Here is a 143,015-nt window from a genome sequence, read left to right as displayed (position 1 = left end):
TCTTCCCTGCAGGGTCAGAGATGGAGTGAGGGGGGTGGGGACCCCCATCCCCGAGCCCCCTTTGCCCAGCCTGTGTTCCCATCCCCCGTTTCCACCTCCATGCCCCAGATCCCAAGATCAGAGCAGAGGCTGGGATTATAGGGCTCTGGGGAGCCCGTGGATGAGGTCTGTCCCACCCTAACTGGGACAGCCCCTCCCAGAACTGGGGCAGGAAGGGGGAGAGGAGCTGCAGGGGAGGGGTTAGGGCAGGACGCTGCCTCAGGCTCTAATTCTCTTTTTGCATCTCTCTCTCTCTCCTTCTCTCACTCATTCTCTGCCTTGGTTTCTTGGTTCCAGAAAAGCCCCTCTCCCAGGGGGGCCTAGGAAGTATGGCCAGTTTCCTGGGGTGCACCGTGGCCCTGGTTGTCATTCTCGGTGTGGCTCTAACCATCTTCCTTCTGTATCACTGGCAGCGGAAGAGCCGACTGGAGATGGAGGGGGACGGGTGAGTGCAGACAAGCCCATCCTTCGCCCACCCAGACCTCCCTCCCACTCCTGCTGCCCACCCCCATGGGCTCCTACGGAAACTCCTGCACTTGTAAGGGACTCTGGACTACCCCACACCCCAAGGCCTCGTTCCTCCTCCTGCCACCTGTGAGGTGAGGCGGGGGTGGCTGTAACCCTTGTGTTGACAAAGCTGAGCCTTCGATGTCTCCTGTAGGCAGGCACAGCCCCGTGTTTACACTGTGTTATCAAGATGTACTTTATTCTCTTAGCATTCTGAGAGGACTGGTGCAATTGCAAGCCAGGGTTTATGGGTAAGGAAACTGAGGCACAGAGGTGAATAGCTCACACTAGTTTACCTTCTCCCGGCAGTGACAAGGGGCAAGGGTGGGACCTGGACCAGGGTGAGCTGAGTGGGGCACTTGCCTCTGTTTAATAAATTGAATAAGGTACCAAATTCCTCCATCATCCTGAGATGGAGGCAATATGTTTTTAAAAATCAAAATGAATGCCCCAAATCCACAAAGAACAAACTACCAACACTTTAAATAAAGACAGGATTAGTATTACTGATTTTTCTTTCTCGACAGGTTCCAATATGGCTTAGCGTGGCCCTACCGATCTTTGCTTAAAATACTAATATTTTGTTCATCCTGGATTTCTGCATGAATTTTGAGGTTTTAAATATTTCATTAAAACATTCTCTGCGGTGATGACTGAGACGTATGGTGCCCCATAGGATTTGTACCTGAGGCCTCAGTCTGCTCTCCCAGGCTCTGGCCCTGGCCCCTGCTCCGGGCCCATGTGGAATTCCCACTGTCCTTCAAGCTAGGACACCTGAGATTCACTTGGTTCCTGTGCCCAGGCTGGAGCGAGGGACAGGTCAGGCTGGGCTGGGGACAGGGACACTGGGGAAGATGGGAGGGGCTTTCTCATGCCCTCTGAGTCACCATATCCCAAGCTCTGGCCACTCAGGAGGCGCCTGGGAAAGAGCCTTGGGGCCATCCTTGTGACAAGGGCAGGGAGCCGGTAACTGTCAGATGGCCTGTCTGGGAAAGAGAGCCCGTGAGTGAGCCTCCTTCTGTTCCCCCAGGACTGCCCTACCCAGCTCCCAGAAGCTGGAGCCTTCTCCCAACAGGCAGAGTCTCCTTGCACCTGAGGACATCCAGGTGAGCCTGGGTCCTTGAGTGAGGGGCAGGCAGAAAACCTGGGAGATGGGCCTCACGAGGGGGCCCAAGCCGAATGCAGAGCTCTCCCAGGTCCATGGGTTCCCGAACAGCCCCCGGCATTAGCCCTGGCCAGGTCCCACAAGGCCAGGTCCAGGCTAGAGACTGTGGTCTGGGCTTCCCACCCCCCCAACCCTGAGCACTGACAAACCAGGACCCTTCCAACCCAGGGCCTCCGGGGGACTTCTTCCCCCACCTCGCAGATCATTCATTAAAAAACCACTGATGCCTGGCCCCAGGCTGCTCACCGGTAGAGCCCGCAAAGCTAAAGGTTCAGGCTGCCCTGTGCCTCCCAAATGCCACCAGAGTGGTGAACGCCAGGATGGGGTGCAGGGGAACAGAGGAGGGGAGTCCCTGACCCATGGGGGGGCCAAGAGGGCCACCTGGAGCAGGGCAGCCGCTCACCCGCTTCTCTTCCAGACCCTTCATCTGGAGCCTGGAAAGCCACAGCCACAGCAGGATGAGGAAGAACAGCAGAAACTGCCCCCGCAGCCCCCCTACTATGATCTGGGGGCCTCCCCTTCCTACCACCCCTGGGTAAGGATCCCTGAACCTCGAGGATGCTGTCCCTAACCCAGATCCACCTGGCCCGGCCATAAGCCCAGCTACCTTAGAGGGAAGGGGACAGAGGCAGGTGAGGAAGGTGGGCAGAGGGCACAGGGAGGCCAACCCGGGACAAGGGAGGTCCCCCATAGTTGCACCACTGCAGGCACCCTGGGCAAAATAGGTACTGGATGCTGACAGACCGGGGAGGAGAGGGTTTCCAGTGAGGCCGAGCCCCAACCTGATGCCCATCTCTCCCTCCCCCCAGCCCCACCCCTAGCTCTGTACCCTGCACCCTAGTCCCTGGTCCTGCCAATGACCACCAGATAGCCAGCCACAACCCCTCCTCCTGGCCCCACTCCCAGCTGCTCAGAGGACCAGCGTCCACTTGAATGGCTGCCACCTCTGCCCATCGCCCGCTTCTTTCAGCAGACTTGAGGGCTGGGGCGGTACCCATGTGGTGCCAGCGCAGAGATCCAGGCCAGACCGCCTGGGCCCAAAGATAACACATTCCATCCTGGCACTGAGACAAGGGCCAGGGCTTTGTCTCTGTAGCATAGCCATCCTCTCTCTCTGTTGGAGGTGCCAAAGCGAGACCATCTTGAGATGCCAAATCCTGCCCCCAGGGGAGGTTGCATTCCTATCCCAGGGTGCCAAGCCCAGAGGGCCACCCAGCCCCCTCCTTCCGATTCTACACGGGGATGAGAAGACCACCAGCACTTTGTTATTCTTCTGTCAACCTAGAGCCTTGGAAGTGAGTCGAAACTCACTGTGGACACAAGGTCCATTCCCAAGACAGCAGCTGGACAACCCCTCCCCATGAGAGGGTGCACGCACCCTCTGTGTGGCCCTGCCAGTTCCAACAGAGGGATCCCGGTGGCCGTGCTGAGAATGGGCTGTGTGCCAGAAATTTTGTTGAGACTTTTCAAACACTATTTAATCCTCACAGCCATCAGTATGATAAGTCCTATCATTGCCCCATGTTATAGATATAGAGGAAACTGAGGCTCAGCGAAGCGAAGGGACTGGCCCAAGATGATCCAGCATGTAACTGGGGAGGCCCTGGTCTTCTGGCTCCCAAGTCCAGGCCCTACGGCACAGCAGTCACTGTGATGGCCAGACCTGCGGGGACTTTACCTGCAGAGGCTGGAGGAGCCTCAGGTCGGCATCAGCTCCTCAGATCCCCAGGCTTCCTGCATGCAGCAGAACGCCCAGCTCTGTGGCCTGGCTGCCCCTCAGCCCAGGGGCTTTGGGAGCCGCAGGGCAGCTCTGAGAACTTGGCTTTAGAGTCCTGAGTTTGGGAAGGAGGTGTCACTTTGGGCCACACAACCAGCCCCGGGTGGGTCGGGGCGGGATCTCCCTGGAGAGCTCATCTCCCCACCCCTGCTCTGGACCATGAGGACACACATTCTCCCCAGCCTGAAAGTGGGTATTAGGGACGGAGTGTGGAGCCCCCGATGTTTCCAGAAAAGAGAAAGCCGTGCCCCTCTGCATCAGCCTTCTCCCTCAGCTCGGCCCTGGGTCAGGAGTCGGTAACCTTGTCAGAGCCCTGGGTGGCAGGAGGGTGGGGAGGGGCTGCAGAGAAAGCGAAATGGGGCAGGCGGGGTGGGGGGTGGGGGGCTGAGGCATGGGGAGAGGAAGTAAGATGATGGAAGGGAGCAGTTTGGAAAGTCCTGGAAGACTCCAGTGGGATCGCCTGAAGAGCGGGCCTGGGCTCGGCATAAAAATCGCTGTGATGCAACGGGACAGCTGCAGCTGGCCCTAATCCCCTCTAACGACTTCTGGGCCCTGTGCTCTGACGGCTGCCCCCTCAGCCTGGCATGCACAGCCCTCCCTGGGGGGCACAGCAGGAGCCAGGCCAGCCTGGCAGCTCCAGCTCACCGACTGCCCTCCCTCCCCTGGCCCCTCCACCCCTCTCATACAAGCCCCAGACCCCAGCACGCGGCTCCGACCCTGTGCCCTCCCTGTCAGCCTTCCCGCCCCAGGCTCTGCTCATACTGGATGAACAGAAACCCCAAACGAGCCGACAAAGAGCAGAGTGAGCCACTGTCTACCCTCCTAGCAGGAGGACCAGGTGATGGGGACACTCTCTGTCCTGAACGCAGAGGCCATGGGATCAGGGCCCAGGGCAGGTGGATGCTTGTGACAATGACCTGTGGGGCGGGGTGTGGAGGGGCAACTCCAGCATCCTGGGGAGGCACTCGGGTTGTTGCCAAGAGAAGGGTAATTCCTTTGGGCTGCAGAGCAACTGGACCGGAAGAGGATTTATCCCCAGCAATCAGGGATACAAGCTGGCAGTGCAGCTTGTATACAAGTCACAGTATTGATGTTGTCATCAATTGTCCTTCCTGCTAAGTAATGAGAAGGAGCCAGGCAGAGGCAGCATGCATCCTTCATCAGGGTGGGGCGCCAGAGGGGAGTGGGAGGGCTGCAGGGGGTCTGGGGGACCAGCAACTAGAGGCTTGTCCAAGCTCAGTGGCCCCAACCCGTGTGGGCCAAGCCCCATGCTGCCCACACACTCAAGGGCACTAAACAAGGCGTGCTGCTCCCCTGAGCTTCTGTCGAGGCTTTTCAATTTGCAGGTACCATTTGAAGAGCTGGCTGGCTCAGGGCTAGATCTCAGGGAGGACTTCCAGAGGCTCTAAAGTAGATGCCTGGAAGAGGTGAGCGGAGGAAGCACTGCCTTGCCCTTAAGGAGAGGGGCTTCCATCTCCTCGGTCTTGTGAGGATGGACGGCCCCGGCTAGAAGCAGAAGACTGGATGGATGACCTTGGGAGAGGGTGGAGCTCTGAAGCTTTCTTTTGGCTCAAGTCCCCCAAAAAGAAGACTCCAAGATGGCAGAGTCATTGGGGCAGGGGCGAGGGGGCGGGGGGGGGGGATCAAGGAGGAAGCAGGAACAGACAGGGAAAGGAGGAAGGAGGGAAGATGGAGCAGGAAGAGTCAGAACCGCCACACACTCTTCAAAAGCTCTGAGTCCCCCATCCCGCAGGGCTGCACGAGGTCCCCATCATGTTTGGTTGTTGGTGGGAGCAGCCTGGGGGGAGTGTGGGTGCAGCACAACGCTGAGGTGGGTCCAGAGGGGCACCAACTCAGGCTACAGCCATCCATGCTGCCCACGGCTGGGATCTAAAGCCGTGCATGTCCCCAGCTTCCCCAGGCCATGCTGTCACCACAGGGCTCTCACCTCCGAAGCCTGATGTGGGTGCTGTGACCCAAATCTTCATTCCCGGGGTATCTGAGCCCTTAATAACACCCTTGGCAGGCAGAGCTGTTGCGTGTGTCCATTCACAGCTCGTGCCCTCCACTGCACGCGTGGCAGCAGCCTGACCTCCTCCTTCTGGTCAGGTCCAATCGCCCCCGCCAAGATGTGACCCTTTGCCAGCTGGCCCAGAGCAAGGGCAACCTTGAGGAGTCCAAGGGCAACCTGCAGAGCCCAGAGGAGCGGGAGTGGGAAGCACACATCCCCCACTGGGTCGTGGGGAGCCGTGAGGGGGGCACTCCTGTGTTCATCCCTTGTATTCTTCCTGTTGGGGACACAGTACCATACAGAGGCTTTTCAGAGGACCGCCACCGAGCTGGCACTTCAGCTGGCATTGAGAACACCGTGGTAGCCACCGTCAGCCTCTAGCATCCTGCGGGGCCAGATGGAGGAATTAAGCGGAGATAAGATAATAAACCCCGACCCCTGTGTCCTTTAGGGCGTTATGATGATACTGCTCCCCCGACCAGAGTACCACATCACTTTAGACCGACTCTTGGCTGGTGAGGGCAGTGTCAGAGGTCTCCACTTGGCCCTTGTCCCACCGACCAGGAGCTCCCTGTGGTGTCCGCCTGGCAACTCCAGTTCTGCCCTGCGAAATGCCATCTCCCTAGCAAGTGAGTTCGCCCAGTTCTCTGGGTCTTTGCCAGGCTGTGAATTCCATGTCCTGAGAAAGCACCCCCAGGTCAATGCATTCCTGCTTATACCCCCAAATCCCACCCCGGAGTGCTCACCCAGCTTCTGCTGGAACGTGCTAGAGAATTCCTGCCACCCACTCCTTGCTCCTTGGGTGTAGCCTCTTCTCCTCCTCAGGTCCAGCTGTCCCCAGCTGGATCACGCTGGGCTTTAAACTTAGCCATTGGCCTGGGAGCCGGGAATGGAGTTGGGCCAGCAGCCGAGCAGATGTCTCTTGCCATCAGGGAAGCCTGGGCACCTCCATGTGCTCTGAGAGACACAACCCCAGGGGCCTCTCTCCATTTATCCTCAGTTTCAGAGTTCCAGACTTTTCCAGCCCAGGCCCTGACTTAGCATAATTCTGGAGCTCTGCAGCTCTCACTCTCAGGTCCTGTGTCTGCTCCTCCACTCTGGCAGAAGCAGATGGGGCCTCTGTATAAGCTCCCTGAGAGGGTCCCTGGCTGTCACATGGGGCCTTTAATTGTCAATGGCCCTCATTTCTCATTATCCCTTTATAAGTGCCAACATCACTAAATCATACCAGCCAGCTCTGCTACCCCTCTGGCATCGTTTCCCAGGTACCTCAAAGCCAGAATGGCTGGGCTGGAAAGAGCGTTCCCCTCCCCCTCAATGTCCCCCTCTGCCAAAACCCTCTCTGGAGGAACCTCCACAGCTGCCATGTTGTGCCAGAAACTCTGGGCCCCACTTCCCCTTTGAAACCTATTTTTGTACCACTTATGTCTGTTCAAGTCCTCTAAGAAGAGTCAGCAAGGCATGATTTGATGTATAAGAGTTTCACTGGAGAAAATGCCTATGGCAGATAAAGGGCAGGGGACAGAAGGCAGGGACAAGCTGTCCCTGAGCAAGGAGAGGGGAAGGAAGGAGGAGCCTCAGAAGGCACTTGACTCTGGGAAAACTTGAACCCAGCCAATGGGGCGTGCTGGGGCCCTAGAAGTGTCCCTTGCCCCCTTCCCAAGGGTCTCCAACAGTACCAGCCATGCTCAGTTGCTGACAGGAGCAGCCAGGGGACATGTGGCCTCTGCAAATGCCATGGTGGATCCAGCCTGGCAGCATCTGGGTTGTCTGCAGCCACGCTCCCCACGGCAGATCTGAGCAGTGCGTTTCCGTGGCTGCTCCAGCAATGGACAAAGCAGAGAGTATGGAGGCTCCAGGACTGAGACGGCCTTGGGAAGGAATTGATGGTTGAGTTGGCCAAGGGCAAACTTGGGGCGAGATGTCTCCCAGTTCCCCAATCTTGGGCTGAGAGGTGTGTGCCTTCTGGGGTGAGAGGGGGACCAGAGCCCAGGTAAGGCTGGCTCCCAGGGTCAGGGACACACCTGGCCTATAGGGTGATGGCTCCCCAACCGGTCGCCAAGAGTTCCTCCAGTCCAAGCAGGTATCCCAGGTCACTGCCCCCTTGCCTCTTTGAGATGGATCCTGTTAAGACAGAAGGCAAAGTGCCAGGACGTCTAGGTCAGCCCCACCCACCTCGGAGAACTCCCCTCCACCCACCTGCATGAAAAGGCCCAAACCACCTTTGCTGTCACCGCCCCCATCTCCCTCCCATCTCTGCGGGGGTCAGAGCCAAGCCCGCTCCTTGCAGATGGCACTCAGTTGGGAAGGACCCACTTAGTGAAGTTCCTGGCACTGGTGATCTCTCTGCAGACAGCCTCAGTGGGAACCTGCAGAGTGTGGCAGCCCCAGGCCACCCCTGGCCTCACATCCACCTGAAGCACCTGTCCCCAGGCAGCCTCATGATGATGGGAAAGTCAAGAGGCCGGGTCCATTCACCCTGCCCCACCTTCGGTGTGAGGAATGAGGACACAGTCCGTGTCTCCACCAAATGGCCTCACACCATCCCAGAGAGCCGGCCACCTTTCTATCCTATGGGGGTCCCGATCTGTGGACCCACACTCTGTCTGCCTCCACAGTCCCTTGGGGATAAGGCCCTCAGGGACAAAGCAAATCAGGGCTTTTGCCCTCCGCAGCTCCTGCGCCCACCCCTGCCCTGCTTGCCTTGAGCCCACCTTCCCGTCCCTCCCTCTGCCACCCTCACGGGCCCTCCAGCTCAAGGCCCGGGAGCCAGACCTCTGGTCTGTTCAGCCCCCTCCCCCTCCCTTCTGTCACCCGCCTCCTGTACTGCCAGCCTCCCTCCGCCAGGCCCCTTGCTCCTAGAAAAGAGGTGTTTCCTCCACCTGCACCTCCAGGCAGGCTCTAGAAGCAGACGGCTGAGGAAGGAAAGGCATCAGGGTGTGACTTTCACTTCTGAGAAATCAGGAGCTAATTGCTCTAATCTTAGCCCTGCCACATGTCCCTGACTGCGGTCACTGATGGGCACCAGATGGGTGTTGCTGAAATCAGGACGTTGGACCTTCCTGCTGCGCAGGCAGCTCCACCAAGGGGAAAGGAGTGAGCAGCAGCCTGGGTCATGAGGATCTGCCTCCCACGAGGGGCTTGGAGCCCTCCTCCCTGCCCCTCAAGCCGAGGAGAGCCCTCCTCAGCCCCTGCCCTGTGGACAGGTCCATCTGTCTGCCTGCCTGAACGTCCATCAGCAGTGAGCAGAGGAGGAACTTGCAAGGAATAGCCCACCATCAGGAGGCGGAAGGGCCCCAGAGATCACAGAGCCACCCTCTGTTATTGTCAAAGGGGAAACCGAGGCCCAGAGAGGGAGAGGGGCTGGGCACGGCCACAGCAGGAGTCATCAATGGAGCTACTGCCCATGCGTGGCGGGGAGGGCGTCTGCCTTTCTGACCTCATGACAGCCCCCACCCTCAGAGCTCGCTTACTTGGTCATTTCCAGATCAAGCTAAGTCAGAAGTCATGCAGAGTTGTAGCTGAAAGTTGGAGTCCTGGGTTTTTTGTTAGTTTTTTGGTTTGGGGTTTTTTTTTTACCTTTTTCTTTCCTTTTTGTGGCTGCACCTGCGGCACATGGAAGGTCTCAGGATCGGGGTCCAATCGGAGCCCAGCAGCTGGCCTACACCACAGCCACAGCAACACCAGATTGGAGCCACTTCTGTGAGCTATACCACAGCTCGCGGCAACACCTGATCCTTAACCCACTGAGCAAGGCCTGAGATTGAACCTGCATCCTCACGGACACTATGTAGGGTTCTTAACCCACTAAGCTGCCACAGCAACTCTGCAGAGCCCTGGGTTCTAACGAGCGATCCTTTATGTAATGAATTGTTTTATTCCTCCGTTTTATAGATGAGAAATGAGGCTCGGGTGGGTTGAATAATCTGACCAGCCACAGCAAGTGGCCCAGCTAAACCTTCAAAGCCAGTTCTTCTGATTCCAAGTTCAACTTTATGCCACTGCAGCGCTGCCAGCCACTTCCCTGTGATCCAAGCTCATCACTTGCCCTCTCTTGGCCTCAGTGTCTTCCCTCTGCAAAACGAGAGGGCTGGCCCAAAGAGTCTCTGGAAGCCAAAGAGCAGCAGCACCAGGAGCCGAACCCACCTTCCTCTGCCCATCCCCACAGCCATCTAAGGAGACACAGCCTAGCCAAGCACACACATCGTGGCCAATTCTGTAAACACTTCTCCAAACCCGTGTCTTCTCTGTTGTCATTGATTGATTGCTTTTCTGGTTCTCTCTCTCCCTCCCTCCACCCCACACGCTTCTCCCCGTTTCCCTTTCCTCCCTCATCACCCCCCACCACTCCCACCCCCCCATCTCATCCCAACTCCTGGCCCTGGGGGTCTTCATCTGGCCACCTCCTCCTGCCCTCCCCCTCCCCCACCCCTTCCTACCATCTTTCCCATCCGCCTCATTCTCAGGGCTCTGGTCCAAAGGACACTGACATCCACTACGTAGAGCTGGACACGTCAGCCCTGGAACTCGCACCAGGGCCACGGACCACCATGCTGGGGTCTGAAGAGGTTGTGGAATATGCCACCATCCAGCTGAGCGGCCCCCTAGCGCACGACCCCTAGCCACCCACCCCTGCCTCTGGACCTCAGGTATGCTCTGCCCCCCACCCTTCCCAGCCTTCAAAGGCCCAGCTGCCCAGAGGGCTGGAGGGATCCAGAGCTGTGGGCCTCTGCAATGGATGGGGTGGGTGGGGGACAGGGGTTCCAGGTGCAGGAGAAGGAAGCTGGACCAGGAGGCCAGAGGCCTAGAATGTAATCTAGCTTCTGCCCCCAATGTACTGTGTGATCTTGAGCCTGTCATTTCTCCTCTGGGACCTGGTCCCCCCTTTCCCCCCCCTCCCCCTGCCCCCGCCCCGTGAAACAAGGAGGTTGGACCCGGTAATCTCTCAGGCTCCTTCCTGCTCTAGCGGTCCCGGCTTATCTTTCTATGGGCCCAACAGGCATGAGCCTCTCCCAGAAGTGGCCTCCTTCCCTGCGTCATGCATGCCCCTTAGCCTCACGGGCACCTGGGGGCTACCCTTTATTTTCTTACTACGGCTCAAGGCTGCACGCCCACATTTCCTCCTGAACTGACCTCCCTTGGTTCCGCTGAACAGTTTGCTTCAACCAACTTTACTGAGCACAGGCTCTGTGCCAGACACTGTGCCGAGGGCTTGGGGTTCAGAGAGGGACAAGGCAACGTTCCTGTCCCCTTGAGGAGCTCCCAGCAGAGTGACAACCCAGAGCCCCTGAGCTGAAAAGGGGGTGGTGAGCAGGGCTCTCTCCCCAGGACGGGTTCTGCATCACGTGGAGGCCACAGGAACCCAAGAATTGACGTGGGGAGATGGTGGGTCAGAGGGCGAGCCTCCTTGAGGAGTTGAAGGAAGCTGAAGACCCTCAGACTAAGAAAGTAGAATGACAGGACTGGAGATGGGTCAGAGGGTCCACTCCTTCAGCTACAGGGCAGGAAAGCTGATCCCAGGGCCCGGTGCCTGAGATGGTTTGAGGATGAGCAGGCGGAAGGGGACAGAGAAAGGGGCAGGAGGGAGAAGATCAGTCAACCTCAGGCGGCAGAGACAGGGCAGTACTGAGTGTGAGAAAAGCCCCACCAGGCCTGGGAGGGCTGGGGGAGGGGGAGGCCCCAGGAGGGACACAGGGGGCCCTGCCCGCCATCCCCCACCCACCAGGAGCCAGCTGGGTCCTGGGACCCGAGAAGGGCCAGGACTCTGCTCCCCCACATCCCCCAACCTCCCCACAGTGCACGTCAACCTCTGTGCTCCTGCAGCCCGCCATCCCCCAACCCCTCTGAAGAGAGAATTTTGTGGAGCCTCGACACCCGTCCCCCTACCCACCCCGCCCCCGACATTGGGTTCGAAGGAGGGAAGCCCCAGAGCGATGCCGGGACCTCCCGAAGCTCCTGCACAGCCGTCTTGGGAGAACCTGTCACTGGAACCGCTGTCTCCCTACTCTCATTTGTCCTTCCCCCTCGCCAAGGAAGGGGTGCTGTGGGCATGAGCAAGGGACAAGGTGCCAGGCAGAGTCTCTGTCTCCCAGCCCCCAAGACCGAGGGGAGCAGCTCGGCTGCTGTAGAGCCTTCTTGTGAGGTCTGGGCCCCTGGGAGGGCCCCCCCCACCCCCGGCCTGAGAGGAGGCCGTGAGGCTTGCAGTGAGGGAGACAGGCTCGGGGGAGGCCGAAAGAAGCCATTAATCCCATAAATCCTAATTTGGAAGCCCTCCCGGCCTCTCTGAAGTACAAGGAGGTGGGGTGGGTATAATCCTGGGCGCTGCTGGCAGAGACCCAGGAAAGGGAGGGGCTGTGCTGCCTCCCTCTCGGGCTTTCACTGGGCGCCTGTCCCACCCCCGCCCCACCTCCCCAGCAATCCCACCAGCAGCAGAGCTGAGGGTGCCATCCATCCCGGGCCCCAGGGAGGCCCTCTGTCTGGGTCCAGGTGTGAAAGGTGCTGGCCCAGAGTGCCCAGAACAGGGGAGAAGCCGTGAGGAATTGACAGCTTGGGGCAAGCTGGGCAGGGTAGGGGGCGGGACAGGGGGGGTGGGCAGGAGGCTCTGAGCTGGAGGTTTGGTGGAGCGGAAGGCGGCTGCCCGGCGGGGAATTAGCTGGCTTCCAGCCACTGGCCCCTTCCCACCACGTGTTGTCACTTCCCCTCTAGCAGCAGCCCCCCAGGAGGAAGGAGGATGACAGGCGGGAACAGGTGCAGACCCTCCCCCTCATCTCTCCCCGCCCCGTCGCTGGGCGCAAGCCGGAGCCAGAAACCCGGGCAGAGTCCTGGATGGGAGCTCCCCGCCTCTCCCTCACCCCAGCCCTTGGACCATTTGATGCCTTCAATGAGGCCTTGGCCAGAAACTCGATGGAAGCTCTGGCCCATTCGACACCAACAGTTGGCAGAACTAGCCAGAGAGAGAGGTGCCTCCCTTCCGGAGATGGGGGGAGGATGGCCGGTGAGGGCCCAGTGGGGTCCCCCTGCACAGGCTCAGCCCACAGCCCAGACGCCTGGGAGGAAGAGGCTGGAAGCTGGGGCCCCATAGCCTGCCTCTACCCCAGGCCACTCTCCCATGCCTCGCTCCCTGCTCCCCCCATGGCCCCCTCGGCTGGGCTCCTCTTCTCTGCCCTGAGGCCTGGCCAGACCCTCTGTCTGCCCACAGCATTTCCTGCCCCCGGTCCGTATTCCCCACCAGCCTCTCACTCTCCCTTTCACCAGCCGCCTCGCCCCCTGTTGCCGGGTCACATCTGTTTCTCCCTCCCGTCTCTTCACGCCCCCCACCCACCCTCCCTTCCCTCTCCCATCCTGGCTGCTTCTGCCTTTTCATCTCCCCCTGCCCAGAGCCCTCCCCACTGACACTGCTGGTTCCAGAGGCTGGAACTTCAAAAGGAGATCAAAGCTGGGCCCCCCATCCAAAATCAGCCTGTGCTGGGTGCACCCCTGCCCTGAGACTGTAACTCTCCCTGACAGGCGGGGGTGCCATGGCCCAGCACCCCGGGAAGCACTTTATCGGTCGGAGCCCGGTACTGAGTAGGACACAGTGTGTGATGGAACGCTCCCAGCCCTGGGGATTCAAAGAACTAGCTTGAAACTTAATGCAGCCAGCCCCTTACTGGCTGTGCGACCTTGGATGAGTCACTGCACCTCTCTGACCCCATAGCTACATTATGTTTTAAATGGGACTATAATCTACTTTACAGAATTGTTGAGTGGATTAAAAGGGAGTGTGGAAGGAAAAGATCTGCCTGTCTCATAGTTGACAGTCAGTAAGTTGCTGCTTTTAATAGTCCTACTATATTGGAGTTCCTGTCACGCAGAGTGGAAACAAATCTGACTAGGATCCATGAGGATGTGGGTTCAATCCCTGGCCTCGCTCAGTGGGTTAAGGATCCGGCATTGCCATGAGCTGTGGCGTAGGTCGCAGACCAGCTCGGATCTGGCGTTGCTGTGGCTGTGGTGTAGACCGGCAGCTGTAGCTCTGATTAGACTTCTAGCCTGGGAAGCTCCATATGCTGTGGGTGCAGCCCTAAAAAGCTAAAAAAAGAAAAAGAAAAAAGAAAATAGTACTGCTATTTCAACATTACTCCCAGGGCTGGGAGTATAGTGACAGGGGCAGAGGCCTCCTGGGAGTAAGGCCTACTGCTTAAATCCCCAAGAAGTCACTCAGCACAGAGGCTCCACTTGAACCCAGATCTCTAGGCCTGATCCTCACCTGGACGTATCAGCCACTTGAAAGCCCTCCTCACCCATCAGCCCCACCAGACACTCAGTTCTATCCCCAGACGGGGCTCTCCTGCCCCAGTGGCCCCGGCCACTGCTTCTCACCAAGCCTCTGGCCCAGCAAGGGCACATTGGCATCTGGATAGGGCTGGGGGCAGGGGAGGGCTGGAAGGCCGAGGCTGCATTTAGGAAAAGTTCCTTGGCTCCGAACATCAGGGAGCTTGAGGAAGACGTGACTTGAGTAGGTCCCTAAACCTCCCAAAGCTTGTTTTCTCATTTGTAAAATAAGGGGTTAGCTGCCTCAAATCCTCCTTTGGCAGCAGACTCTGCATACATTATAATTTTAAAGAACCTAGGCGGCAGAGCTCCAGGGCTCAGAGGCCCCTCAGGACGGGGAGCCCAGGAGCTCCTTCAGTCTGTGCGGCTTCCACAACCCGCAGCCCAGAGCGCACAGCTCACAGGAGCCTCTGCTGGTCCTGCTTTGCCAGGAAGTGACCGAGGCTCGGGAGGTGAAGGGACCTGCACCCCGGCCACACAGGCAGCAGTGGCAGAGCCACAGAGCCAGCCCAGGCCTCTCTCAGGCCCCCCTCCCTCCACCATCTGATGGGGATTATTCTTCCCAGGTTGTAAATGGGCGTGTGGGAGCTCAGAGACAGGGTCCGAAGGCCGGGCTCCACCCTGCTGGCCTGCCCCACACGCTGGGACCCCTGCCCTCTCCCAGCCCATCGCCTCCCCTCCCTTGGGTGTCTATGCCCCCCTTCCTCCGAAGCCCCTCCCTGACTCCTAGGGTTACAGATGGCAGGCCCCCCCCACAAGACTGGCTGCCCCCCATGCACTGTGAGGAACGCAACCTGCTCCTACCGCTCCCTGGCTCTGCCCCCACACGCACCCCAGGGCCCCCGGTAGGACTCTCTGGGCTGACAGACATTCTCCACATCTGTGCTCTCCAGGACACAGCCACCAGTCACATACTGTGACATCGACGTAATGTTATTTAACTTCCATTTTAATTTAAACAGACACACATGGCTAGGGGACTGCCATATTGGACGGTATAGATAGAAGTGACACCAAAATGCCTAGCCTCTTGCCTCCCTCCTCCACAGGCACGTTCAGCCATGGAGACTTTTCTTTTTCTTTTCTTTTTGTGTGTGTGTGTGCTTTTTAGGGCTGCACCCGTGGTATATGGAGGTTCCCAGGCTAGGGGTCTAATTGGAGTTATAGCTGCTGGCCTACACCACAGCCACAGCAACTTGGGATCCAAGCCACGTCTGCAAACTACACCACAGCTCACGCACAGCAATGCCGGATCCTAAACCCACTGAGTGAGGCCAGGGATCGAACCCACAACCTCTTGGTTCCTAGTCATAATTCGTTTCCTCTGAGTTACAATGAGAACACTGTGGAGACTTTTGAAGCAGCCACATGGACCGTTTAGGGTGTGAGGGGGGCAAGAAAAGTTCCTGTCCCTGGGTTCCCCGCACCAGGCCAGCCTGCTCAGATGCAGCTGGGCACAGGGGCAGGGCGGGAGGTGGAGGTAGAGCAGTGCCCTGAAAGCAAGTCGCCACCTTACTCCCGTACCCTCAACCCCAGCCCCACAAATCCCTGTACAGGGTATGCAGATTGGGAGCCCTGCCACCTGAGTGTCCCCCTGAGGCCCTGGTTAGTCTTCCCTTCCTTTCCCGGGCATGGCCTTTGCCCCAAGACCCCTCACTGTCTCAGATGCTCCTCCTTCCTTCTAGGCCTGGAGGTGCTGGGAGGCCCAGGCTCACCCTGGAAGGGGCTTGGGAGCCAAACGGCCCACGTCTTAGGTCCAACCTCATGGGAGGGCAGGGATCTCGAGGCCAGGCAGCCAGGGAGGAGAGGGCCAGGAGGCCTCCCCCAGAGTCAGCCAGGATCCTCCACTCATTGGCCCTGGCGGTCTTCAGAGGGCAGCTTGGGACTCTGCCACTGCCTGGGCCTCTGCAGCTCAGGCAGATCCTAGGAAAGTGGGTGGTGGGACCGAGCTCCCCCTGCTGGACAACCCTGGAAACAGGCCCCTGCCTCCCGGCACTGCAGCCAGGGAGCCCCCCCACCCGAAAGTGAGCTCCCGCAAGGAAGCCGCTCGCTGTAGAAATTCAGGTGGGGAGTGGGAAACAGGATGGAGTGACTGGGGACCTCGAGACTTACCAGCCAGGGCACAGAATCTTTGGAAGTCAAGTGAAGATCATTCAGGATTGCTACTCACACCCCCTCCCCAGAGAGGGCCCCCTTCTTCTCCTCCTTCCTCCTCTCCATTCCTCCAGACCTCCCTCTGCTGCAGAGGGAGGTGGACTATGGACAGACCATGAGTTCAAACCCCGCTCTGCTGCCTACTTGCCTGTGGTCACAGATGAGCAGTTAACCCGCCTCCCCCGGCCCCCAGGCAGGCGAGACTGGGAGGATTACCTACCACCCCACATCTAGGGGAGGAGGAGGTGGCTGAGAGCTGCTTCATGGGCTGCAGGCCCCCTTATTGCCAGCCCTCTTCCCTGCCCTCCCTCTTCCTGGCCTCTCTTTCCCTGGAGCTCCAGGGTGAGACCTGCCAGGCACCTGGCCCTCCAAAGCTACCCTTACCTGTGGGAAGACCACTACCTGGAGCTGGCTGCCCACCTGTCACTCCAGACCACTGCCCCCAGCCTCTTTTCACTGGCCTCCTGGGCTCGGCACCTGCATTGAAGGCCATCCACACAGAGGACACTGTCCGCCTTCCCATACTCGCCCTGGCCTCCAGCTGCTGCTCTAGGCCAGCCCAGGACAGAAGCCTCTTCCTGCGACCCTGTCCCCTCCACCTCGACCGACAGAGCCCTCAGACTCCACTCGCCTCCAGCCCACACACAGGGGTTTTGGTGAGCGAATAATTGTATGAATAACTGAGTGTGCACCCCTCCCCCCATCACACACGACTCACCCGTTCTCTGATGCTTCTAGACAGAATTCCAGCCCTAACCTCCCCACCACATCCCGCCCCCCAGACTCCCTGAAGCCAGGCCCAAGACTTCTGCCCCTCCTCTCCTGCTGGGTCACTATGACATACTGACAATAGGGTCACAGAAAGAGGGCACCAGAGCTGACCCCATGAGGTGGCTCCCTTGGATTTCCAGCACCCCCCAAAATCACCCCCAAACCAAATACCAAGCTCCTTATGCATCATCTGCATCCCCAATCCAACTGCACACCCAGCTACAGGTTTATAGAAAAGACAGACCATCCCCCACCACATACAAACTTATTCAGAAAAGGCCTGGGGGCACACAGACCTGGTGTAGGTCTGCTAGTTTTAGTTCCGTTTTTAGAATGCAGGGTGGGCCGGTATTTCCTGATCACTACCTCCTGATTTCAGCAAGGCATTTGACCAAGTGTGGATAAGATAGAGAAATACGGCTGCGTGGTACAGCAAGGTGGGCTTAAAATGTGCCCTGAGGCTTGGGTGTAGTTTTACAGACCCTCTCTTTGGCTTTTTTTTTTTTTTTTCAGCTCTCACCATTTCTTTGAATGAACAACGTGTGCTCTTTGAAAGTTTATGGGTGAAAGAGATAGAGTTGAAAGGAATTAGGAATAGTCTGTATAAAATGATAACCCAAAATACCTGTGGAGTTCTCTTGTGGCACAGCAGTTTAAGGATCAGACATTGTCACTGTGGTGGTTTGGGTCACTGCTTGGCATGGGTTCGATCCCTGGCCCGGGAACTTCCACATGGCATGAGTGTGCCCAAAAAAGACAAAAGATAGGTGATTAGATCAATTAGGTCAAAACCAAAAAAATAAAATAAAATTTAACAGAAATGAAAAAAAATTAAACAGACAAATAGAAAGTCCTTTATTTGGGTTCAGAATTCAGTCACATACATTTAGGATGAGAGATTCCTGGTGTATTTGCAGTTCATGTAAACTTTCATTGACTACTTGTTTGAGGTTTGCTTAAATTGGTAGATATGGCCCAGTGTTGTTTAACTTAGCTGTTCACTGACTATATCAATGTCCCCATTGTTTGTTTGTTCATTTGTTTGCTTGTTTGTTTGCTTTGTTTCATTTTTAAATTTTTTTGCTCTGTTAGCTTCAGTCTGTCCACACTGCCTTCAAGTTAACTAACCTCATGGTCACAAGATAGCTGCCACAGTTCTAGGCATCACATCTAGGCTCAAATATTTTTCTTTCTTTTCTTTCTTTTTTTTTTTTTTTTTGGCTTTTTGCCTTTTTGGGGGCCTCTTCCGAGGCATATGGAGGTTCCCAGGCTAGGGGTCCAATAGGAGCTGTAGCCACCAGCCTACGCCAGAGCCACAGATCCAAGACGTGTCTGCGACCTACACCACAGCTCATGGCAATGCCGAATCCTTAACCCACTGAGTGAGGCCATAGATTGAACCCACAACCTCATGGTTCCTAGTCAGATTCGTTAACCACTGAGCACAACAGGAACTCCTCAAATTTCTAATAGATGAAAAGACAAGCTCTTCTAATTTCTTATTAAAAGGGCTTCTCCTCCACCTCATTATCTAGAATTACGTCACACCCCCATGCCCTTGTAAAGATCATTCATTGGGAAGGGAAATGGGCTTGCCACACTTCCTCAGGCCAATTATGATTCTCCCTTTGGCTTAGCGAGGAGGGTAGATACTTCACCGAAATCAGATTCTGAATTAGGAAGGAGGAAAGGGGGTGACAGAGAGAAGAGGGAGGATTAAGTAACCAAAAGTTTCCACTCTGATGGAAGTGAACTTTCTATCATTAAAGATGTTCAAGATGGAAGAAAATCTGCCAGAAATATAAGGAGATTCCAGTAGTGGGTCAAGAGTTGGAGGTGATGACATCTTTCCAGTCTAGATGTCAATCTTCTATTATTCCGTAATTCCACATGGCTTACAAGTGTAAACATTTCCTCAGCCAAGACCACGTCTCTGGTCAAGCTCTCATGAAAGAGGCTTCGTGACTGAATGCAATCCTGCCCCAGGGGTACCCCTCACCGCATACTGCTCACCCTTCTCTCTCAAAGACCCCCTTCTCTGTCTCCTCCCCATCACCACATCTGGGCACCTCAGACCAACCCAAGAGACTAAAGACACAGGCAAAGACAGAGCAGGGCTGATCCCAGCCACCTGCCTGGCCGTGGGCTCTCAGGATCCAGCCAGGCAGAGAATTAACACCCAGGATAGCAACAGACATCTGTGGAGACACTATTGTGTGTAAGACAAAGGGAAGCAGAGGAAAACTGTCCATTTGATTTTGGACTCAAAGAGCTTACAGTGTAGTTGGAGGAAGGAGACAGAATACATGATGGGGCCAAAAAAATAGTAATTCTATTTTCATAAACCACAGGTGAAAACCAGCCAGCTTTCTTATATCTAAGGAGAAAAACAGTAATCTAAGATTAGCACTCAGCGGCAGAGGATAGAGACAGACATTAAATGCTCTGGGAACAAGAGGAAGAAGAACAGTATTATTAAAAATACTAGTAGCTGAAGATAACAATAGCAATGGACATTTCCAGATGCAGCAAGGCTGTCCCTTGCTTGGGACTCTGACCTGCAGCTGTGCGGTCCCACCGGGGAGAGAGGGTGCCAAGGGAAGATCCAGGAGAAGTGTCGCACCCGCTCCTGCTGGTCTGTGCCCACCTCGCTTCTGATGAGATTTTTGTATCCTCACCAAATGTAGAATAGGACATCATAATGTTTTTGTTTTTGTTTTTGTTTTTGTTTTGTCTTTTGTCTTTGTTGTTGTTGTTGTTGCTATTTCTTGGGCCGCTCCTGCGGCATATGGAGGTTCCCAGGCCAGGGTTGAATCGGAGCTGTAGCCACCGCCTACGCCAGAGCCACAGCAACGCGGATCCGAGCCGCGTCTGCAACCTACACCACAGCTCACGCAACGCCGGATCCTAACCCACTGAGCAAGGGCAGGGATCGAACCCGGAACCTCATGGTTCCTAGTCGGATTCGTTAACCACTGCGCCACAACGGGAACTCCTCATAATGTTTTTGAGAAATATATCTCCCAAATTCCTAAGAGTATCCTATGTGCCAGGAACTTTAAGCACATGATCTAGTTTAGCTTTCAATGATCCAAATGCTCTCTTGATGTCCCTTTAAGGCTTTGAGGTTCGCCCTTCCCTTTAATGTTCAGATAAATATGGTTCCACTCCCCATGCTCCCCAAGATTCCTGAGAATTGCCAGGACCTAGTATTTTCATGACTCCCTCTCATTCGGATGGCCTCTTCTCTCTCAGTCCTCTTCTGACTCAGTTCTGGAGTTCATGCCTTTTTTGCCATTTTGTTGACCCACAGAAGGTGGGGGTGGGGCTACTTCACCAGGCCTGGGGCAGGGGGAGTGGGGAGAACCCAAGAAGACTTTCTAGAAGAAATGACAGGTAGGGTGGCTCCGCCTTTTCCTTAATTTCCCCCCAAACATTACTAACTTAAGGCTGAACTTACAAGAAAATTTTTCTGAAAGTTGGGAAGAGAGGAGGGGTTAGAGGTGGGACTTTCCGAAGCCCAGCAAAGAGCCTGAAATTTAAAAACCAGACCTCCTGTCCTTCCAAGCCCCACAACCGGTCACAGCCCCTGGGTTCTGTCTTCAGCCTCTGCCCGCCCAACCCGCTGCTGGACCGTCCCCACACCTGCCCACTTGAATCCTCTCTTCCCAGACTTCAGTCTAGGGGGAGAGGGCTGGCTGGAGAGCTTTATCTGTCCCACTCCAAAGGGCGTTGTTTTCCAAAACAAAGGTTGCTGTCTCTCTGCCAGCCGTTGGCACCTTTCTCTAGAACACAAACCAGCTAGAGACACACACTCGATTCCCAGCAATCCGTGACCCAGTGACCAGCATTTACTCGGAGAGAAACTGACCTTAGACTGGTAAATAAACACGTCCAAAGTCCCAGAGCTGGCAGCTGGCGGGGTCTGTGTTGAACCAGGTTTGTCAACTCCAGAACCACCTGCTTTTAACTCTGACAGAAGAGGTGAGGCTCGAGGGACCACTGAAGGTAGGGCACAGGCCAGGCAGAGAGCAAAGGCACGAGGCAGAGCCTGAGACCGGCTGAGCCGAGGGGAGCGAGGGGAGGCAAGCCCGGAGCCAGGGAGCCCCGGAGGAGGCTGGAACAGACCGAGGCCTCCACGCCAGGGTGGGGGCCCCTGCAAAAGAGATAAGGGAATGGATTGGGACGTGAATTAGGGGGGAAAACCTATTGGAAACGTTGGTCCAATCAAACAGAAGGACAGACTTGGAGGGTGAAAGAGAGACAGGTGCCAAGGATCACGCCCAGACTTCTGATGGATGCTCTCCGAGGGGGAGACCACAGCCGGAAGGCAGGGAGGGGCGTTGCAGTGCGTCCGGTCAAGCCTGCACATGTGGAGATGGAGTGGCCCGGGAGGCATCCACGCAGAGACGTTCACGCTGTGCTCGGGTTTGTGGCTCCCAAGACAAGCCCACACTGGAGAGGTGGCTGTGCGCCTATGGATGGTAATTAAAGCCACGGGAGGATGAGCTCACGCTGGGAGAACGTGTTGGGAGAGGAGGCGAGGACCTTGGACAGAACCCCAGGAGCCTCCCCGGGAAAGGGAGAGGCTCAGGGAGAGCAACCTGGGGTGGGGGGGAAACCAGGAGAGGCCAGCGCTCAGAGGGGGGCCTCCTCAGGGAGGGGGAGGGTTCAGCCTCCAGGAATATGCCACCTGGCGCTGCTTCCAGAAGGCAGAGGTCCACACTGTCCGATGCTGCCCCAGTGCTGCCCCAGAAACATCCTGAGGATGCGCATTGGATGGATTTAGGAACAGGGTGAGGGGTGGCTGAGACCGCCAACAATTTCCCTCAGAGGCCACTCCCCTCATCCCGAAGCCAATTTTCATCAGTTTGAAAAGTGATGGACAGGAAATACATACAGTCACTTGTGATGGAACACGATGGAGAATAATGTGAGAAAAAGAGTGTGTGTGTGTGTGTGTGTTTGACTGGGTCACTTTGCTGTACAGCAGAAATTGACAGAACAATAAATAAAAAGGAAAAAGAAAAGTGAGGGAGAGGTGAGAACATAAGACAACAAGCTCCCAGGGAGGGGATGAGATGTTATCAGGAGAGACAGGTAGGGACGAGGGAGAGAGGGTTTTGTTTGTTTTGTTTTACGTAAGGAGAGAGTTGAGCAAGAGTAAAGGTTGGTGGAAAGGAGCCAGGCAGTGGGTGGAGGGGGTTGTACACAGCAGAGTGAAGATTCAGGTGAAGACAGACCAGAGACGGCTCAGGGAAAGAGAGTCCCACTAGCCCCTCCGAAAGACAGGCTCCATCAGAAACAGTGGAATCCATAGAAATCCATTAGAGATCTGGGCCTGGGCATGAATCCACGGTCCCAGGAGGGTCATAGAGGGAGCAGAGATGTTCCTGGTGGAACATCCTGGCTCCTTGGAGGCCAGGCTGGTAGAGAAGAGGCAGTGCCTGGGCAGTGCAGTAACAGTTGTTCCCTTCTGGGCCCTCTGCGACACCCCAGCCACCCCCAGCACAGGGATCCCAGCAAAGCTCTCTCTGCCCACCCACCCCTGTGGCCTTAACTCCCTGGGCTAAGCATCCTGCATTGCTACAAGCTGCAGCATAGGTCACAGATGTGGCTCGGATCCATGTTGCTGTGGCTGTGGTGTAGGCCAGCAGCTGCAGCTCTGATTTGACCCATAGCCTGGAAACGTCCATAAGCTGCGGGTTGGGCCATAAAAAGAGAGAGATAGAGACAGACAGAAGGAAGGAAGGAAGGAAGGAAGGAAGGAAGGAAGGAAGGAAAGAGAGAAGGAAGGAAAGAGAGAAGGAAGAGAGAAAGGAAGAAAGGGAGAAAATCAGGCAGCTTGCAGATGGCATCCTCAGAGGCTCCTCCAGCAGAGCTGTCCCCAAGCTCCTCTACCTTTGGAGTCCCCAAGTTCCCTTCTCTAAGGTGACTCCTTCCCCTCTTTCCACTACCTCCCTCCTTCCTTCTCTCCCTTCTCTTGCCCTCTGGAGGAAAAGGTGAGTGGTTTTGAGTCCAGAATCCCAGGTCTGAGCCTAGGTTCCCTGTTGGCGGCCCGTGAACCTGGAGCAGAAGATGTTAATTTCACTGCTCTGGGCTCACATCCTCTCCTCCCTGAAGGGAGCAGGATCATCCCGGCCCTGCCCTCTCCGGAAGGCGCTGGGAGGATTAAATGGGGTCAGAGATGTGAAAGTGCTTTCGAAGGCACTCACAGGCAAGGGGTTATCCTTATCAAAACCTCTAAGCGGAAGGCTGGCATCAGCAAATTACTCGTTAACGTGCATCATAGTCACCGCATTTCCTGTCCCGGGCTGTTTACACTGCAAGCCCTCAGCTAGCTGTGTAATGAAAGGCTTTTCCTCTTCCAAAGGAATTTCAGGTGTATCTAGCAGGGAGCAAAAGGAAGTGGGGGCCCTCCTCGAACGTCTGAGATCCCAGCCAAGGAGGATGAAAAGACAAACACGTAGCAAGCCTTTATTACACGCCAGGCGCTAGACTAAGCACTGTGTCCACAGCACCTCCTTTATTTCTCACAGCCCCTTAAGACTAAAATAATAGTATTTTTACTTTACAGATAAGAAAATTAATTGATCTGAAATTACAATGCTTTGAAGTGGTGTATTTAGGACTTGGAACTTGGCCTGTCTGATTCCAAAACTTATGCTTTTCCCACTAAGAAAAGCCCAATCCTGCCTGAAATCCCTGCAGAAGCTACCTCCTCCAGTGCAGCCTCAGCAGTGTCACTCTCTGACAATCAGCTGTTTTGCCTCCCTACCTGCCCTGCGCCAGGCCACCAGCACTGCGAGGACACAGACTGTTAAATTCATCTTCTTGTTCCCGACCATCAGCACAGTGCCTGGGCCACGGAAGGCATCAAGAATAAACCATGCCTCTCACTTGCAAATCTAAAAGCAACCTGTATTAAAAGTCTTATTTGACTCATTAATTAATAAGGGGACCGATGAGATGTCACAACCAGTTTAAAGGAAAACTCAAAGAACCACAAATGTGTACATGTTCACCTGCTCCGGCCTTTGTAACAAAATACCACAAGCTGTATGCCTTAAACAACAGAAATTTATTTCCCATAGTTTGGAGGCTGGACGTCAGAGCAGGATGCCAGCAGAGTCCTTCCCGGTGAGAGCTCTTTCTGTCTTGTATGCAGCCGCCTTCTCACTCTGCCCCCAGCTGGCCTTTCCCTGGCATGTGCCTGCGCAGGGGAGGGGAGAGAGACTGAGCTCCCTGGCATCTCTTCGTATAAGGACGCTAATCCTATAGACCAGAGCCCCACCCTCTGACCTCATTTAGCCATAATTGCATCCTTAGAGCCCCCATCTCCAAATACAGCCACACTGGAAATCAGGACTTCAACATAAGAATTTGGGGGAGTTCTTGTTGTGGCTCAGCGGGTTACGAACCCAACTAGTACTTATGAGGACACAGGTTAAATCCCTGGCCTCGCTCAGTAGGTGAAGGATCCAGCATTACTGTGCGCTGTGGTGTAGGTCGCAGATGAGTCTCGGACCGGGTGTGGCTGTGGCTGTGGGGTAGGCTGGCAGCTGCAGCCCTGATGTGACCCCTAACCTGGGAAATTCCACTTGCCTCAAGTTCGGCCCTAAAAAGACAAAAAAAGAGAATTTGGGGAAAGGAGGACACAAACCTTCAGTCCCTAACAATCTGCAAACAAGGAATGCTGAGATGAATGTACAAATAGATGCAAAATGGGTCTAGCCACAGTCAATAGCCAATGACATTCCACAGAGCACGATTAAATTACATTTTTAAAGACAACATGCTTTGCATTACTATTAGTTTTCTACCACTTCCGGAACTGTAACATAGCTCGAAGAAAGGGACAATTTTGAAAAAATAAACAAGAATGGGCGAGTCAGGACACCCAATAATCTTCTGGGTCTATTTCAGTGCTTCACAGTGTTCCCCTATAGAATGAATCAATGAATTAATAAAAGCAATTGTCTGGGCTGCTGCAGGAAGTGTCTCCTCCCCCAACCATTCCCCTAATTCTCCCTCTCTCTCTCTCTGAATGCATTTTTGGACACGTCTTTTATCACCCTATTTCCACCAGACACGGGGTAGTCCCACAGCCCTGGCCTTAGTCTATTCAACCACCAATCAACTCCCACTCACAGTGATACTAGCATCCCAGACCCACATCTACAGCTGCCTGTGGACTAGACCGGAGAAAGTAGGCTGCATCACAAGGTACTAAAAGAAAGAAGGCCTCTCATGCCAAACAGCCAACATCGAGGGCACAGATGGGCCAGGAGAGGAGATCCCTCAGTGCTTGGATTCCCTAGCCATTCACGTTGACATTGGCCCATAGAAGATCTCTCTAGCTCATGTGCATCACAGAGTCTGGCAGGAAACCAGCATCTCCAGGCCACTCAGGCCCCAAGGCTTCCTTTACCAACTGGACATTCTGAAAAGTCAGTCTTGCCAGAAACGGCAGCTGACAGAGGATGGAGAATGTGAGAGAAAGACCAGGGATGCGGAGGCAGCGCCCACTGGGAAATCAATGGAAAGTAAACCCTGGGGTGTCTAAATGCCAAATGGAGCCCAGCTAGCTCATTGAGAGTCAGTCTTGACTTCAGATCCTCTGGAAATCTAACCTTTGCTCTGGGAAAAGAATTTCTGATGTCTTTCTCAGCCTTCCTTTTGCAAAGGTCAAGTTCTATCTGCAAAATGGAGTTTGTAGTGCAAGTCCACGGTGTTCATCTCTGGAACAGTCCATGCAAGCTGGACAAGGTCCACATTAAGCAGTTGACACCCGCATTTCTCTAGCCTGGACCAGCAACCGCTTATAACCAGTTTGCTGGTAGCTTAGCTCAGGCTGTTATAACAGACTACTGTAGATCAGGTCGTTTATAAACACAAAAATTTATTTCTCTGGAGGCCAGAAGTCTGGGATCAGGTTGCCAGCAAGGTCAAGGTCTGATAAGACCCTCTTCCAAGTTGCGGGCTTATTATATCTTCACTTAGTGGAAAAGAGAGTGAAAGCACTCGCTGGGATTTCCTTTACAAAGACACTAATCCTCCACCTTCATGACCTAATCACCTTCCAAGTCCTAACCTGCTAATATCACCACACTGAGTGTCAGAATTTCAAATACGGGAGTTCCCATCGTGGCGCAGTGGTTAACAAATCCGACTAGGAACCATGAGGTTGTGGGTTTGGTCCCTGCCCTTGCTCAGTGGGTTAATGATCCGTTGTTGCCGTGAGCTGTGGTGTAGGTTGCAGATGCAGCTCGGATCCCAAGTTGCTGTGGCTCTGGCGTAGGCCAGGGGCTATAGCTCCAATACGACCCCTAGCCTGGGAACCTCCATATGCCGCGGGAGTGGCCCAAAGAAATAGCAAAAAGACAAAAAAAAAAAAAAAAAAAAAAAAAAAAAAGAGTTGCAAATACAACTTTGAGGGGGAGACGCAAACTTTCCACTGATTACAGCTAGCTGCCCTCCAGTCGCACCCCCTCAACTCATCCCGCACCAAAGCCAGAGTCACATTTCACACGTTTGGCCTTAACATTTTCTTGCCTAAGACTTTTTAATGGCTTTCAATCGCCTATAGGATAAGGCCAATGATGTGCAAGGCACTTCTCGACCAGCCCTGCTCACTTCCCCAACCTCATCTCTCATCCTTACTTCCTGACCCCACCTGATGCTCCAGCATCACCAACTCCTAGTATTTCTCTGCTCACTTCAGACCATTTCTCCATGCTTTTACTCATGTTTCCTCTGCCTGGACCATCCCCTTACCAACTCCTATCCCCCTGGGAGGCTTAGTTCAGATGTCCTCATTCCCTCCGCCCACTGCCCCTTCCCCTGGCATAAGCTCTCTGCTCCAACATACATGTCTCTCCATCACTGAGTCACTCCTTTCAGTATATCTGCTCCTCCTTCCACAAGACTTGAGAGCACGGATTATTTCTGGTACGGAGTTAAAGAGTGTCCCCCCAAAATTCATGCCCATCCAGACTCTTGGGAATGTGACCCTATTTGGAAATAGGGCCTTTGCAGATGCCATGGGTTAAGATGAGGTCATACTGGAGCAGAATGGACTCTAAATGCAATGTAACTGGTGTCCTTTTCAGAAGAAGGAAATTTGGAAATAGAGACACCCCAGAGAATGCTGTGTGACAACAGAGACAGATTGGAGTGATGACTCTACAAACCAGGGAGTACCATGACTTGTCAGAAGCCACCAGAAGCTAAGAAAGAGGCATGAGACAGATTCTTTCCTTGAATCTCAGAGGGAGTGTGACCCTGCTGTCACCTTGAATTGGGGGAGCTAGCCTCCAGAACTGTGAAAGAGTACATTTCCATTGTCTTAAGCCACCTAGTTGGTGGAATTTTGTTACTGCAGCCCAAGGAATGTAACAGATTTCTTCTCAGGGTCCCTAGCCTGGTGTTTGGATCACCAGTATGTGATCAGTAAGTGACGAAGGAAGGATGGAAAGGAGTGAGGGATGGGGAGAGGGAGGGAGGAAGGAAGGAAGGGAGATCCTACAACACTGCTGTATGAGCACTCCTGATCTTAAGGAGCAGCCAGGAAGGGAAGAGGGACTTGGGGCTAGAGGACTCATTCTGACCAAGGAAGGGAGGCTTAGCCAACACATCTTTATTGAGTCCTTGCCATGTGCACGGAGCTCTACAGGGTGCAGTTAATCAGACAGGGTTCCCATCCTGACAGAAATGACCTAAAAGCAGAGATAACTCAGCCATCACCCATGAGTAGAGCTGCTTTGCAAGGATGCCTGGGTGAGGCTCACATCAGCAAGAATGATGAGCAGAGCAGCTGAAGACGGTGGAGATGTGGACTTGGCAGAAGAAAGGCTTTTAAAGGCCTAGACTCCAAATACAAGCCAGACATCATGGATAAGAGAAAGGTGTTTCCTGTGGCAACAAGATCAGATGTTTGAAATTCACAGGGAAACAGATTAAGGGTCAGTCTAAGACAGATTTTTTTTTTTCTTGTTATGGCGGCACCTGCAGCATATGGAAGTTCCCAGGCTAGGGGTCAAATCAGAGCAGCAGCTGCCGGCCTATGCCACTGCCACAGCAATGCCAGTTCTGAGCCACATCCGAGATCCTCTGACTGCAGCCTGTGGCAAGTCTGGATCCTTAATCCACTGAGCAAGGCCAGGGATTGAACCTGCATCCTCATGGACAATGTCAGGTTCTCAACCCTCTGAGCCACCCTGGGAACTCCTAAGACAGAATTTTCTAATAGGAGGAGTAGGGAAATAACATTGTTGGGTGCCAGCTCTGTGTCCAAAAAATAAACATGGTTTATCCACACAATGGAATATTATTCAGCCATAAAAAAGGAATGAAGTACTGATACGTGCTACAATGTGGATGAACCTTGAAAACACTGTGCTGAATCAAAGAAGCCCACAAAATGCCACTAATATATTGATTCCATGTAAATAAAATAGAATAGACAAATCTACAGAAGTGGAAAGGTGATTAGTGGTTGCCTAGGAGCAGGGGTATTGAGGGGATTTGGGGAGTGACTGCCAACAGGTTTCTTTGGAGAGTGATGAAAATGTTCTAACATTTGTGATGATGCCTCCACAGTTCTGTGAAGCTACTAAAAACCACTAAATTTTACACTTTAAAATGATGAATTTTATGGTATGTGATTATGTCAATTTTTTTTAAAAAAGTAAGCCATTGCATGGTGTTAAACTGGGGAGTGATCATTTTTTGCCCGCCTTTTAGAAAGAATGTGCTCTAGGCTACAGGGTAGAAAACAAACTGGAAGCAGAGAAATCCTGACAGTTATGAGGCTGTTATGGTGAGAAATAACAGTGACCCAAGCAAAGGAAGTAGCGGTGCGGATGGAGAGACGAAGTCAGATCCAAGAAATATTTAGGATGCATGTAGCAGATTTCAATACATACGGTTGTAACTGAGAGGTACAGAAGTAGGGATTTCTTTATCTCTCTATAACTGAATTTGACTTCGTTCTTATGGTCTTCCTCAAAATAGCTTGACAGTCCTTCTTTCAGAAGGTAGAGTCTAAGTCTCCTCTCCTTGAATGTGAACCAAATTTAGTGACTTTCTTCTAACTAATCATGCGGCACAAGCGATGCTATATACTTCCGAGGCTGGATGATAAAAGGCTTTCTCTCTCTCTCCCCTCTCCCTACCTCCTTGCTGTAGGCAAAGCATCCCTGTGAAGAGTCCCACAAGAACAGGAATGAGCCTTCCCATCACCAGCCAGCCCCACCTTCCCAGCCACTCGAGTGCACCACCCTGGAGGCAGATCCTCAGACCCAGAGAGGTTCTCAGACACCTCTAGTCCTAAGTCCTTGGGTTTTCCAGCTGTACCCACAGTCATCGTGGAGCAGAGACATGCTGTCACTGCTGTGTCTCCACTGAGTCCCTGACCCACTGAAACTGTGAAAGAGAATAAAAGTGATTGCTGTTCTACTAAGTTTTTCTTTTTCCTTTTTTTTTTTTTTTTTTTTTTTTTTTTTTTTTTTTTTTTGAGGGCCGCACCCGTGGCATATGGAGGTTCCCAGGATAGGGGTCCAATTGGAGCTGTTTCCGCTGGCCACGCCACAGCCACAGCAACGCCAGATCCTAACTGCATCTGCGACCTACACCACAGCTCACGGCAACTCGGGATCCTTAACCCATTGAGCAAGGCCAGGGATTGAACCCACATCCTCATGGTTGCTAGTCGAATTCATTTCCAGTGAGCCACGACGGGAACTCCAACTGTTGTACTAAGTTTTGAGGTCATTTGTTACACAGCAATAAATAACAATGCAGTTTTTTGGGGTTTTTTGTTTGTTTGTTTGTTTTGTTTTGTTTTTGGCCACATCTGCAGCATGTGGAAGTTCCCAGGCCAGGGATCAAATTGCCCACAGCAGCGACCCAAGCCACAGCAGTGACAACATCAGATCCTTATCTACTAGGCCACTAGGGAACCCCGCCAATACAGTTTTGAAGCTTTATGTCTACTGAGAGCAGAGGGCATTTAATCTTGCCACATAGAGGTAATCAAGGCACTTCCCTTCGAAAACTTAAGACTCAGGGTCAACACTCAGCTGATTCCAGATCCAAACTTCCTATCAGGGCTTCTGGTTTTCTCTACTCTCCTCTCTTCCCCAGGATGGGACTTTTATGTAACCTCGTGGCCCTGCACAAAGGCTCTCCTGTCCTCTCCTCAGAGCTAGCTTATCCTCTCTTGGGCATTGGTTTCTGCCTTTGCTGTATCTGCCACTGAAGTGATTATGGGCTGGTGACCTGTGGTCTGTTCCCTATGATGTAGCTGTATAGGTTGTGCTTCATACAGGAGTTCTTGGGGGAGTGAACAGAAACAGAAATCCATCTGTGCCCTGCTCACCAGGCTGAGACTGTCCCAGGGGAGGGTGCCTTTGGTAGTTTATCCTCCCAGAGGGTGCTTTCTTTAAAAAAATTTTTTTAATTGTCTTATTATAGTTGATTTTTATAATGTTCTGTCAATTTCCGATGTACAGCAAAATGACCCAGCTATACATTTATATATTCTTTTTTTCCCAATATCCTCCATCATGTTATATCACAAGTGATTCGATATGGTTCCCTGTGCTATAGAGCAGGGTATTTTTTTGGTTTTTGGTTTTTGTTTGTCTTTTTAGGGCCACACCCATGGCTTATGGTAGTTTCCAGGCTATCGGTCGAATCAGAGCTATAGGTGCTGGCCTACGCCACAGCCACAGTAACATGGGATCTGAGCAGCGTCTGCGACCTACATCACAGCTCACAGCAACGCTGTATCCTTAACCCACTGAGGGAGCCAGGGGTTGAACCTGCATGCTCATGGATACTAGTCCCATTCTTAACCTGCTGAGCCACAGTGGGAACTCCAAGGGTGCCTTTTGTAAATTCCACAAAGGCATCCGCACAGACAGCAGCCCTCCCCTACCCCAACCCTCTGATAGAGGCCCCATGCCCAGGACAGGAAATGTAAGGAAACTAGGCCACTCACACCTCAGGCACAAATTTAAGGCAGTGCCCCCAAACCCAGCAAAAAAGATAAATAATATTTGAATGTAGTATTTTTAAAAAACCAAATTGATGCCAAAAGTGGGAGCAAAATATCAACATTTTAATAGAGGCAGGATCCACCCCAACACTTGCATGACCCTGTCTCACTTGCCCTGCTCTAATCCCAGTCCTCATCCCAATAAAACTTTATTTATAAGACCAGACAGCCAGCCCCAGGGCTATGATTTTGCCAATTTGGTTTTTGTTATTGTTGCAGATTTATCCTGATTACTGGGTTGCTCCTCTCCGGTGAGCCCCAACTTGGCCCACCAGCTCTCATCTCTCAGGTTGGAGGCCATTCTGGATTTCCTTGATTCCAGCCAAGGTCAAAAGGGAAGCTGGGGCAGGCTGCCACCAGAGGCAGCATCTGAGGCTGTCCCCTTCTCTGCAGGGTCCACGCCCTGCCGGTGCAAGGCATTCTGGGAGTTCCACAGGGATGCAGGGGCACAAATTGCCTTGGGCTTGACCGGCTCACCTAGTGGTTTCCATCACCCCCTGGGGTTCTGATCCCAAAGAGAAAACAGAGAGCCGGGAGACAGAGTACATTCCCAAGTGCTCCGTCAAACCTGGGGCTCTCTTCCCCCCTTGGGCTCCCCAGTTTCCCAGGGAGCGGTACCTCCTTGTGTGGTACCACAACTACCTTGGAGTCTCTGATCTGTGATGAACTGTTTTCTCATTCATGCATTTGTTTAGCCATTTGTTTCACAGTCAGTCCTTGACGTCTACTATGTGCTAAGCATTTGTTAGATTCTAGAGATACAGAGAAAACCTCCACTACCCACGACCGTGGAGCAAATGATAAGAGAGACCAACAGTCCCAATAATTAAAGTGCTGCCTTTCAAGTGCAAAGAGCAAAGTCTGCTCAGATTTAGTTGTAGCAGGGAAGAGGGAGGGACTCACCTTTTCCCAGAAGCCTCAGACTGGGGAGGTTGGAGCTACCCAAGCCCCTCAAGAACCTGGGTTGAGTGGCAGCAATAGAAATAGAAGCAACAGGATTGATTTAAAGAGAGAGATGTTATCGGGTATGTAGTATCAGGCAATTTACATGCGCTCATCTGTCACCCTGGGGCAGCCGTAACACCCATTTATGAGGTTGTTAAGAGCATTAAATGAGATACAGCAAACACTCAGTACACAATAAATGGCTATGTAAGGACAATGTTAACTGCTATTATTCATTAAATCTTCCGTGTAATATTAGAAGCAATGCAGGAGAATAAGAGTTTAGTTGTACGGATAGATCTTCGAACAGGGAGAAGGCGAATTCAGTCAACAGCCGTCCCTAGATACGCCCGAGTTAAGTTTTCAAAGTTCAGTGATCCGTCCTGCGTTTAAGCCTTTTTGGAATTTAAAGCTAAATGGTTTCTAGCTTAAGCTCCAGATCTTGCCAATCAAAATTGCTTTGCTCACAGACTATTGTATCTGCATCTGAAAAATCCATTCAGCAATTCAATCGATGTCTTTGTTCTAAGCTGTAGCCACCCTTCCCAGAGGCGCTGATGCCACTGACTCAGTAGGTACAGTCTACCCTTGTAGGGGAGCAAGACTTGCCACCCCAAAGTGTTTCTTTGGCAAGCTGAAGCAATCGAGGTCCCACAGGCTGAGAGATAGAAGCTTGAACTTCTCCTTAACTGCCTGAAGAGCTGATAGAGGGCCTGTTACAGGAATAGAGGGCTCACCAGAGACATCTACCTGCCGTGAATACGGGCTGGGTGTCGGGGAGAAGCTTAGCGATCAGACACTCTGTGACCTACGGTCTCTGCAGGGACCAGCGAACATTTGTTTACCAAGCATTTGCTTTTCCATCTCCATACGATTTCCCTTCCTCCCCTTGGAAGTCTCAAATTTCTACCCCCAACATTTTGTCCTTGGCTGAAGATGCTATTTAAGGTGAGGATTTCAGGCACTCCGGTGAGTCACTCAGTTTTTCTGGGTCTCTCCCATGTGTACACATGATTAAAATTTTGTCTGTCTTTCTCCTATGAAACTGCCTCACTTCAAGTTAATTCTTAGGCCAGTCAGAAACCTAGGAGGGTAGAGGGAAAATCTTCTTCCTCAACACTGGCACTAGGACACATCTGTCTAATAATTCAAAAACATTATTCGGTCCCTTAGGAAACTGGCAAGATTTAGAGCTGAGGCTTGGGGGGTGGGGAATGAAAGAGGGCTTAGACCCAAGGGGCATAATTTAGGGAAAGGTGCGCTTTGGAGAGAATTTTTGTACCTTCTGGGAGAGACTAAGACATCCCACGAAACTATTCTACATGGTAGGAGGAATGTATCTACTGAGGCATCTTCTCTGTACCCAATACGGTTCCAGGGGGTCCCCCAAGGACTGGGACAATGTGCTTCCGCGACCTCCACCTGAGGAACTTCATGGGCCCTAGGAAGCTAGAGTGAGTTATTGTGTGTTTGAAAATTTAGAAAAGTGAGCCTAGGTGTTCTCTTGTGGTGCAGCGGGTAAAGGATCCGGCATTGTCACCGTAGCAGCTTGGGTCGCCCTGTTGCATGGGTTTGATCCCTGGCCCGGGAAATTCCACATGCCTGCCCACAGCCAAAAAATAAAATAAAATAAAGTAAGTGACTCTCTGTTGGAAGGAAGGGAGGGAGGGAGGGAGGGGAGGAAAGGAGAAGAGAAGAGAAGAAAAGAAAAGAAGAGAAAAAAAGAAAAGAAAAACCGAGCCTACACTTCTACCAGGATTCCCCACATTCGAAACCTGCCCTCTGGACACATTCTGTTTGCGTTTTCTGTTCCTGTTTCCTATCTTTCAAATACAGTTATATTTCAAAATACTGGCCTGTCTTTGGCCATGTTCAGAGAACCAAAGAAAGGATTTCATGTCAGCCTGAGCTGAAGTTGAAAGGGGCCAGGGTGGAGGCCCCTTGCAGGGAGGAGTCAGAAAGGGGTTGGGCCCCCCGATTCCCCAGGTTTCCCCAGGTTTTGCTGTTCCACCCACTAGGTGGTGTGGCTCCCGTTCCCTCCCTGACCGGGGGGGGGTGTGTGTGTGTGTGTGTGTGTGTGTGTGTGTGTGTGTGTGTGTGTCCATAAGAGCTCCCTCCCCGATGCTCTTTCGACTGCCTTGTCACTTGAGCGGGTCTGAGAGGTTTTCTTTCTGTTACTTGCCAGTCACCATCCCTGACTCGAAGAACATCTTAGCTCAGAGGCATGATTCTTAGAGTGAGAATTCTTTGGGGCTAAGAGAGGAAAAAGGCAAACAAAACAAAACAAAACAAAACAAAAAACACCCTCAGAAGCTCCTGATCCTGTCTTCCACACAGCAGGTCACTCAGTCCTTTGTTCGTTCTGCAAATATCTATTAAGTGCTTACTGTGTGCCGGGCACCGGGGATAAGGACAAATAAATAAAGACACAGCCCCTGCCCTGAGGAGTGCCCTTCTGATGGGGAGACAGCTGGGAAGAGGGCTGGGTGAGCATCACTGGGGAGAGCAGCAAGAGCCCCAATTCTGGAAACCCCCCTCCCAGGCACCAGTTAGGCCGTTAAAATTAACTCCACCAATTAAAAGCATCGTTAGGAGACAATGCTTGCCTGTCTTCCTCTTTATTTTTAATTGCCGAGCCTGGCCTAAAGTTGTCAAACCATTTATAATTAGAGCAGAGCTTGTGAGCAAGAGGCCTGGATTCAGAAAGAGAAGAAGGGGTGGAGAAGACGGGGGCTCCCTGCCCCCAGTCCCACCCTCCGTCCTCTGGGCCTGGCCCCGGGGCTCCCTTGCCTCCAGGGCTCCTCTGCCTCCGGGGCTCCTCTGCCTTGGGGCCGTGACAGGCTGCTGCCCCACTAAGGGACCGGGGGCTGGGGGAGCAACTCTCCACTCACTGCCCCCTCCCCTCTCAGCGCTCACCCTAATTATAGTCATTACAGAGTCACCCTGAGCGACAGGAAGACGGGAAGACGCGGGTGGTATATCAGTGGCCCAGAAGGCGGAGGAGGAGTGAGGCAGGACCAGCTCAGGCTGGAGCCCAGACGCCTGGAGAAAGAGCAGCGGGTGAGGCTTCTCTCCTGCCCTCTCCCTGCAGGGAGGCATCCATCTCACCCATAAACAGCCCACAATGGGCACAGCATGAACTGCAAGAAGCAGCCAGCCCAGTGCCCAGGGCTCCAGACACAGGGGGTGCCCCTCAATCAGCCGCCAGGCACCAGCTGAGCAGCAAAGGACAGCCACAGGGCCCACTGGGGGCACTCTTCCCACAGGCCAGGGCCAGGGAAAGGGCTGAGAGGAAAGACAAAGATAAACCTGCTCCCCAGACACAGACAGTCCATGAACTTGACTTGATGGGACCTGGTCTCCCACCTCCACCCTCTGCTCAGACCCAGGGGGGTAGGGCTCCTCTTCCTGTTGTACAGGGACACTCCACATGGCAAACATGGACGGTGACCCAGGGGTGGCCCAGACCCCTGAGTTCAGGCCCCCATGTCTACCTGGGCCGAAGGTGGGGAGCGGGGAAACCCAAGAGGCTGTGAGCCAGCCAGCACCAAGGCCTCCATCTTTCCAGGCAGGACTGGGGCTCCAAAACGCCCCCAGGTCCCACCTTACCACTTCCAAGGTCAGGACCAGGGGAATCTGAGTCAGCCAACCCCCTCTCTCCATCTCCCAGCCAGCCTTCAGGGACACTGGGCTTAGTCCTGTGTTCCCAGAAAACCATTGAAAACATCAACAATTCAGAGATCCCAGCCCTTTCGTTTTCCAGGAAAAAGCTCTCGGCAGAGAACCACACTCTCCCATTTGACTTAGATCAGACTCGAAGATGATCCATCCCCTCTTTGCCTATGACAGTGCCAGAGACCCTGCAAATGCCCATTCTCTGTCTCATAAATGATGAGCCCAACCATCGGTCCCCACTGGCCAATCTGGACAAAATGCCCCCTAACTTGACCAAACTTCGGTCAGGCCACTCAACTTCGGTCAGGCCCCCTCCCCCATCTTTGATCCACCCCCAGCCTGAGTCCCCCTGGGACTCAGAACAATCCTTAACACCCCCTCCCAGGAATCTGCTGACTGCAGGGAAAAGCGTTCCCTGATCCACTGTCCCTTCAGGCCACCTGCTCATCCACCCTTACCCCATGAGCCTGATTCCTTCTAGGCTTCTTTACTTTTCCCTATTTTTTTTTTTTTTAAAGCTCCTTCTGTCTGATCTTTGAGATGCTGATGTCCTATTGCAATTGTCTTTTCAAATAAAATCTCTCGTCACCTAAACCCAATTTGTTCTTCATTTGACACCAGTCCAGGAGCAAAGATCCTTTCCACTTGAAATTGATGTCCAGGTGACTTCTGTGCCTTGTCAGCTCTGCAGGTAAGCGGGTTAATGGTCAGTGGTGGGAACTCCCAGCTCTCTACCTCCCAATTAGCTTAGGGAGTCTCTGGTCAAAGGCTCACTGGTTAATAAGAAAAGCAAGCATATTGTGGATGTGGATTATGTGCCAACCACTATGCTACGTACTTCACAGGGATTTTTCTTGACACTTGTGAGCTGGGGACTATTTTGGTCCCCATTTCTCAGGTATGGAAACCCATGTTTAGAGACACGTGTAGCAAATAGGGTACAGAATTGAGGACAGAACTATTCTTCTGAGCCACAGGAGGGCAGCTTCATGGGTACACTCCACAGCCTTAAAATATCATGGTTTTCTCCTTGCCTCATAGATTCTGCTCCAAGGATTAAGGAGCTTAATACACGCCACACTTAGTCTCTGGCACATCATAGGTGCTATATAAACACTAGCTTTGTTATTAGTATTCCTACTATGATGATAATGGCACCTGCCTCTTTGTCCAAAAGGGTGGACAGTGCCAGGTTAAGTAACTTCCAAGGTCATACAACCAAAGTGTATCTACTTCTAAGATGCTATGTAATTTACTTCTATATAATTCCGCTGCTTACTTATTACGGTCACTGTTTATTGGCTCCACAACTAGAATGTGAGCTCTGCAAGGGCAGACACCCCTGTTGTGCTGTATATTCACCTAATGCTTAGAACTGAGTCCAGGACACAGAGGCTGCCTCAATAAATACTGTGAAATGAATGAAAGAATGAATGAAGGCTTTGCTCCTTATGACGAGGCTCTAAGGCAGCCTTCTGGTCTTGGCCTGCAGCCTCCTTTTAAGATCAGCCTAATCGCTTCTTAACCCAGAAGGTCAAAAAACAAACAAAAACCAGAAAACAAAAACCAAAAGCAAACAAACCAAAACAAACAAAAACACACCCAGTCTCCTAGCTCCTCTTACTTCATATGGGATTGGTAGGTTTCCAGAAAAATTCCATATGTATCACCCGTTTTTTTAATCTATAGATGTGTTATGACCTCCAGCCTACAGAAAGAGAAACTGGGGTCCAGAGAGGGAACCTGACCTGTCCTTCTGCCGCCATCCCTACCCCAATCCCTTCTTGGTGCTCTCCCCCCACCAAACCCCAGTTCCCAGTCTCCGCCCCCGCCAGCCGCCAAGCGGGTGAGCATCCCCGGCTTCCTTTCTGCTCTGCTAATTATCCTTTTAACTCGCGCTGGCGTATTTTTGCTGCGCGATCTGCGGGTTTATTTTTATCCACCTCTCCATAATGGTATCGGGCGGTTACTCAGGGAAGCTCCCGGCTTTGAGCTGCTCCCCAATTTACAATTGCAATTATGATCTCCGACAGAAACACATGCAGCTGGCGTCAATTTTAAGCAATATTTTGATCATAATAATTAAAAAAGTAACTTATGGCGTGCACGCATTAGATAAATTAATGTTATTCCAAGGCTCTGCCGAAAGGCACGCATGGCAGAAAGGAGTGAACGAGAAGATGGTGCACCCCATCTCTCAGGGGCTGAGGGAGTCCGTCTCCGGGGCGGGTTCCCTCACCGGCTCACAAATTAACTTTCACATTGAGTTTAATATCTGCATGTCCTTCACGTTGCATGCTGCCTGTCTCGCCCCCTCCCCCGACACACACATGAAATAGAAGGTTATTAAGGTATTTGGATATAAACAAGCACATTTTCTTGTCACCGCTCCCAGGGGCAGTCGACAGGCTGAAAGAATGTTCCCATCTCTCTCTAACTTGCTGTTCCAATCCACATGAGAACAAGTCCTGAGGGTTGGGGGTTGGGATGGGACCCAGCAAGGACTTCTGATGTCCCTCCTTCCCAGCACCCAGTACCCAGAGCGCGGGGTACCAGGTGGGTATATACAGACCTGCAGACTTCCACTCATTCACACCAGGTAAGCAGTCCCACATATCCACCTGCCCCAGACACAGGACCCATAACCACACACACCCTCACACTCCAGCCACATTACTAATTCATATCATTTACAGGCATTTATAGACATCTGCCCTCTTAGACGTGACCCATAACCACGAAACGCTTCCATCCACATACAAGCTCACATACATGCACACACATACATAGATGTACCTGCCCCCAGACACACAACTTGTCCCATCATCATCTTTCAGGAATGGTTTACTTTTTTTTAAATAGTGGTCATCACTATTTTTGGTAAATGGTGGAAAAAATCTTTTTTAATACCAAAAATATGTTTTATTTATTTATTTATTTTATTTTGCTCCTGTCTCCTACCCCCTAGGCCTTAAGGCACAGGGCCTTCAACATGGCAGAGTTGACCTTCCAAATCTCTGAGTCAGATGCTTGGATTTCAACCCTGGTTCCACCACTCATTGATGACATGACTTGGAAAGTCCTTCACTTCAGTGTTGTCACTCATACCCTCCTATTTCACAGAGCTGCCCCAGGACCAAATGAGAGCAGGAGCCGAGCGCCCTGCCTGGCACAGAGCGTGGTGTGCCAGTACCCCTCATTTGTGGTTGATTTTGTTACTGACATCATCTTAAGGCCAAGGTCTCTCCCCCCTTCCGCGATTTCCTTCTCTTGTTACCTTGCCCTACTTCTCTTCCTCCGTCTCTCCTGTCCTTCCCTCAGGATGCTCAGTTCCCTGGACCCTCAGTTCCTATCCAGCCCCCCAGGCCTCCTTAAGAGGCAGCATCCACTCCCATCACCTACCAGGGTGTTTTGGGAAAAACTATGGATTCTGGAAGCAGAAGACAAGAGCTTTGATCACGTGCCCCTGGCGTAAGGCATTTAACTTCTTGGGCGCCTCAGTTCCCCTGTCAATATAATGGGGATAATGATGCATGCCCTCCCCATCTCACAAGGCTGAACAACGCTGGGTCTGAGAAAGTGCTTGGAGGCTGCAAAGCCCTAGAAACACATCAGCTGTCACAGTGGGCTTCGTCCCACATCTAGGGGCTCTCTTCTAGAACCCAAGTTCCTTCTCCCAACTCCCAATAAGTCCTTTCTACTTGCAGACCCTGCACTCCGCCCCGGGCACACGTCCATCCCAGATTCCCCACCGCTCCCCTTCTGGGTCCCTCTTTCTGCCCATGACTCCATCCGCTCACACCCCGTCTTCATCACCTCCTCCCTCCACCCTCCTCCAGGCACCAACCATGTCCTTTTCTTTCACCTTTCAAACTTTCATCCTTTCCCGTCTTCCCTCTCCACCACCACCACCACTCAAGCCCATCACTGGTTTTCTGCAAAGTCGTTGGCTGGTTCCTGCCTCCAGCTTCTCTATGGCCCTGTCCTGCTCATGGCTGGGACAGTCACCCTCTTCAGGCACTGGAAGCAACACTTGGTCCCTCCAGCTTCCCAGGTGACATCCTTCTGCTTGGCCTGTATCTCCTCCACAGTCCACCTCAGTTTCCACCTATGAGCCAAGTGCAGGTGAGCATTTCACCCAATGAGAGCAAAGAACGTACAGAACTACCTACATCAGATCCTCCCTGAGCCTTTGCTCTGGCCAAGCCCTCCTACCCAAAAATGCTGGCTCTCCCTTCCCCATATACCTCCTCTCTACTCCCAATACCCCGCTAAAGGAACCCCCTTCCCAGAGCCGCTCCTGCTCTCAGAAATCCCAGGCCTGGGGTTTTTCCTTTAAAGCATTTTAATTAGGAAAGATTACAGACCTACAAAAACATTTACTAATGTAACAAAAGGCATGCACCCAATTTTTTTTTTACTTTACATTTTTTTATTTTATCAATGTTATGCATGAACATCGTTTGAAGAGTTATATAGTTCTACCATGTTTGATATTAAAAACAAAACAAAACACAACACAGCAATCCCCAGCTTTTTACCTCTCCACCCCCAGGAGGAGGCAACCACTCTCCAGAGGCAACTGCTTTCAGTGCTTTTAGCTAATTCCTTTGATATTTACCTCCACATCTTTTTGAAATGTGCTTATATTGCTGCTTCTTTGTTTTTGCATTTTTGGCACCATCTATTGACTTTCTACTATGTAGAACGAGTACCTGGCTCTCTTCCCCCTCCTGTCTCACACACACACACACACACACACGTGCACACACACATCTCACCCACCCCCTATCCAGATGATTTATTCGTATTGCAAATTTTTTTTTGTCGTCACCCGCCCATGGCATTCAAAAGTTCCTGGGCCAGGAATCAAACCTTCACCACAGCAGTGACTTGAGGCACAAGAGTGACAACAGCAGATCCTTAACCTGCTGAGCCACTAGAGAACTTCCTGTATTGCAATTTTTGCTAGATCAGTCATTACAAGACTGTGACTGTAAAGATGCCATGCTCATGTCTAATTCTTTGTGGGAAGCTTATATTTTCTCTACTCCCAGTGTTCTGAAATTTCACCACGTTGAGCCTTGGTGTGGGCATGTGGGGGGCGGCGGCTTTTCAGTCTGGAAACTTATATCCTTCAGTCCTAGAGCATCTCTTGAGTTAGCTTACAACATCCTCCCTCCTGTTTTCTCTTTCTGGAAACACTTTGATTCACACAGAGGACCCCCTGGCCAGCTCCCCACATTTTCTTATCTTTCCTATTTTCTCTCTCTCTGTTTTCCTTGTTCTACTTTCTAGGAGGTTTCCTAGACTTTGTCTTCTACTGCTTCTATTGAATTTTTCATTTCTGCTCTCATGTTTTTGATTTCCAAGATTTTTTGTTCTTTTTTATAGCATCCATTTCTAACTTCAAGCAATTATCTATCTTCACTTATCTCCCTAAGGATATTAACGATCATTTTTCTGACGTTTTCTTCTTCCCGCCTAGTACTTACTTCTGCTAAATTGTTTCTCTCTGTTTTGGTCCCTGTCTTCCATGTTAGTGACTTTCCTCAGATAAGGAGTCATCCTTAGCTCTCAGCTGATACGTAAGAGAAGGGGACCAAATGCTGATTGAAAGCTTTTCATAGGTGATGCACCTGTTGACTGTGAGATTCCTGTACAATGATTAGCTGTTTAGTTGGGGAAACTCCATGGTCTGCATCCTTAAGTCTTCCCTCTTGAGCTGCTCAGTGGCCCCAGAGGAAACCCTTCCAGTCTTCTGCTCTGAGAGTAAAGGCTTGGCGGCCAGCTTTCTGGGAAGTGGGGAGTGGAGGTCTCAGCATCCTATATGCTTGAGGTCATTTCAGCCCCCTCTTCTCTCAGCATGGCATCTGTCCTCAATCTGGGATCCCCAACCTAGAGATCCTCTGTTTACCATGCCCAGAGCAAACCTCAGCTTTCTGCTGGTGTTGGGGAAGAGCAATTAGCCACCTGTACAAATCTGGGAAGGGACGTGGGGATCCAGGTTCCCAATTTTCAATACCTATGGTCACCAATGCCTGAGACTCTAGAGGGCTTTGGGGTGAAAAGTGGATTTTCAGCTCTCCCCTCTTTGGGTTTAGGCTTTAGCTTTTCTGGATGGGCTAAGCGCACTCATTCATTGCTTTCCAGTCTCCAAACTTCACCTGCTGTTGCCTCCTTTCCTATTCTCTCCATCTTTGTGGGTTTCTGACTTTTTAAAATTCTTTAGCCACTTTAGTAGGTTTTTCAAGAAGAGCAAAATTAACTGTGTGGTCAGTTCACCATCTTTACCTGGAAATCTCCACCTGCATTTTGTCTGTGAACTGATGGGCTTATGCCTTTTAATAAAATTCCTTTACTGTCATTTTCATGGGAGTTGAGGAGAGTGTAAACTAATGGATGGTTTCAACTTGTTATCTTTTTTTTTTTTAAGGCTGCACCTGTGGCATATGGAGGTTCCCAGGCTAGGGGTCAAATCAGAGCTGCAGCTGCTGGCCACAGCCACAGCCACAGCCACACCAGATCCGAGTCGCATCTGAGACCTATACCGCAGCTTGTGGCAACGCCGGATCCTTAGCCCACTGAGCAAGGCCAGGGATCAAACCTCACAGATGCTACGTGAGGTTCTTAACCTACTGAGCCACAAAGGGAACGCCTTAACTTTCCATCTTTAACTGGAACAAGTATGTTCTTTATTGAACTTCTTTCTACACATAAATGTCTATCTCCCCACTAACTGTGAGCTTCTGAAGAGATTCTTTCTTTATTTTTATTTTTTGCTTTTTTATTTTTTTTTACCTCAAAAACAAACAAACAAACAAACAAAAACCCCGAAAAACTGCAAACAGCACAATGGCTAGTTGTGGTAGGAGCTTCTAAAGATTTATGACTGGACCTGTGCCTTTGTGCTATTTAATCTAACTTCTCTAGCCTTGACAAATAAGCATTCAACAAATAAATATTTACCAACCTTTTACTCTTTGCCAGGTTATAGCCAGGCCCCCAGGCACCCAGCAGAGATCAAACCTGACTGAGTCTGCTCACATAAACTTGCATTCAGCTCTGTTAAAATATCTCCAGTGCTGTGAGCTCACTACCTCCCAGGCAGCCCACTTGCTGCCAGGAAGCTCTAGCTAAAAGCTGGTTCCCTGTTACTCCTGCTCAGTATCCAAATTCCTCCTGGCAGAGCCTCGCTCTTCTCTAGGACAGACCTCCAGTTAATTCAAGTCACCAACCCAGGGTACCCTCCCCAATTTTCTCCCCATTGCAGCCATGGTCTGGATCCTCTCATGAGATATGTTCAAATATGTTCAAATATGTTCTGACCCCACATTGGTAATCCCCCCATCTTTAAGGGATAAAAACCCCTATAAGACGATAGAGAAAGGGGTTCTTCTCCCCCTCTCCCCCAGCTGTCCTGGGAGCTATTTGCTTTCCTGTAATAAACACTTTGCTTGCTCAAAAAATATATATATGTATATTTGGTCTTTTTTCCTAGGTTCCCGGCACAGAGCTTCAAAAACCCTTGGAATATCCTGAACGACAGGAGTATATTTCGTGATAAAGTGCCTTTGTCATAAAGTGCTTCTTTCATGCCTCTGTGAACCACACCTGATTTTATGCTAATGAGGTGACTCTTGGCAGGTCCCTGGATAGTTTCAGAATGAGAGTTGGGCTGGTTGTCAAGAAAACCAGCCTAGGGATTAGAGGGTAGGAACTTTCAGGCCCCACCCACCCCTGACCTCCAGGGAGGAGAGAGAAACTGGAGATTGAGCTTAATCAAGTGGCCAATGATTTAATCAATTGTGCCTACGTAATGAAACTTCCATAAAAACTCTGAACAATGCTTCTTGGCTGGTAAACACATCAATGTAGCTCTACTGGGAAAGAGATGCACCCTGACGCTATGGGACAGAAGCTCTTGGGCTTGGGACCCTTCCAGACCTTGTCCTATATGCCTGTTTATCTGGCTAATCATTTGTACTCTTTATATAAAACAATGATCATACGTATAGTGCTCTCAGAGAGTTCTGTGAGTTCTAGAAAATTGTTGAACCCGAGGCGGGGGTGGGGGATATTGCAGCTGACATCTGAAGTGGAGGCTATTTTGTGGGACCAAGCCCCTTAATCTGTAGGGTCTGTGCGAAATCTGGGTAGTTAGTGTTGAAATCGAATTGAATTATAGACCATCCAGCTGATGACGGGAAATGGCATTGAAAGATGGAAGATGAGCTTGCCATGATGCCCACGCCCCCACGTCCCTCCATCCAGCCTCACGTGCTCCCTGCCCAGTTGAAGTGGATTCCATTTCCCAAAGGAGAACCATTATTTGATGGGAGGGCATGAACAGCTTCCTGCCTTCCACGTTTGTGGGCATGGCAGTCTATGTTGCCCATTATTTCCCTGTTTGAAGGGCCACTCGATTATCTCGTCAACTGTAAAATTCTTCAGAGTTTTCTTAGGCCCTAAAAAGTAGCTCAGGACGGGCACCCAGAAGATGCTCGATAGTGTCAGTTGACCTGGGTTGGCTTGGTTTGTACTAACTTGCCCCATTGAGGAAGCTTCTCTCCACCAGCCCCGCCTCCCTTCTGCAGTCTCCCATGAAAGCGTCCATGGTGCTCAGAGGGTCCTGACCCGGCTTAGGTCCTAGAGGCCCTTCTCCAAGTCTCCTATTAGATAGGGAGGGACCCAGGTAGATAAGCACCACACCCCCAGCTTTGGTTGGTTGGTTGATGGTGTTGTTTTGGCTTTTACCATGGACCATGCACCTGTCAGGTGGGTAGTGGCTTGATAAACCATATATGCTATGAAGTAAGGTGACCTGGCCAGGCTCTCCTTTCCTGCACAGGGAGTGGGACGAGCAATCCTACCTCGCATCTGCATCTCACTCTGCAGACTCCCGGGTCCTTTCCCGTCCCAGAGTTCACTTAATCCTCACATCAAGAGTTAGTCTCTTGGAGTTCCCATTGTGGCTCGGGGATTAAGAATCCAACCAGTATCCATGAGGATGCAGCTCGATGCCTGGCCTCACTCAGTGGGTTAAGGATCCAGCTTTGAGGTGAGCTATGGTGTAGACCAAAGACAAGGCTCACATCTGGCATTGCTGTGGCTGTGGTGTAGGCCGGAAGCTGCAGCTCCAATTCCACCCCTAGCCTGGGAACCTCCACGTGCTGCAAGTGTAGCCCTAAAAAAAAGAAAAAAGAAAGAGTTGGTCTCACAGCATGCCTATTTTACAATGAAAAAACAGGCTAATGAAGTTAGGTGGCAGAAGTGGAGAGGACTTGGGTCTTCTGACCGCATGTCTTTTTTTTTTTTTTTTTTTTTTTGGTTTTTAGGGCTGCACACATGGCGTATGGAGGTAGTTGTAGCTGCCCGCCTATGCCACTTCAATAGCAACACAGGATTTAAGCTGCGCCTGCAGCCTACAGCACAGCTCATGGCAATGCGGATCCTTAACCCACTGAGCAAGGTCAGGGATCGAATCTTCATCCTCACTGATGCTAGTCAGATTCGTTAACCACTGAGCCACGACGGGACCTCCTGACTGCATGTCTCTTGAGCTTCTGTCCCATGGTGCTGTGATCCACCTAGGACAGAGGGGCTTCAGTGGCTGAGGAGGCAGGCAGGGGGGTGCAGCATCTTTCAGTCCTTCTAATCTCCCTTCTGCCCCCTAGCTGCAACTCCTCCCTCACCCACTCCACCCAGAGGCCCATTTCTGTGACTCCGTGGAGCGCAGTCGAGCTGAGAGGCTCAAAAGCATGTGATCCTGTTGGAGGGATGGCACTGGCAATTGGCAGGAGGGAGTTGGTGGCACTGGACGGCAGCAACACCTTCTCTCCTTCCCTCCAGCCCTCCCCGGGGCTCTGCTTCTGTAATTTGCTCTTCCAAGTTGACCCAACCAAGAAGGACCACTTTTAGGCTGATTCAGAAGAAGACCAGGGAGAGACTGAGAAAACTGCCATCAGGAATCTCTGGGCTTAGCCTGAGTTTAGCCCTTGGGTCCAGCTCACCAACCTGGAGCAGAGGGTGAGAGAGGGAAAGGCTACTTGGGATCCTTGCCCTATCTGGGGCTTGTCCCACCCCAGAGTCCCAGCAGGGTCTCCTCATCTGATGTCAGAGTGAGTGTTTTCTTACCACTTCTTTCAGAGGCTCAAAAGCATGTGATCCTGTTGGAGTGTTGCCAGTGTTGGTCTTATTTGACCAGGGAATAGAACCCAGAGTTTGATTTAAATTTTTTTTTTTAAAAAAGGAGGTCTTAGATTAAATAGAAAACCTTCAGAAAAGATGACCCAGAAATTTACACATGATGTCACCCAGTAACTATCTTCTAATGCAGGTGTAAATGACTCGTAGGGATACCGAGCTGAACACACAGTGTAATGAGGGAGCGGAGAACATGAGGACGTCCAGCTCCTGCAGAGGGCGGGGGTGGGGGAGGGTGTGGCACAGGAAAGAGAGCTAGGAGTATCGAAGAAAGGTTCTCCTGACACACCTTCAGGTTGCCACTGCATCTGAGTCCCAACCTCTTTTGGGGATGCGTCAGGAGAAGCTTTGCCATCCTAATTTGATGATCATGTAATCCTGACAGGTTGCCACCTACATCAAGTTTTAAGCCAAAGGGATATTTTTCAGTGGCTCTTCTCCCTCCAGGCTCCTCCATCTCTCAGTTTTCTCATCCTGGGGCACTTGGACGGTGGTGGGGGGAGCTCCACCACCACTGCCAGGAAGGAAGCTAGGAAGGGGTTTGGAGGATTGGTCAGCATCAGCTGGGCTGGGGGCTGTAGAGTAGTTGTTTTCTGATTTGAAAAGAAGTCACAGTGAGACTGGATGGGAAAAGTATCCATCTCTTGACTTGTACAGGTAAATTATCCACACTGTGTCTTCACTGGAAACAAATTACCCACACTCATGTTGAGAACATCTTCTGTTCTGTTTGTCCTCGGGCTTTCAGGAATTCAGAGGGAACCATGCAACCTCAGAAATTCAGCTCCTGGAACAAAAGAGGCAGACAGGGCTGGGGAACGGTGTTGCCATTGGACTATCCTGGGCATGCGCAGGAAGACCCGAGGGCTGACAGGAAGGAAGGCTTATCCAGGCTCTCCGAGGTGAAGAGGCCTGTGGATCAGATTCCCCAGGCCTGAATGATCCAGGACTGTTCAGGCCCCCGGAAGGCTGGAACTAAGAGGCTGATTGATGGAGGTGCATCAGGAAGCATCTTACCTTCCAGCCTGGATAAGCCACCACAACACTCCCTGAGATGGTTTCAAGCAGCCACTGGGGCTGTGAAGAGAGAACAGGGCCACTCTACAGCCTAGAAAGTGTGGTTTCCCAGACCCTTCCAAACCTCAGGGACCAAACGCCACCCCAGTTGTTCCTATGGCATCTCTAGAACCACAGAACAACCAAGCTTGATGAAAGAGCCCCCCTCAGCCCTGTGTGTCACAGATGCAGAGGCGAAGGTCAAGGGGCTTACCCAGATCACACAAATGGTTAGCAGAAATGCCAATTTCTGACTCTAGTCCCACCCTCGCATCCACCCCAGGCCTTGTTCCAGGACAGCTACCTGAGCAGGTGGCCTCTCAGGTGCTGGGCCCTGAAGTTGGGACCCTGGCCTGGCTGGGTGGACACCCCCTCAATCCGAGCACTGGGAGGCCCTCTGTGTGAGTGCAAGTTAGGCATGAAGGGCTGTTACAGCCCCGTCCCTCCTCCCCCTGGGCTCCCCATCCTGAGCTGGGTGGGGCTCTGGCCCCTGCTGCGGCTGGCAGCTGTCTGCCTCTGCCAGAGAAGGTGATTGCCATGTTTGCAGCTCCTTTCCTTGTTTGGAAAGATCTGGAGGCAGGTGAAGCTGGAGACAAAGTGGGATGACAGGTTGTGATCAGTCTCTTTCTGCTCCAGAGGAGAGTCTGGGAAGACTGGCTGGTGGCTGCGGAGGCTACTCTTGGCCTCTGTGTCCTCGCGCTGCGCCCTGCCCTCTGGGATTTGGTGCTGGCCTCCTCCCCCAGGCTCGCAAGCCCTCCACAGCCGCCAGACCCCTGCAGAGGTCCCCTGGCTCTCTCTCTCTGCCTCCAACACAACCCTAAGCAAACCCTCACCCCCAGCCAGCAGCCCTCCCCCAAAAGCAGTCCTTCCTGATGTCGAACGCAAATCTCTGGCTCTGGCACAACGCCTTGTCTCCCTAAGAAGGAACATTATGCAGTCGTGCCCGTTCCTCTCCCCGCACTTGGAGGGGCCCATCTAGACATCAGTCACGTTGGGATTTTTCTCTGCGATTGACAAGGCAATTTGTGAGGAGCAAGGCTTTCTCTCTTCGGCAGGATGCTAAGTGGGAACCGAGGAGGTGGGTGTGGGGGTGTTCTAAAGAGATACCCAAATTAAACATCCAATATGCCATGTCCTGTGTCATTCAACGCGATTCATCTTCTCCCGGGCTCCCCGCTGGGACGGCTCCGAGAAGCCCGAGGACGTGGAGATGCGGTCTTTAGCGGCGCTGTTTATCTGCCTCCTCCGCCGAGGAGAACAAATGGACGCCCCGCGGGCCCCCCGCCCCATTGTCATTCAAAGAGCCTGCGCTCCCGCGCTTCGCAGCCCGCAGAAGTGCCTCCCAGGCTCCAGGCTGGAGGATTCTGTTGCAGCGACCGTCAGCGCGGGAGGGGTCAATGGGCAGGGGGAGGGGGTTGGGGGTTTCTGGAGACCCCTGCAATTGCAACTGGGCTCAGAAAGACCCCTCCCAATTCCCAGAGCCTGCCTCAGTGACTCAGCAGAGGGCTGGGGCCAGCACCTAGGGGGTGTGCGTGGGTCTTTCTGGAGTTAGCTCATTCCAGAACCTGGAAGGGACTCTGTGTGATTCTCCTGGATCCGTCGAGCGGCTTCCTCCAACCGCCCAGTGAATTGTGCCCCAAACCTGCCAAGCCTGCATTCAGGCCAGGGAGGAGGGGCTCAGGGGTGCATGCCCAAACCCTTGGAAATGGGTGTTAAGCCAAGGTAAAAGTAGAAGCGGATACAGCATTGGATTCTGGGCTCCCTCACCCAGAATGGTAGCAGAATCTTCACATCTTTTGGCTCTAGACTCTGGCTTCTAGTCTCAGCTCTGACACGGATTTTCTCTGTGAATCTGGATGGCCAAACACCCTCTCCCCTCCTCTGCTTCCTGTTTCTAAACTGGGAATTTGGATACTGATGCTCGGAAGATCCTTCCAGATTCCTTTCTCCTGAAACCCTTTGGACCCCCGCCCCCTGGTCTGGGACAGTAGCGATCATGGAGAAGGAGAGCCTTGGAAATCGATAACACTAGGGTGGTCCCAGGTACAAATGACCTGCCACCTTGCCCTTAGAAGTTCACTGATACTTGTCAGACTGAGTGACCTGATTTTGCTTTGGAAAATTAGTCCTAAAAGTTCAAAGCCTTCCCAGTATTCCCCTGAGTGATAGAGCAAGGAGCTGGGGAGCATCTTGCCCAGGGCATAGTTTCATTGCAAGAGGGGTGGTGACATGCTTAGGGCTGGAGGTGGCATAGCAGGTGCAGAGACCACACGCCCCATCTCCGGGCTGGAGCTCACCCCCGCAGTGATACAGAAGGACCTGTAGGAATGAATACCTGGCATCGCAGGCCTGAGCCTCTCCAGCTACTCCTTCAATGCCTCCAACAGTTCCTCCCAGTGGCAGCAGTGACCAGTCACCGGGCAGGCCCCGCTGAGTCAATGTTTGCTGGCTGGAAGCGAGGGGAATGATGAACAGATCCACATGGATGGAGAGGTCCGACATAAAGCTAGGCTAATTCTTCATAAGCTCTGCCTGCCGCCTTTTATATATCAACCTGAAATGTAATTATCTTTATGGCTGGCAGGGTAAATCACCAGTATGTGTCAAAGAGATTTGCTCCTATGTTTTATTACGTAATATATTAGCTCTACAGTTTTAAGATGTCATGACTTGGCTAATCACATGAAACATTTTCATGAGCAAGCAGTGGTGCCGGTAGGAGCTGGGGCCAGAGGACACCTATGGCTAAATCCTTCTGGGAAATGGGAGAGGCCTCAGAAGACCACCTTGTTCAACCCTCTGCCTCTAAACTTAGAGAGGCCCAGGCAGGCAGGGATTCTGCAAATCCGAGGGACACCAAGAGGTAGGAGACAGGGAGCAGCAAATGCTCGACAGGAATAGGACCCTACAATTCCATCCCTGGCGAGGTACCTAAAAGAAACAAGTGCTTTTGGCTTATATCCACCAAAGGACATGGATAAGAATGTTCAAAGTGACTTTATTCCTAATAGCCAAAAACTGAAAAAACCTCATATTGTTGTAGGAGAGGAAAAACTTTTCCTCTATCGTTTTTGTCCTGTGCCTGGGCTCTACAAATTAAACTAACAAATACATATTAACAGAAGAAAAAGCATACAAAATATGTTGGTGTTAATATTTATAGGTACATGGGACTTCGCAAGAAAAGAAGTGAAAACCCAAAAGGTAGTTGTATCCAGGTGCTTATATACCATTTTAATAAGTGGGTAATAAATGGGAGGGGTGACTAACAAAGGAAAGGGGGAATTTAAGCTTATAGAGTGGTAAATTATGGGCAAGTGACCAAGAAATGTATTTCCTTGACTGTTGCACCCTAAAGCGGTTATGTGTTCAAACTCCTTCTTCTCTGGCAGTGGTTTTGGTAAACAAAGGTAATATAGTAGAAATATCACAGGCTCTGCAATGAAACCCACCTGGCTTTGAATCCTAGCGCTACCACTTCTTCATTCTGTCATCTTGGATAGATCGCTTCAACTCACTAAGCCGCAATTTCTACATTTACGAAAAGGAAATAATAATGCCTTCTTTGCGGGGCTATTGTGAGAAGTCATTTTAAAAAACAATGAGCAACTTACTTAGTGCTCAACGTGTTCTTTCTTGCATCATTCATGTGATCATTCGATAAATATTTACTGAACTCCTGCACTATCTCAGGCTCTGGGCTATAAGGTGGCACACAGCATTGCCATGGTCTATAGTGGACTGGCTCTGTTTTTGCCTGCTTAGTATCCAATGGTCCAGCATTCTTATTTCCCTTTTGGGAACCATCCCCACCCCTCCGACTTGCAGGTCAAGTGGTTCAGCTATGGCTAACCCCCAACCCTACCCCTAGTTTAGGATATGCCATCCATCTGGCCACAGAGATTGTTTCTGGGATGGGTCGATGGTCCAGATTGGCTCCATGAGAGTCCGTGCTGGGACCTTTCTTGGAACTATTGAGAAAGAGATGCTTCATTTTGACTGAGGATGATTAGCTGGTCAAATGGAGCCATGAATCTGCTGAGGGATGTCTTGTCTTTGCCACTTGATTGGAAGCAAGTGCCTAAGAATAAAGATGACTGAGAAGTGAAGAGGAAAGATTCCTAATAGCCTCATTTAAACACCCAGATCCAGCCACACCAGGACTGAGTTGGGTTTCTGACACTTGGAAATAAAATAATCCTGATTAATATACTGTTCTAAAAATGACTAACATTCAGTGAGTTTTTACTATACACCAGGCATTGTGCCAAATGATTTACAGGCACCATCTTATTTAATCCTCACAATAATCTTATGAGGTAGGTTGAATAACTGCCCCCCCACCCAAGTTTATGTCAACCCAGAACCTCACAAAATGACCTATTTGGAAGTAGGGTTTTGCCAATGTAATTAGTTATGATGTGGTCATCCTGGATTTAGATGAGCCTTAAATCCAAAACCTGATATCCTTATAAAAAGAGAAAACATTGGGGGATGGGGAGAAAGACAAAAACATCATGTAAAGAAGGAGGCAGAAATTGGAATGATGCAGCTACAGGCCAAGGAACACCAAGGATTGCTGGGAGCCACCAGAAATAGAAAGAGGCAAGAAAGGAATTCTTCCCTAGAGGCTTCAGAGGGAGCCTGGCCTTGCCAACACCTTGATTTCAGACTTCTAGCTTCTGGAACTGTCAGGGAATATATTTCTGTTGTCTTAAGCCACCCAGTTTGTGGTAATTTGTTCTAGCAGTCCTGGGAAGCTAATACAGTAATAATGATAATCATTATTGTTGAAGGTGAGAAAACTCAGGCTAAAGAAGTTAAGTGACTTGCCTGAAAGTGTTGTAGCTAATTTAACCAGAGGCAGGACTCAGCCCCAAGCAGACTCCAGAATTGCCTCTCTTAATCATTAGATGCTAGATAGCAGGCACCTATAAATGCTAGTTTATTTCTAGGATCATGTTTTATGGTTCTTTGCATCTTCCATGCCTTGCTTGGTGTCTGGCCTTTAGTAGGTGTCTAACAACTATTCATGAGTTAAAACCATTGAGTCCTACTGACCAGGGCATTGAGAGAGAGCAAAGAGGGATAAGACACCACCCTCTACCTCCAAGAGTTACAATCTAGACAGGCTGTAGAAGGAACCTATGCTCAGGACTGAATGAGAGCTTAAAAATAAGCCCTGGAGGGGCTTTGAGCCAGATGGAAGCTTCACAAAAAACACTGACCTCGATTTGGGCCCTGAGGAACTTAGGAAAGAAGAGGTAAAATGTTGATAAACAAAGGGAACAGCATGAGCAAAGGCTCAGAAGAAGGACTTGATGCATCTGGAGCATGGAGTTCAACCAGGGAAAGGTAAATGATGGGCCAGGAGGAGTCAGGTGGGGCCAAATCATAGGGATTGAGGGTCAGGAAGGAACTTGAACATGAGCTATTAGCAGGTTCCTATAGGTTTGGCAGAGGCAGTTATTGCATATATTATTGCCAGAAACAGACGAGCGCAGATCTGTGTCCCCCACATTTCCCAGCCACCTGCAATGAGACAGAGCTATGTACCTTCTTCTGGCCAAAGAACTACAGGTCTAAGCGTCACTTCCAGCTGAAAATAAAAGCAGGTATAGATCCTGCCAGTCTCTCTTTGCTCATTGTGGCAAGGGTGGCATGTATTGAGATCCACCAGATCTAAGCTGCTTCAATCATGGGGGACAGCTGTCCTAGAGGGCCATGCAGATTTTTGTGAACAAGAAACAAATATGTACATACTAAGCCTTTTTTTTTTTTTTTTGTCTTTTTAGGGCCGCAGCAGCGGCATATGGAGGTTCCCAGGCTAGGGGTCTAATCGGAGCTGTAGCCTCCAGCCTGCACCACAGCCACAGCCACACGGGATCCGAGCCACGCATGCAACCTACACCACAGCTCATGGCAATGCTGGATCCTTAACCCATTGAGCGAGGCCAGGGATTGAACCCACAACCTTACGGTTCCTAGTCAGATTCATTTCAACTGTACAATGATGGGAATTCCCATACTAAGCCATTTTGACGAGGGTCTTTTGTTACCAAGCTTTTCCTGACTAATACAAGGTACTGAGTGTCTAACAGAATGATGCTGAGGTGACTTGGGCCAGGGGTAGGGAGAAAGAAAGTGTCAGGAGAGAGATAGGTTTAGAGATGTTAAGGGGGGTTGGGATGAAGTCAATGAAGGTATTAAAGGAGACAATAGATTTAGTGATGGCCTGTTGCCTAAGAGAGGCCAGACCAGGACTAGAATTGTGGTGGGAGCTGGGGAGGAACTGGATCTGATAGCAGAGAATGACCTCAGTTTTGTGGAGCAGGTGAAAAAATCCTGAAGGTGGCCAGGAAGCTGTGGGAAGTGGGGCAGATGAACAGGTGAGCCACACACCCTTCCCTCTAGGCCTTTCTCTGATGATACCTGGCCACCCCTGCTCCATGGGCAGACTTATGGCAGCAGGGACTTTGAGACAGTCTTCTCTTCTTGTCCCCAGATCAACAGCTATAAACCCAAAGGCCCTCCCTGATATGATTTCATTCTGTATGACAGCAGCCCTAGGAAGATGTCCTTGTTACCTGAGTTTGCAGAGAGAAATGGCCTCAGAGACTTGAAGCCACAGGCAGTGCCAGTCCAGGCTGGATGGGCCAAAGACCACCAGGGCTTCCGACTCCCAAAGCATAGCCTGGCTCCCACACAGGTGCAGCCTCATCAGGGAAGCCCCCCCCCCCCCCCCAAAGCTGTAGACAGCCTGGGAATGGCAAAGAAGCCAGGAGGGATTGGTGAGGTCTATGGTGCCTTCTGTTAGGATTTGTCACCATGGGAACCCTTTTTTCAGGAGCAGAGTCTGTCCCCAAAGCCCTGGGGCTGTCGGAGAGCTTCTCTGTCACCCTACTTCAGAGGCAGCCTGCACCATTCAATCACCCCAACACCCCACACTGCCCAGCAAATATACTTAGCAAAATTCTACAGTTCTTGCCCCTTCAAAGCAAGTCATGATCCTATCACTAAGTTCTGGCCTATGAGATATAAGCAAATATGTTGGGGTGAGATTTTCAAAAAAAATTCCTTAAAAAGAAGAGGACAATTGGTACAGGCCCTTTTGTCCCACTCTCTTCCTCCTACGTCCTGCCTGGAACTCAGATGGCCGAAGCTCCTGCAAACATCTTCAACCACAAAGTCTAAGAAAGCCCCATGTTAAAGAGGGCAAAAAAGAAGTATATAGGAAGCCTGATCTCCGATGCCCATGGCACTGCCCAGGCAACCCTGGAAGGCCCAATCCAGGACCTCTGCGTGAGAGGAGAAGCTCCTGATTGGAGTATCTGCAGTCAGGTCATCTGGGAGCAGCCACATGTAATGTAACAATGGTTATGGTAGCTGCAGCGGCCAGTATCCCAAGCTCTGTTACTTTCACTGCAGAACAACAGTCAGAGAAACAGCATCTGATGGCATTTCAAATTGGGAGGGAAATAATGGATTTTCAACTAACCATGGGAGAATTTTAAAATAATAATCCTGGAGTTCCCGTCATGGTGCAGCGGAAATGAATCCTACTAGTATCCATGAGGATATAGGTTCGAGCCCTGGCCTTGCTCAGGGGGTCGAGATCTGGCGTTGCCATGAGCTGTGGTATAGGCCACAGATGAGGCTCAGATCTGGCATCACTGTGGCTGTGGCATAGGCCAGCAGCTACAGCTCTGATTTGACCCCTAGCCTGGGAACCTCCATATGCCACGGGTACGGCCCTAAAAAGTAATCATAATCACAATAATAATCCAGAAATGGAGATCTTCTGATGCACACCTGGAAATCACAAAATAAAGAATTGATCGTTTTAACCTCAACCAAATTAAAAAAAAAAACAACAACAACTTTTCCTTTGTGACAAAAATCACCTGTATCTGCTAAGATGGCTAGTTATACCACAGCAAGAAAAAAAGCCACAGTCTCAGTGGCATAAAACAATAAAGGATTATTTCTTACCCTCACCAGATGTCCTCTTCCAGATTGGCTGGGTCTCTATTCCCATGTTGTCACTATTGTCACCTCACTTTGGGTTCCCTGGCTGAAGGCATAGCCTTCATCTGCGGATGCCAACTGCCATGAAGGAAAGAGAAGGTGCAAAGCACTGGCAATTCAAGCTCCAGCCCAGAAGGGACAAACATGCTTCTGTTCACACTTACTTGGCCAAAGCAAGTCACACAGCTGCCCCTGGTCAGCAGGGGAGGCGATAATAATACCTTTTCGGGGAGAGGAACTGGATATTCATGTATAGAAATTCACAAAAGGTAGCAGGCTTAAGCCACTAGAAACAGCTTTAGACATTCAAATTACAGACAAAGAAGCTAATTTCTCTAATAAACAAACAAACAAAAAAGCACCCACGAATCATCAGGAAAATGATCACATCCAGTAGAAAAACAGGCAAAAGATACAGACAGCTTACAGAAAAGGAATTAAAGATGCTTTAACTAGGGAGTTAACAGTAAGACAACTGCAATAATAATAAGAAAATTGCACATTAAAATTTCATTGAGATACAATTTTTCACCCATGGAATTGGTGAGAGTAGGCAAACAATCATGCCCACAGCCTACCAATGGGCGGTAAAATGGCATTCCCTCTCTGGAAGGCAATTTGGCCTATGTGTTTAGATGTAGACTTCGCATACCTTCTGATAAGCCACTTCTGCTTTTAGAAACGGATCCTTTGGATGTGCTTACACATGGGGGAAATGATATTTGTTCAAAATATTTCATGGCATTTTTGTAATAGCCAATGATTGGGGGAGAACTTATTGCCTTTGAATAGGGAACTGATTAAATAAATTAATTAAATTAATTATCTCCCTTCATCCAAAGGAATGCTATACATATATTTACAATGTGATAGAAGATAATATGAGAAAAAGAATGTGTATGTATGTATAACTGGGTCACTTTTCTGTATAGCAGAAACTGACAGAACATTGTAAATCAATGATACTATAATAAAAAAATTTAAGTAAATAAATAAAAAGAATGAAAAGGGCTTATTTTTTGGTAATGATGTAGAATAGTCTCTAAGACTTAATGTTAAATAAATAAAGGAAGGTGCTGAACAGTGTGCATTTTATGTCACTATTTGTGAAAAAAAAGGAAAAATACAAATTTATGATTGTTCATATATGCTAGAAACATCCCCCCGAATACATTTAAAGTGGGAAGTATTGGTTGCCTCTAAAGAAAGAATAGGGATTCTCCTTCGGTACCTTTTAAATTATGAAATAATATAGGAATATATTGTCTAATCTAACAATAAAATTAAAAATTAAAAGAGAGAGCTGGAGTTCCCTTTGTGGTTGAGTGAGTTAAGAACCCGACTAGTATCCATGAGAATGTGGGTTCGATCCCTGGCCTTGGGCTCAGTGGGTTAAGGGTCTTGCGTTGCTGCAAGCAGCAGTGTAGTTCACAGATGCAGCTCGGATCTGGCATTGCTGTGGCTGTGGTGTAGGCTGGTGGCTGTGGCTCCAATTCGACCCCTAGCCTGGGAACCTCCATATGCTGTGGGTACAGCCCTAAAAAGACAAAAAAGAGGAGGGTGGGAAGAGAGCTGACCTAGCAATTCTTGTTCTAGGTATATGCCCGAAAGAAATAAAAACACACATCCACACAAAAACTTGTACATGAATATTCATAACATTATTCATAACAACCAAAAGATGGGAAAAAACTCAAATGTCTATCAATTGATGAATGGATAAATAAAATGTAGTATATCCATACCATGGATTATTATTCAGCCAGAAAAAAGAAATGAATTACTGATACATGCTACAACATGGATGAACCTTGAAAACATTACACTAAGTGAAAGAAGTCAGACACAAAAAGCCACGTCTTGTATGATTCCATTTAAATGAAATGTCTAGAACAGGCAAATCTGTAGAAAGAAAGGAGACTAGTGGTTGCCTGGGGTGGGGGTCAGGTCTGAGGGGGAAATGGGTAGTGGAGGCTAATGGGTGTGATGTTTCTTTTTTGAGTGATGAAAATATTCTAAAATTGATTGCAGTGACATTGCACAACTGAGAATATACCCGAAGCCAATGAATTGCATACTTTAAGTGGATGAGTTCTATGTTATATGAGTTAGAGCTCAAGAAACTCATTTTTTGTGTTTTTGTGGTGTTCTTGTTTTTAAAGAAGAAAGAAGAGGAAAAGAAATGGCCCAGGAGATAATGCCTGAGGATGTGTCTCACTAGACCCCACCCCACCCCCCACCATGATTCACATGTCTGGGTACATTGAAGTAGTTCATGTGTGTGCCCCACAAAAAATCCAGCAGGACAGCTGTCAGCCTGGGTTCCTCCCAGTGCAGAGGCTTTCAGGCAGGTGAGCTTCTCTGGAAAGAGTTCTCTGGGAAAAGCAATGGTGTCGAGAGAAACAGGGAAAGAGAAAAGCCACCCCAAACCTTCTTAGTTGAGCTGGTTACCACTGGGGGCACCTGAGGCTCCTGCCAGGACCTTGCAAACTATACAAAATGTACCCGCAGGAGGAAGGGCAGGACGGCTGGATAGCAGAGAAATGCTGAGCAGATAGCAGGAGAGGCCAGGTGCAATGTGACCACATCCGCTGTGACAACCAAGGGCACAATAGCAGCAGAATGGTGGACTAAGAGCTGAGAAAAAGAGTGGGCAGTCTGCCAGCCCCCTGAAGCCCCCTTGTTTTCGACTCAAGAACTCTCCCCTGCTCCCTGCCTCTCCAGCCTGGGCTCGGGGAACCTCAACATCATTCCCAAAAGCCGAACCCATCCTCCCGTAACAAGTACCTGCTGCCTCTGTGGATTCTCAAAGGCATGTGCTCTAGGCCACTGAATGCACCAGATGTGATTTTTTTTTTTTTTTTTTTTTTTTTTTTTTTTTTTGGAGTAGGAGGCATCCTGAGCCAAGTGAGGCTCACAGGGAACCATCAGGCTGTGGGTTGTTGTTTGGGTCAATGATGAGGAATGATTGGAAAGCAAGGCATCTGGCTGCTGTCATCTGACTGATGGCAGAGCCCGGAGGGGTTTAAGAGATGCCCTGAGTTCTGGTGGTGCTGCTGGAATAGCCAGCTACTATTATATTATATATTATAATTTATTGCATATTATATTATATATAGGCTGTTCACAGGATGACGTCATTCAAACATAGAGGATGATGACATGGGCAGAGTGGCCCCTACCCAGGGTGCCCGGGCTCTCCTCAGAGAGCAGACACGTAAGCCTCCCTGAGGCAACCCCTTCTCTGCACACACAGGCTTCCAAGGTACTTTCTAGCATCTTAAAGGAAACCTGGAGGCTGCCTCCCATCCACACACTGGGGTGACGGGGGAGGGGAGGGCTGGGCAAGGGGGCTGAGCGCCCTCTTCATGCTGCAGCCACAGCAGGGTGTCCTGCGGCGGATGATATCAGGGTGGCAGTCCCCCAGCAACGCCACACTTGAAGGAAAGAGTGCCAGGAACCGGTGAACAAGTTCTTGGTAAACCGAGCTGCCCCTGAAGCTCAGACCAAAGACCCAGGACAGAGAGGACAGGCTAGGCCACTCCCTGGGGGAAGCCACTTCAGGAAAGAGCTGTTCCTCCAAGCGGCGCTCCGATCAGCAGCGCCCTGTGGACTCCCCAGGCCTGGGCCCAGCGAACAGACGCTGGCATCCTCAGCTCACTCTGCTCATGCCCCAGCCAGTGCCCCCACCCCAAGGGACAGGCTGCCCCTGGAGTACTAGGCCCCCCTTCCCTCCACAATCTAGACCTACCTCCTCCCACCCAACAGCCACACCGGGGGGGGGGGGGCTGTCTGCTTTGCTGTAACCCCTCTCACAAGAAGGCTGCTGCCTGCCTTCCTCTTCGGGACGACTGGAGAGGCTGCAGGAAAGACGGGGGTGGGAGGGCAGAGACTGGGGAGACACAGCCACAAGCCGAGGAGCAGCTGGAGCCCCTGGAAGCTGGATGAGACAAGGGAGGACCCTCCCCTAGAGCCTTCAGGGGGCCCCTGCTCTGCCGACACGGATTTCAGGCCTTTGGCCTCCTTGACTCTGAGGGAACCTATTCCTGATGTTTTAAGCCACTCAGTGTATGGTAGTTTGTGGCAGCGGCCTTGGGAACCGCTTACAGCCCCTTTATGCAGAGCCACCAGCACCAGCACCAAAGAACAAAAGCGCTCTTACCTGTGAGAACCACAAGACGCTGAGACAGGCAGGCAGGTCACAAAGCCTCGCTTCCCAAACCTTAAACCTGGATTTGCAAATTCCTCACAGTCCTGTGAGCACCGGAAGACGTGGGCCAGACACGGCCATCTCCCCAGAAGAAGCTTGCACTCAAAGACCCTGAGGAGAAAGTCAAGTCATTCAAGTGCTAAGTAATTTGAAACAAAGACATATTTTGTAGAGCAGAACACCCAACAGGCCTGAACTTTTTTTTTTTTTTTTGGCTGGACCTGAGGCACATGGAAATTCCCAGCCCAGGGATCGAACCCAAGCCACAGCTGCCATCTACACCACGGTTGCAGCAATGCTGGATCCTTAACCCACTGCTCCAGGGCAGGGATCGAACTTATGCTCCAGCAGTGATCCCAGGGGCCGCAGAGACAACGCTGGATCCTTAACCCGCTGTGCCAAGCCCGAACTCCAATGCCTGAATTTTTTTTCAGATAAGAAAGGCACTTCAAGAAAATTGGCGGTTCTTTAGGGGCTGAGCCCCTAGACCCCCCACCCCCACCCATGATCACTACAGCCTTGGAATGTCACATTCACCCCCTGGGGGGAGGGGTTCCCCAGAAAGAAAGTCCAAAGGGACGAGAGGTGATGCCTTAGACACTTCGTGAGGAGGCTCAGCTGGTAGAACCTGCTGGGCTTCTAGAAGCTGCTCCTTGTCCCTGAAGGCTCTCGGGTGTGCCCTGAGATGAGGTGGGGACGAGCAGGGGACCAGGCAGAAGAAGAGCTCATCTGCCCTCCTGTCCTGACCCCAAACTTCCCCGCTGACCCCTTAACCTTCCGTGTCTAGCTGTCTTGTCTGTGTCAAAGGGGCCTCGACCTTAATGGTGGCCTAAGGAGGCCTGAGGCGCCAGCAAAGACAACCCCCGTCGGGCCTCAGCAGGAGCGCTCCCTTCCTGGGTGGGGTTGGGTCGTGGGGGGAGATGCGGGGTGACTGGGCTACAAAGGAAATTGTTCTTCCCTAGGGTGAGCAGAGGGAACCGTCACTCTAGGTTAGGAGAAGAAAGAGAAGGCCCTTCTTGGAGTTCCCTTTGTGGCTCAGCAGTTAAGAACCCAATATAGTGTCCGTGAGGATACAGGTTCAGTCCCTGGCCTCACTCAGTGCGTTAAGACTCCACAGTTGCCCTGAGCTGTGGTGTAAGTTGCAGATGCGGCTCAGATCTGGTGTTGCTGTGGCTGTGGTGTAGGCCAATAGCTGCAGCTCTGATTCAACCCCTAGCCTGGGAACGTCCATATGCTGCAGGTGCGGCCTTAAAAAGAAAAACAAAAAGAGAGAGATGAAAAAGGGAAACAGGTGTCCCCAAGTTTCTGCTGGGGGGATATTCCTGAGACTTTGCTGGCTCTGAGCCCTCTTCCCAGCCCTGACCCCCAGGGCCCGGGGCAGAACCGAGAGCAGGGGACAGTGGTGACCCCAGGTGGGGTGCAGCCCCCTGCTCTTCGGCCAGGCCTGCCCTCCAAGGGAGGCTGCTTGGAAGTTGGCACAGGGCTCTGGAGTTAATAAATGTTGACATTTGAAGAGTAGGAGCCATGGGGGTGTTTTATTGGTGTTAATGTGATGTGGGCAGGATTAGCGACTCCCCAGATTGCTCTCTGGAATAGAGCAAGTGTAGACCGAATGGGTCTCCTCTCCCCCTCCTGCCACTCAATTTAGGATTTGATTAAAAGTGCCATCCTGGTGATGGAGACAGAATTGAATTAGCGGCCTGTTGTCTCTGCATCTGCCATGGGGGGAAGGGAGGGCGAGGGGGGGTGCCTCTGATCCTCTCTGCCCTGCCTCCCTGCCTTTCTTCCTGGGAGCTGGGGTGGCCAGCACCCCAAACTTCTCTCTGCAGACCTGCACCTCCCCCAGACCTGAGGCCCAGAAGCGTCTTCTGCCCCCCACCCTTCTCTCCCCCTCCCTCCTTACCACGCGGCTCGGCCCTCCGCACTTCCCTGCGGCTCTCTGGCAAAGGATCCTGCAATTATTTTCCCTGTAAGAGAATTGCTACTGGGCAGGTGAGGACTAATCCTCCTATCACACCCTAGGGACCTGTTTCTCCTGATCAAGGGTTCCCTGCTTGGTCCTAGAGGCCAAATGGCTCTCAGATTAAAAACCAGATGGAGACCAAGGGTCCCAGGAGGCCAGGCTGGCTTGCATTTCCCTGGCTCCACCACAAAGAGAAAACGGGCTGCCACCTGGGGCCAGGCAGGAGCTGGGGGCAGCAAGGGGCCCGTGAGGCCATCTAGCCCTTGGCTGTTCCAGATAAACAGCTCCAGCACTGTAAACAGGCCTTGTTTTCACACTGCTTATAGGTTTCTCAACACTTTCCTTGCTGTTCTCCAAGATATTCATAGACTTCCCAGCCAGGCCCTTCCTCCGGCTTCTCCTGCAGGGCCCAGGCTGCAATCCAACCCCCTTCTCACTACCCTGCCTCCTCCACCCCGCCACTACCCCTTGCTGCTACCCTCACTCCCACATGGGCCACCAGGTACCCAGCTTCCCATGGGCCACACAGCCCAGCTCCCTCTGAGCTTCACCCCGTTGGGTCTTCTGGGTCCTCTGGGTCCTCTGGGGAGGACGATCCCCAGTCCTTCCTGCAGGTCACATTCCAGACCTGCTCAGGCCAGGCCAGAAGAAGGCCCCGGGGAGGGTGTCTGTGTGTGTGTGCAGGTGCAGGTGCGTGAACGGGAGCCAGAGGCAGGTGCGTGTAAGGACAGGATGGCTCGTGTCCTGTTTGGCCTCAGCTTTCTAAACACTGGAGACTATCCCCCAAAGAAGCCTCCAGAATCCAGCCATGCTGTGCCTCCACCCGGTCTGTGCTATGTCCGCAATGGCCACCAGGAATTGAACAGTAACCTGCCTCGCACTGAGCTTGAAGATTTGCACAACTCTTTTATTTAATACTAGAGACAACCCAAATGGGAAAGGTTCTGTAACTATTCCCATTTTACAGATAAGAAAAACTGAGCAGTTCTGCCCAAGGAAAAGAAAGCAATTGACCAACTCGGAAATGGCCCAGGTCTGTCTGCCTCCATAGCTCAAGGTCAAACCCCTGGCTGGGGGAAGGTTGGCCCACGCCCAGGGCAGTGAGTTAAATGTCCACAGCTGGTTCCCTATTAATTCCTTCCCAATCACCCCCATGAGGTGCCCCAATGTGCTATCTTCCAGGCCGATGTCCTTGGCCCTCAGAGAGACCCACACTCACTTGGACCAGGTGCCCGGGCTCTGCACGCCACATCTCAGCAAGCCAGGGAACTTAAAAAAATTTTTTTTGACTTTTTATTATAGAAATTTCAGAAGTTGATACAATGAACCCCATGTACCACCACCCAGCTTCAAAACTTATCAACATTTTGTTAATTTCATTTCATTTTTATCCCCATATATTTTTTTCTGAAGTACTTTTGCTTTTTTTTTTTTTTTTTTTTTTTTTTTTTGCTTTTTCTTTCTAGGGCCACACATGGAGATTCCCAGGTTAGGGATCAAATCAGAGCTGTAGCCGCTGGCCTACACCACAGCTACAGCAATGTCAGATCTGAGCCGCATCTGCGACCTCCACCACAGTTCACAGCAATGCCAGATCCTTAACCAACTGAGCAAGGCCAGGGATAGAACCCTCAACCTCATGGATGCTAGTCAGATCGTTAACCACTGAGCCATGATGGGAACTCCTCCGAAGTATTTTAAAGCAAATCTCAGACATTTTATTTCACCTATAAATACCTCCATAGATATCTCTAACAGATAAGGACTTACTTCCCTTTAACCTAATTGCAATACTTTTAACACACCTAACATAATTAGCAATGGTTCCTTAATAATATTTAATAATCAGTCTATGGCAAATTTCCCCAGTTGCCTCAATGATGACTTTCTACAGTTGGTTTGTTCAAATCTGGATCTGGCAAACAAGTCTCCTGCCCATGACATCTGGCTGATGTCTCTTCAGTATTTAAGAGCCTTGCTCCATCTTCAGGCAGGTCTTCGGTCCTATAGAGTGGCCCACCGTCTTCATAGCAGGTTTAGCATCCTCTTCGGTCCCAGAGATCCTCTGGGATCACATCTTTCTCCTGCTTAAAACCCCTGCGCATTCTTTAAGTTTTTGTTTGTTGGAAAAAATTTTTATTTCCCCTTCTATTTTAAATGATATTCTTGCTGGATAGAGTATTCTAGTTTGCATATTTTTTCCTTTTAGCACTTTAAATATCTCTTGCCATTCCCTCCTGGCCTGTAGTGTTTCTGTAGAGAAATCAGCTGATCCGGACAAAACTCTACTTAAAAGAGACACGTGCACCCGCATGTTCATTGCAGCCTATTCACAATAGCCAAGACATGGAAACAACCCAAATGTCCATCGACAGATGATTGGATTCAGAAGATGTGGTATATATACACAATGGAATACTACTCAGCCATAAAAAAGAATGACATAATGCCATTTGCAGCAACATGGATGGAACTAGAGAATCTCATACTGAGTAAAATGAGCTAGAAAGGCAAAGACAAATACCATATGATATCACTTATAACTGGAATCTAATATCCAGCACAAATGAACATCTCCTCAGAAAAGAAAATCATGGACTTGGAGAAGAGACTTGTGGCTGCCTGATGGGAGGGGGAGGGAGTGGGAGGGATCGGGAGCTTGGGCTTATCAGACACAACTTAGAATAGATTTACAAGGAGATCCTGCTGAATAGCATTGAGAACTATGTCTAGATACTCATGTTGCAACAGAAGAAAGGCTGGGGGAAAAATGTAATTGTAAGGTATACATGTAAGGATAACCTGACCCCCTTGCTGTACAGTGGGAAAATAAAAAAAAAAAATTATAAAAACAAAAAAAAAACCCTGCGCAGCTTCCCCATTGCCCTGAAAGAAAAGTCCTCACCCGCTTTGGGCCCATGAGGACCTGCATATGAATGGTTCCTGATTCCCTTTCAAACTGCACGGGCCTCCTGCCTGCCCCTCCTGCTTCAGTCCCTTTAAGATCTGCTCCAGTCCCATGGCTAATCTTCCTTACTTTGAACCTGGGGAGAGGGGGGTTGGGGAGGGCTCTGCAGGCATGGCCTTCTCCCTTGAACCCTCTCTCCAGGCTCCACGCTGTGGCGCCAGCCAGCTCTTCCTGGTCCTTGGTCTTCCACCGCCTTTTCGTCCCCTCCCCAGAGAGAGGCCTGCCCGGGTCCCCTTGCCTAAACAGAGCCCTCCTCTAGCGGCTTGTCTCCGTCTCTGTTTTGTGTCCTTTGCACTTTTCAGCATCGATAGTTAGTTTTGCTGTTTGTTGCTTTCGTTGTTTTAACTGCCTCCTTCCTCCTCCACTAACCCAGAATGCAGGCTTTCTGAAGGCAGTCTGTGTCTGTCCAGTATCTCCTAGACCTAAAACAGGACTCAGAACAGAGTAGATGCTCCAGAGAGAATAAATGGAAGAAGGCGGGGAGAAAGAAGAGGTTTCTATTTTAGAGCGTTTCAATCTGGTTGGAGAGGCGGGACCGCAAGAATGCAAGACATTTTAATCAGTCAAAATCTATGAAGCACCAGCTACTAACTTCCAGATCTTCCAAGCGTGGAGGGAATATCTTGGGTGTTAACGGTGCTCAGGTTGAAGGATAACGGGGCGCACTTTCTAAGTCTGGGTGGAAATACTGACACAAGACTTCACAGGGGAGAGGGTCCTGAGCTGAGCCTCTGTCAGAAAAGTTTCTCAGGGAGTTCCCATAATGGCTCAGTGGTAACGAACCCCACTAGGGTCCATGAGGGTGCAGGTCGATCCCTGGCCTCGCTCAGTGGGTTAAGGATCCGGGGTTGCCGTGAGCTGTGGTGTAGGTCGCAGACATGGCTTGGATCTGGCATTGCTGTGACTGTGGTGTAGGCAGGGAGTTATAGCTCCGATTGGACCCCTAGCCTGGGAATCTCCATATGCCACGGGTACAACCCTAAAAAGACAAAACATATATATGTTAGAAAAGTTCCTCAACTTTGCTTGGGGTCCAGGTTTTCACAGGAGGCCTGGAAGGGAGGGAGGGCCAGGGTTTGTGGGTGCCCCCTTTCGAGAGATGAGGAAGTTGAGACTCAACTATTTGCCCAGATCCCAAGGCTGGTAGGGGACAGAACTGAGACTGGAGCCCACGGGTTGTGACTCCTCCCCGCCCTGCTGGCAGGCAGGCACAGTGGGGAGGAGGGCAGAAGGGAGGAAGGGGCGGGGGACCCCTCAGGAGAAGGCCAGCAGAACAGGATAATAAACTAAGCCAGGGAGGGTGCCTCCCGAACTGTAGACCCAGGTGGGAAAGACTCCATCAGTCCTGTCCCATCAGGTGGGGCCAGAACCTAAGCGGGGGCAGATGGGAGCACTCCCTGTGCCTGGCTCTGGGCCGTAGCCTCTGGAAGCCTCCTTCTCGGAACCTCAGGCTCCCTCCTTTATGGCATAGTTATTTTTAATTTAGACAAAAGACCTCACTTGGCCTTTTATGGTCCCATTCAGTTAAGCTTTTTGTCTTTTAACCAGAGCTGTCTGTTTTTACTGTTTTGATCTCTACTGTTTTATTAAGTAATCCTTTAGCTTTTTTTTTTTTTCCTGATCTTATTTATTTTCCTTTTTGCTTTTTGCTTTTAAATGCAACCAGAGAGGCAGCAGTATCAGCAAAGTGAGGCCAAGAGGAGGCTAATGAGACCGGGGGCCCTAGACCCCAAGCCCTGGCTCCAAATGTAGCTCCCCAGAAAGACCCAAGTTCCCACTTACAATGAGCCACTTTAACAGCACAGAGATGCACAGGGCAGAGGAGTCACGGAAGATAAGGTCAGCCCTCCATGGCCCAGGGGTCTTACTGGAACAGGGCATTTTAGCTTATTTCTGGGAGGGTAAGTGACATCTTGATGAATTTATTTTGACATGAAGATACTTGATGTGGCCTTTAAAGCAGCCATTAAACTTAGCTTGCTCTCGCTGCCAAGTCGCATGCAAAGCAGACAGTTCACCAGGTAAGTGGCAAAGGGGTCTCTGTGGCAAACATTCCTGGGGAGTCAGTATCAGACCCACTACCTTTGTGGGCAGCTGCATCACTACATCTCCTGTGTCAAACCTGAGTTAAATGTCCTTCCATTCTAATGCTTGGGGTTTTGTTTATTTAGATATATGGGCACCCTTTAAACACTTAGTGTTGTCTGTATTTTGAAATCTATGTAAATGGTTTAAACCATCACTTCTTTCTCCTCTGACATTTTTTTTCTCTGGGTTGCCTGCGAGATCTTCCCAAGTTGCTGAACAGAGATGCAGGTCATTACTTCTGACTGCTGAGTGGCATCCTGTCACATGCCACTGCCACATTTTACATACCATCCTCAGTGAAGGACACCAGGCAGGCTCAGAGCTCCACTATCACAACCGGTGCTTCCTTGTGCACGTGTCCTGGGGTCAGACTCCTTGAGGCCGTTCATCCACCAGGGTAGGGCTCATGAGGGCAGGTGGACCCTCAGTGCTAAGGGCAGCCTGATTCCTCTGTGCACAGCTCACTCTTCCCACCAACAGGGGCTGGGGGCTTCTCTTCCCCACCTCCTCACTAGTACTTGATATGATTCCAACTTTCTCATTTTCACCCATGCCAGGGGTAAAATGGTACCTTATTTTAATTTGTTCAAAGAGGTTCAGCTACTCTTTGGAGAGTTATTAGCTCTTCAAGGGGCCACTTCTATGAAGGGCCCATTTATAGCCTCTTCCCTTTTTTCTATTAGATCCTTGTGTTTTTCTTATGGGCTTGCAGTTATTTGTATAAGCTGCATATTAAACCTTTGTCGGCTTTAGACTTCTAAAAATATCCCAGTCTGTTACCTCTCTGTTAATTTTGTTTATACTGTTTTTTAAAAAACAGAAATCTCTAAAGTTGATGTGATCATCTCCATTTATTTTCTGCCTTATGTTTGGGGTTTTTTAAAAAATCTTTTCTAAGAAATGCTGACTGTGAAGTTTATAGCTATTTTTAAAACTTTTTCATCTCTTTGTGTTTATAATTTTACCTTTTACATTTAGATCTATTTCCTTTTAGATTTTTTTTAAACACAGTATTGAGTAGGAATCTAACTCAATTTCCAAAAACCGAGTCATTTTTTCCCAGTACCCTTTAATAATAACTCATCATTCTCACTAACTTGTGATGCTACCTCTATCATACTAAGTTCCCTTGTAGGTTTGCTTATTTAGACTTGTTTTCATTCATTTAGTTTGTTTATGTATGTCTAGATCTGGTCTTGGTCCCTTCTCTGTTCTTTTATCTTATTTGTCTGTTCCTATGCCAATAACATCGTGCTTTTGTTATTATACTTTTATTGTAATCAGTTTGGTTGTCAGCAGAACAAATGTTGCCTCTTTGTTGATTCTGTTTTAATTGGATTAATTATTTGTGGGGCTCAATTCTTCTACATAAATTTTATGATCAATTTTTTAATTCTCTAAAATTCCTACTGGAATTTAATTGATGTGGAAATTAATTTGGGGCTAATAGACATCTTCCCAAGATTAAGTCATTCCAAATATGGATATAGTATTTCTTTTTATTTAAGTCTTTCTCTTAATGGCTTTAGTAAAGTTTAATGTTTTTTTCCCTTCGTGGTCTTGTGCCTTTGTTGTTCATCCCTAGGGCCTTTGTGGTTTTCATTGCTATTATAAGAGACTAGTCTACTGTCCTCTCCACGGTCCTGGAAGGGACCTAGAAATGTGACCATGTTATTGTCAGATTGTGAAAGTAGAGTATTTTACCCGCAGATGGTAAAGTCTGCTGTCTCTTTCCATTCCAGCCTCCTCTCCACTGCACCTCCCCTACTGTTGGGCAGAATTGGAATGATCACAAGTATTTGGGGTGGGGGGTGAGGCCGGCCAGCTAAAGGAAATGTGAGCTGGGGATACATCTAATTTGGGATTTATGGGGTGTAGTCACATGGTCACAGTCACTTCCATGTATGGTTAACTCATTGCTAGGCATGACTAGAATGGCTTCCAAGAATTCATGGAATTTCTTCTAGCCACCATCTTGACTTCTCAGACATCTAGATATAAAGGTGCAGAGCTCTAAGTGAGGTGGTTAATTAATTTCTTAAATAATATATTGCTTTTCTGTTTGTGCCACTCATTGTGCTGTTCGGGGGTTTTTTGTCTTTGTTTTTTTTCAGTTAGTTGTGATTTCTTTTTTTTTCTTTTTTCTTTTTTTTTTTTTTTTTTTTTTTTTTTTTTTTTTTTTGTCTTTTTGCCATTTCTTGGGCTGCTCTTGCGGCATATGGAGGTTCCCAGGCTGGGGTCGAATGGGAGCTGTAGCTGCCGGCCTACACCACAGCCACAGCAACTTGGGATCTGAGCTGTGTCTGCAACCTACACCACAGCTCACAGCAACACTGGATCCCCAACCCACTGAGCAAGGCCAGGGATCGAACCAGGAACCCCATGGTTCCTAGTCGAATTCTTTAACCACTGAGCCGTGACAGGAACTCCAGTGATTTCTTATTCTAAACAAATATTTATTTTATACCTAATTTTGGATGTGTGATTTTATTTTTCTTAAAGAGGGCTCCCCAAATTGCATAAACTTCTGCCCTCAAAACTGGATTCATACTCTAGATATTGTCAATGATATTAATGCTTTCTATATTCAAATGTCTACATTGATTTAGATCTAGCAACTTAGCTAAACTCTCTTATTAGTTTGAAAAGTTGTCTGTTGACTCCTTTGAGTTTTCTCATTCAATTATCATATTATCTGCTAATAGTAATTATTTTATCTCTTTCTTTCAAGTAGTTATATTTTTAATTTCTTTCTCCTAGCTTATTGCATTGGTCAAGACCTTCAGTATTTTGCTGAACAGAATGTCAGCAATAGTGGACATTAAAAGGAATATATCAAAGGTTTCTTATTTAGGTATGATGTTTACCAAAGGATTTGGTTGGCTAGTCTCTATCAAGTTAGACAAGTTCCTATTTTCCTGAGAGTTTTTAAAAATTATTTACTAATGAAATAAAGTTTAATTGAAATGCAGCCTTGTCCGTTCATTTACATATTGTCTATGACTGCTTTCACCTCGCAGTGGCAGAGTTATAAGACAGACACTCTCTAGCCCATAAAGCCTAAAATGTGTATTATCTCACCCTTTCCAAGAAAGTTTCCAATTCCTGCTTTAAAGTGATAAATTATATTGATAGACTTTCTAATAGTGAACTATTTTCAAACTGCTGAGATAAATTTTTCCCATCCAAAGTGCTTTTTTAATTCATTGCAGCATAACCTACATTCAGTAAAGTAATCTTAGATGTACAGCTTGACAAATTTTTACATATGTATACATCCATTTAAATACCACTCAAACCAAGCCAATGAATATTTCCAGCATGGCACTGACTCTCTCATTCCCCCAACTGTCTGTATTGCTAACTGCTCACCCCCCAAGGTAATGACTCTTCCGAACTCTCTCTCTCTATAGATTGATTTTGCCTGTCTTGAAATTCTCAGAAATGATACATAGAGTAGTCTTATGTATCTGGCTTTTCATTCAAATATAGACTGTTATGTATAGCGGTAGTTAGCTTTTTAAAATATTATTTAATATTCCATTATTTGAATAAGATGCATTGATTTTTAATACAGTATTAGATTCCATTGATCTTTAATGAAGTTTCTTTTACATCTATATTCTTAAAAGTGGTCTAAAATTTCCTTTTCTTCTAATGTTCTTTTCTTTTTGGTGTCAGGTTCATGCTAAGTTATATCAAGATCATGAAATGATCTGGACATCTTTCTAGCTTTTCTATTTTTGGAACAATTTGTGTCAGATACTAATTATTTATTCCTCAAAATTTCAGTAGAATTTAGCTAGAAAAACTTATAAAATATCCCAAGGTTTTTGTGGTAGCAGGGTGATTTTTAATTTGTCATTTTGGTTAGTCTTCAAGTATTCTATTTATCTTGTGCCAATTTCAGCATTATATATTTTCCAGAAATATGTGTCTTTCACCAAAGTTTTCAAATGTATATTGTTGTATTACACATATAGCTGTTCTAATATTTTATATTTTAAAATCTTAGCTCTATCTCCTGCTTAATTCTATAGTTTGCTAATTTGAAAAACTTCTCTCTTGTTTCTTAATGTTTATTTTATGAGTCTTTTCCAAGAAATTTTGGTTTTTTTTAAAGTCATTTGTATTGTTTTGGCTACTCCTAGTATTGTTCTTTATTTCACTGATATCTGCTCTAATCCTTATTATTTCCTTCGTGTTCATTTGGGATTTCTCTATTGTTTTTTCCCTCCAGATTTGAATACATAGCTCATTGTTCTCAGTCTTTCTTGTTTTCTGATGGATGTGTTTAAAGCTATAGATTTTCCTCTTGGTACTGCTTTATTTGTAGTACATAAGTCTTGACATACAGAGCTTTTCTTGACATTCAATTCTAAGTAATTCATAATTTTCCTTAAGACTTTCTCGTTAGTCCAAAGGCTCTCTGGTAGTATGTTTTTATTTTTCAGACATGTAAGATATTTTGGCTATTCTTTTGGTCTCTTCCTACATCTTGTCTTTCCTGACTGCTATCATGGATGACATTGTCTGGATTTTAGTGCCAATTTAATATATATTTATCGTTTATTCAGGTAACAATAAAATTTAATCAATTCTTTTTCAATCTTATTTTTCTTATATAAGAAAAATCACTTTCTTTTTTTTATTACTGGAATATATTCTGCATACATCTTTATGCCTGAGGATATCTTTATTTTGCCTTCACAGTTAAATAAATATTTAGCTGTATATAAAATTCAGCTGTTTATAGATATAATTTGATTGTCACCCCATTGTCACTCTGATTCTACTTATTTGTAGGTGACCTGCTTTTTCTCTATGGAAGTTTTCTCTGTGTTTCTGATGCTCTCAGACTTCTCCTTAATGCATCTGTGTACGAGACTTTTCTCTTCTCTGTTTAGTTCAGCACTCTCTTAACCCTTTCTGTCTGAAGTCTTATATGTTCCTTTAATTTTGGAAAAAGTTAAGTCACTGTTTCTTTCAATATTTTCTTTCTTCTATTAACTCTTTTATCTTTTCCAGAGACTCAAGACAGACATTTATTAGTGCTTGTATTTCTATCCTCTGTCTCTTAATTTTCCATAGTCTTTCTTCCTATCTGAATTGAAAAAAACTGTTTTCCCCCCAGTGTCTCTTTCACTCTCCCACTATTACCTCACTCACAACATTTCTGACACCAGATGAGTAGGTGATCCCCACACCAAGCAATTCTGCAACACCAGTTGAGTGTCCTGCAGTTTCACTCAGTTCTGACACCATCTAAATGGAGATAGTGTCACCTCCCACAGGTTAAGGGCCCAGTCCCACAAGCCCACCCCCCATTTCAAAAGCCCATCAGAAGTTGGACACAACTTCTGTCCAAGCTGGCTACAAATCAGAGGTTTCCACACCCCCTTCCTCACATCTGGTTAATTTGCTAGAGTGGCTCACAGGTTCAGGGAAACACTTATTCATATTTATTAGTTTATTAAAGGATATGATAAAGGATACAGATGAACAGCCAGATGGAGAGATACATCATGCAAGGTCTGGGAGAGTCCTGAACGCAGGAGCTTCTGTCTCAGTGGAGCTGGGATGTCTCATCCTCCTGGTATGTGGATGTGTTCGCCAATCTGGAAGCTCTCCAAAGCCCACACTTGGGGGATTTTTATGGAAGCATCCTCAAATAGGCATGATCAGTTAACTCCATTTCCAGCCCCTCACCCCTCTCTAGAGAAGCAGGGTGGGGGAACTGAAAATTCCAAGCTTCTAATCATGGCTTGGTCTTTCTGGTGACCATCCCCATGCAGGAGTCATCCGGGAGCCCACCCAGAATCACCTCATAAAACAAAGGACACCCCTGTCACTTAGGAAATTACAGGAGATTTAGGACCTTGGTGTCAGGAACCGGATCAAAGACCAAATATTAGAAAAAAGATGTTCCCATTACTCTTATCACTTAGGAAACCACAAGGGTCTTAGGAGCTCAGTGCCAGGAACCCAGACCCAAGATCAATATGTGTATTTTCAGTTAGCTCACACTATCCCTGGACGAGATCCTTGATCCCTGCTTATCCTCATATTCCACAGAGTTGGGTTTAGTTGAAATGAATGTTCTCCACAGCCAAGTCTCCATCCCAGCTGGTCCCTCTGCCACTGCTGCTGGAGATGTCGGGAAGAGTCCATTTCTAGGATCCCCGTTCCCAGGACCCTCATTCACTCACTCATTCAAGAACATTTTTCCTTTCTGCTCTGTGCCAGACCCTGTCCTGGGTCTGGAGGCACTTGGTCATAATTATTTCTCCAACACACTCACTGCTCTCTTCCTTGCTTAAAATTCTGCTCCAGCCACTCCGCATGCCAGGTGTGCTCCCTCACAGGGTTCTTCCCCTTGCTGTTCCCTGCGCCAGAATGTCCTTCTCTTTCTCATCCTTCCTGTCCCTGCCGATGTTTGTATTGATGACTTCCTCTCATCATTCAAGTCTCAGTTCAAACACTACCTCCTCAAAGAGACCATCCCTGGCCACCACTAAAATAGTCAGCCCTCTGGCCACTCCACTTTATCATGTTTAATTTATATATAAATGTGTGTGTGTGTGTGTGTGTGTGGCATTTACCACTCCTGGAAATTAGGATAGGCCAGGCGAAGCTGCAGTATAAAACAGGGGATCTTTCCCTAACAGTGGTGGGAGTCAGAGTCAACATTAATTCAGAATTTATCATGTGCCGGACACTTCACTTAGCATCTTCTATGTCATCGTGTTTAATTTACACAACATGCATACAGTGTACATATTACTGCGATCCACACTGCACAGATGGGACTCTGAGTCTCAGGGCGCTAGAATATGGTAGAGTCAGGATCTAATCTGAGTCTGTGTGGCCCCAGAACCCCTGTGTTCTCAAGAAGGATGAAGTGGGAGGGAGGAGAAGGGCTCATCTTTCTCTCTGCCTCTCTCCCTTCTGCTAATGCTCAACTCTCAGAGCCTATCTGGATGTTAGCCCACAAAGACCAGGGCATCTGGAGCTTGGAGGGCACATGGTCTGGGAACTTTCCTATGCAGTGGACAGCTTGCTCCTTGAAAGGGGCTTTTCTCTCTGATGGTCCCCATCTCTCTCCCTCCAACAGTACAGGGTTGGGGGAAGGATTTCAAAAGACCTCCTTCCATTAAAAATCTAGAAAGGACTTCCTGTTGTGGCTCAACGGTAACAAACCCAACTAGTATCCATGAGGACAAGGGTTCCATCCCTGGCCTCACTCAGTGGGTTAAAGGATGCAGCATTTCCATGAGCTGTGGTGTAGGTGGCAGATGCAGCTTGGATCCTGCGTTGCTGTGGCTATGGCATAGGCTGGTGGTTACAGCGCTGATTCAACCCCTAATCTGGGAACTTCCATATGCTGTGGGTGCAGCCCTAAAAAAAAGAATCTAGAGAAAAACCCCAGGCTCCTCACTAACCACAGGTTCCTTTTGGCCATGATCTTGTACAGGTTTAACCTTATCCCCCTTCCCAATCCTACAAGCTCAATACACACAAGGAAAATCAGGGCTCCCCAACCTGACCTGAGCCCACCACTTCCATGGGTTCCCCATCGAGAGGGCGCCCCAGGCCCTGCGCACCACTGAGGGGAGAGGCCATAACCAGAGCTCGCCCAGCGCTCCTGGTTTGTTTCTCCTGCTCCCTCTGGGTGGCGGAACTGCCGTGTCCTTGGGTCTTTTCCTGCTTGTCTCCCACATCCCTTCAGACAAAGGAGGCCCACACCTGCCCCGGGCTAGGAAGGGCTATGCTCAAGTGGACAGAGCTGTGGCCGGTCCCTTCCCAGGCACCTTGGCTCTGCCGGCTGCTGGTAGCAGAGGCATGGGAAGCTACCATGGTGCCTGTCCCTCCCTGGTCAGGAGAGGCTTGGGTAAGATGACATCATGATACTCCCTGGGCCTCACTGCCAAGAGATTTTCCAGTCTGCAGAGATTTCCTGCCCTTTCTTCTGTCCCATGACCATGGCAACTCTTGGAGGTCAGCAGAGAAGGGAGTATTCATTCCCATTGTATAGATGAGAAAACTGAGGCTCAGCAAGGAACAGTTACATACCAAAGGCTACGCTGTGACCTTGAATCAGTGGTCCAGCCTGGACCGTCTTCTTCCATCTCACACGAAAGCGTGCGTGTTCACATGGGTGTGTGTGCCCAGATGTGTGTTCACACATGGGCACACGTGAAGTGTTTAAATGTCCTTGTTGTGCAAGCCTCCCTGACAAGAGCAGTGTGAGGGTCATGGCCAGGGAGTGTCTCCTTAGGCCGGCCCCGGGGCTCCAGATTCTGTTCCCTGCAAGTATGACCTCCTCCCCACTGCCTGCTGCCCCCCCTCCTGCCCAACCTCCCCCTCCCTCCAGCAGAGGTCTTCCTCCTCCTCCTCTTCCTCCCTCAACCGGGATCCCTAACAGGCTTTGCTTATGTCGCCAGCAGAGCTATGCAGGCACTGAATGGCCACCAGCCCACTCACACTGCAATGCACTGGGCCCTGCTTCTCCATGCTCTCTTCCCTCTCTGAGTGCAAATATAGGATGTTCACCTTGGATCTGGCCTATGTCTCTCCTGAGAAAACCACCCCTCCTCTCCATGTCAATGCAACTGGGCGCCTCCCCCCACCCCCCGCCCCCGGCCTCTCATTCCCCCCAGCCCAGGATGGCCCTCCCTCACGGGGAGAACAAAGCACATCCCCTCTACCCATGCATCATGTTTGGGGGAAGCCTCACTCCACTCTCACTCCCTCTGCAGCGAGCAGAGAGCCAGGGCCTCCTTTCTTGCTAATCAGTTTTCCAGTTCAGCTTATCTGCATCTTCATAGGGTGTTCTCTTGTCAGAGGAGCCCGGGGCTGTGTGTGTGACACCAGGTTAAAAAAATACTGCATCCTTCCCATCCCCCCAGTTCCCCATCCTCTTGCTGAGGACAGTCAAGTGTCTCTCTGGCCTTCACAGAAGATGCTGCCGTATTGTCACCTGTCTTTATTTGATTAGTGTCTTACTCAAAATGCCTAGGGCCATCACTCCACAGCGAGAGACAGAGAGAGGACAAGTGCTCCCTTTGCCTTTTGCTGCCTGAGCGGCTGGCCCCTGAAAGGCAGCTGGGGTGGGGGAGGCTGGACCACAGGAAGCAGGGTGGGGAGATGGCGCGGTATGAGGTCAGGGAGGCAGGCAGAGGAGAACGAGAGGCCAAGCGTTTCAAAGATCGAGGTTTCCAGAGTATAAACATTTCCATGCATCTTGTGTCCAACTCCACTTGCTGCCATGACCCACAGAGGCCTCGCCAAGCTCCCGTAATAGAAGCTGATGCAACACCGGTCACGCAGGAGAAAACTCAAGTTCTGGTGGCTCCCCTGGTGAACACTTGTGCCACTGCACCTGAGGTCCTGGATCCTCCATGGCCTCTGTGAACACAGGCAGACCAGAGGCTCAAGAGCCATCTGGCAAATAAGAACCTCAGAGCCTCAGAACCCCAGAAAGATGTGGCTCTGTCCAGGCAGCCCTGCTCCACAGCCGGAAAATCAGCTTGCAATTGCTACCTTCAATGACGGGTCCTTGGCACCACCCTATCATCTTATTCCATTTCTGAGCAGTCCTATGAGAGAGCTGGTCTTCTTCTCATTTTCCAGATAAGGAAACTGAGGCTCAGGAAACCAGAGGACTTTCTCAAGGTCACAGTCAGCAAGCGGTGGAAACAAGATGCAAAACTGAATCTTCTGACAACAGTGGCAATCCCACCCCCACCATGACTCGAGTTAACCCTGACAGTGGCCAAAAGGATGGGCCCTGCTCACCTTCCAAGGCACATCGAGAACAGAGCAGTCAGGAGCCAGGAGGTCCACCCACCAGCTCAAACAGGTGTCTCCTGGTGCGGCCGTCTTCCTTCACAGGTAGCTGTGGACTGAGCTGATGTTAGCTCGGTCTCAGTGAACAACAGCTGTGACACACAGCCTCGCGCTCACTCCCAGCAGCCTGGCACACGCACCCGTGCACCGAGCTCGCCACCATCCCCTCTCACACCCCCACCTGCATCCCCTGGGAATCTATTCAAATCTACTCAACAGAACAGCCAGGAGACGAAGATAAACCCGTATCAACACTGTGTTTCTCTTCATCTCTTTCCTTGTGAAAAAAAAAAGGAAAAAAAAGAGGAACCATACAAAGCCTCATCCAATATGCACTGGGAATCATCCTGACATGATCCCAGGAAAATAAGTTCTTTTCAAAGCCACGGTTCCAGCGCATCCTCTCCTGAGACTGAGAGCGGGCGGAGCGGGCTGTGTGCGGGGCTCCGTGGCTGGCAGGGGCACTTGGCGGTAAGGCTTAATTACGATTCACGGAGCTGCGTGGAGGAGATGGTTTAAAGCCACTTAATTAGTGTAGGAATATACCACCATAATTATGCTGAAATATGGCCGAATTAACCTATGGAATTAACCATTCCCTGGTCAGGAATGCCAGAGACATTAATAGTCTATGAAACCACCCAGTCCTCTCTCTGGCATAGCTTTGGGGGTCCACAGGCCTGGGAGGGCACAGACAGAGGAGAAGGGGGCTTGCCCTGCAGGGTGATGATTTTCCAAATATATGAGGTGGGCAGGGAAAGGAAAAAGGGAATCATATTTGCCGAGCACCAATTATAAGCCAAGCAGTGTTGTAATCCATTTCTTATTGGATCCTCAACATAATCCTTTAAGACAGGAATTAAAGCTTAGAGAGGTTCATTAACAAACCCAAAGTCACACAGCCAGGAAATAGCCAAGCTAGAATTCAGTCTCTAGTCAGGCTGCTCCAAAGTCCACGTTCTTCCCGTTATTCCTCACTGCCTTTGGCAGGCACGAAAGAGTTGGGGAAATAGACGAAATAAAGAAAAGAAGCCCTTTCAACTCTAAGGAGGATCATTTCTTCTGATATTGTCAAAAAATAGAGTCATTCAAACTTCCTACAGGCAGGTTCCAGCTACCAAGTGTGTTGTGCAGGTTGGACACTGCACAACCCTAGGAATCCCGCTCACTTGGGCCACCTCCGGAATGACATCTCCTAGGGAACACAGTGCCTGCACAGCCATTCACACCAGTCCTTGGAGATCACAATCCAGGTGACTCTAATTTGCTTTTGCACTTAAGTCTCCAGCCCCAACCCTACTTTGAGCCCAGATGTTAGCCCAAAGCCAGAGAAGCCACATCTCGGATAATACTTAACAAAGCAGGATTTGAACCCAGTCCTCTCCCTGGGGACCCTCCAGTGCCCAGGGACACTCAGACTCCAGGATGAAAGTCCAGAGCCCTCCAGGGGGAGCCCGAGAGCCAGACTGCTGCCTCCCAGCCTGTCTGGCCGGCAGGTCGAGGAATATTCCAACAACGTCTTCATTCTTCCCTGATCAAAGGAGCTGGGATTGAACCTGCTGTAATCATCCGTCGGGGAGTTTGCTTAAAATTCCCCTAATTACGGGAGAGCAGAAAATTGCTACGCCTCAGACTGAATAGAGAAATCGAAGGCGCCCTGCTCCCAGCTGCCTTGGGGGGAGACAAGCCAGGATGGGAACAGAAAAGCTGCAAGAGGCGAGGGGGGCGGGTACTACGGATGACAGCGATGGGAGGGAGAAAGGCACTCCCGGTCCGGTCCGTGCCAGGCAGTGGGAGAGGAAGGAGAGAGCCAGCTGCAAGGGGGTCACCCAGGCTGGGTCAGGTGATGCGCACCACCCACCTCCCACTCCCCTGCCCAGAGAAGGGTACGGGGAGTGAGAAGGGTGGGCTCATGGGGAAGAATCTCTCCTCAAGGGGCTGCCCTTCAGGAGAGACTAGGGGACACTGCAACTCTGGCTTAGTTTAGAAAGTAGATTCTCGAACGTCCTCTCTGCCAGGGAAGGAAAGGAAAGAGCAGGTGGACAGGTCTGGCTGGGCAGGCTGCCCCCAGGCTCCCTCTCTGGGCTCTGCCCTCTACACGCAGGAGGAGGGTCTAGAGAGAGGGAGGTGACAGGATCCCACCTTCAGGGAGTCCCTGTGTCTAATGGGGCAGACTGAACAAGCATCTCAACTAAACGAAAGACTCAAGCCCTGGACATAAGTGATGGCACACGATGGCCCTGAACCCAGGAAGAGGGGGTGAAGGTGCTGCACTGGGTGGAGTCAGGAGGGGAAGGCAAGTGCTGAGCAGGAGAAGACAGGGGTGGAGGAGGAAGGACGGGGAAGGGAGGGGATCGCTTGGAGGAACCTGCAAAGTACAAAGGGGTCGTGGTTACCATGTTGAGGGAGGAAAACAAGACCAGGGAGGTGAAGTCACTCATCTAAGTGACAGAGCTCTTCCGTGGCTGAGCTGGGCCTCAAACTCCTAGTCTGTGCATTATACCCCTCTCCCCAACAACCCATGCGGCAGGAGTGGTGGGCAGGGGGCTGGCCAGGAGATGGACCCCTAGAAGGAAATAAGAGGCCCATTCCCCGACCAGTAGATGTTGATTGTAAGGAGCAAACCGAATTCCAAAGGGGGTCCCCTTTGCTAGCCTGGCCCCATGCAGAGCTCCCAGGCTCCCCACCCCCAATACGTTGAAAAAGGTCGATGCTCCATGACGCTCATGTCTTCCCAGGGATTTAGTTCCTCCAGTGGGTCCCTGCACCGGGCCACCTGGGTCCTCTACGGCCCCGACGGCACTCTTGTGTTTGTCCCAGTTACAGGTGTGGCTGGGACTCGGGGACTGCAAGTTACAGAATCCACTTGGGCCAGCATTTGAATAAAAGGGGAAGTTTACAAAAGGGACACAGGAGTGTGGTACAGAGCAGGAATGCAGTCAAGACTCAGTCAAGGACACCAAGGACAGGGGCTCCTGCACCCGCTCCCCATCTCGCACCCACACCCCTGTCTCGTCCTCAGCTTCTTCTCCGCACACCTGGGCGGACCTCCAAATCCAAGGTGGCCACTCAGGGCTCCCGAACCTGCAGGGGGAGAGATAAAGAAGAGCATGGAGAGACCCAATCCCAATAGCCCAGAGACAGAATCCTGAGCATCTTGGCTTGGCTCAAGCACCTGTTCTAGTCTGATCCGCCTCAGGCCAAGGGGTCTGGTTGCACTGAACAAAGGCTGCAGCATGCCCTCTATTGTGTGTGAGCAGGTCGGCTCAGAGGCCACCGGGAGTCAGCCAGTAACTAATTCCACAGCCAGATGTGCTTGGGACAGGCCTGGGGGTGGGGATGCGGGCTTGCCTGTCTCAGCAGGTGCCCTCAAGGGAGCCGAAGCCTCCACCTGGTGTGTCAGACACCACAGCTATGGCTGAGGCAAATCCTCGAGCAGGAATGAGGGGTGCAGGCTCGGCCTGGGCCCCTGGCCCCAAGGGAGCCAAGTTGTGCCACAGCAAGCCAGTCTGTGAGGGCTGGAGCCTGGCCCAGGGCCTGTGGGAAGGCAGGCCAGCTTCTTGGGCTCCAGGGTGGTTATCTGAGGCTGGGAAACCTGTACTTTAGAAACTTGACTGTTTTCATGGTGTTTGTATTTTCTGTAATTACTTCCCTTTTGTTCTCCCTCAGTATTTATGGAAGTCCTTTGTGAAAATGCCAGCAGATCCCAGCAATGCGGAGAGGAACCAGCAAAAGGGTTTGTGTCTCTTCCTGGGCTCAAGGTAAAAGAGACACATCCCCTGGAGCCAGGGAGGGGTGGTGGCAGGAACACGGCCAGGAGAAGTGGGTGGGGGGGACGATGACGGCACTGGGAGGGTCCCCCTCCCCTGGGGTCTTTCCAAACTCTTTCTCACATGTGGGGAGGCCCTGGGCTTCCTTTGAACAAAGTCTGTCACCCTGAATTGGCGACTGAGCAAGCTGGCCGAGCTGCCACTGACTGTCCAACCCATCCTGGGGGGCAGCCAAAGCCACCTCAGGCCAGTCTTGCAGGTGAACCCTGAGTAAACTGTTCCCTGAGCCCTGAGTGCTCCCTGAATGCTGGGGCAGGGAGGGGTCTTTATAGGTGCCAGCCCAGGAGAGCAGCCCTGCCCTGGGACCCCGGGGATGGGAGTTTGGGCACCTGGGATAAGCCTTCCCTTGATCCCAGTCTCCGCTTGGTTCTGAATCTTCCTCCAAGCTCATCTTCCCCAGCCCTGACTTTTTGCTGGACCCCCTTTAAAAATTCCACACAGGTATCAGAGCCAAGTTAGGGTGGGGCTAGTGGGGGGGCCCTCAGTTTCACCCTGAGTCTAAGGGTTGCCTGTGTCAAGGAGATGGACAAGGCTTTGGGGTAGATCAGAGGTACCTTGGTGGTTTCGAGAAGAGGAAGAGATGAAGGTCCAAAGCGGTAGAAAGGACCAGGGATAGAGTCACAGAGGCCTTCACCCTCTGGCGTTCAATTATTTGTGAGCAAATTGTCACCCATGTGTCATTGGAAGGTTTGGCCTGCCCCCCCCCAACAACCCCCCCCCAGCCGCTATGGCCATTCCTGGCCAGATGGAGTTGTCCTAGGTGGCTGAGCAGCCCCCAGGAGTGAGGTGTCTGCAGGCAGAGAACCAGCAATGACATGGGACATTAGGTGCTGATGGCCTTGCCAAGCGAGAGATTTGCAATTAAGGATGCAGTGGGTTCCTCTGGGGGCTGTTGTCAGACAAAGATCCAGAACAAGAGCCAGGAAGCTGGGGCCTCTTTGAAAGCAGCTGGAGTGAGAAGCCGGCTGTGTGGGTACAGCCTCTGTTTCCTCAGCAAGTCCGCCAGCAAGAGAAACAAACATCATAATAATACTTGCATTTACTCAGTGCCCAGCATGCCCCACTGGAAGGTGGGAGTACGGTTATCTCCAGTCTACAGAGAAGGCAAGGAAACCAGGGGTTGGAGGTTAACTTGCCTGGGGCGCAAAGTTAGTGGAGATGGAATTCAGGCCTGGTCCATCTGGCACCAAAGTCAGGACTCAGAGCCGCCCCCAACTGCGGTGCCCTCTTCTAAGAGTTCCCCAGCCTGCGTTCACCTGGTGCCCAGGGACACAGGCAGCACTGCCCAGCCTGGGGCTTGAGGCTTCGTGGGGGTGGGGAGCTAACCCAGACTCCCAGCAGCCTCTCTGCTGACACCACCTCTCCACCCTGGTGTGAGGGAGGAAGAGGAGGAACAGCTGGCCTGGGTGACAGTGGAGGCCATTCCAGGGGAGGTGGCTGACCCAGGAAGGTGAGAGGTGAGGAGGGGCACATATGTCACCTCGAAGCCTGTATCTGAGCTCCCCACTCACCTTGCTCAAACCTCCCACTTTGGGGAACCTCTACCCCCAGTCCTCTCGCCTCGGGCTTCGTGCAGTGACATCATTGTCACTAACAAGCTCTTCCTTATCTATCCCAAACATGCGCAAAGGAGGGGCACCTGCACCGCCACCCCCAGCCCTGCGCATTTGCACATGCCTGCCATGCCCTAAAATGACCTTGAGGATCAGGTGATGTATGGGAAGCAGCCTGTAAAAAACTGTGCCCTTTTTAGGAACCAATGGTTTCGCAGAGTGGAGAAGGTGGAGAGGGTGGGGGAAGGGAGAGGTGAGATGGGAAACGAGGTGCTCAGATGCCCCCACACTAGGCAGGGGCGCCTCACGGCAGCGCTGGCAGCTGGCAGGGCACTGACCTGGGCATGGGGAGCAGCTGAAAGGGGGCCAAGGGCCAGAGAGACTGAGTCATCCATCTTGGCTCAAACCTGCTCCCCAAGACTGGGCTCTGAACTGTCCTGGAAACACTCTTCCCACAAACTGCCCATCTGGGGCCCCGTTCCATCTGGTTGGAGCCCAAGGAGGTGAAGCACCATTGAGTTCCGAGGCTGCCCATCCTGCTGGTGCAGGATCCACTCTCAACAGCAAAGCCCCACCCAGGGGCTGACGAGAACCCTGAGAGAAGGGGAGAGCATCTGGGCTCAGCAAGGGAACACAGAGGGAGGGACTTCAAGAGGACACCCAGCTTGGCCTAGAATACCAGGCCCTTCATCCCCAGCAGCCCAAATCTTATCCATCTTTCAAAACCCAGCAGAAATGCCACCTCCTCCGTGAGCCTTTCCTGACCTCCAAGAGAAATTTTCTCTCTTCCTGAGTGCTTTATATAACCCCACTGATCTCGCGAGACTTGTCACTTTCTTCCTTACCTTGTGCCTACCTGGACAGACTTGGAGCGCCACAAGGCAGAGCCATGAGCCCATCACAGGAGCTCCATCCCTACCTGTTGGATGAAGGGAGGCTGGTGGAGAGGAGAAGTTCACTAAGGAGCTGGACAGGAGGAGGCGTGCTCACGTCAGGGGGCCCAGGAGGGAATTCAGGAAACATCCGCGGAAATAAGACTCTAAAGAGCTCTGCAATCCGGCTACCTGAAATCCGGATTGCATTTGGGGGCCAAATACAAAAGAAACCTGTTTCTCCAGACCCTGGAGAACTGAGAAGTAGGACCCTCACAGAAGGGGCCAGTGCTGGCTACTGGGAGAATGAGCTTTAAGGGGAAAAATTCCTCTATCCTCCAAATGGCTTGGGTAGTGGCAGAGGCAGAAAGAAAATCATTTATTTGTTCAAGAGTAATTTCCATTTTGGATATTCTGTTTTCATCTTTATAAGGTCATTTGTTAATCTCGCATTTTCCTCCTCCTGTGTTCACCTTTTCCTCTACACTTCTGAGCACATGGCGCCTATTTATAACCAGTGCTCTAATATCCTTGTCTGCCAATTCCAACATCTTTCTCGTTTGGGGGTCCATTTCTGTGGATTGATTTTGCTTCTGGTTCTAGGTCCTATCTTTCTGCTTTTTTGCGTGACTGACCTTTTTTTTTATTTTTTATTTGATGACATATATTACGAATTTTACACGGGGTTCTAGATTTCGTTGAAGAGTGCTGAATTTTGTTCTGGCTCTGTTTTAAGGAATCACTGTGACCCTTTTAAGTCTTGCTTTTAAGCTCTGTTAGGACAGGTCCAGGGCACCCTTTGGTCCCGGGCTAAGGTAACATCTTTCTGAGGACTCCAGGCAATGCACCGTGTACATAAATGACACTCTCTCCACACCCACTGGTGGGAATCTGAACCATTCCCAGCCCAGTGCGGGCTCCAGGAATTGTTCAGTCTTCTGCTTTCTGGCACTTCTTTCCCTAAGATCTTGTGGTGCTTCACCTCACTTGTGTGTAAATCAGTGTTCGGCCCAAGTTTTGAGGCCCTTCTACAGATCTCCAGAACTTCCCCATTCAGCAACTCTCTCTCCAGGGTCCTGCCCACAGGTCTGGCCTCCTCAGCCTCAATTCCTGTCTTATCTACTCAACTCCAGGCTCTGCTTGGGATTCCCCGCTCCTTTGCCTCGGCCTGGAAACTTTCTCCAGGGCAGTCAACTGACGCGGTGAGTGGGGCTGTTTCTGGCTCTGAGGGACCACTGAGCTACCCATTGCCTGCTGTCTGAAAGTAGTGGTTTCCTATATTTTGTCCAGTGTCCAGTTTTTTCCATCGGGTGGGCAGTTACCATAGCAGCTAATCTATGGGCAGAAGGGGAGGCTTCCCATGCAATCAACATTTATTAGGGAAACCTCCAACGGGATGGCCACTGTGCCAGGCCCTGCTCTGTGTGCTGGGGATAAAGCACTGAACTAACTGGGTAGCTCTCTGCCTTTATGGAGCTAATATTCGAGTGGGTGGAGGCAGACAATAAACAACAATAAGTAATTTTGCGGCTTGCTAGAAAGTGAAGAGTACTTCAGGGGTGTGGGGGGAATAGACCTGGACAAGAGACAGAGACAGAGAGAGAATTGGGGAAGGGAGCAGTATTTTTTTTTTTTTTTTTTTTTTTGTCTTTTTAGGGCCGCACCTACAGCATACGGAGGTTCCCAAGCTAGGTGTCGAATTGGAGTTGTAGCTGCCAGCCTACACCACAGCCACAGCCAGCCAGATCTGGGCCGCATCTGCGACCTACAGCACAGCTCATGGCAACCCCGGATCCTTAACCCACCACTCAAGACCAGGGATCGAACCTGCGTCCTCAGGAACGAAGCTAGTCAGATTCGTTTCCGCTGAGCCACGACGGGAACTCCAGGGAGCAGTATTTTAAAAAGAGTGTTCAGGGACTATCTCACTGAGAAGGTGAACTGAGCCAAGTGCTGAAGGAAAGGAATGAATAAGACACAGAATCAAAGGCCCTGACGTGAAGCAGGCCTAGCTCGCTCAGGAAACCGCAGAGAGACAGGCATAGCTCTCAGGGTTTGAGTGAGAAAGAGACACAATCCGAGACCATGGGGAGGGACTAGACTGTGACAAACCTTACAGGCCACAGAAGGACAGCAGAGAGTTCCTGTGATAATCGAGACAAGAGAAGGTGAGGGCTTGGACCTGGGTGGCAGTCACAGAGGTGGTAGGAGGTACATTTAGAATAATCTGAATGTTGGAGCGCCCATCCTGGCTCCTCGGAAACAAATCCGACTAGGAACCATAAGGATGCGGGTTTGATCCCTGGCCTCGCTCGGTGGGTTAGGGATCCAGCTTTGCTGTGAGCTGTGGTGTAGGCTGCAGACACGACTCGGATCCCGAGTTGCTGTGCCTCTCTCGAAGGCCAGCAGCAACAGCTCCAATTGGACCCCTAGCCTGGGAACCTCCGGGTACCATGGGTGCAGCCCTAAAAAGACAAAAAAAAAAAAAAAAAAAAAAAAAGACAGAATAATCTGAATGTTATGTTAAAAGACTGAAAGAGAGAAGAGCCAAGGATGACCCCAAGATTTCTGGTCTGAGCAGCGGGAAGGATGGAGATGCCATTGACAGGAAAGGGGTGCCATTGCTGATACAGGGAAGGTTGCAGGCCAAACACGTCCATAGGCAGGCAGTGCGGGAGGTCAGCTTGGTTGAGGACGCATCAGGTTTGAGAGGCTCCTAGACACCCACATGGAGGTAACCAGTGGGCAGCTGGTCACTTATTAGGAATTTGGGGGAGAGATCCAAGGCCGAATGGAGGGGACGAAGCTGAGCTGGGGACCCACTGGGAGGTCTTGCCTACTGACACCCAGTCGCCAGAGAGCACCTTAGGACCCTGCTTCATGGAATACATCTCTGCCTCCACAGAAGGGAGCAGGAGCTGGCAAATCAAGATGGACCCTACAGAGGCCAGCTCATCCCTCCTCTTATTCCAAGAAAGTTGGCCCAAACCACTAGGGGCCAACTCCAGGAACTGCACTCCAGGGCCTCCAAGAAGCAGCAGCATCAGTGGCTCTGTCCCCCAGGGCCCTTCATTTGCTACTTTGCAGGCTCCCTCTTTCTCATCCATGACTCTGGATGATGACCTTTCTCCCCTTGGCTCTAGAATGGCTCACCTTGATACCCTGCATCAGACACTGAGTCTCCTAATTTTTTTTTTTTTTTTGGCTGCACTCATGGCATATGGAAGTTCCCACACCAGGGATGAAACCCAAGCCACAGCTGCAAACTATGCTGCAACTACAGCAACGCCAGATTCTTTAACCCACTGCGCCAGAGCGGGAACTCCTCCTGAATCTCCTAACGCTTGTTGGCTGTGCTTCCCAAGCAATCCTTCGTGCATCTCTGGTCTCAGGCTGCCTTCACTCTGCCTCACGGTGAGAAGGTCTAAGAGCCCTGGGACCTGAAAGTCCTTCCAGATATCTAGCCTCCATCCTCGCTGCTTTTAGCCCACGTCCTTTGATTCTAACGCTCTCCCTGGAACAGATGTCAGACGGGGGCCCTGCTCACCCTTTCACTTCCTTCTCTCTGTCTGTTTTCTCCCCTCCCCAGGTGCCCACCTTGTCTTTGTCCTTCGGTCTCTCCATACCTTCCTCTGGCCCTCTCCACGTGCCCCTCTCCTGCTCTCTCGCCCCACCCAATCATTCGTCTCAGGCTGTTAGTTTAGGGGAGTGGAGAGGAAACTCTCGCTGACTCTCGTGAATGTCCTTTCCTCTCTTCACCTTGGGGAGGCTGGCAATGGACTCGATGCCCCCAGAGCCCTCTCCCCTCCAGGCCCCTCCCCCTCCCTCCGACGGGTCCCAGCCCTGCCTACACTCTTGTGCTGCTGGGTCCTGCCGACCTTACATCATCCTGCCTTGGCCAAAGAGACCTGTCCCTCAAGAGGCGAACCCCTTCACCTCCACAGTGACCACCTCACCTGTCCCCCCCATCACACACGCACACGCATCCACACCCTTGCACCCACACGCACCCTGCTCCTTAAGTGATGGTGAGGACAGTGGCCAAGTGATCCATCGCTCCTTTCTCTTCTGCTGCTGCGGTAAAATATGGACAGCGGGAACCACGGGAGAAATGAGGCATGAAAATTAATCTGCTTTACAATCCTCATGAATATTTAAAAGCTGATGAATATGTAACTACATTTCTTTTCTCCTCCATTAGTGTCTGCTTTTGAGTTACTCTATAGCTCCCTTGGTTCCTTTGGGGGCTGGTCGGCTAGACTGATTTTTAAATTGGTTTTTCAGGTGCCCATGGCTCCTGGGTTCCCTCCATCCCCAATCCTGAGAAGAGGATTTGTCCCTTTCAAATTCCCCAGGAAGGCTTGGCAGAGAGAGACAGAGAGAGAAGAGACCCTCTCTGAAACTCACACGGTGGAGCCCCGAGAAAGGGCAAAGGTTGCGAAAGGCACTTTGCAGTGGGATTCACAGAACACACCCTTTGAGGGATAAACCACCTCCTTCTTCCCTGAGCCTCAGCTTCCCCTTGCTGAGGGGAGCAAAGTGGGCCTTGCTCCCCCAACTATTACGGTTTGGGGGGCCCTAGTCCAGGGTGGCCTTGAGAATCCAAGAAATTAGGCGGCAAATTGCTACTTTCTTTCTGCTCAGAAGAATCTAATATTAAGCTAACTGTATGGTCCTTTGCAATCCTCTCCTGGCCCCTGGCACCTGCCACGTCATCTGGAACCAGGCTTTGGAGCATCCCTGGTCATCTCCCTGGTCTATCCTCCTCTCCGGCTACCCTGGAACTCTGCTTGCCACCCACTCCTACCATCTAAACTGGGCTGGGCGAGACAGGCTGCTCACCCACCTTCCGCAGCCATCAATCACCCAGAGTGGAGCAGAAGGAGCAGCAGGGCATCTTCCCAGAGCATCAAGATTTGTCTTGGAGCCTGAGGCAGAATGCAGCTCTGAATTGGCATCCTGTAGAGGGAAGGCTGGGTCCTGGCTGGGTGGGGAAGGCGCCGGGGGGTGGGGGTGGGGGCATAGGCTGTGGGAGACATTGATCCATAGGCAGCGTCTGGAATTCCAAGGCAGAGTGGGAAGCTGCTAATTCCCCAGTGTTCATCAGCCCACACCTGTCCTCAGGCTCTCCATCCATTCCTCGTTCTACACAAAGCTTGCGAAGCATTTCACACTGTTTTCATCATATGTCTTGCTTTCTACCCATCCTCAGGGGCTCCTTAATTTCTAGCTTTTACCGAATTCACATCTAACCAGCCAGCTCCATCATCAGCAACCCCAGGCCCCTCGCCCACCCCAAGTCCCCCCACGTCTAGCCTTCCAAGCTAACGTGCTCACCATTCCAAAGACACTGGCATTCCTTCGACTCAGGTCTTTCATTTCCCCTCTAATGGCACCTGTCCTCTCCTTTCCAGACTCTGCTGAGCACTGCCTCTAACAGGAAGCCTTCTCTGATTTATCCCAGCCTTACTGAATGATCCTGTCATCTTTTCTGGTCTCTCGGCTTCTCAATACAGAATCCGCAGGGTGTTCATTGGCACTATCTTCACGTGTGCAGCGCACAGAAAGGGCTACTTGTCATGCAGCGTCTCTTAAAGCAGACCCGCACGCAGATGGCAATCAGTGTCGCAGCCTCCTCGAATGGCAGGCTGGTGTCTGCAGAAACACACATCGCGCCATCTCCTCTCTCGTCACCTGCGCCTTCAGATCAGCCTCCCTCCACCTCTGGTGCATGCCTGTCCTGCTGCAAGAGCCTCCCAGTGTGGGGACCCAGCCCCTCCTCCCCCCCTCAACTCCCACGCGGGGGGCCTCATACACACAGAGGGACCCTGGGGTGACACGGGGCTGGACTCTCTAACAGAGGGATTGTCCAGCTCGGAGAGAGAGAAGGCAGCCCAAACAGCGAGTCAGGAACCAGGCTCTGGACCTGGCTCTGCCCTGTGATCTTGACCAAGCCACCTCATGTTCTTGGGTCTCCCTTTTTCATCATTCAAACAATGTGGGATAAAAGTCTATCCTGCATCAAAAGATGATGGTGAGAATCAAATGTGAAAATGCTTTAAATAATACAGAACACAAAATAAACATTCGGTACCTCTGCTGTTAAAAGTATTCACAATAAATTGTCATCATAACTATTACCATAGTGTGTGACATCCCCCAGCTCCTTCTGTTCCAAAGGTCCTCTGGCCCAGCCCCACGCCCTTGCTTTGCTTCCCTGGCCAGGGGAGGGACGGGGGCCCAGTTGGATGCGTGCTCCCTTGGGATCAGCATCTCATCATCTACAACGGCTTCCCCAAGCGGCAACGTCACCTTCAGCCCCTGGCCTCTCCGCTCAGCTCCCCGGCTGCCTCCACAGCAAGAACAAGCATGTGCCTTGTCAGACAAGCCCTGCATCTCCGTAAAACACGCTCTAAGCATAATTACCCATCGGAGAAGTGCACAGGCCCCGCCCTTATCAGAGAGCTGCTGCCACCTCTGGATTGTCATGCTGCAGCAGCTGAAGTCCTGGACCAAAGAAGCAGGAGAAGTTCTCTAGCTAAGCAGGGCCAGGCAGGGCCAGGCAGGGCCAGGTCTCATAGGGGAACCCCAGGCCCTGGCTGTGAAAAGCTGGAGGCCTCCAGTGGCCCAAGCAAACAGCGAGCCCAGCTTCTCTCCTCCCACTCGTCCTCCTCCAAGTTAGCCCCCAACTGCCCATCTGTGTGTGTGTGTGTGTGTGTATGCGTGTGAGTGTGTGTGTGTTATTAGAGCCATGCTCACAGCATATGGAGGTTCCCAGGCTAGGGGTATAATCAGAGATACAGCCACCAGCCTAAATCGCAGTCACAGCAATGTGGGATCTGAGCTGTGTCTAGGACCTACACCACAGCTCACAGCAACCCCGGATCCTTAACATACTGAGTGAGGCCAGGGATGGAACCCAAGTCCTCATGTAGGGTTCTTAACCCCCTGAGCCATGACGGGAGCTCCAACTGCCCATCTTGAGGCCCCTTCTATATGGGGCTGTACCCACCCCCCCAGGCTCCCTGTCCCCTGCCTGTGGCTCCTCTGCCCTGGCACCTGGGTAGACCCCTCATTGGTCTTGCCATCCTCTCCATCCCTGAGATGCCACCCATGTTACAAGTGTGGCACCAGCAGCAACCTAGACCTGTGGCATTGCTTGGAGATGCTGATAGGCAGTTAGGGTGGGTCCCATGCCCCAGAGCCAGGTGCAGGGCAGGGCAGGGCAGAAGAGCTGCCACCTCCCACCTCCCCCACCCCCAGGGAGACACCCCTAAACAACACTTTGTGAGGTGTGTTCCTGCCTCCCTCGCATCTCACCAGGCTGCTGCCTGGCTGACATCACGCCGTGAAGGTCACTCTTTCCACCTTCTGGGCATTCGGTCCACAAGGGGAATGAGCCAAGCCCCTGGGCCCAGCAGAGGCCTGGGTCTTCCACCTGCCTGTCTCTAGACAGCGACAGGGAAACCGAGCCCTGGGCTGGACACCCAACTCCTCCAACTCATTTCTCTGTGGGGAGCACAGGCCAGAGGGTGGGGGAGAAATGGAGGACCTGTGGGGGCGCTTGGGAGGCAGATTTTCAGGCTGTCAGGAGCATCAGGGACACCTAAGATGCTCACTGTTTGTCCTTCTAGCAATTTCACCTGTGGGAACAGATGCTCCCCAGGAGGGAGAAGCTGCTTTCCCCTTTCTTGTGGGAATAACCCGAAGAGGAAGGCCAAGTTCACCCCTTCCCCTCCATGACTTCCCCACATCCCATCCTCTGCCAGGCTGCACCCCTCCAAGCAGCCCCACACCTGCTCTGGGACACCACATCCCTGCCCCCACAGATACCCTGTCTGGTGCCATCTCAGGGCTTCTAGGGGATTATGCCTGAACTCTAGCTCCAGACAGAGACCCAAGCCAGACCCTTCCATCCAGGACGGGAGGACATTCACACCAAGGCCAGGGCCCTCCCTCCGAACCTTGAATCCTGAGCCTTATCCCAGCCTTACCCGCTGGAGCTCGGCTCTTGCGAGTGACAGCTCTATGGATAGGATGCCTTGAGACAAACAGGGCTGTGATTAGCCCGCCATCAATATCTCTTAAAGGCCCATTCCCTCGAAAGCTGGCAGGTCGCTCCAGTTCCCCCTCCCTCCCAGTACCAAGCAGAGATTCCCCAGGGCAGCTCAAGCCTCCCTCTCTCTCTCTCCTTTCCTCCCCGTTCTGGCCCTATCAGCCAGATGGATTATGTCTTATTTCTCTTGGATTTGGCTGCAGGAACTAAACAGCATTTAAGGCCATTGATTGTTCAAAAGGCAAAGTGTATAATGCACCAGAAAATTAGTTTGGAGTACCCAGCAGGAGAGCAGCTCGGCTCTGGCTTCAGATTTACTCTGCTCTAGTGGACCAGGAGAGGGAACAGGGTGGGGCCGGTGTACGTTCTAGGAAGCCATCCTCTCCTCAAGGCCAAGCTGGGACATGGCCAGCTATTTGCCCAGCTGAGCTTCATGACAGCAATGCCCCTCCTACATTTCAGCCCCAACCCACTTGTCCTCCCCTCTGCACACAAGGCTATACTCACCATTACCCACACAGGGCTTTAAAAATACCTACATATATGTGCACACACAAGACAGGGACATGTTACACATGCTCTCACCCAGGTACACATGAAACTGACTGCGAGTCCAGATAAAAAGTGTTCCTGGAGTTCCCACTGTGGCGCAATGGGATCAGCAGTGTCTCTGCAGGGCTAGGACTCAGATTCGATCCCAGGCCCGGGCTCAGTGGGTTAAGGATCGGCATTGCTGCAGCTTCAGCACAGGTGGCAGCTGTAGCTCAGATCTGATCCCTGTCCCAGGAACTCCTTATGCCACAGGGCAGCCAAAAAACAAAAAAGTTTTCTCTTTGCCTGAGCAATCTGGTACTTAGGAAATTACCTGACACACACACAAAGGTGATCATGGATGTTTCCTGAATCAATCAAAATAGCTTCTTGGCTAAATGAATCACAGCCACAGAGAGATCGCACTGGCCTCGGCTCCAATTCCTCTGGGATCCATTAGTCCACTTGGCCCAAACCAGCTCTGGCGCACAGCCCCCTGGAGCTGTAATGATTACCATTTCGGTAATCCTAAAAATGGCTTTCACTTCGGGGGGCTTATGGTGCCCTAGTCACGAGCCAAGCTTTAGCATGAATCATCTGACTTGGTCCTCACTACCTCCCAGAAGGCGCTTATTCTCAGTCCCACTCTATAGATGACAAAACTGAAGCTCATAGAGGTGGAATAATTTCCCCAGGTTTTCATTGAGCTTATCCAAAATAACAGAGGTAAGGGCACTTAACTCCAGGGGCCTCTGTTAAATTGTACATACTTCATAGGACAATAACGTCACCAGATGGGTTTTCCATGAAAGCAGAGGAAGAGAGATTGACAGGCATCAACCCACAGCAGCAATTCCTCCCTGTCAGCACGTGCACATTTCCTGCCTCCACCGCAGCCCCAGCGGGCCTGATGGAGACAGGATGAGTCAATGAGTTAGTGCTTCATAGAGTGAATGAGTGATTTGGGGGGTGTTTATTGCTTTTTTGTTTTTTGGGGTTTTTTTTTTTAGGGCCACACCGTGGCATATGGAAGTTCCCAGGCTAGAGCTCAAATCTGAGCTGCAGGTGCCAGCCTACACCACAGCCACAGCAAAGCCAGATCCAAGCTATGTCTACACCACAGCTCACAGCAACACCTGATCCTCACTTAACCCACTGAGCAAGGCCAGGGATTGAACCCCGCCCCCTCATGGTTACTATTCGGGTTCATTACTGCTGAGCCACAAATTCACTCCCTGAGTGAATATGCTTAAAGCCTGAAAAACAAGGCTAAGCAGAGCCAAAGCCATCTAAATCTTGCAAAGGGGACAATTGAGAGGCTCAGAGAAGTGTGTGGAAGTGAGATAATGTCAAAACAATGGGATGTAAGAAGACCCATTGGGCTTAAAGAGAGGAGGACAAGCAGGACACTGTCAGAGCCACTGCCCAGCCCGCACACTTTCCCTCCCTGCGCCCAATGAATGTATTGAAAACGGCAAACATCCAGTCCATCGAAAGAGATGATTAACAATGAGAATAAAGGCTAAAGAGTTCAGCTAAGGCAAAGTCCCACGAGAAAACAAGAAATCGTTTGGTCAAAGGTAGATGGACTCTCGTGATGGGCAGAAGGGACACGTTCCTGGTACTGTGTCCTCCAGAGGGGGTCAGACTGGGCAACACTTTTGGCAGAAAGATGATAATCAATAGAGCCACTTTCCCCAGCTGACCCAGGACAAGAGGCCCCATGTATCTGCCAGGGAACTCCAGCTCCCCTGGCCAGAGTGGCTCCAAAACGTGAGGAAAAAACCATGGGTCATTTGGTTTCAAGACCAGGGCCCCCCTTTCCCCTCCTTCTCTCTCCCACCAAAGAGCCAATCAAGCTTTATTGCACATGTCAAGATTCTGAAACATCTGAGACATCTCTGCACCACCCCAAAGCTGGGGCCTATGGACCAGAGAGTGTCTATACTGCACTTTGCTGAGAAATGTTTTCAGAGGGCTTTGACCCACAGCAAAACCACCTATTTTAGCACCACACCTTATTCTCCAGGCTTGAATCCAAATGACTTTGGCTATTTCCAAGCTGCAATTCACCCCAAGACAAACACCCACCAATATTCAAGACCACGTGGGGACCTGCGGAGGTGTGTTAACAGTGAGACATGATCGGCATACGTCTCCAACTTTCCAAGGGGGTTACCCTGAAGAGAACAATACCCACTTGAATGTAAAAGATCTGATGTCTGAGAAAAAAAAAAAAAAAGAAAACATCTAATTTGTCTTGTCACACCAGCAGCAGCCACTAACAGTGGACCTGAGTCCTTTCTTGCAGAGCTGATTACTGCCTTGAGTTCCGAAGGGGTGAGACGACAAGGGCAGGTGGATGACTTAAGAGTCAGGAATCCTGAGTTTGATTCTGGCTTAACCTTTGACCACCACGTGACCACCAAACCCCTTGGAGGCTCAGATGTGTTTCCTTTAAAAAATAGTGCCAGTAATGCTCCCCACTGTGGGACTTCAAGTCTTCTCCAAGGAGATAAAATTCAAAAAGCCTCTGGCCGAGATAAGAATGGCCAACCCTTATCAGCCCGCGGTCTCACTGTAATTGTTACAATGTTCCTGAGGACGTGCCCACCCCAGCAATTTGGCCTACTTACTCCTTCCTGCCCCCCCTGCAAGGAAAGGTATGTGGCCCCCTCCTCATCTCCTCCCCTTGATGAGTCTGGCCCACTCCCTCCTGCCCCCTCTAGAAAAGGCAGGTAGCCTGCTCCTTATGACGCCCCTACAGAGGCAACACAGGCCCCCAACCAACCAGCAAGGGTATCCAAAGACCCCATCCTTCCCCAACGAACCAGGAAGCGTATCAGAAGACCCCATTCTTCCCCAGTCAATCAGCAGGTCAGCAGGTGTATGGCAAACCTCTCCTCCCACTCCTTTGTCTTTGGGTATAAAAACAGACACGACCATGCGCCCAGAGTCGGCTCTCCCTGGTTGTCAGGAAGTCGGCCTACTGTGCAACAGTGTCTCTTGCCTCCATAAACTTGTCTTTTCTACACCTTGGTTTAAATCTGGAAAATTGTTTTTCCACCCACATGCCTGGACCACAGCTCCCCACCACGGGATTGTGATTCTGGCTAAGTGAGATAGAGGACCCAGCACGGTGCTCGGTACGGAGTAGTCATTCATTATACAGTAGTTGATTCTTTAGGGGGAAAGGGTCAAGCAGCCACAGGTCCTGGATAGGAGCTTGAGAGCTGGCCTGAAGCCTGGAGAGAACAAGGCAGATGACAGCATTAAGGAGAAAGAGAAGAAGGGCAGGAACAGGGAGGAGATGGGCAGAAACCTACATAAATATTTCATCCTGTATCCGCAGGGATACAGGAAGGAGGCAGGGTTTCATCACTTCTCAGATTGAATCTAGGACCTGAACTCAGCAGGAGAAAGAAAGCCAAGTGTTCCTAGAAAGAAAGATACTCCTCATTATCCTAGCGAAGGATTCTAACCGGCTTACATTGCAGCAAAGAGGGCAGTTAGACAGGAGGAAGAACTTCCATCTAGATCCACCAAATCCCTACCTGGGTTGCTGAGAGAGGCTCTAGAAGTAGGACAGGTAATTGTCCAGAGACAGGGGAATGGATAAAAGGACCTGGGGGGACTAGTTCTTCCCTCTCTGCAGGTCGCTGCAAGTCGAGGTCCATCTTAAGCGCAGCTCTCCAGCACTGGGAGGGGGCTCTGCAAAGCCCCGGGAAAACACCAGTGTGGCAATTTAGTGGTGAGCAGAACGCTAATGAGTGCCAAGAATAACAGTGGCTTCTTAATGGAGCCCTTAATGAAGACTCATTTCGGGTTTTATTAACGTGGAGGAAAAGCGCCCGCTCCCGTCAGCGCTCAGAGAGCAGACAGAATAAAGAGCAGCCCCAAACCTGGGGCTGATCCCATTTCCTAGAGCCTGCTTGGGGTACCAGAAGTGGGGAAGTGGGGTAGGAAGGGCCAGCTCAGACCCTGAATGTTCCTCGGCCCTTTGGGCCATCCATTTAGACCCCTAGACCGCACACAGTCTCAGGCGGAAATTTCCAGCTGGGCTCAGCCCTGCAATTTACAGGCAAGCTGCAAATAAGAGCACAAAGGAGATCCATCCCCGAGGTGGTGGCAGTGATTTTAAAGGCAGACACATCTCATTAAATATTTAATTAGAATACAATCCCACCAAAGCTCTCCCACCATAAGAGACTAAAACCCAAAGCCCTCTAGGATTTATCCAGTGGTGCTCACTTATTACCAAGTATACAGTCCGGTTGGTTTCCAGTGCAGCAGGGAGACTCGGAATTTTACAACTGGTGGATGACCTTGGAGATCATAGTCTAATCCCTTGTTTTATGAGAACACAAGGTCCAGAGAAATTAGAAACTCATTCAAAAATCAAACAGCCAGCTGTGTCTGAGTCATCATCCAGGTCATCCATATGACACCAGCCTCTGCCCCTGCTATGCCCAGGGCTACATAATCCCATTAATCCACCACCCTTGGGCCTGGCTGGCATGAGCAAGATGGTACCTGGGAGTGAGGGCATTTGTGGCTGGGATCTTGAGGTGTCTCTAATGCCCAAATACTAGCGCGGGATGCAGCTCAGGGGTGGCTGTGTTCAACCATTTAGATGCTCAGAAGCTCTCTGTGGAATGAAATAGGAGATCCTATTTTGCAGAACTTTGATAGCCTAAACTCAAATGGGAAACCTCAACATGGGGAAGAAAATCACCCCCAAATAGCTCCACTGCTATTCTGGCCACACCTGCAACCCCTCCACCAACAGTTTATACACAGTCACCAAGTTTGTAAGTGGAACAGCCTGAGAGTCTATGAAGGGAGTGCAGGGGGACATTTTTCCTATTAGCTGAGCCCTCCAGCATAGGGACTGTCTCTGCTTGGTGCCCAAGGAGACTCAGGACAGAGAGGAGGTAGCCCCTGCCTGGGGACACCCAACCTGGTGGGTGCCCCACCACTATCACCCCCCCCCACACACACACACGAAAAGATAACAGTCCAATTGCTGAGTGACTACTGTGTGCCCTGCATCATATGAGGTGCTTAACACAAGTTATTTCTCATGTAATTCTCACAACATCCTTGTAAGGTAGGTATCATTTTGTCTCTTTTAACAGAAGAGGAGAATGAACACAATGGCTTAAGTCAATTGCCCAAAGTCACACAGCAAGAAATTGATGGAATCCAGCTCCACCTCCAGTCACACGCCAGCACCTGCAAACTAGACCTCTATAGCGCCCAGGGGATACTAAGTAGGTGACAGTCATTACAGGTAGTGAAATTTTGGAAGGTCTCCTAGACAAGGTTCCCTGGGACTTTTGAGAAAGGCGAGCAATAGATGGAAGGACCTCATCAATGGCGGCAGACCTACCCGAAAAAAAGCTGACATTTATTGAGCAAGTGCTGTGTGCTGAGTCTATGCCATGTGGCTCACTAGCCAATCTCATCTAATTCTCTCAACAACCTTCTGATATCAGGGTTAGGATCTTAAAGCAAGTTCAGAGAGGGCAGGCGACTTTCCTAAGGTCACAGAGTGAGCAAATGATACATTTGGGACCTGAACCTTGATCTGCCTGGTGCCATAGGAGGGAACCTGACTCTCGTGACAGTGGGTGCTAGGGGAAGCTAAGAAATAGCTCAGAGGCCACCACTGGAGACATCTCTTTCCTGGAATAGAGGAGCTTATTTTAAAAGCCTTGGCTGTGAAAAGGCAGGCGAAGGGGCCACGTGTACCTTGACCCACAGGCCCTTTTCACTGCTGCACCCGACCCTCCAGCCTCAGGAGAGCCTATGCAGACGACAAAGGAACACATGGATAAGACTCCATTAATGTGCAAGATTACTGCACAGCTTTTAAGCACCACCACAGCCACTTTCATCTGTTTCCCACGGAGGTTTATGCTGCATCTGCTCGCAGAGCCCCCGGCACAGAACTGCTCCCCAGAGACGGCATCCCGGTGAGTCCCAAGACCCAGGCTGTCGGCAGCAATGCAGGCTCTCTAGGCAGAGAGAACACAGTGAAATCCTGGTTTCCCTGGCTCAGGCTCCGGTCCTCATCTCTTAAACAGAGTCAACTCCTAGGTTTGTCGCAAGCACTAAAATTTTGTCCCCAGCCTCCCCCGAGGCCACCTTCCCTGTTCCCTGCTCCACTCTGCCTCCCTGGCCATTTGGCCTTCAGTCCTGTGTCACATGGGTTCTGCTCTATGTCCAGAGCAGCCCTCCCTGGCAGAGAGGCAGGGGGCTGGAGCAAGCGCCATCGGAGGGGAGGGCCAGAGGGAAGGGATCCCGGGGGTGGGGAAGCAGGGAGACAGCCCAGGAGATCCTGGAGGCAGAGGGACCCCTGGGCCCCCAAGACTGAGTGGGCTGATGCCAGGAGTCAGACCCCCTCTGCACTGGGGGGAGCCTGCGAAGAGTCTCTAGCTTCGCTGGCCCCTTGGTGGGGAAGATGAGGCACTTGGGCATTAGGAGCGCTCCCCATCCTCGAGGGGCCTAAAAGCTCTCAGCGTGCCATAAAGGGAAACTGCCATGGCAATGCCACCAAGCCCAGGCAGCAGCTCTGCCTCCGGAGCCCACTCATCTCCAGCAAATCCTGATGGATGAAGCCCAGCTGACTGCTCCATCCTTCTTCCCCTGAAGTCACTCTGGCCTCCTCAGGCCCCAGTCCATGAACCCGCTCACCTCTGAGCCTTCTCTCACACTGGTCCCTTCTCAGTGATGTCTTCTCCCCGGCTCAGCGCATCCCTAAAGTGACCCAGCCTTCAAGGGTCATCTACAGCCACCACCTCTGTGAACCCGGTACAGCTCCTCCCTCCTCCTTGTCCCTCCTCCTCCCTCCTCCTCCTCCTTGTCCCTCCTCCCTCCTCCTCCCTTTCCTCCCTTCTCCTCCCTCCTCCTCCCTCCTCCTCCTCCTTGTCCCTCCTCCCTCCTCCTCCTTCCTCCTCCTCCCTCTTCCTTCCTCCTCCACTTCCCCATCCTCTTCCCTCCCTCCTCCTCTGGTGGGTCTCATCTCTCCCCTACTCCTGCTCTGAGCACACACGGCCTGTGTAAAAGGCACTCTTCTCCCCCGTTCCCAGGAGCCCTGGACGGCAGGGCTGGGGCTGGTGGTCCCTGTGTCCCCAGCACTCAGCACAGAGCCCAGTAAAAAGCAGGTGCCTGGGAAACATCCATAACTCACTCATCGCTGGGGAAGCCCTGTTCTCTCTTCCTCTTGCCCTTTTTCCCTGGCACCAGAGGTTGGGTCTGTGAAGGCTGTAAAGGGAGGCCAGCTGACCCAGGTCAACTCTGGGCGAGGCCCTGGCCTGGGAGGTGAGGGATTGGTCCCGAGGCCCTGCTCCTGTGCTAAGAGGACTATGTTTTTGCCCTTCACCTCCCAGTTGTAAAGTTCTTAAAGGGACTTCAGCTTATTAGCTCCCTCTTTCTTCCTGCCAATTCTAAGACAAACGTCTGCCTCCTCGGGCACTCGCTCCCCTCCCCAGGGCCTGCCGCCCCTCCCAACTTCCCACACTCCCCCTCCCACCCCAGCCCTGTAGCAGGGAATGTAATTAGGCCTTTCCCCAGGATGGCACCCCCTCCACGCAGTTGAACTGCCCGTCCAACGGGGGATAATTTATGGAAATGGGTAAAGGTGTTTTAAATTATTCAATTTAAATGTAAATAGGGGAGATGGTTTCTCTGAATAAATTGTCTTATTTATGTTCCACCGACTCCCCTCCCAGGGAGATACGGAGCCGTGCAGAGCCCTCTGGAGCCCAGGGCCCTCCAGATCTCTTTGAGTCATATGGGAGGGGCCAAGGTCCCTGGGGTTTGGTGAGTGGGAGACAGCTGCCCCGGACAGCTGCCGTTCCTGCTGGGGTCACAGGACAGGCCAAGTGCTCCCCAGAGGTTGTTTCACTCCACTCCACCCTGGAGACTTGTGGCCAGACCGGGACATGGTTGTGGGCAGAAAGCAACTCTTGGTTTGCTGGGGAGTGGCAATGGGGCCAGTGTCTCTTCCCCTACACCCATCCCCGCTCTTCTGCCCAAGGTCCCTTTCCATCTGAGTCCGGAATGACAGGGGCTTTGCACCTCCCTGATAAAGTCCTTCATGCTCTGAGATGCTAACTGACTGTGGCCATCTCTTGGAACATATCTGTACTAATCAGGGTCCCCTAGACACAGGGCTGCCTTGAAATATCCTTGCTCCATCTCAGGCACTGCCACACGTGCCAATGAGAAGGGCTTTGAGGATGAGGAGAGGGTGCCTTGTTTAGCCCCCTCAGTACCACCCAGATGCCAGCCTTGCCATCTCCTGGGGTGGGACCACCCTTACACATGAGCAACCAGTGATCTACGTAGCTGTTAGGGGAATTTCAGGGACAAAGGACAGAATATCCAACAGCGGAAAGTGACTCAGAGCACACAGAAATTTTCTAGCCCTGGGAACATGGAGGCAGGAAGAATTCAGGTGCAGATCTAGTGTGATATGGAAACCTGGTCCCATGATCCTTTTTCATGTATCCATCATCCTCGGACTAGATTATGAGACAGCTGGGGCGGCTAAGAGCCTTAGATGCATGCATGGCAATGTCCAGAGAAAACCAGAAGAGGACAACTCTCAGAGACTCTTCCAGAAGTGTGGAGAAGGCTTCCCCCCACCCCTCAGAAGAACTCCCCTTGCATCCCCTTGGCTCATCCTGACCACATGTCTGCAAGGAGATTGGGATTTACCTTAGACCAGTTGGCATGTCCAGGGGCTGGGGGTAGGACCAGTTCTGCTCTAGGGAGCACACACACAAACATGGGGTCCTGTGAGGCAGGAGGACGTGGGGGCTGGTGCTGGGTTAACAGTACCCACTGGAGTAACAGCTGATTAAGTGTGTAGATAGTGTTGAAATCAGTATGTTTTTATCATTAACCACGTTTGTTTCAACCCCCCCCCAACGTGAACTCAGCCAATTCCTTTCCTCCTAATCCTAAGAACCAGCTCATTGCTCAGCCCCCAAGGATAGAGAATCAGACCAATGACCCAGATCACAGGATTGTTGGCAAAATTGGGCCAAATCAGACACAAACTGCTGTCCAGATGCCTTAACTCTTAACTCATAAGTGAGGGAATAGTTTGTCTAAACCTCACGATCAGCGTCACCCCTTCCCTGTCATTTATTCACTCATTCTGCAAGTACATCTGCAAGCTAGAGGCAGAAAGTTAACTGACAAGAAAAAAAAAAAGCTCATTTTATGTTCTTGCAGACTTACCTTCCCTGCAGTGGACTTTATCTTGTTCGGTGCTGGTTGATTTGGCTTCCCACAAAAAATTTTGCCAAATTTGGGAGTTTCTAGGCTCATGAGTCACATCTTCCCAAGGTAGAAACCAGAAACTTGGTTACCCAGCTTCCTTTGCTGCAGGAGTAGAGACATGTGACTCAGACCCCACCAATCAGAGGCACTCAAAAGAGAACCTGCTTCAGAAGGGAGGAATTTGAGCAAGGAAGCAATGCCCAGAGCCCACTGTGCTGGCAAGGGTGGAAGGGGAAGTGTCCAGCTTTGGGGTAGACATGACAGCAGGATTAAGTGCCTGGCCCAGAAGTGCATTCAGTGGCAGGTGACAGCAGAAGTTCCCTGGTGCCTGATGGGAAAGCAGCAGCAGCGGCTGTTTCCCCATAAGTCTGGCTCTGTGTGCAGTGGGGCAGCGGGCCTGGAAGCTTGGCCTCGAGTCTGCCTCTCCAGCCCTCTCTGTGACTAGGTGAGCTATCCTGTATTCTTCTAATAGATTCCTCAACGGGTCAGAGTCATGTTTATTGCCAATGGCCATAAACGCCACCTGATGCAGAAGCATTCCCCATCCTTGGTGAGAGTTACTCATTGTGAAGACCTCACCCACGCGGCCCCTTCCCCAAATCCCCCTGAGCCCATAAACTTTGCTCATGCCTCTTATATCAGTCTTAAAAGAGGCATGAGCTACCACACACACACACACACACACACACACACACACACACACACACACACAGGAACACGCACTAAACTCTGAGTTCCTTGGAACCTGGAACCACAATTTTTGCATCATTATATCCTCAGATCTAGCTTAGAACCTAGATCAGAAGAGTGCTAAGTATTTGTTGCGATGTGGTCATTGCCATTGTCTTCATTAATGACATCAAAACAGCCTGTCAACACTTGACTCTGGTTTGAACACTTATAGAAAACGGCCCATATCTTGCCCCTACCTCCTCCAGAATCAGCGACGAGGTTCACACCCGTGGGCTCCAGGCACTGCAGTCCCCACCCTAAAATACCACAAGGGTGGGAAGATGTCCACCTTGGACATGGAGAGGACATCCTGAAGGCCCTGGAGAGATGTGAGTTACTTTGCCAAGCCAAGGGTATCCCTCATCCTGGCTATCCTTGAGTGCGCACACATGTGTGTGCGCACGCGCACACACACACACACACACACTCTCTCTATTCCTCTTTGCAGGAAGAGCCAGAGGAAACAGACAAGCTTCTTGGAATCAATTTCACGCCTTGGGCATGATAAACAACCAAGCAGAGGGCAGCATCCACTGAGGGAGCTAATGGCATTGGCACTTGAATGATGCATCCCTTCCTGAAAAAGGAAGTCTAGCCTTTTCTCCATACACTGTTCCACTTGGAGCAGACGCGGACCAGCCCCAGCTGCACCTTCCAGGGCATGGATGAGAATTCCCCCTTCCCCAGGCAGCACACAGCCTCTCATCAGCGAGGGACCTGGGGGCTAAGACAGAAAGCACTAGCCCCTCAATTTAGCTAGCAGTGCAGAGCTGAGGTAGAGTCCAACCACCCGGGTTCAAATCCCAGCTCTGCTTCCCACTCTCTGTATGACGTTGGACAAGCTCCTAGATAGTACCAACCTCACAAGGTTCTTCTGAAGATTAAATGAGATGCTTATTGCAAATGACCCAGGAAGTCCTCAATAATCTTAGCTATTGTTATGACTCCCTGTAGCCAGGAAGTTCTTGGTTTATCTAACCTGAATCCTACCCACTACATTTCAAAGGCCATTCCAGCTTGTTTTCTTCCCCTGGGCAGCCGTCTCCAGTGTGACCCAATAGAAAAGGAATGGCACTTCTGTTCAAACCCCATCTCAAGTCTGTTGGCCATGATTCTCTTTATATCTAATCAATGTAAGACAGATTCTAAATGCATGATACTAGCTGTGTGGGTGGATGTCACTCTGCTTCTCTGGGTCACAGGCTATGGTGTCCTTGGTGGTACAACAGGAAAAGAACACCATTCCCAAAAGTCACAGGACAAGATCAAATGTAGTAACATCTAAGAGAGTGCCCAGGATGGCAAGAGATTGGAGATGTTAGTTGAACTAGAATTCAACAGAAGAACATGTCAGAATCAGAAGTATTGTAGGAGGTCATGTGGTCAAGGCCTGCCAGTCCTTCCCTGATGATCAAAGCCCAGTTCTCCTGCTTGGAACCTGAAGAGGAGACAAGAGGTTTCAGAGGCTGGCTATAGTACACTGATTTTAAAATATTCAGTTCCCATCATGGCTCAGTGGATTAAGAACCTGACTAGTATCCATGAGGATAAGGGTTTGATCTCTGGCCTTGCTCAGTGGGCTAAGGATCCAATGATGCCACAAGATGTGGCATAGTTTGCAGACGTAGCTTGGATCTGGCATTGCAGTGGCTGGGTGTAGGCCGGTAGCTGCAGCTCTGATTTCACCCCTAGCCTGGAAACTTCCATATGCCACAGGAGAGCCCTAAAATATTCTGACCAACTAGCTAACTAAATAAATAATCTAAAAAATTAAATAAAATAACAAGATTCCAAGTTATAGTGTTGAAGAAGTTGAGGCCTGCGCTTCTGCAGGGCCTTGAGGAAGCAGGACCCTTTTCCGCAAATAGCCTGATTCGGCTTCCACCTAGCCTATCCAGTCCCTAGGCCTGGCCCAGCCCAGGACCAGGAAGGTCAGTTCTACCTCCAGCCCTACTCTTCCCACCCACACAGGACAGTATCCAGCATGGGTCAAGGCCCTGGTGCTCCACACAGCAAGGGCTATGATGAAAGTTGAGCCCGTCCACAGCCCAGGAGAAGCTCACCTCAAAGACAAAGCCCGGCAAACCCCAAGGTGGGGTGTCCATGGTGGAGAAGCATCCAGGGCCAGACTTCCCCCCACCCAACACCCAGTGGGGAGCAATCAGCCCTGGAAGAGCTAAGCAGGCCGCTTGACATTTGATGGGAGTCATTATCAGACACTTATCCCCAATCAGGCCTCAAGTGTCTCTGAAGGCCCCTGCACTGCCTTCTCATTGCAGGGAGCAGTAATGGCAGGAGGGGAGGTACAGGTCTGGGCAAAGGCCCTCAGACCCATCCCTCTGGCTCCAGGCCCCTCCTTCGCTCCCGAGGCCCCCAAGGGCAAGCTCCCTCATGCCAGAGTGTGGAGAAGGGGGCACTCCAGAGTGGGGAGCTTGTCTCCCGGGTCCTCGGAAAGGCCAGGCACAAGGAGGCTCAGAGGGATATGTGCAGGAAGGCTGGGTCAGAGCTCAGGTTCCTGCAGGGTCCAGGGAAGGCTTCGTCTCCAAGCTCATGGTTCTGAGGGTTCTGAGTCCCCGCCCCAGACAGCTACCTCCTCCCTCAGGCAGTCCTCCAGGACTGAGGCCAGGTTCCTGCCCTCACACACAGACCAGAATTCCCCTCCTGGCAGCTGGATGGCCCAGGAGAGCCATGGCTCAGAAGAGAGCTCCAAGAGAGCCTTAGCTCAGAAGTGTGAGGGCCTTTTCAAGAGGGATCTTGGGCAAAAGCCACCTAACCTGTCCTGCTCTGAAAAAAAAAGGACAATGATCCTTGCCTTGCCTCTCTACACAGGGCAATTGTGAGAATTCTATTCTTTTTTTTTTTTTTTTTTTTTTTTTTGCTTTGTTTGGGCTGCACCTGCAGCATATGGAAGGAATCGAATTGGAGCTGAAGCTGCCAACAGAGCCTGTTCTGCAAACTACACCACAGCTCTCGGCAGTACCAGATCCTTGACCCACTGAAAAAGGCCAGGGAGTGAACCCGCATCCTCACGGATACTCGTTGAGTTCGTTACCCACTGAGCTACCGTGGCAACTCCTTGAGAATCCTATTCTTTAATGTATGGAAAAGCCTTTTCTAAACAATCAAACAAGGGCTGGGAACATTGTCCCCATTGGATCATTATCACAATATAGGCAAGCTCAGATGAGCCAGGTGCAGGCATGATGGTAGGTGTGTGTGTGTATGTGTGTGTGTGTGTACAGGTGTCTCAGTGAGTGCTTCAGCACTCCAATACCAATATTTCATGGTTTGGGATTATCTGCACGTTTTCACCATCTATGTCTCCATTCAGGCAGTGAGTCAACTGTATTGACGTGTTACAGCCTGAATGCGGAGGCAGAGTTTTGAGATTACAAAAGAAAGAGAGCAAAACACCTTATAGTGGGGTTTGACAATCTAGAAAGAGTGTACACACACACACACACACACACACACACACACCTGTGCTCTCTGTGAACTTAAAGACTCAAATAACCAAATGCAAAAAATAGAGAAAGAACAGGGTGGAGAGTCATAGAAAAATGGGCTCTGAGAGTGGTCAATCCAGAAGGCTTCCTGGAAGAGAGGGCAAAATCCGAGCTGGATTTTGGTAGAAAAGCTGGGCCTGCAAGCTGCGGGAAAAAATGGCTTTGGGAGAATAGAAATGAATCCATTTTAAGTATTCTGTTATCAACAAATGGTAATTATACTTTACCCTTGCTGAGCAATTGAGGATTTACAAAGTTTTTCACATGAATTTCCTCATTCAAGTCTTGTGATGATCTAGACAAGTCAGTTTTTATTAATAGATGAGGAAACTGAGGCTCAGAGAAGATGAGTGATTTTTCCCAGTGTCTCCAAGCTCATAGGTAGTGGAGCTGGTTGAAGTCCCCAGGGCCCCTGGGTCTTACCCAGGCCGGTGCCCTTTCCAGAGTTCCTCTGCAATCCCGCCCCACCATCATGCCTGGCTCCGTCGTCGGCTCCTTGCGGGCAGGGACCACATCTGTGTCATGGACTCTGGGCAGTGCTTGGGAAAAGTCAGCAAAGGGGAGCGGTGGCTTTAGGGTCAGACAGAAATGAGGCTCAACCCAAGTTCTGCCCTTCACCTTGACTTGGCTTATCTGTCCCTCTCTGAGCCTCAGCCTCCACATGTGCAGAATAGACTCTTATGAGGATTAGAAGAGAGGACTTAGCATTTAGCGCTGTGCCTGGCACATAGCACTTGCTCAATTAATGGTAGCTACTGTCATTAACCTCTTGGCTATTCGCTTATTATTGCTAATCAAGAAAACTTTCTTGATGGTCATTTTTCACCCTTTTCTCTCTTCCAGGATAGATGGGTCTGTCATTCGCTATCCACAATGGCCTTTCATCACTGTTATGAGAGACGGTCCCCGGCGAGCACAAGCAATTCACTTCTCCCTCCATCCACCTGGGCCCACATGGCCAGTCCCAACCCCACACCTGGAAGGGCCCTAGGAACGCTCCTGCACCCACTGGGGTGGGGCCTGACCCCCACAGCCACCTGTGGAAATCCAGTTCAGTCGCCAGAGCTCTCATTTCTATTAAAACTTCATTTGCCAAGAAAGCGGAAAGGTAATTATGAATCCTAGTCTTAAATCACTCTGCCGCTGAATTATTAAAGGGAAGAATTAAAAATAATCAGGCTTTTTCATTACACTTCATAGCAGGGAAATTAAAGGTGTAAGAATGTATTTTTTTCCCTCGAATTTAAGTATTCATTTTGGAGATTTATAGGGGAGTTGAGAAGATTCCCTACATGCCCAGCTTTCCCTTTTATAGAAGGGGGAGAGAAGGAAAACCTTGTAAAATTAAAAGGGAGAGAGAGCAAAGAAGGGATTTAACATAAAGAAGTACAACTGAGTGTTTTGCATTTTAATACATTTTTTTTTCTGCACAATTACACCATGGAGTGATATGGCAGGGCGAGATTAGGCTGCTGCTCATTTCAGCTCCTGGGTGGGGAAACAGTAAGGTGTCTCGCCAGTGGTCGGGTCAGAGAGGGATGCTGAGGTGTCCAAGCTGGGTCCTCGGCTCTCCAGGCCTCGTGAAGCAGGGACCATTTCAGCACCAAGCCCCCCGACCCTCTCTCTTCTTCAGGGGGCAATGGGATGAAGGACCTGGTTCATTTCACAGGGCAGAAAATCCAAGGTACCAAAGCGAGGACAGCAGCCTCCTGGGGCCTGGGACCAAAGCAGGAGGAGCGTGACAGAATTTCCCAGCTCATTGTCACATCAGCGACATTCTCTCAGCATCCCCAGCCCAAAATCCAGGCCCCCAAGGCTGAGTGTGAGAAACAGAACCCATCTAGAGCTAGGACAGAGACAGGAGTATTAGAAAAAGCCTGAGAGGCCCTTATGGATGAGACCAAGAAATGACCAAGTCTCTGCTTCCCCATCCACAGCCCATTCTGGGAGATGCAGCCCAGGGTCTCCTGAACCTGTGTCCTCCCCTGGGACCAGGTACCAAATGGGGGGGTGGGGGATGACAGCAGAGCAGACCTGGAGGGGACTCATCCCAGGATGCTCCGGGAGGAAGGGAGCAGGGGAGAGAGGCTAGTTTGCAGGCAGACAGAGAGGTGGCAGAGGACAGAGAATGACGATGACGATGGCAGTGCTCCCCGCAATGTAGCAGCTGGAGACCACTGTGTTCTCTCCCTTGTGGGGGCAGTGCGACAACAGAACAAGCATCCAGGATGCCACCGACATACCAGCATCATTGGCAGCAGCTGGCTAGTCCCAAATCAGACCCGGGGGAGGGTGCTAAGAGCGCACCGTTCCCTGCCAGATATGCTCCAACAGCTGCCCCGCCTCTCCGTGGGGGACACCAAGGCTCTGTCCTGCACAGGCAACGAGAGGACATGGGGAGGGGGCAGGGCTCCCCTGATGGATCTGGGCCCAAGAGCCGCTCAGCTGCCTGCCCCCCTCCCCCGAGGTGGTAATGAATTGCAGGGAAATGCTGCTGAGAGGTGTCAGAACAATTTCTATTAAACATAATTTCCTAATGAAAAGGTTACGAGGGAGCCCGGTGGAGCTAATCAGGATTGAATGCTCACTCCAACCTGCTCCGAGGGAGGGGGCTCAAGCCCGGGGCCTTGGTTCCACCCGGTCTGGGCTGAAGGGAAGGGCCCCAGGGCTGGGTAAGGCCAAGAGCAGACCCCATGCCTGCCTCTCAAGGTCTTATTTGTCCCCATTGTCAGGAGTTGACAGGGTGCCAGGCACTGGGCTGTTCTCCTTGTATCATATCCTTACACACCCCTGCAAAATTGAAATTATATCCCCATTTCAAGAGGAGCAAATTGAGACTCTGAAAGGTCATGTGGCTTACCCAAGATCACTTCTCCAGAAATTAGGAAGCAAAGGCAGGATTTGAACCCAGGTCTGTCCTATTGAAAGAGGTACTACACTGCATTGTCCCTTCCCACCCACTGGGGCCCCATCCTAAACCCATAGTTGAAAAGGCCCTTGGAAGGCGAACGGAGCCCTAGAAATGGGGTGGGGTGCAGCAGAGTCTGCCAGCCTCCTGCTCAGGGATCCACACCCACTCCATGTCTGATGGCCATCTGGACGTCTATGAGGAAAGAAACCACAGCTCTAAATGGTGCTGAGTCTCCTCTGAGGCCAGCATGGTATCCTGCTGAGCCTGGAGGGGACGCATTTGTCCATGCAACGGGTTCAGGGGTGCTGACAGCCCTTTGGGTCTATATCTTGAGAACAGAAGACACTGACCCCATCCAGACACCACACCCCAGTCCTAGAAAGTGTCCCCAAGCCATGTTTGTCTCTGAACAGGAACCCTGCTTCCTTGTCTCCCCCATCACCCCGGATCTCAGATGATACATTGCTCCATCAGGGCTGTGCTGAGGGTGGGAGCCGCGCGGCCAAAACTAAGCAAAAGGAAGGGGCTTTTGTAGAATGTCTAGAGATTCCCCCCAAGCCCCCAATTGCCATCCACCCCAAAATGGCCTTGACCTCTACCTGTGGGAGGTTGGGAATGAGGGATGGAGGAGAAAGGGGCCAACCAGGTGTGGATCTCTGACCAAACAGTAACAAGCCTTACTCTCTTCAATTCAGAAATTCCTGATACCACCAGAGCCCCGTTGGAGGCAATTTCAGGAACACTGGGGTTTGGCTCTGCCAGAAGCTTCTGCAACTGTTGAGATATCTCTTTGGAGGGAGAGGAATGTTCCAGATGTGCCCCTGGGGATAGAGCCAGGCCCTTAGAGGCTGTAGCTGAAAATCTTCCTAGAAGCTCACCGCCTACCCCTACATCCTGGGGGAGAAGGGGACTGAGCTACACAAGGGCCCCAGATAACAGGTTCTCTTCCCTCCTCCGCCATCCCAAACCACCCAGCACCTCCCCTGCCCCTCCTGACTCCACAGCCCCACCAACCAAGCAATGAGCCCCAGGCTCTGCACCCCACCCCCAGCAGGGTGCCTCTCCCCATCCCTCATTACGATGAAGCTGTCACTGCCTGCCATGCGCCTGCCTTCCTGGGACCTTCAAAGCCTGGAACAGCATGAAATATGCAGCTGCCTTCCCCCAGCCCCCACTCCCCTCTCGGCTCCCTCCCTCTAATTGCTCCGCGCAGATTAAACTTGGATGTTGCAGCTCTGGCTGAGGACATCCAACAGCAATGTTCTCCAAAAACAGCAGAGGCTGCTTCTGCCTCTAGGCAAGTGGAGCTTGTTTCCTGGGTGTCTGAGGAGCTGCCCCTCCTCCACACACACTCCCCCTGAGAGGAGCTCTTCTCTGTCCATCCGCCCCTTAGACGGAAGGCGGGCAAGGTTTTTGTGGAGAATAGCAGTGGTTCTCAAAGTGTGGTCCCTGGCCCTGGACCAGTAGCATCAGCATCACCCGAGAACTTGGCCCTGCCCCAAATTTTCTGAATCAGAAATAGGGCATGGGGCCCAGCAATTTAAGGTTTATCAAGCCCAGCAACCATTCTTCCTTTTTTTTTTTTTAATGGCCACACCCACTGCATTTGGAAGTTCCCAGTCTAGGGATTGAATCAGAGCCACAGCTGCAACCTATGCCACAACTGCCACAATGGCAGATCCTTTAACCCACTGAGCTGGGCCAGGGACAAAACCTGCACCTACACAGTGACCCAAGCCATTGTAGTTGGATTCTTAACCTACGGCACCACAGCAGGAACTTCCCCAGCAGACAATTCTGATTCACTGGTTCTGATTCAAGTTTGAGACACATTGAACTAAAACTGATTCAGTTAAGATCCAGTCAACTTGATGGAGCTCCCCCAGGCACCCAAGGCCATGCTAAAGTTGACAGAGAGGAAAGATACCACCCCCCCTGCACAGAGCTGGCAGCCTGTGCCTGACATAAGGGGGTGATAATCAGGTATTCACTGCAAGACCAGCCTGAGAATCCTGGAGCGTGCACAGGTGGGTAGCTGGATGCTGCCAGAAATGAAGACTAAATGGAGGAGGGGAATTCAACCAGATTGGGACCTAAATAAATAAACTGAGATCAAATAAAAATCAAAATTGCAAGATATCACCTCATTCCCATTAATACGGCTACTACCCTCCACACACACATACACACAAACACACACACACACTCACACAAAAACCATAAAATAACAAGTATTGATAAAGATGTAGTAAAATTGGAACCCTTATAACCTGCTGGTGGGAACAAAAATAGTACAGTCACTATAGAAAACAGCATGATAGTTTCTCTAAATGCTAAAATAGAACTATCACATGATTCTGCCATTCCACTTCTGGGTATATATCCAAGAGAATAGAAAGCAAGTACTCAAGATGTTTGTATATCCGTGTTCATTAGCTCATCACTCACAATAGCCAAAGGTCTAAGCAACCCAAGCATCCCTCAATAGGAGACTGCATAAACAGAATGTGGTCTTTACACACAATGGAATATTATTCAGCCATAAAAAGGAAGGAAATTCTGACACAGGTTACAACATGAATGAACCTGGAGGACATTATGCTAAGTGAAATAAGCCAGTTACAAAAAGATAAGTACACTTCAATTCCATTTATATGAGGTTCCTGGTGTGGTAAAATTCATAAAAACAGAAAGTAGAAAGAGCTGAGGTTAGAAATGAGGATGATGTTTAAGTCAGGATCATACTGAAAAAGGGATGAGAGTAGGGCTGAATTCAGATTTGAATTGGGTTCAAGTCTGCATTCCAGTTGGAGTTCTGGTTAAGGTGAATTCTAGACTCTAGGCTGTGAGCTAAAATTCTTATTAGAGTTAGGTATACCTGAAAGTTCCGGGACCTGCAGCAGGGGTCAGTGCTATGCGCTTGGGCAGGGATTCTGTAGATGACAGGCCTGGCAGACAATGAGCCAGGAGGTGTGGTCAGCCAGGCTGTGCTAGATGAGATCGGAGGCCAGCACCGCGGACAGCTCCAAGGAAAGTGCCTTGGTAGGCAAAGACACCTGAGACCTTCCAATTGCCTTCCCCCAGTGTCTCCTTCCAAGCCATCCCAGCCTCTGAGCTATTAGCCCAAGACAGACCCTGGAGAAAGCCAGGATAGCACCATATCCTCTGGGGAGTTTGGGTCTCCCATCTTAAGGTCTTTGCCTTTCCTTCAGAATCACTCTCATCTTAGACCCCACATCCCTTGTGCCTAAAATCAAGATTCTAATTGGGAAATTTCTGGTTTAGGCCTTTACAAGATGATCGTTTTCTTAAAAATCAAAGTTCTTCAAATTCTACCCTTGACTGCCAGATTCACTCTGGTTTGTATGCCATAACTCTTCTTCCTCTGATCTCCCTTCCCCACAGGAAATCAGGGAGATACCCTGGCTTTTTCCTCTGCTCTCTCTCCTCTCATCGGCCCCTCATCTCCTGAAGCCCTAAGAGGTAGGATGGAACAAAGTGAGGGCCTCAGGGTGAAACACAGGTGAGGGCCTCAGGATGGGACACAGGTGAGGGCCTCAGGATGGAAGACAGGTAAGATCACACAGTGGACGGTCACTCAGAGGCAAGCGGGGCCCAGGAGTGTGGATTTCCACCCTTCCCTGTGGGACTGAGAGCTGCTTTTCCCTGATTATCCCCAGACACCCCATCACGAGAAGAGCAGATACAGAACAGGGACCTGCTGAAGGGCACCAGTGCCGCGCACACTCAGCCCCGGGACCCAGGAGGTCAGAGAGAAGATCTGTAAGGTCTTCCTCTCAGATCACCCAGCCAGCCGCACAAAGGAGGGAGAAGGGCCCCACCATACATGGAGCACCTACTGTGTGCCAGACTTTACCTGCCTTATCTCACTGAATCATCAAACAAACCCAGTGTGGGTTAGTAGCTATAACCATCCCCTTTCTACACACAAAGGACAGAAGCTCGCTAGGAAGTAGCAGATCTGGGATTCAAACCTAGGTCTGTCTGACCCTAAATAAGTTGGCCCCAAACCCATACTTTTTCCACCACACCATTAAGTCTGGTGGTTAAAGATGCCTTACTGTCAAGTTGGCCTCTCAGCCCTCATATCACAGGACATCATCCAGTTACCAGGTCTGGCCTGGTTTGCCACAGTCATATCCATGTGTCCTGGGTGACCTGAAGGCTGGGAAGAGGGGCCTTCTTCTCTTTCTGTGTGATCCCCCCCGGGGCCTGGAAATTCCTGAGCGCTGCCTCCTGGTGGGCAGTGGGTCCATGCCATGGCCAAACAGATCAGCACAGTTAGCTTCTTCTGATCCCTTTTCCCCCACCATCCCCACAGGGCATCTCCAGGAGACAGGTCTTCCTGTGCTACAGGTCCAGCCTGAAATTACCCCCCAGGGAGGGGAAAGGGGACCATCCCTGAGCCTCTTTATGCAGCCCTGGGGATCCATCCAAACCCCCCGCCCCCGGCCCCGAATGTCACTGGGGCTGGAGGCAAAGGTGAGCCTGGAGAACAGGAAGGTACCAGGCTGAGGAGGCTCTGGGGAGCGGAGCCCGCTCCCCTCCTGTCCTTCTGTAGTAATTAACAGGCCTTTGTTCCTGTCCCTGATCGCGTCTGGCAGAGCCTTAATCATCCTCTTCCCTGCAATGAGCAGCCTTCTCATTAGGGCCTTAAGAACCTCTATTATAAACATGTAAATGGAACTCAACGAGGAGGGAAATATTTGACTGCTCCAATTTCCTTTGTGCCGCTGCCAGCTTTGGGCTGCGCACGCCTGCGATTTCACTGCTCAGCAGCCCGGCGCCAGCACACTGCCCCCACCACCCTGTCACAGTGCTCCATCTTCTCCTATCGGAATTTAATTACCTTCGCCGGCAAATGTTTGGAGAACCTCTCTCCATCAATTGATTCTGAAGTCAGATTTTTAGTCCAAGATACTTAATGGCACTTGGGCTGTTAGGAGCCTGGGAGGAGATGGACCTGGGGCACAGGGGACTCTTCAACAACGGGGTTAGGAAGGGTTATCACAGTGAGTCCCCTGCCTCTGAGCAGGTCGATTATTTCAGCCAGCCCAGATGGAAGGGAGTCCCTCTTCTTTAAGATCCACAGAGAAGTGACTCCTAAGACTCCTGCTGGTCTGGACTGGAAGTTCTTCCTGATGTCTGCCCAAGGCTGGGGGAACTTTTTTCCTTTTCTTTTCATTTTTGTTCTTCCTGAGAAAGGAGGATAGAAAGCCCATCCACTGCCTGAGAAAGAAGCTGAGGATGCAACCAGCATCACCTCCCAGGGCCACAATGGCACGTGCCCGTCACAGCCAGGATGGAGCCTCACTCCATGCAGGCCCCATGCAGCTGCGGGTCAAAGGCTCCCTGGGCACGGGAGTCTTGCATGCAGAAGGCTCCATGTGCCTCAGTCCCCCCTGACCCAGAGATTCTGGAGATGCTTGTCCCCACCTGCCTGCCGACTAAAGCCCTTTTCTAATTTAAAACCTCCATTCTGGAGTTCCCATCGTGGCGCAGCAGAAATGAATCTGACGAGGAACCATGAGGTTGTGGGTTGGATCCCTGGTCTTATTCAGAGGGTTGAGGATCTGGCGTTGCCGTGAGCTGTGGTGTAGACTGGCAGCTACAGCTCCGATTTGACCCTCAGCCTGGGAACTTCCATATGCCGCAAGTGCGGCCCTATAAAGACAAAAAAAAGAAAAAGGAAACCTCCATTCTGGAGTTCCCATCCTGGCTCAGTGGAAAGGAATCTGATTAGTATCCATGAGGACACAGGTTCGATCCCTGGCCTCGCTCAGTGGGTTAAGGATCCGGCGTTGCTGTGAGCTGTGGTGTAGGCTGGCAGCTACAGCTCTGATTTGACCCCTAGCCTGGGAACCTCCCTATGCCACGGGTATGGCCCAAAAAGACAAAAAAAATTTTTAAATAAAATAAAATAAAACCTCCATTCTGCTCATTCCTCAAAGCCCAGGTCACTTCCCATCCTCTGCGAAGCTGTCCCACACTGTATCTCCCACCACTAACATTAGGGCAAACCTGCTGCCCACTGTTGGTCCATTTAATGGGTGTCACCTGTGTGACATGTGTCTGTTGACACTTTGCTCATCCTATGTCTCCCTGATCTGGATAAATTACTCCAAACTGTTCCTCTTTCAGGGTGGAAAATATCCTCAGCACCATGCCTAGAACAGAGTAACATCCAGAAAACACTCACGGACGTAGAAAACAAACTTAGACTTACCAAAGCGGAAAGCGGGTAGCGGAAGGGCTAAATTAAGAGCATGGGGTTAACAGAGACACATCACTTGAAAGAAAGAAAGAAAGAAAGAGAGAGAAGGAGGGAGGGAGGGAGGGAGGAAAGAAGAGAACCAGGCTGCTAGGTTGGCTGATAGGTAGCTAGAAGGGTTGGTATGTTGGATTGCCAGTTGATGGGCTGTGGGGCCGGATGCTGGGAAGAGTAGACTTGTTAGCTGATTGACTGATTGGCCAATGGACTAATAGGTCAGTTAGAGGGTTGCTGGGTTGGGGTGTGGGGGAGAATGGGCAGTCTAGTTATCACCTTACTGCCTCACAGCTTCAAGTCTATTTTTCATTACCTAGATTGTGATCATGGCTGGACTCTAAATGTTTCTCTTTTACCAGCTGGCTTTCTGTTAGGCTTTGTTAGTTGCAGGGGCCAAAACACTGCAGGAAGAAGGGGCTTCCCCCCCAGGCCTCTGCAGTGATGCATCCGCAGCATTCAGCTTTCTCCAGCTAACTTCCCAGGTAGCCTCCCGAAAGTCCCACTAATGTGGCACCTCCGCATATTCTTCCGCCATCCCGTGGTCTCGCCAGCCGCCCCTTCCTTAACACAGTGGTGATGTCATGAGCCCTGGGTGCATAGAAGTGGACGGTTCTTCAGATTTCTTCCTTCCTTTAAGGCTCTGCCTCAGCCCCAGAGGCAGTGGCTACTCCCCTACCTGCCATTCCTTTGTTTCTTGAGAGTAGGTAAGCCATCTCCCATTATAGTTATAGGTAACCCCGAGCAAGTCATCCCCTGTAATATTAAACCTTTCTTGTTGATATTACTGGGTAGATTCTATCTTCTGATTGGAGAATGAAGAAATGGTTTGACTGGTGAGTTGGTTGACAGGCTAGTTAGTGGGGTGGTAGAAGAACAGGCAGACTGGTTGATGGGTTTTCTGGCTGGTGGGTTGATTGGTAGTGGCTTAGAAGGTTGCTGGGGTGGTGGGATGGCACCATGTAGGGTAATGTGTTGGCTGGTAGTTATTGCATTGGTTGGTGGGGTGATGGCTTGATTGGTAAGTTGGTAGGCTTGAGTACTCAATGGATGAGCTGGAGGGTTGGTGGGCAGTTTAGTGCTTTGTGATGTGGGGTTCGCACCATGTCAGAGGGAAGGACAAGCTGCAGGGAGGCCCCCACAGTGAGCCTCAGTCTCCATTCTGTCCCACCCATCCTGCCTCCCAAACTGGGATCCTCACAGAGGTGCCATAGCTGCTAGAACACGTCTGCAAACAGAACAGAAGCAGCAGCTGAGGAGGAAGCTTCTGGAGAACATGGAAAATGGCCTGAGGGGACACCTCCAAGCACAGGAGCCTGGAAAGGTTAAGGCTGTCCCTTTACCACCCAAGCTCCTATAGGCTATGACAATGCCCCTGAAGGACCACTTGACTACCTGGCACCTGGGGCCTTCCAGAAAAACGGATTAGAATTCACTGTCCTCCAGGATGGATTTGTGCCTCTGCCCCAAGAAATCTCCTGAGATACTGACCCAAACCAGGGATCTCCTGTAGGTGCTGGCACACCCCCCACCTCGGCAGACTGGGACTCTCCCCTGCACGTCCCCGCCCCCCCCGCCCTTCTGCCCATCGGGACCCCCAGCCCCTCCCTCTGCTCAGTCCCCGCCACCCTCACTCCTCAGCACTCCCTCTGCCACACTCTCTCCTCCTCAGCTCCCCCTCTGGCCTGGCCTTGAGCCTGGGCTGGAAGCCAGCAAGGCCATGGTCCCTCCCCACTGCCCCCACTGCTCCCCAGGCGCCCTGCAGGCCCCCACCCTAGTGCCTTGTACGTGGCCTGGCCCACACCACAGCCAGAACCACCAACACATTTCCAAATGGCATCTTCAGCCTCAGAAAAAGAGATTTCAGAAGGAAATTGCTTTCTCCCCTACTCCATCCAGATGGGCTATTTTTTACTTGTCTTTTTCTCCCACTCACAATCTCAGTAGAAAAAAGGGAAATCATGTCTAAAGGTTTTCCCTTGGTTCCCTTCCTGAGGCCTGGAAGAGGGCCATGGCCCCCTCGCTGGGCAGGGGGCAGGGGCAGGCTCCTGGCTTCTAGGCCTGCAGACAGCTCTAGTGAGAGGCTCCCCGAGCCCATAGGCCAGCCCCTGGGAGAAGCAGGACTAGGGCAGCTGGAGGAATTTCGGGCTATGCATGTAAGGAGAGAGAAGGCTGGGAAGAACCTTCTAGAACTTCTCAAATGATACTATTGGTGGCGAACGCTTATTGAGTACTCACTATATGCAGACACTCTGCTGAATTCTTCAATGTAAACTCAATCTTCACAAAACCTCTGGTAACCCACTTATCGCCAATGTGCAGATGGAAACACTGAGGCACACAAGTTCACTTGTTCGAAGGCACGTGACCAGGTAGCAGCTACCTCTCACAGCCTCAGCAATGGCATCAAGGAAGCTGCTTCCGCGTCCTAGACCAGGGGTTACGTGGAATGGGGGGCAGGGAGTGAAAGGGAGCTAAGGGTCCAGGTGAGAATCCCAGACCCAGGCCCTCAGGGAGAATGGGGGTGCCTCTGCCTCTGGCTCTCAGGCCAAAGTCCCCCTCCCTCTTGGTCTCACCCCTCCCCCACCCCAAGAGTGTAGTTGGTTGCTCAAAGCTGCGGTGCTGATGAAGGGAGGATAGAGTTGAAGGTAGAGTGACATGGATACACCTGTGACATGTCACCTGCTCCTCTATCTAGTTCCTGCCTCCCAGGGTCCCCCTAGAGTGTCCCTGCCTCTGGCCCTCTGGGCCAACCACCCCTGCCTCCCTTTTCCTGGCACCAAACTTTAGATGCAGACAGAGGTCACCCCAGCCCCTGCGAGGATAACGGGAAGCCAAGGACAAAAGGGACGGTGACTTCACCCGGGAATAAGGCTATGAAGTCCCAGAGGACTAGATCTGGGCTTCAGAGGGGGGAATGTATCAGGAGGTGGCAGTCTGGTGACCAAAGTATATCTGGGCCAAGCAATTGCTGGGCTGTGGCTGAGCTAATCACATCGACACTTCCAGAGGCCCTGTCGGGAGGGGTGGCAGCGAGGCACCCTCCCCAGCACAGGAGGTGTGTCACTCTCAGCTTCCTCTCTCTGGGACCCTCTATCTCTACATGGCCCCCTCTCTCCAGGCTCATCCAGACCCACCCCCCCCCGACACACATGCACATTCGTCCCTAAGCAATAATCTATGTACATCTTGCTCCCAAAAGATTTTGAAATAGTTTAAAAGAACGCATATAATACCCTAAGATTAAACCTATAAACGGATTATTTCATCAAAGCAAAAGAGTGGCAGAGCCCCATCTTCAGCAGTGTCAGTGGGGAGGCAGGTCCACAGGCAAAAGAAGGAAGCAGGTGACAGAGTCACAGAAGTAGAGGTGAAGCCCCCAGAGACAGCGACCCGGAGAGGTTCTGGAGACCAAGAGGAAGCCTTGGTGCCCAGCAGCTACCCAGAGTCCCGAGCCAGCCCACCAGACTCTGCACGCTGTTGTGATGAATGTCCCTTTTCTGTTAAAAACAATCAAGATGCAGGGAGAAGAAATGTGGAATAACAAGGAGAGATCAAAGGGGCAGTTTCAGTAATCAGAAAAATTCACAAAATTAGCTCTGGGCATGGGGGCAACCAAAGCTGAAAGGAAAACAGTGACAAGATCAGTGCCAATCCCCTGGGGACCTAGGAGATAAATACCCAGCCCTAGAAAACAAGCGGCATCCGCGCGTTTGCATTATTGCTGTCTCCACAGCGCCTGGGATGAGGCCAGGCACACAGTAGGTGGTCCATAAATATATTGAATAAATGAATGAATGAACATCAGTTTCTCAACACAGGCTCAGGTCTTTCCGGCACTTAGGTCTGAGGAAACATATCATCCATGGGCTGCCCTAAATGGACCACGGAGTAATGTCGCAGGGAATTCACTCATGTGTTTACTCATTTATTCATTCATTCACTCATCCATTCATTCACTCATCCATTCACGAGCTCATTCACTTCTTCACTCATTCATGCATTCACCCACGCATTCACTCACCCATTCTTCACTCACCCATTCATGCATTCACTCAGTCACTCATTCACTCATCCATTCATTCATTCATGCCCTCATTTGTTCATTCATCCCACAATATTTATTGAGCCCCTTCCTAGTGAGCACTCCTCTAGGATGAATCAGTGAACAAAATCTTAAAGTTCCTGCCCTCAGGGAGCTTTCATTGTGTGAGCAGGAAACAAAATGTATACAGCGATTGTGGACAACAGAGTAAGCAGGATGCTGGGAGACGATGTGTGCTGGGGGAGGAATTAAAAGTCAGGGGTTGAGGGGTGGGGCTGAGTGGCACCTCAGCAGAGACCAGAAGGAGGTGAGAGAGTGAGCCAGGAGGACGCTTGGGAGAGAAAAGGTGCAGAGGCCCAGGTGGAGCCTGCTGGCATGTGGGGGTCAGGGTGGCTGGCACAGGTGAGCCAGGTGCAGGCCAGGTGGGCTCATGGCCAGAGAGGTCACGGCTGCTGTGCTGAGCACAGGCTGTAGGGCACATAGGAGAGAGTGAGAGACCAGGCAGAGGCCACAGTGGGGCAGAGACCAGGTGGCAGCCAAAGGCGGGAGAGGTCAGATTCCAGAAGTATTGGAGGGTTAGCAGGTAGGGGTTCCTGATGGATCCGGTACAGGGTGTGATGAAAGGAGGACAATAGGACGCCTCAGCTGGCCCTCACGGAGAGAGGGGCATTCGGTGCTCTGCCTTTCTGCACAAGCCAGGGACAGAGCAATTCCTAGCCCCCACCCAAGGGCTCAGCTCAGCAGGCGCCCTGGACCCCAGTCCCAACACAGAGATAAAGTGCCAGCCACCAGCCACCAGCCTGAGAAAGACCCACAGCCTGTCCAAAGGCCACCTGAGAGTTACTGCTTCCATCCCGGCTCCACACTCTGCCAGCACCTCCAGGGCAGGACTGCAGGGCATCCCTCTGTGACCCCAGCACCCCTCAGCACCCACCACACTCACTCACACCTCAGAGGTGGCTCCCTGAACGAGTAATCCCATTCATTCTCTTCCCTCCACACCAAGAAGAGGAGATCTGACCTGCCTAGATTTTAGTAGTTTGTAACATTTTATGGCTTAGAGACTCCACTGAGAATCTGATGGAAGCCAGGGCTGCTCCCTTCCCTGAAAACACATATACACGTACACACACATACCCCATTCATGGCTTTAGTGATTTCAAGGGTTCACACCCCCTGAGAGAGGGTCTCCATGGACCCCAGGCAAGGATACAGGTAAGGGCCCCTCCAGATCTGAGGTTCAGCCCCTGTGGTCCTGAGCAGCCACACGGAAGGCTGGAGAGCCCCGAAGCAGACAGGTGAGATGGGCTGGGTGCTGGCGAAGGGAAGGTGTGCTCCTGAACTCTGGCATCACTTCCTTCATCCAACCGCCTAGAATGGGGGTGGAAAAACACACTGATTAACACCTGATCTAAGGGGAAAATGAAGGCAGGAAAATGAGCACTTGCCATGGGCCCAGATCTGTGCCAGGCACAACCCTCATCTCCTATCCTGACAAACCACTCAGCAATACGGTGGCAAAACCATCATGGCAACTACAGCGCCACCCCGCCACACACACACCCTCAACCCCACCTGATCCTGCTGGAGCCGCCTCCCCAGCTCACTTACTCAGAAAGCCTTCTGGCTCGGACGCTGGCTCTGCCAACGATGGCACGGAGAGCAGGCTGAGGGGCATCTGTGAGGACGCCCTGGGCTAGGCCCGCTTGCCCCCGCCCAGGGTCTTAGAGCGGGTGGGAGGCAGGAAGGGGGGAGCAGGAGGCTGGCAGGCGAGGCGAGGATGAAATATTGATGGTCGTGTCCTGGTAAAGCAGAGAACGCTGCTTGTCCATGAATAAAAGATGGGTCGGAGGAGCAGCCTGGGCAGCAGATTAATTAATCTAAGTGAGTGCTCTGCCTTGTGCCATGGAGGGGAGGGGAGAAGCGGGAGGGGGGAGCGGGGAGGGAGTGGGGCCGGGGTAGCGTGGAGTAAACAGACTCAACTCCCTCGCCGGCCCCAGCCCGAGGACCCAGAGGGGCCAGCAGAAGTCCTCTGTGCCAGGCAGGCAGCTGGTTAAAGCAAGGACACAGCAGAGCAGCAGCGCCAAGCCCAGATGGGCAGGGAGGGGGGGCAGAGGCAGCTGGACTGTCCAGGACCAGCCTGGGCCTCTCTGCCAGGTACTCACCAGGGGCCACGTGGGATGGCCGCTTCCGGGTAGGTGCGGGGTCTCTGAGGGAGCACCTGGGGCTCCTAGGTCCTTTCCTGCTGCCTCAGTTCCTTCCCCAGGGAAACTGAGAACCTGGATTAAAAGAGGGGCAAAGTAGGAAGGAGGCCAGAGGGAGCGGGTCTAAGATTTGGCAGAGCAAGTTGGGCACAGGCTGGGCTTCGCTCTGAGGGACCGCCAGAATCGGAATGGCTTCTGGATTTCAGCTTTCAGCGTAACATGGAAATGTTCACGGAGGGGAGTGGCCCACAGGCTCCCTGAGGTGGAGGTGGAGGTGGAGGTCTCACCAGGAGAGGGCGCTCACGATGTCTGCTTGTATTTGTCTTCCCTGTTATGTGGCTCCAGATAGAGGTGTGGTTCCTAAAGTTTACACCAGGACTTTGGGGGAAGGGTGGCAAGGTCCCACATTATGCTCCTCAACCCAGGTCCCCGCAGGAGGGCTTCAGCTCCAGTATCTAAAGTGTCCTAACGACACCCCCGAGAAGGAGCTCCCCATCCCCCACCCACAGCCAGCTCCGTGGCACCAGGGTGCCCTTTGCTCTGGACTTCATCCTGATCAGCTCTGTGTCTGAGGACAAAGTACTATCCCTAGAACCGTTCCCTGGGCCAGAGCCAGGTCCCACTCCAGGTAGCCTCTGCTGATCCCGGCCACAGCCCAGACAGAACCTGTCCCCAGCAGAACCTTCTTTTCCAGCCTGTCCCAAGGTCAGGAGCAGCTGCAGGAGACTGGTCCCAGGGACCCAACCTTGGCCTCCACCTGCCTCCTCTCCCAAGCCCTCCATGGCCTCCCACTGCCGCTCTGCCCCAGGCTCACAGCATTTCCTGACTGTCCTGCTCGCGGGGCAGTTCATCCTGATCGGCCGGCTGACATCTCCTGTGCTCTGACTCATATTTGTTATTTAACTTTTTTGCACCCTGTATCTCCCATGAGTTCTTAGCTCCTTGAATACCGAGCAAAGTCTTTCTGATCCCTTATAGTACCTCAAAGTCCTGCACAGCCCTGGGCTCACAGGAGGCACATTGCAGATATTAGAATAAATGAACGAACAGCAGTGGTCCAGCCACCTGCCCTCAATCCCGGTCTGATCTTGGTGCCTGGACAGCCCTCACGCTGCCTGCCTTTAAGAAGGGGATATGCTTACAGAGGGCACCTGTCTGCGTCAGCCCAGAACCAGGCCGTGTTTTACAAGCACCTAGCCTTCTCCACAAGCAGGCAGGCATGTCTCTTCCATCAGACAGATGACAATACTGAAGCTCAGCCCTTGGCAAGGTCACCCAGCTGGCAAGTGGCAGGGCCAAGAATGGGCCCCAGTCTGAACCCATGGTCCTTGCTCATGCCTCCTCATGCTGCCGATGAGAAGCAGCAGGAACGCAGGGCCAAGGGGACTTAGCTTTCCTCACGTCCCATGGACGAGGGAAGAAGGGCTCCCGGCTGCCGAGAATGGTCGGAGCTGGACGGTGCTGGAAGGAGCCCCAGTGCTCAAGACTGTCCCGGGACTGCGGGAGGGGTCCCACAGCTAAGAGCAGAGAGGAGGCAGGTGGTGGAGCCCCACCCGCTGAACGATGTCCCCCTAACAAATCTGCTCAGCTGCCAGAGGCTGGCTGCCCTGCTCCAGACACCTCACTGTCACCTGGGCCAGGAGCTGAAGTCAAGGCCAGGGTTGGAGATCCCCATCAGCCCGGAAATAAGCACAGGTTCTCTGAAATCCTGAAAGGAAACGACAACCTGGCAAAAGACTGACCTGGGAGGCACATATATTGTTACACAAACACTCCAGCATTTTACCTGGAATGCAGGAGCACCTCAGGGAGTGAATTTCTAGAGGGGGAAAAAAAAAGGAGCCCTGCTATTTCTGTAGTCACAGTGCCACCTGCTGGCAATACCTGGCATACCAAGTTAGGGGCTGTTCCTAGACAGAACTTGGGACCCCCTGGCATCCATTCATTCATTCACAGAGAGTTATTTAGCACTTACTGTGTGACAGACATTCTTTTAGGGGTTGAATATATAGAAGTGAACAAAAGAGACTAAAACCCCCGCTCTTTTGTGTTTGATTCTAGTGGGGGAAACAAATAATACACAAGGCCAGCAGGTAAAATACACAGCACGCCAGAGAGGTGAGCACTAAGAAAAACAAATCAGGAGGCTGTCTGGGAGTGTCCCGGAGGCTGTGACCTTAGGTAACGTGGTCAGACATGAGTTCTCTGAGTTTTTGACATTTGAGTAAAGTCTGGAAAGAGATGAGGAGAGAGCCGTGTAGATTTCTGGGCAGGAACATTCCACACTATGCTGTGCCTCCTGTGTCTGAGGAACAGAAAAGCCCAGTGAGGATTAAGCGGATGGTGGGAGTGTGGGAGGTGGGACCAGACCCTGTAGGAGCTCCGAGATCACAGCAAGGGGGGTGACCTTGCAAAATGGAGCCTCATCGAAGGGTGCTGAGCTGAGGCATGGCAAACCCAGCTTGGCATTTAAAGGACCTCTTTAGGTCCTATATGGAGTCAAAGGTGGAAACAGGCACGCTAGTTGGGAGGACACTGAAACCTCCAACAGGAGATGGTGGTGGCTTGGCCCAGGGTAGCTAAGAGAGTGACAGAGTCGACAGGGCTTGCTGGCCAACAAGAGAAAGAGGTGCCAACTTTGACTCCAAGGTTCTGGCCTAAACTACAGAAAGAATGATGTTATCCTTCCTGAGATGTGGGATTGGCCAGCTTGATGGGAGGATCTGGGAGCTTCACTTGAGGTGTGGCCTGTCAGAGCTGCCCATTAGATGTCCAGGGGGCAGTTGAATGAATGAATCTTGAGCTCAGGGAAGAGGCCCTGCCTGGAGCTACAACCAGAGTCATCAGCTCTTGGGTGACATTAAAGTCATGAGACTGGATGAGATCCAAGAGGGTAGAAAGAAAAGTGAGGGACCAAAGACTGAGCCCTGTATCCCTGACCTATGAGGTCAGGAAGATGCTGAGGAAAATTCAGGAGGCAGCGAAGGGAGGGAACAGGAAGGCTGGGATCCTGGAGCCCAAGTCAGGAAGGAGGAGGGAGTGAGCAACCGTGTCAAAAGCTGCGGATCCCCACTGGGGCTGAGAAGGGTCTACTGCATTCAGCAAGGCAGAGGGCACTGTGACCTTGAGAAGACCAAGGAGAATTTCGGGGAGAAAAGGAGTAGATGCCGGCAAGACTGAAAGGAAAGAAAGTGGCAACACGTTGAGGCGATTCTTGGGTGGAGTTTTGATGTCAAAGGGAGGGAGAGGCAGGAAGGTCCCTGGAGGAGGAGTTGGGTCAAGAGAGGTTTGGGGTTTTTTTAAGGTGGAAAAAAAGAAGAAACCATTTGAACGCTGGTGGGGATGATTGGGTAGAGAGGGAGAAATCTGCTAAGAAGGGAGGTAGGGGACAAGTGGGGACACTGTCCTCTAGCAGGTGAGAATGTATGAGAGCTGGTTGTTGGTCCCAGCGAGGTACCGCTTCATACCCTAGGAGGCTAGGACCCAAAAGATAATAACGAGTTTCAGTGAGGATGTGGAGAAATTGAAACTCTTCTGCGTCACTGGTGGGAATGTAAACTGGTGTGACTGCTTTAGAAATAGTTTGGCAGTTCCTGAAAAACTTACGTATGTGTGACTATCGTTAAAAATATTGTATCGTATATACGAAAGTTGCCAAGAGAGTTGATTTTAAAAGTTCTCATCAGGCGTTCCCATCATGGCTCAGCAGTAAGGAACCCAACGGTATCCATGAGGACACGGGTTCGATCCCTGTCCTTGCTCAGTGGGTTAAGGATCCAGTGTTGCTGTGAGATGTGCTAAAGGTCACAGACCTGACTCAAATCCCACATTGCTGTGGCTGTGGTGCAGGCTGGCAGCTACAGCTCCGATTTCTAGCCTGGGACCTTCCATGTGCTGTAGATGCAGCCCTAAAAAGACAAAAAAAAAAAAATATTCTCATCATAAGAAAAAATTGCAACAGTATTTGATGATGGATGTTAACTAGACTTATTGAGGTGATCATTTCACAATACATACGAATAATGAATCCTTATGTTGTACACCTGAAACTAACATAATGTTCTATGTCCATTATATCGCAATAAAAAACAGTTTTAACTTAAACATGGAGGTATCAGATGACCCAGCAATTCCACTTCTAGGTGTACCCAAGAGAAATAAAGACATATGGCCACACAAAAATGTATACACGAATGTTCATAGCAACATTGTTCAAAATAGCCCAAAACTAGAAACCCAAATGTCCATCAGCTGATGAGCCGATAAGCACAAAGTGATATATCCATACAGTGGAATATTATTATTATTATTATTATTATTGTCTTTTTAGGGCCACACCGGAGCCATATGGAGGTTCCCAGGCTAGGGGTTGAATCAGAGCGGTACCCATTGGCCTACACCACAGCCACATCAACGGGAGATCTGAGCTGCGTCTGCAACCTACACCGCAGATCACGGCAAAGCCAGATCCTTAACCCACTTATCGAAGCCAGGGATCGAACCTGCATCCTCTTGGATGTTAGTCTGATTCACTTCCTCTGAGCCACTATGGGAACTCCATATAGTGGAATATTACTGATCCATAAAAGAAATGAAGTACTGACACATGCTGCAATATGGACAAACCCTGAAAACATAGTGCTAAGTGAAAAGAGCCAGACATCAAAAGCCACAGATTGTATGGTTCTATGTATTCTATGAAATGTCCAGAGTAGGTGAATTCACAGATGCTAGACTTTTCCATCAAGTAAATGAGCAGTTACGAGGCACTGGGGGGAGGGGGGAGAATGAGGAGCGACTGCTAACAGGCATGGGGTTTCATTGAGGGGAGATGAGAATCTTCTGGAACTAGGTAGTGGTGATGGTTACACAACTCTGTGGCTTTGCTAAAAAAACAAACCAACACTGAATAGCACATTTTAAAGGGTAAACATTGTGCTTTGTGAATTTTTTCTCAATAACAGCTTGTTTTAAAAGATCTGGATGTGCCGAGTAGAGGGGCTGCCTTGGCCCCAGTGAGGAGGCAGAGGACTCGGGCACTGATGCAGGTGGGCAAGTGGGCGCGGTGGCGGGCAACCATGGACGCTCTCCCCTGGTGGCTTGTCCTTCTCACTGAGACGGGAGGTGAGGCTGTCCGCTGAGAGCGAAGTTGGGGGTTTTCAGGCAGAGCAAAGAAAGATGAGAGGAAATGCCTGGACTCTGGACACTGAGTAGGGATGCAGGGCGGCGCTGGGGCCCACGTGAGGGAGGCGTTGGGTGCTGGTGGCCTCCCAGAATGAATTCGGGGGTGTTCCTTCCTCTGCAACTTTTTGGAATAGTTTCAGAAAGATAGGTGTTAACTCTCTTCTGAATACTTGATAGACTTCACCAGTGAGGCCATTCACTCCTGGACTTTTGTTTTCTGAAATTTTGGGGTTTTTTGTTTGTTTGTTTGCTCTGTCTTTTGTCTTTTTAGGGCCACACCTTCGGACTATGGAGGTTCCCAGGCTAGGAGTCTAATGGGAGCTGTAGCCATCGGCCTACACCAGAGCCACAGCAAAGCCAGATCCAAGCCATGTCTGCAACCTACAGAAAAAAAACAGCTCACGGCCATGGTGGATCCTTAACCCACTGAGTGAGGCCAGGGATCGAACATAAAACCTCATGGTTCCAGAGCACCACGACAGGAACTCTGTTTTCTGAAAATTTTTAAACACAGCTTCAGTTTCAGTACTTGTGATTAATCTCTTCATAAATGGTGCTGGAAAAACTGGACAGCTACATGTAAAAGAATGAAATTAGAACACTCTCTAACTCCATACACGAAAATATACTCAAAATGGATTAAACACCTAAATGTAAGACCCATACTATAAAACTCCTAGAGGGAAACCTAGGCAGAACACTCTTTGACATAAATCACAGCAATATCTTTTCGGATCCACCTCCTAGAGCCATGAAAATAAAAACAAAAGTAAATGACTGGGACCTAATTAAACTTAAAAGCTTTTGCACAGCAAAGGAAACCATAAAAACAATGAAAAGACAACCCACAGAATGGGAGAAAATATTTGCAAATGAAGCAATGAACAAGGGATTAATCTCCAAAATATAAAAAAAAACACATGCAGCTCAATATCAAAAAAACAAACAACTCTATCAAAAAATGAGCAATTCGCAGCTGTGGCTCGGATCCCGAGTTCCTGTCTGTGGCTGTGGTGTAGGCCAGCAGCTGTAGCTCCGATTTGACCCCTAGCCTGGGAATTCCCATATGTCGAGGGTGCAGCCCTAAAAAGGAAAGGGGGGGGGGCAGAAGACCTGAATAGACATTTCTCCGAAGAAGATATACAGATGGCTAAAAACACATGAAAAGATGCTCAACATTGCTAATTATTAGAGAAATGCAAATCAAAACCACTATGAGGTGCCTCCTCATGCCAGTCAGAATGGCCATCATTAATAAGTCCACAAATAACAAATGCTGGAGAGGGTGTGGAGAAAAGGGACCCCTCCTGCACTGCTGGTAGGAATGTAAATTGATACAACCACTATGGAAAATAGCATGGCAGTTCCCTAAAAAACTGAAAACAGAACTACCAGATGATCCAGCAATCCCACTCCTGGGCATATGTCCAGAAAAAAGTCATAATTTGAAAGTATATATACACCCAGTGTTCATTAAAGCACTATTTACAATAGCCAAGACATGGAATCAGCCTAAATGTCCATCAACAGACAAATGGGTAAGGAAGATGTGGTACATATATACGGCGGAATATTACTCGGCCATAAAAAGAATGACATAATGCTATTTGCAGTAATACGGATGGACTTAGAGATTATCATACTGAGTGAAATAAGTCAGACAGAGAAAGACAAACATCATATGATATCACTTATGTGTAGAATCTTTATTTTAAAAAGATGCCAATGAACTTATTTACAGAATAGAAGCAAACTCATAGATAATTTAAGAAAACAAATTTATGGTTACCAAAGAGGACAGGTGAGGGGGGCGGATGAATTGGGGGTTTGGGATTGGCACATGCACACTATTGTGTATGGGAAGGATGGTAAACAGGGACCTGCTGTGTGGCACAGGGAACTATAGGGAACTATACCCAGTATTTTGTGATAACCTATATGGGAAAAGAACCTGGAAAAGAATGGTTATGTGTATGTGTCTAACTGAATCACTCTGTTGTACAGCAGAAATTATCGCAACATTGTAAATCAGTTATACGTCAATAAAACTTTAATGGGGGGGAGGAAGCTCCTGTGTGGCGCAGCGGTAACAAGCCCGACTAGGATCCATGAGGATGTCCGTTCAATCCCTGGCCTCCCCCAGTGGGTTAAGGATCCAGCATTGCCGTGAGCTGTGGTGTAGGTCACAGACACAGCTCGGATCCCACGTTGCTGTGGCTGTGATGTAAGCCAGCAGCTACAGTTGCAATTGAACCCCTAGAGCCTGGGAACTTCCATATGCTGCAAGTGCGGCCCAAAAAAGAGGAAGGAAGGAGGGAAGAGAGAGAGGAGGCAGCACTGACCCCGGTGGGGAGACGGGGTGGTGGACTGCAAGGGCCAGAGCAGGAAGATAGGAGAGCTTCCAAGATATCTTTGCTCCTGGGCCTTGAGGAGCTAAGACTGCAAGGCTCACCCAGCCACAGGTGTAGACATTTCACCTGACATAGTCCACCAACATGGCTCTGGGCGAAAACAGCCTGCACCCTGTTCCATGGGCTCAGCAGGGGACACCCTTCCCAGCTTCATGGGCTTCTCCTGTCCACAAAAAGAGTCTTGGCATCCAGGTGGCTGCACAGTGGAGGAGGGCACACACCTTATGGGAGGCACATGGTGGCTGCATGTGGCACCAGCCAGGTGAGCCTGCCTGTGACTCACAGACACGGGGGATGGGGTGGGGCTCAGCAGTGTCTCCTGGTCCCCGTGGGCTGTGGCAGCTGGGGGAGCCCTCCCACAGCACTTGTCCTCCCAGCTGGAAAGTGCCTGGACAACCTGGGGGACAGAGAGCCAATGGAAGGAGGAGGGAGGGGACCCCTCAGCACTTTCACACACCCATTCACAGTGTCCCGCAGGTATCGACCTCCCCATTCCTCACAGATGAGGGGCCTGGGGCCCAGAGAGGCCAGTGACGTGGCCTGGGTCACCAGCTGGGACCTGAACTCAACTCCTGGGTCGAAAGTCCATGCCTCTTCTCTTGCATCACTTCTAAGTGAGCCGGGATCCTGAGCTGGGACCCAGGTACAATACCCAGCCCTGTCCTGCCCCACCCTGGGCTTCCAGCCTCAGCTCTGGAGCCAACCCTCAGTTCCAAAGCAGTAAGCGGCCTCAGGTCTGAGATGCAAGGGGTCCTGGGCTACGAGATTCCATCAGTGGATTCACCATCAGCTCCTGAGCCCTCCCTCACCCGGCACATCCTCCCACCACCCACACAGCCTCATCACTTCTCAACAGAGCCCCCAGCCCCCAGCGCCATCGGGGGTCATGCGGCCTCCAGTGGCAGGCCTCGGCTTTCAAAGAAGGTCCAAGTGACCCACTAATAAATAAACAAAGGGGGGTGGGCCCCTCGCCCTCAGGCACCAGGGGTCACCCTCCGAGTGTTTCCTTTCCCTCCCCTGGGATATATTTGGGAGCGCCAGGCCCCGACCTCTTGCAAGGCACCAGGGAGGCCCTGGGGACAGCTCCAGGCTGCCGCAAATATACGACAAATGTGAGACTGCGGGAAGGCTGTCCGTCCTGCCGGCCCCATGCCGCACAACCATGCTGAGACATGGCCACTCCCCCAGAGAGGACTCAGGCTACAAGTGCCCCGGCCCCCCACCCCTGGGCTGCCCACAGGGAGCCCCCACCCCTGTGCTGCCAACTCAGAGGACTTGGCAGACAGGCAGCCCTTCCCCGCTGACTCTTCAGGGCCTGTTCCTGGGCCAGAGGCCAGACAGGAGATGGCCTCTGGCACAAAGACCCTGAAAAACCTGGGGGAAGAAAGAACATGACAAGCAGAACAAGGAGGGGTGGAGGAGGTGTTACCATGTGGGTTGTCCACATTCCCCCTCCTCTGGTCCCCGGGGCTTGCTGCTTCCCTGCCTCCCACCCCGACCCCTCTCCAGAACAGCCACACAAGTCAGGGAGATGGAACTGCCAGCAGGTAATGTTAAACCAAGGAGAAGACACTGCCCTGGCACAGAGGAGGGCCCCCAACTCAGACACTGAATCCGGGAGGACTCCCTGAAGGAGTCGGTTTCTAAGGCCTTGGGGGAGAGATGATTTCAAGGAGAAACAGTTTGTGCAAAGGCCCTGAGGCAACAGAAAATGAGGATTGAAGAGAGTGGATAGGCTCTGGGCACAGGCAGCAGCCAAAAGAGCCCCGCTCCATACTGGTGGCCAGCCGCTCGCTCGTTCTGCTTCCTAGACATCCACAGGAATGCGCCCAGCCTCCCGCTGGCCCCATGAGCGTATTTTGGAAAAAATCTCTTGTCACAGTCCCCAGCCCAGCCCGAGGCTCCTTCAAACTCCTGCATCCTCTCTGAGGCCACTGCTGGGTGGAGCCTCAGCCCTCAGCCCTCCAGGAGTTCCTGACTCATCGAGGAAAAAGCTAAAAAGACCAAGAATCACTCCAGCTCTGGGGGGAAGGCAGCCATGACCTCAGCTCCAGGACACAGAGACAGAGGATGGGGGCAGGAAGCAAGGCAGAGACAGAAGAAGATACAGAAATAGAGACCTAGGTGGAGACTGATGGAAAGAGACATGCTGATCACAGACCGCCCAAGGAAGCAGGACAGAGATACACCAGGCAGTGACAGCTAACAGAAGCCAAAAGCAAAGGGACACTCCTAGGTACACAGGACAGGCTGCCAAGGACTATAAAATCAGCTGATCGGCTGATCCAGAGACAGCCTATGGATCTGGGAAGAAATCGGGTGGGGTGCCTTGACTGCACTTGCAAGAGAAGGCCGTGAGGGGGCGATGTTGCTCCAGCCACTGCCCACCAGCCAGCCCGGCAGCCAGCTCCCCGAAAACAAAAGCAGACTCCATCCATCAGAAGCAGCTGCTGTCTGCTCACTGGAAGGTGTAAGAAACTTGGACGGGGGAACCCAGAGCATCCACACTCTAGGCTGGAGACCCCTCCTCATCTCAGCATCTCCTCAATCCTGACCCTGCCCTCCACATTCCCCGTCACCTTCTCATTCTCCATTTCCTGACCCCTGCCTTCGAAGCACAACATGCCTGAGGACAGGGGGGATGCTGGCTAATTTCCCTGTTCTTTCTGGAAAGGACGCAAACAGATGCTTGGTCTGCTGGGTCTGAAGACTGCCCTTGGCTCCTGCCACAGGACTTGGTCCCCTCCTTTACATCTGACCTTCCAGGCTCTTGGTTTCAAAGCATCACTCACGAAGAGACAATGGTCTTGTATCCACGCTTAACACCAGACTGCAGAACAAAAATCACAAGTGCAACTTTGGGGGAGTTCCCGTTGTGGCTCAGCAGGATACCAACATGACCAGTATCCATGAGGACACGGCTTCAATCCCTGGCCTCATTCAGTGGCATACGGTGTTGCCATGAGCTGGGGGCAGATGTGGCTCAGATCCCATATTGCTGTGGCTGTGGTGTAGGCCTGATACAGCTCCAATTCGACCCCTAGCCTGGGAACCTCCATATGCTGCAGAAGCAGCCCTAAGCAAGAAAAAAACCAAAAACAAGTGCAACCTTGGGTTGTATTAACAGAACCAGTTGTCTGGTGGAGGACGGCGGACAGCAGCAATAAAGTCCAGGCCTCTGGTCACATCTTTTGAAGGGTCGTTAATAAACCTATGTAAGCCAGGAGGAAGGCCACTATAGAAACGTGCTACCCACCCAAGATCCATCAAAGAGCACCGACACCAGGTCAAACACTTTATGTAATCATCTCACCTTATCCTACAGCAACTCGCATCATCATATCCATTTTACAGACGAGAAAACTCAAAGTCCTCTTCCAATGACTATCATGCAGGTGTGGATATTTCTCAAAGCTCCGTCTCAGGCCTTTTCTCCTTTGTGCATATTTCCTAAGTGGTCACATTCCTTCCCATTACCTAGACTTAGTTCTCAAATTAAGTCTTTTGCCTAGATATGTCTCCCAAGTTCCAAACCAGTCTAGCCACCTGCCTTCTCCTGATCTCTTCCTGGATGTCTTCAGGGACCTAACATTCTATGTGCCCAGCGCTAACCCCTGATCTTCAGGTGGTGGGTGACCTGGGCACCCAGCACCCCTCAGCCAGTCTGGACCACACCCAGACCCGTCAGCTTCCAGTGGACGCTGCCCCACACTCAAATCCAGGCTCTCCGCCCTGCCCCCCTCCCTGGACCATCATCCTTCACATCCATCCTGTGACCGGTTCCAAGCTGCTCTCTGTTGCTACCCACACCCTCAACACCACAGCCAGAGCAGTCTCGTTGCTTTGCTTTGCTTTTTTTTTTTGGTCTTTTTGCCTTTTCTAGGGCCACTCCCAAGGCATATTGGAGATTCCCAGGCTAGGGGTTTAACCAGAGCTGTAGCCGTCGGCCTACACCAGAGCCACAGCAACATGGGATCCGAGCCGCGTCTGTGACCTACACCATAGCTCACGGCAACACCGGATCCTTAACCCACTGACCGAGGCCAGGGATCAAACCCGCAACCTCAAGTCTTAGTCAGATTCATTAACCACTGAGCTATGACAGGAACTCCTTTTTTTGCTTTTTTGAGCCATACCTATAGCATATGGAAGTTCCCAGGCTAGGGTTCAAATCAGAGCTACAGCTGCCTACAGCTGCCGTCCTATACCCCAGCCACAGTGATGCAGGATCTGAGCCATGTCTGCGACCTACATCACAGCTCACAGCAACACTGGATCCTTAACCCACCGAGCGAAGCCAAGGATAGAACCTGCATCTTTACGAATGCTCGTCGGGTTTGTTACCACTGAGAAACAATGGGAACTCCCAGGACAGTCTTTTGAAAACATAAACAGACTCATGTCATCCCCCCGCCTAAACCCCTCCAGGGCTTTGTATTGTTCTCAGGGCAAAGTTCAAAGTCCTCGCCACAGTCAGTGCAACCCTGATAACCAGCCGCCCTCTCCAGCCTCAGCGATGTCAGACCTGCCCATCACCACCTCTCACTCTCTCCCGCCAGGCAGGCTCCTCCCTCGGAGAAGGCCTTCTCTTCCTTCCTGTCCTGTCCTGAAGCCCCCACAGCTTGAAACACCCTCTGACCCCCTCCTTAGCCTCCGTCAGGATGGCAACATGCTCTCAACACTGACTTCGGTCTCCGTGCCCACCATGCAGAAGAGGGTGCATTCCGAGGGGAGCAGACCGCATCTGTCTTGGTCACGGCTGGACCCCGGCCTCTGTGCGCCTATACGAGGTGCAAGCTGAGTAAATGCTGGTTGAATGAATTCTGCCCTTTGCGTGCCTCCTGGGGTAGCCCAGCCCCTCCTGGGGTAGCCCAGCCCCGCTCGGGACAGAGCTGACACTTCGTCACTTCTTCCTCCCAGTGAGCTGAATTCCTCTCAAGCTCTTGAAACAACTTCCCTGGATGCCCAAGAAGCGATGTCATTTCTCTTGCTGAGTGCAGGCGGGGTGCGGCCTCATGAGGAATGTGTCTAAAGCATGTGCAGGTGGGGCCGGGCCCATAGCTGGTGTTCAGCGAACAGTAGCTGTGATCACCCACTAATGAGGATGACGACAATGATGACAATGACGTTGGGTGATGAATCGCGATTGCCCTGACCCGGTGTCCCCATGGGGAAGGCCTCCTGTAAAGGCTTGAGCGTGTGACACACCCTCACTCGTGGGTCTCTGGTATGTCCCACCCCACCCCCCACCTTGGTCAGGTGAGGAGCCCGCCAAGGGCCGCCCCAGGCTCTGGCCTCTTGCTTCCTCTGTGTCTGCCCAGGGTGCAGGGGGCTCACTGACCAGGTCCTGGCTGAGGTGGTAGAGGACGGCAGCCAGGGCGGATGGAATGTTCCAGGCAGGTGGCTGAGTCCAGGGACCTACAGGAAGCAGGAGAGGCTGGAGTGACAGCATCTGGAGAGGGTGGGTCTGGCCGTTTGCATTTTTCCCTGACAGCAATGGGAGGCTGGGTTTTCAGCAGGGAGAGCTGTGATCAGAAGGAGATGGGGGGAGCTACTGTTATGGCTCAGTGGTAACGAACCAGACTAGTATTCATGAGGATTCGGGTTTGATCCCTGGCCTCTCAGTGGGTCGGGTATCCGGCGTTGCCATGAGTTGTAGTGTAAGTTGCAGATGTGGCTTGGATCCCAAGTTGCTGTGGCTGCGGTGTAGGTCGGCGGCTGTAGCTCCAGTTCGATCCCTAGCCTGAGAACATCCATATGCCTCGGGTGCAGCCCTGAAAAGACAAAAAGAAAAAAGGAAGCAGATGAGGGAAGTCGAGATGAGGCAGGGCAGTGCCAGGGGAGAGAGCACCAGGTGAGGAGGCTCGCAGGAGGTGGACAAGGTGAGCTGGAAATGACAAGTGGCTCAGGGGCTGCGAGACCCATGATGGATGGAAGGTGGGTGAGCCAAAGGGGAGGCAGCAGAGGTGATGCCTAGAAAGATGGCTGCTGAGATGAAAGAAGGCTGGGAAAGGACAGTTTGGAAAAGAACACGAGGGGTTGGTTTTGCACCCACTGGGTATGAGGTCCCTGTAAGATGGCCCGGCAGGCAGGTGGCAATATGGGGGATCTGGGACACTCGCTCCACAGAGAAGCACCGAAGTTCTGAGAGCAAAAGACACAACGGGGAGCTATGTGAGCGGGGGCACAGGCTGGGACCACGTCTGGAGCAACTGCAGAGTTCACAGCCCACCTGACACGCCCAGGCTGACAAAGGAGAAACCCCTGTCCTGGACTCTGATGGAAAAGAGGAGGGGACTTGTCAGCTACCACCGAACTGCTGCGTTGTAGAAAGGACTAGAGAGGGTATACTCAGTTCGGCGGCGTGAAGATCCGCCATCTCGGCAAGACTGGTTTAATGGAGCAGCAGAGAAGCAGCACGCGATCAGGGTGGGTCTCAGAGGACAGAGAGGTGAAGAAAGGGAGCTGTCCCTTAGGACTACTCTTTCAAGAAGTTTGTCTGTGACATGAAAATGGGAAGAGAAAGATTCGGAGAGTAGTTTTAAGAGGGAGGAAGTCTGTGGATGCTTAAATGCCAGTGGGAAGAAACCAGGAGAAGGAGACAGGGTGAAAGTAACAAGCAAGAAAAGGGGCCGTCGGCGTTCCGGTTGCAGCTCAGCAGAAACGAACGCCACTCGTATCCATAAGGACACGGGTTTGATCCCTGGCCTCACTCAGTGGGTTAAGGATCCGACATTGCCATGAGCTGTGGTGTAGGTCGCAGACACAGCTCAGATCCCACGTTGCTATGGCTGTGGCGTAGGCCAGCAGCTGTAGTTCAGATTAGACCCCTAGCCTGGGAACCTCCATATGCTGCAGGTGCAGCCCTAAAAAGCAAAAAAAAAAAAAAAGTGGCCATCAATGAGCCACATTCCTGAGATTGGAACTGCAGAATTCATGGCCCACCAGACAAAGTGGGGTGGGTGGAGGTGGGCAGAGGGATCTCTCGGGGAAAGTGGGTAGGGGCCAGGAACTAGGAATTTTGAGAACTGGAAACTGCAAGCAGATGGTGGCTCTCTGCTGACCTGAGCTCCGGGGTGAGGGGGCTAGAGCTGGATGTTTGAAATAGTCATCATGAGGACACACAGAGGGGCCCGGCTGCCTGAAGGTGTCACCCTCCAGCAGCTCTTGGGGCCAGTACAAGACAGAGCATCTGGGGGTGCAGGACAGAGCAGCTCGGGATGCAGAGCCACCTAGCCCAGCCCTGCTTGGGGAGAATCCCCTCCTCTGTTCAGTTCACCTTTCTTCAGGGATCGAGGGACGTAGGTCTGTTCTCCTGCGTCCAGCCCCACACAGAGCAGCCAAGCCCCAGGGCCCCAGTGGGCCAGGAGAAAGTGTCCACAGGGGCAGCCAAGGCCTCGAGGGGAGGGGCCCTGCTGGAGTACCATCCAGTACTGCCGAGTACTTCTGTTTCTTTCCCCCCACCCCCTTCCTCCTCAAAGCACCGCGGCCTCCCTCCCCTCCATCACTGGGAAATGGAAAACAGCTCTGGCAGTGACACGCCCCGGGACAAAGAGCAGACCCTTTGTCAGCAGATTCTGCCCTGCGGCCAGCTAGGGCTGGGGTTTGGCTCAGCGGGAACAGCCAAAGGGCCAAGTGGTAAGAAAGTTTCAAGTTAGCAAGAGAATGACAGACGTGATGTAAGCCAGCAGACTAGCAAGGAAAACGAGACAGGAGCAGATAGAGGAGGAAACAGAAGTTCTAATAGCATTAAAAAAAAAAAAAAAAAACTTTAGTGGAAGGAGTTGAGGGACAGGCTTGACTGGAGGGCTGGAAGGGGACACAGTCTTAGTACAGAAGAGGGGGAAGAGAGAGGGGCTGGATAAGCCCTGGGTGGGAATGGGGGCCATTCCCAAGGAGCTCCTGGATGCTCAGGATCTTCCCAGGCTGCTGGCTGGATCAGATGAAACAGGGAGGGGCTGGAGTAGAGCGAAGCTGGCTGATGGGAGGCCCAGGAGACTGGAGGCCTCCAGCTCCACGGAGGCCTCAGGTTCAGGATACAGGCGCCTGAGTTAGGAAGTGAGGTGGCTGGACGCCCCCCTGGGAGCAGGATGTCCAGACCCAGCTGTGGGCACGAGAGAGGGAGAGGCAGAGACTGGTGGGGAGTTTTTGTCACCTAACCCAGCTAGATCTCCCACCTGACTCAGAGAGTCCAGAGGGAGAAGGGCCAGGCAGGGTGGGAGGAGGGGCGTCCGGGTGACACACAGGGCAACCTCCTAGGCTGGCCTCCAGGGAGAGGGCCTCCAGGACAAATGGTGTGGCTGCGGCAGGTGCCCTCTCTGCCAGAAAGCCTTTCCCAAGCTGTTTCAAGTCATGTGTAGCCTCAGAAAGGCTAGGAGCCACTGGCTGAATGATACTAAACATCACGTCCCAACTCAGGCAAGGGCAGCGCCCTCGGGCCTGTGGGCAGAGTGTGGCCCCATCGCCTGCCAAGGCATGAGCAAAGGTGCTGCCTCTTAGGGGGATGGCACAGTTCCCCAGCTTGGTCCCTCTTCCCTGTCACCAAGCACCTCCCCTTAATGTTCCCTGGTCCATGGAGTTCTCCCGAGATGTGGCGGGTTAAGGATCCGGCATTGTCACTGCTATGGTGTGAGTTTGATCCCTGCCCCAGGAACTTCTGCATGGCCTGGGCACGGCCAAAAAATTAAAAAAATCAATTTTCCCGGTCCAGAATTTTTTGTGAGCCCTGCTATGTGCCTGATCCCAGGCTGGATGCTGGGAATACACAGGCAAGTCTTCCTTTTCCTCTGCCCAACCCTTGTCCAGGCTCGTTGTCCAAGAGGGTAAGCAGTCCGTGTTCTCACCTGGCACCAACCAGGTGGGGTCCAGCATAGGTGCTCTGGGTCTTTGCACATGCTGTTCCCCTTGCCTGGAACACTCTTCCCTCCCCGCATCCATCACCATGCAATCCCTCCCACCCATTTCACCTGCTTAACTCTCCTCCTCCAGGAGAAACTGCAGCTTAGATTGTTAAGCTGGGAAGACTTCTTTGAACGCCCAAGATTATGAGAGGCCCCCATCCCTCTCACCCACCCCCAGCTTCAGTTCTAAAGATGTGGTACAGTTGTGCTGGAGGGTGTCACCTCCAGCATCGGGTTCCAGAGGTGGCCTTCAAATCCTGGTGCCTTCACTGACTCTCTGAGGGGCCCTGAACAATTCCCCTGACCTCTCTAAGTGTCCGTTTTCCCACCTGTAAAATGCAGGAGGGTTGTTTGGGTTTGGGTGTGATTTTTTTTTTTTTCATTTCTTGCCAGATTTCTTGAGATATACTTGACAAAGAACACTAGGCAAGTTTACCGTGTACACCGCGGTGATTTGATACGTTTATATATTACAAGATAATTGCCACCGTAGCCTTAGCGAACACACCTCCTTCCTGTTACGTAATTACCGTGTCTTTTCCGTGATAAGAACATTTAAGATCTACTCTCTTGGCCACATTCGAGTATATAACACAAGACTATTAGCTATAATCACCCTGCTGTACATTCGATGCCCAAAACTCGCTAATCTCCTTTGGTAGCTACTGAGCCATAAAAGGCAGCTAACATTATGTTGGTCTCAGGGGTAGAACGTAATGAGTCAATATTTGCGTGTATTGTGAAATGATCACTGCAATATGTCTAGTTAACGTCAATTACCACGCATAGTTACACCAAAAACATTTTTTTCTTGTAGCGAGAACTTTTAAGATGTACTCTCTTAGCCACTTTCAAATATACAAAAGTGTGTTATTAACTATAGTTACTGTGTTGTACGTGGCACCCTCAAGGAAAAAAAAAAATAGTACCTGTTACATAAATTTATATTGCAAATCCAAAAAGAAATTTCCCATAAAGCAACTTAGCACAGTGCCTGGCAAACAAAAATCAAGTACATATTTAGTAGCTATTATGATGATTTTACTGCTGTAAAATGGATCACGACAACCCTTGAGGGCTGGCACCATCTCTCTGGTTTATGGTGACATGTCTTAGCAAAGACCCTGCAGCAAAGTAGGTGCTCACTTAAAAAAAAAAAAAAAAAACCCTGTTGAATAAATGGCATTAACCCCTTAACTGACACCACTGAAAGGTCTCGACTTTTCCTGGCCCAGCCTCCCGGGGCTTCGAACTGAGGGTCCACCTGCTGAAAGAGGGGCGGGCTGAGAGCAGTGGGAGGGAGGCAAGGCCGGGGGTCCGGGAGAACCACCTGAAGGGCCGGGGACAGCCCGTCAAAGATCAGCACAGTCCTGTAGAATCATCCCTTCCAGGAAGCACCTTCTCCGCTGCAGCAGCACCCCCCTCCTTACCCCACAGTGCCCCTGGGTGCTCCCCAGCCTAAGGGAAGCCTCCGCATCCTCGTCCTCTGCCCAGCTGTTTGGAGGAGTTGCCCTTCCAGGAAGGAGAGAAGGCACGGGGCAGGGAGAGGCCTGAGGGGACAGAGGGGGAGAGTGGAGAAAACGAGAGGGAGTGTCCTGTGCTGAGAGGCCCAGGGATTCCCAACACCTGGTGGAAGAGGCTGTGGACCCTGATGGCTCCGAGTCCTTCCTCATCTCAGGTCTTTCCCTGACTTGCTGTGTGATCTTCGGCAGGTTACCTAACCTCTCTCGATCCTAACCATAAGTGGAAATAATGATATGGTAGTGACGATTACCATTGCTTCTCCTGCTCACCACCCGCCCCCCTACCAAGTTCAAGGGCTGTCACATGGTGCCTCGGAATGAGCACATGCCACGGGCGGGGTCTCCCTCTTCCTCCAAACTTTGAGTAGGTACAGCAGGAAACGGCAGCTGCTCATGAGCGCTGAGAGCAAAAGGCCAATGTGATGTCAGGGCTGAGCTGCCACTATGGGCTTCATTCCCCGAGACTTAGAACAAAGCAGAAATCTAAGTAGGCCAAGCAGTCTGGCTGGCAGAGAAGGGAATGGATGCAGAGAGAAGCAGAGACAGCAGAAAGGCCGTTGCTAGAGCTGCCTTGATGAGCTCATACCCCAAACCCCAACCTCTGGGTATCCAAGCAACAAACACCCTTCATCACCCGAACTCAGAAAAGCCGTAACTGGAACCTGTATCCTGCTCGCAGGGTCATCTTGAAATGAAAAGCATTCGCTCAGGGCTGGCACAGAGCCGGCGCTCAGCTACGAGGATGATGGTGTGATGGTGAGCAGAACCCAGCATGGGTGTGAGAAGTCCCCACCACCTGCATCCAGCACACAGGCTCCTTAGGCCTCTGGGGAGCCCCGGCGGTGCAGGGCAGGGTGGAGGGCAGCCATGCTCACTAAGCCTCCCCTCCTGTTCCTCCCAGCACCACCCCTGCCAGGCCTGGGCACTTACAGAAACTCTTCCCCCCTCAAGTGGCCATGCAGGTCAGGGCGGTGGAGACAGGTCCACAAGGCCAGCCCAGGCAAGGCTCACGGTGGGGGCAGAAGCCGTGAGGTGGAGTTTAGGGCGGCCCAGTTTAGGAGCACAGCTCTGAGCCAGAATGCCTAGGTTTGCCCTCTGCGTGACCTTGGGTTTGCCTCTCTGTGTGACCTTGAGCTGTGTCTCAGTCTCCTCCAAGTAAAACGGGGCTGAGGACAGAGCCTACTTCCTAGGGTTGAGGGGGAGGGAGAACGCGATCGGGATGCGCCAAAATCCAGATGACACAGCAGATGGAAGGTGAATGCTGCAGGTGGTTCCTGAAAAGAAGTAGCCAGATGCAGAGGCCTTGTTTTCTTGGAGGAGAAGGAACCGAGGCAGGCCTGGTGCAGGTGCTGGGCTCCCCCATGCCCTGTCTCAGGACCGCTGCTTCGGCTGCCTCCAGTCTGCTCCGGGAGTGCCAGGAGCATCATCATCCTTCCTCTGCCCATAGCCCTGCAGCCCACCCGTCCTTCATTCCAGCCTTGGAATCCTTCCATACCTCCTTCAGGCTCCACTGCAAATGTCCTCAGTGAGGCTTCCCTGGGGGTGCTCTTCGCCCCGGGCCCTCTGCTGTACTGTCGCAGACCCTGGGAGCATTTATCATAGAGCTTGAATCACAGGAAAATCCCGAAAGACACTCACCAGACATAACACACTTGGGGGTTTCCTCCTGCCTTCCAGCTCCCTCCACCCATCCGCCGTCCAGTGAAGGCAGGGATAGCACGTCCAGGAAGCCCAACCCTGTGACCATTTGGGACTTTCTCCTGTCTGTGTCCCTTCAGCTGTGCATAGTGTAAGTGCACTATCTTTGCTTTTGGTAACAGAAAAATAATTCCTTTTTTAAATTCGATGTGCACATTATTTCAACTTGCAAGATAAAAATGAAGTCTCCTCACTAAAAATGTATCCATTTGAAAGTATTCTTATACTATGGTCTTGTGCTTTTAAAATTATTTCATACAGGACATCTACTAAAGCTCTGGGAATTCACTGGTGGTTCAGCAGTTTCAGGATCTGGCATCACTGCTTTGGCACAGGTTTGATTCTTGGTCCGGGAACTTCTGCATGCTGCAGATGCAGCCAAAAAAATTAAAAAAAAAATGAAAAAAGCAAGCAAACTCTGGATTGGACTGTCTCACTGAAAGCAGTGGCACAGCTCAGAATTTTTATAGGCATAGCAAAGATATTGCTTTTTTTTTTTTTTTTTTTTTTTTGGCTGCACATGCAGCATGTGAAATTTCCCTGGCCAGCAATCAAACCCAAGCCACAGCAGGGACAATGCCAAGTCCTTAACTTCTAAGTCACCAGGGAACTCTGATATTTACTACATTTTTAACAATTATTTTATAGAGAACTTGTTTTAGGACAATGACTATAGCTATCCAAGCTCTCCTTTTCTTGATAATGCGAACAAACTTGTTTCCAGAGCAGAATTTTTTAAGAGACTTTTTTTAGAGCAGTTTTAGGTTCATAGCAATCTTGAATAGAAGGTACCGATTACCGCTGTCCCCCACACCCCCACCTATGCAGAGCCTCCCCCATTATCCACATGCCCCACCAGATTATTCGCTTTTCACTAACCTCACAGGGTCGTGGTCTCTTATTTTACAATTAGATTATTTGGAACTCACATAGCACCGAACTACAGAGAGTAAATCTTCAGGCACTTACGTGACACTTGGATGTCTGCCTCCCGCAGTGGGATGTAAGTTTCAGGAGGGAGGAGTCCAGTCTGGGCTGCTCAATGTTGCATCGCTACTAGCTGGCGAGATGCTTCCCAGGAGTGGGAGCTGAGCTTGAGAAAATGAGGAAGACCTTCTCAGAAGCAGAGGCCAAGCCACCAGTTGGCAAGTCTAACCAGGCAACCAGCTACCACTGCCACGTCAATGATCCTCAACCCAAGGGGAGACCCCGAAGGCATCATCCATCAGCCCAGCTCTCTCCCATGATCCCGGGATTCCAGGAAGCCCAAGGGGCAAGACCATGACCTCCTTCATTCCCCAGGGAGCTGGCTCCACAGCTGAGCTGCTGAGAGCTGAGCTCTGCTCTCCCCCAGCGCTAGGGGAGGGCCAGACTCCCGAGGTCCCACCTCCTGACCATGATTTAGGGAGAGGGCCAACCCAGGAAGGAAGCCTCAATCGAGGACTTGCCAAGAAACATAATAATTTAATGAATGAAGCTCCCTTTGGATGGCTTGGGGGTTTTCCCCATCACATTTGGATCTTGATTCCAATGGTGTATCTCGTGGGGGCCCCAATAAATAGTCTGGTTTCTGAACAATTTGAGAAATAAGTCAAAAGAGTGGGAAAAAAAAAAAAAAGAACCCACCAAGATGCAACAATGGGGACCTTGTGCTCAGACCCTCACTCCATGCTGTCACCAGAGAGAACACCCCAAAGTCCAGGTGATGGAGGGTCACGAATCAAGCTACCTGCTGCCATCTGGGTGAGTCGCTTATAGGCATTTAGTCGATGTTGTCTGAGGAAGTTAGCCTTTCAGGCCGCCAAGGTAAGGCTGTGTCCCAGGACAGAGAAGGTGTTAAAAGGTGACCCCTGTCACATATGGCAAGTCAGGGGGACCCTCCAGCTGACATAAGGTTGGCTTCATGTTACTTTCTGTGTTTGTTTTGCCTTTGTCGTCCCTGACCCTTGAGTAATGTTTTGTTAAATAGCCCAGTCTTGACTTGGCTGTGTTTAGGGAAATTGAGGTCATGGTCCCATTCCAGTTCAAGCTGGGCCAGCCCCCTCCCCAAAACCAGCCCAGAGTGGCCGCAGAGCCCCTTTAGTGATGGCGCCAAGGGGAGCAGAATCCCAGGGGACCAATGAGACCTCAAAATCCCATTGAAGTTCCCCTCTACACTGCTGACCCTGGGGCACTGGGGCTTGATTTTATTCTGAGTGAGCCAGTCCCTACATAGAAAGTCTCCTCGCTTTCAGATCTGCTCCTTGGCTTTCCCCACCATGCGTTCTCCCAAGGGCCACATCACTCAAGCCTCCTTCCATTTCACACTCCCGGAGGTGGAGGCAGACACCCTGACCCCTCCAGGTTCTCCAGTAGGGGGAAAACCCTCCCATCTTTTCTTCCTGCCCAACTCCACTCTGCCGGATGAGCAAGCCTGCAGTCCCCCAAAGGCGACTGTAAACAGAGCTGTTCCCTCCAGGCAGCTCTCCCACTGTGGGATGAGGGTCTGCCAACAAGGTGACTTTGGATTTTTAACTGGATCTCTGGAGTTCCCATCGTGGCACGGCAGAAAGGAATCAGAGGAACCATGAGGTTGCGGGTTCGATCCCTGGCTTCACTCAATGGGTTGAGGATCTGGCGTTGCTGTGAGCTGTGGTGTAGGTCACAGACTCAGCTCAGATCTCGAGTTGCTGTGGCTGTGGTGTAGGCTGGCAGCTGTAGCTCCGACTAGATGCCTATCCTGGGAACCTCCATATGCCACGGGTTCAGCCCTAAAAAGACAAAAGACAAAAGAAAAAAAAAGAAGAAGAAGAAGAAGAAGAACTGGATCTTCCACAAACTTCCGCTAGGCAAGCAAAGATGAGTTTCTCTCCAAAAAAACGAGAGCAGAGGAACAGGGTCTGAGAATAGGAAAAGAAGTAAGTGAGGCTCCATGGAGATCTCATTACCCCAGGATGTGGTTTTAATTCCATCCTTCTCTTGCAACCTCTACCCCACCCCACCGTCCATTTATTAAGAATTCCCGATTAAATACAAGATGTAATTGCAATATGGAGATGCTGGCTCAGTCCTCAGAGATTGTCAAGGGAAAGAAAACCACTGCACATCAAGGAGCGGTGAAAAAGCAGACTGTGACTTGATGTACTTTCAAATCTCCTAATTCCGTTAATTGCTTAATGGGATAAAAGGAAGGAGGTGTTGGCATGTCAACCAGGTGCTCACAGCTCTAAAATCATCCTTCAAAACATCCTGTTTGCCAGGTAGAACGTATTCTCTTTGGGGCCCACATCCATTTGCTAACCTTCCTGGAAGGCCTGAGAAATGCAGGAAATTCACCTTAATAATATAGTGAGGAGGTGCAAGCTGGAAGGGTCCTTAAATCATTGAGTCTTTAGATTAGGAGCTGATGCCCTGAATGCTCCAGTGAGTGCTTAGCACCTGCTTGAGATGCATCCAGAGCATTAACAAAAGAGCTCTGATGATGGATCATAGAAAAAATTCCCTTTATCTCCAGGGTTTAACTGGCTAGCAGAAGAATTTATATTCTATGAAACAGGTTGAGAGCTCTGAGTAAAGGGGCCATCAACTGAATAAATAGCCCCTGGAACAGAACACACAGCATAAAACATAAATTGACCTTCAGCAATTTGTAAATCAATGATTGGATGGATGTGTGGATGGATGGAAGGAAGGAAAGAAGGAAAGATGGA

General features: G+C 51.1%; 2 long non-coding RNA genes across 8 annotated transcripts; one reads left to right on the top strand and one right to left on the bottom strand.

The window, feature by feature from the left end:
- Positions 20,563-23,651, top strand: LOC102161840. Of its 2 annotated transcripts, none has more exons than XR_002335683.1 (2): positions 20,563-21,221; positions 23,315-23,651. It is a non-coding gene; the product is annotated as an uncharacterized LOC102161840 (long non-coding RNA). The 2 variants fall into 2 exon arrangements; XR_305388.2 differs by having other exon boundaries at positions 20,571-21,221; positions 23,418-23,651.
- Positions 74,631-140,676, bottom strand: LOC102161637. 6 transcript variants are annotated; one of them, XR_002335679.1, is made up of 5 exons: positions 140,296-140,676; positions 139,124-139,211; positions 119,572-119,685; positions 119,018-119,265; positions 117,126-118,777 (listed from the first exon to the last, which is right to left on the bottom strand). It is a non-coding gene; the product is annotated as an uncharacterized LOC102161637 (long non-coding RNA). The 6 variants fall into 6 exon arrangements; XR_002335680.1 differs by lacking the exons at positions 139,124-139,211; positions 140,296-140,676 and adding an exon at positions 74,631-78,871 and having other exon boundaries at positions 118,544-118,777; positions 119,572-119,887; XR_002335681.1 differs by lacking the exon at positions 139,124-139,211.

This window comes from Sus scrofa, chromosome 9 (assembly GCF_000003025.6).
Source record: "Sus scrofa isolate TJ Tabasco breed Duroc chromosome 9, Sscrofa11.1, whole genome shotgun sequence".
Classification (NCBI taxonomy): domain Eukaryota; kingdom Metazoa; phylum Chordata; class Mammalia; order Artiodactyla; family Suidae; genus Sus; species Sus scrofa.
The sequence above is the reverse complement of the archived record's forward strand: the minus strand, read 5'-3'. Positions and strand labels throughout refer to the sequence as shown.